At 42.4% G+C, this 137,551-nt stretch overlaps 15 protein-coding genes across 34 annotated transcripts; 8 read left to right on the top strand and 7 right to left on the bottom strand.

Annotated features, from left to right (window-relative positions):
- The first annotated feature begins 7,124 nt into the window (after window positions 1-7,124).
- Window positions 7,125-13,044, top strand: ncln (nicalin). 4 transcript variants are annotated; one of them, XM_029001205.1, is made up of 15 exons: window positions 7,125-7,417; window positions 9,066-9,256; window positions 9,391-9,535; window positions 9,702-9,796; window positions 9,977-10,057; window positions 10,203-10,306; window positions 10,406-10,494; window positions 10,579-10,718; window positions 11,020-11,198; window positions 11,398-11,485; window positions 11,658-11,696; window positions 11,795-11,955; window positions 12,040-12,093; window positions 12,178-12,256; window positions 12,345-13,044. In XM_029001205.1, exons 1-15 carry the CDS (start codon window positions 7,243-7,245, stop codon window positions 12,405-12,407), a joined length of 1,683 nt encoding a protein of 560 aa, XP_028857038.1. In that variant the 5' UTR covers window positions 7,125-7,242; the 3' UTR covers window positions 12,408-13,044. The 4 variants fall into 4 exon arrangements, with proteins under 4 accessions (XP_028857038.1, XP_028857037.1, XP_028857036.1 ...); XM_029001204.1 differs by having other exon boundaries at window positions 11,792-11,955; XM_029001203.1 differs by having other exon boundaries at window positions 11,020-11,243.
- Window positions 13,038-22,689, bottom strand: cers1 (ceramide synthase 1). The gene is made up of 7 exons (XM_029001206.1): window positions 21,731-22,689; window positions 16,449-16,608; window positions 15,938-16,118; window positions 15,662-15,823; window positions 15,422-15,569; window positions 15,163-15,302; window positions 13,038-14,871 (listed from the first exon to the last, which is right to left on the bottom strand). Exons 1-7 carry the CDS (start codon window positions 21,974-21,976, stop codon window positions 14,829-14,831), a joined length of 1,080 nt encoding a protein of 359 aa, XP_028857039.1. The 5' UTR covers window positions 21,977-22,689; the 3' UTR covers window positions 13,038-14,828.
- A 2,103-nt stretch (window positions 22,690-24,792) lies between these two features.
- tnfaip8l1 (tumor necrosis factor, alpha-induced protein 8-like 1) lies at window positions 24,793-32,274 on the top strand. Its single transcript, XM_029000965.1, has 2 exons — window positions 24,793-25,202; window positions 30,487-32,274. The coding sequence occupies exon 2, from the start codon at window positions 30,492-30,494 to the stop codon at window positions 31,050-31,052; it is 561 nt and encodes a 186-aa protein (XP_028856798.1). The 5' UTR covers window positions 24,793-25,202; window positions 30,487-30,491; the 3' UTR covers window positions 31,053-32,274.
- Window positions 32,275-34,803: 2,529 nt separating this feature from the next.
- LOC114802344 (uncharacterized) lies at window positions 34,804-37,251 on the top strand. Its single transcript, XM_029001157.1, has 2 exons — window positions 34,804-35,977; window positions 36,405-37,251. The coding sequence occupies exons 1-2, from the start codon at window positions 35,321-35,323 to the stop codon at window positions 36,918-36,920; spliced, it is 1,173 nt and encodes a 390-aa protein (XP_028856990.1). The 5' UTR covers window positions 34,804-35,320; the 3' UTR covers window positions 36,921-37,251.
- Window positions 37,252-38,693: 1,442 nt separating this feature from the next.
- mydgf (myeloid-derived growth factor) lies at window positions 38,694-41,395 on the bottom strand. The gene is given in 7 exon segments (XM_029000927.1): window positions 38,694-39,373; window positions 39,565-39,637; window positions 40,020-40,101; window positions 40,223-40,284; window positions 40,369-40,419; window positions 41,227-41,262; window positions 41,264-41,395. Coding segments are annotated over 7 exon segments (516 nt in total). The 3' UTR covers window positions 38,694-39,293.
- A 1,566-nt stretch (window positions 41,396-42,961) lies between these two features.
- Window positions 42,962-46,508, bottom strand: loxl5a (lysyl oxidase-like 5a). 5 transcript variants are annotated; one of them, XR_003751686.1, is made up of 7 exons: window positions 44,334-46,508; window positions 44,144-44,252; window positions 43,932-44,069; window positions 43,560-43,716; window positions 43,385-43,480; window positions 43,197-43,331; window positions 42,962-43,120 (listed from the first exon to the last, which is right to left on the bottom strand). XR_003751686.1 is itself a non-coding variant. In XM_029000771.1 (7 exons), exons 1-7 carry the CDS (start codon window positions 45,157-45,159, stop codon window positions 43,114-43,116), a joined length of 1,449 nt encoding a protein of 482 aa, XP_028856604.1. In that variant the 5' UTR covers window positions 45,160-46,508; the 3' UTR covers window positions 42,962-43,113. The 5 variants fall into 5 exon arrangements, 3 of the variants coding, with proteins under 3 accessions (XP_028856604.1, XP_028856605.1, XP_028856606.1); XR_003751687.1 differs by having other exon boundaries at window positions 42,962-43,117; XM_029000771.1 differs by having other exon boundaries at window positions 43,197-43,312.
- A 139-nt stretch (window positions 46,509-46,647) lies between these two features.
- Window positions 46,648-49,299, bottom strand: mibp (muscle-specific beta 1 integrin binding protein). Its single transcript, XM_029000774.1, has 8 exons — window positions 49,090-49,299; window positions 48,575-48,665; window positions 48,419-48,467; window positions 48,152-48,326; window positions 47,609-47,680; window positions 47,427-47,533; window positions 47,262-47,347; window positions 46,648-47,134 (listed from the first exon to the last, which is right to left on the bottom strand). The coding sequence occupies exons 1-7, from the start codon at window positions 49,113-49,115 to the stop codon at window positions 47,262-47,264; spliced, it is 606 nt and encodes a 201-aa protein (XP_028856607.1). The 5' UTR covers window positions 49,116-49,299; the 3' UTR covers window positions 46,648-47,134.
- Window positions 49,300-49,772: 473 nt separating this feature from the next.
- On the bottom strand, window positions 49,773-54,884 carry atcaya (ATCAY kinesin light chain interacting caytaxin a). 3 transcript variants are annotated; one of them, XM_029000541.1, is made up of 12 exons: window positions 54,855-54,884; window positions 54,607-54,707; window positions 53,366-53,424; window positions 53,035-53,271; window positions 52,780-52,947; window positions 51,962-52,064; window positions 51,741-51,872; window positions 51,570-51,656; window positions 51,375-51,473; window positions 51,165-51,200; window positions 50,817-50,873; window positions 49,773-50,731 (listed from the first exon to the last, which is right to left on the bottom strand). In XM_029000541.1, the coding sequence occupies exons 1-12, from the start codon at window positions 54,882-54,884 to the stop codon at window positions 50,698-50,700; spliced, it is 1,143 nt and encodes a 380-aa protein (XP_028856374.1). In that variant the 3' UTR covers window positions 49,773-50,697. The 3 variants fall into 3 exon arrangements, with proteins under 3 accessions (XP_028856374.1, XP_028856377.1, XP_028856376.1); XM_029000544.1 differs by lacking the exons at window positions 54,607-54,707; window positions 54,855-54,884 and adding an exon at window positions 54,078-54,315 and having other exon boundaries at window positions 53,366-53,441; XM_029000543.1 differs by lacking the exons at window positions 54,607-54,707; window positions 54,855-54,884 and adding an exon at window positions 54,078-54,315.
- A 1,766-nt stretch (window positions 54,885-56,650) lies between these two features.
- zfr2 (zinc finger RNA binding protein 2) lies at window positions 56,651-68,388 on the top strand. 4 transcript variants are annotated; one of them, XM_029001379.1, is made up of 19 exons: window positions 56,651-56,768; window positions 58,277-58,490; window positions 58,854-58,968; window positions 59,061-59,273; window positions 59,520-59,845; window positions 60,051-60,233; window positions 60,518-60,746; window positions 60,828-60,976; window positions 61,616-61,735; window positions 62,022-62,167; window positions 63,030-63,159; window positions 63,273-63,457; window positions 63,612-63,780; window positions 64,807-64,981; window positions 65,948-66,027; window positions 66,246-66,341; window positions 66,530-66,641; window positions 66,821-66,918; window positions 66,995-68,388. In XM_029001379.1, exons 1-19 carry the CDS (start codon window positions 56,722-56,724, stop codon window positions 67,193-67,195), a joined length of 2,988 nt encoding a protein of 995 aa, XP_028857212.1. In that variant the 5' UTR covers window positions 56,651-56,721; the 3' UTR covers window positions 67,196-68,388. The 4 variants fall into 4 exon arrangements, with proteins under 4 accessions (XP_028857212.1, XP_028857210.1, XP_028857213.1 ...); XM_029001377.1 differs by having other exon boundaries at window positions 58,277-58,505; XM_029001380.1 differs by lacking the exons at window positions 64,807-64,981; window positions 65,948-66,027 and having other exon boundaries at window positions 58,277-58,505.
- Window positions 68,389-78,884: 10,496 nt separating this feature from the next.
- On the top strand, window positions 78,885-82,794 carry rx1 (retinal homeobox gene 1). The gene is made up of 4 exons (XM_029000895.1): window positions 78,885-79,156; window positions 79,567-79,962; window positions 80,847-81,097; window positions 81,337-82,794. The coding sequence occupies exons 2-4, from the start codon at window positions 79,674-79,676 to the stop codon at window positions 81,778-81,780; spliced, it is 984 nt and encodes a 327-aa protein (XP_028856728.1). The 5' UTR covers window positions 78,885-79,156; window positions 79,567-79,673; the 3' UTR covers window positions 81,781-82,794.
- Window positions 82,795-88,295: 5,501 nt separating this feature from the next.
- On the top strand, window positions 88,296-94,676 carry cherp (calcium homeostasis endoplasmic reticulum protein). Of its 2 annotated transcripts, XM_029001810.1 has the most exons (19): window positions 88,296-88,455; window positions 88,749-88,922; window positions 89,455-89,493; window positions 90,105-90,268; window positions 90,372-90,509; window positions 90,594-90,745; window positions 90,833-90,944; window positions 91,031-91,120; window positions 91,202-91,427; window positions 91,748-91,929; window positions 92,055-92,478; window positions 92,560-92,822; window positions 92,918-93,051; window positions 93,162-93,248; window positions 93,366-93,500; window positions 93,589-93,699; window positions 93,980-94,068; window positions 94,150-94,335; window positions 94,419-94,676. In XM_029001810.1, the coding sequence occupies exons 1-19, from the start codon at window positions 88,431-88,433 to the stop codon at window positions 94,454-94,456; spliced, it is 2,769 nt and encodes a 922-aa protein (XP_028857643.1). In that variant the 5' UTR covers window positions 88,296-88,430; the 3' UTR covers window positions 94,457-94,676. The 2 variants fall into 2 exon arrangements, with proteins under 2 accessions (XP_028857643.1, XP_028857644.1); XM_029001811.1 differs by lacking the exon at window positions 89,455-89,493.
- c13h19orf44 (chromosome 13 C19orf44 homolog) lies at window positions 94,544-98,051 on the bottom strand. 2 transcript variants are annotated; one of them, XM_029001812.1, is made up of 8 exons: window positions 97,766-98,051; window positions 96,871-97,494; window positions 96,329-96,587; window positions 96,164-96,246; window positions 95,627-96,077; window positions 95,218-95,286; window positions 94,964-95,127; window positions 94,544-94,851 (listed from the first exon to the last, which is right to left on the bottom strand). In XM_029001812.1, the coding sequence occupies exons 1-8, from the start codon at window positions 97,859-97,861 to the stop codon at window positions 94,762-94,764; spliced, it is 1,836 nt and encodes a 611-aa protein (XP_028857645.1). In that variant the 5' UTR covers window positions 97,862-98,051; the 3' UTR covers window positions 94,544-94,761. The 2 variants fall into 2 exon arrangements, with proteins under 2 accessions (XP_028857645.1, XP_028857646.1); XM_029001813.1 differs by lacking the exon at window positions 95,218-95,286.
- Window positions 98,052-101,342: 3,291 nt separating this feature from the next.
- Window positions 101,343-106,498, top strand: LOC114801924 (UV excision repair protein RAD23 homolog B-like). Its single transcript, XM_029000432.1, has 10 exons — window positions 101,343-101,613; window positions 102,063-102,144; window positions 102,471-102,550; window positions 102,630-102,943; window positions 103,017-103,066; window positions 103,143-103,270; window positions 103,351-103,462; window positions 103,556-103,707; window positions 104,409-104,555; window positions 104,644-106,498. Exons 1-10 carry the CDS (start codon window positions 101,413-101,415, stop codon window positions 104,755-104,757), a joined length of 1,380 nt encoding a protein of 459 aa, XP_028856265.1. The 5' UTR covers window positions 101,343-101,412; the 3' UTR covers window positions 104,758-106,498.
- Window positions 106,499-111,048: 4,550 nt separating this feature from the next.
- eps15l1a (epidermal growth factor receptor pathway substrate 15-like 1a) lies at window positions 111,049-132,496 on the top strand. 6 transcript variants are annotated; one of them, XM_029000699.1, is made up of 27 exons: window positions 111,050-111,235; window positions 112,752-112,793; window positions 112,929-113,018; window positions 113,099-113,146; window positions 113,221-113,316; window positions 113,409-113,474; window positions 113,549-113,674; window positions 113,769-113,828; window positions 114,062-114,304; window positions 114,457-114,614; window positions 114,705-114,861; window positions 115,020-115,064; window positions 116,166-116,251; window positions 116,930-116,962; window positions 117,084-117,156; window positions 117,235-117,396; window positions 118,104-118,301; window positions 119,378-119,542; window positions 121,073-121,178; window positions 121,355-121,405; window positions 121,789-121,925; window positions 122,034-122,094; window positions 122,957-123,039; window positions 123,162-123,252; window positions 126,035-126,240; window positions 129,306-129,323; window positions 130,266-132,496. In XM_029000699.1, exons 1-27 carry the CDS (start codon window positions 111,209-111,211, stop codon window positions 130,410-130,412), a joined length of 2,775 nt encoding a protein of 924 aa, XP_028856532.1. In that variant the 5' UTR covers window positions 111,050-111,208; the 3' UTR covers window positions 130,413-132,496. The 6 variants fall into 6 exon arrangements, with proteins under 6 accessions (XP_028856533.1, XP_028856532.1, XP_028856535.1 ...); XM_029000700.1 differs by lacking the exon at window positions 129,306-129,323 and having other exon boundaries at window positions 111,049-111,235; XM_029000701.1 differs by lacking the exon at window positions 116,930-116,962 and having other exon boundaries at window positions 111,051-111,235.
- Window positions 132,497-134,784: 2,288 nt separating this feature from the next.
- On the bottom strand, window positions 134,785-136,946 carry klf2a (Kruppel like factor 2a). The gene is made up of 3 exons (XM_029000905.1): window positions 136,628-136,946; window positions 135,746-136,526; window positions 134,785-135,600 (listed from the first exon to the last, which is right to left on the bottom strand). The coding sequence occupies exons 1-3, from the start codon at window positions 136,697-136,699 to the stop codon at window positions 135,425-135,427; spliced, it is 1,029 nt and encodes a 342-aa protein (XP_028856738.1). The 5' UTR covers window positions 136,700-136,946; the 3' UTR covers window positions 134,785-135,424.
- Between the last annotated feature and the right edge of the window lie 605 nt (window positions 136,947-137,551).

Genomic DNA, 137,551 nt, shown 5'->3' with positions numbered 1-137,551 from the left:
CACATGCATAGTCCTGGCCGCGCCCAGCTGAGGCTTGGCTGAGTGAACTCTCTCAAAGGGTGTAAGTTCTCACCAACATTGTGCACTGGCTTCACCCCCACACTCCCGGTAAAACACGTCTTAGCACATGAGCCACTGATTCTGTTTCTAAAAGATCAAATCAGGTAATTTAATAAGGGCAGGCACTCCTTATGAAATCCTGAAAAGTAAATGAACTACATTTTAAGGGATTTACCTTTATATCATCTTAATGAAGCTCTTTAATGAACGAAATTAGTCCGGAGGCCCTTTCATCCACACTTGAGAGCTTTCATTTATCCACTTTCAAGCCTCTGCCCAGGAAACTATCCCACTGAGAAAAATCTGGCACAGGGTCACTTCTAGTGACACAGGACGTTTAACAGAGAAAGAAGTCAAATAAACACTCACCATCATGGCTGACGTACCTCGGACAGTGTCCATTAAAACGTCCTGTAAAAGCATTTAATCCGCCGCCTTGAAAATATTTTTCTTCCAGCCTCCCAGCCCGACGAGTAGAAAATTGGAGGTCAGGTGCAGTGTTAACACCTTCAGGCCGAGCCTTACGGTGGTGTCCATCACAACCTGATGAATCCCTCCCAACAAGCCACCGGCAGCCCTGCAGCCCATTCTGACTGGAGGAGGAAGTGGAATGGAGAGAGAAGGAAAGAGACTTTTAACCGGGTGTCCCGGGAGGACCTCTGTCCGTTTGAGGCTCGTAATCTGTGCTGCCCTCTCTCTCCTCCCTCGTTCCTTCCGCTTTCATCCCCCTCTTGTTTTTTTTTTTTTTGTTTTTTTCCAGGCTCCGCAGAGACTGCTTAGTTGTAGCAATTGCATTAGCCTTTAGTAAGAGAGGAATAGTTCTTAGTGGCTAATGTATTCCCCCCGCCCCGCCCCGCTCTCTCTCTCTCTCTCTCTCTCTCTTTGACCTAAACACACCTACTCACACTCCCTCTTTTCATCTCCTTTTCTGTCTTATCCCTTAAAGGGACACTGTTTATTGCATGTGTTACAGAGTGCCCTTCAAGTAAAGTCTTTATTATTGTTATTATTCATAAAACACCACTTGCACTTTGTAGCATGCTCTAACTTGACATATCCATGTAGGCAGTATAGAAACAAGGGCACAACAAATACGGAAAAGCGGTACTGTGAGTACAATACTAGTTCATGGGAATGCTTTATGATAAATAATTAATGTGCTCCATCCAATATTTCCACATCCCGTCAATGAGCCTATGAAAACGCAGTCTCCTTTTTCATTTGAGAGGGTATTTAAATGGAATTTTGCGTAATAAATCCCTTCAAATGTTTCCAGTTAAACTTTTTGGATTTGCTCAGGCATTTTGGTTTTGCCCTCTTGTGAGCTTTTTTTCTGATATATTCTTTGTTTACTCAGCTTTGAGTGGGGGGCACTACTATATCCGTTAATTAATAAATTGCCCTCCTTTTTTCCTCTCTCTTCAAGGTTTATTTATTCTAATATGGGGCATAAGAATTTCCCAGGATGGTATGCCAGTTTAGCCGGAGAACGACGGCCTGTCTTTGTCAGAGCCCGCTGTGGGCATGGCTGCTGGGATGCCATGTGAGTTGCCCGCTGCAAAGAAACGCCCACACCCAAGATCGGCACTCTTTACCCTCAGGAGGAGGTTACAAGGCATGTGGCACATGCCCAGCTCCACTGCCCACAAATGCTCTCTACAAGAATCCTGCTTTTCATTTGAAAACTGGGAGGCCCGTGGCCCAGAATCACATGTCTGAAGCTGTTTTATCGAATACATTACCTCCTCTCCGTATAAACAGACAATTTTGATATAAAAGTTCGTTTTCATTTAAAGTACATGTTTCAGCCACATCAAGATCCTTCTGGGGCATTTTATTGTTTCCCACAGTAGACTGTGATGTGGATTGTGTGATTTCCATCTAAAAAAAGAGACTGCAGCATCACCCCACTAGCCTGGGACTAGTGGCTGGGAGAGCACATGTGCAGCCTGTTTACAACCTCTGGAGGAGATTGCTGGAAAATCCTCCGGGACTAGTTGAACTCACTGGTTTGAACCACAGCTGGATTCCCACATCTGGCTGCCACCCCACTTCCACACATCAAAGGCTGGGCTGTGTGTGAGTGGACAGGTGGCACAGTAATCCCACTCCCTCCCCTCCCATCCTGTGGCTCCTCCAGTGGAAACCACTACACAACCCTCAGGTTCGGCTGGGACGGATCGTGCCACACCCATGGGGGAGACGCCACCGGATTTCACCCCATTCATCACTGCTTTGAAACGCGTGCATCTTAAGTGAGTCCCGTGGAGCAGCTTTCACTTCAAGGTAGCCTTAAAGATGGTGCCTGACGCAAGCCACTTCATCATCCTTGCCAAGCCCATATATCATAGGTAGACTTGAATTCCATGTATATATTAGGAAGAAAGCAGAGGATTCTGTGTGACCTAAAACATTGTCAGATTTTTCCTCAAGTCCTCAAAAAAAAAAATAAAGCGAGCCCCTATCTATGAGTGGTAAAGTATGCTTTGAGCGTCAGATCAGATATTATTTACATTTACACCATTCATCACACCTCCTTATCCTGAGCAACTTACAATCAGAAGTTACAGGGATGGTCCCTGAGACCGTGGTAGGAAGTGGGTCTTCTGGTGCATAGGTGACGTTTTCTATCCAAAGCAACGCAATAGGCACAGCCCTCGATGCGTAAATGTGCATTTGTGAAACATTAGGTTGTATTCCACTGCACAGTCCTATTTCCTCATGGGTGGTTTTATGGTTTCTTCATTTCCTGAGCACAGCTTGAAGATTTGGGTCTGGACTAAAATCAACAAATCAGTATTGTAAAAACCTGATTTATCCAAAGATAAGTATTTCAATATGATGGACTTTAATAATATCATTTAAGGAAGAACCAGAGCCTCTGATAAATCTTGTCAATACTGATATTACCATACAAAAGAAAATATAATATAGTGGGCAAAACCCAAAAAGGTTTCAGTTTTATTTAAAAATACTTACACCTAATACACAAATATCTGAGTGGTAGTAGCCAAATGGGTAAAACACTCGCCTGTGAACCAGAAGACCCAGGTTCAAATTCCACTTACTACCATTGTGTCCCTGAGCAAGACACTTAACCCTGAGTTGCTCCAGGGGGACTGTCCCTGTAACTACTGCTTATAAGTCGTGCTGTAAATGTAATAGATGTAAAAATAGAGCCAATTCTGGTCCATTGTCTGGTCCATGGTGGCAAAAACATTGTGTGCTGCACACATGTTTATAATTTTTTGGAATATGCTTCTTTTTATCACAAGTAGTTAAAAAGGATGTATATCTCCTAAACAGATGCCTCATGAACACAGAACATCAAAAACAAGTACGCCCACAACAATTCCGCAATGCAAAGGTGTAAGACCACTAGTTGACACATGTGCTAGTCGTGGTTCCAAGCAATCAGGAAGGGAGGTGGGTTTGCAACAACTGGGTCTTTAGTTGTTTCTCAGAAGTCATGATTGAGTCACAGGAACAGTCTACCATTGTAAAAAATGCATTTTAACCTATTCTATTTGCTCCAACCCAACATTAACATCCATATATTGTCTGGTAAAGTGCAAAGTCTCCGGGAAGGCATGTTGTCTACACAATAAGGAATCTTTCCAAAGAAAATAATGAACGGAACAAAATACAACCCCCGTGGGACTCCATTGGTTACATATGCATTGGATGCATGCTTACTATGTTGACAAGATATGTTTAAGATGATCTGTTAAAAGATTTATTATTTCTTTGCATACTAAGTATGTGGCATTCTGTATGTTTGTGTAAAAACTGGTCTCAAACCAAACAAATCTCTAGGTGACCATAATCCTTAACATGAGGAAACAGTCCCTGTTCGGAAACACACTTGAATTTCAAACAAGTCCACCCTTCATCTGGCCAAAAATTCTGTTTGGATTCATAACAAATGTTGAATCTACATGGAAAGTTCATAAGAAAAAAAATCTGTCTGGCCCCAGAGTGTGTCAGAATGAATCAGTCCTTTTATGTCATCTTATGGTATCTTTTACCACAAACGGTTAGGATGAATGCCATCAGTGGGTCATCTGCTTTGCATTCAGAACAGATCATTATATGAAAATGAAATGTCCTTATTTTGTATGAGAATGTAACCCAGTGTGCTGCTAGTGTTCCAAATCTATGGAAAGCCTGTTGTTTTTCTGCAGTTCTGTAGTTTTGACATTTTGCACGTTCGTCTAGTCTCGTCTGTGTCTCGTTTGTCCTGAATATACATTTACATTTACAGCATTTATCAGACGCCCTTATCCAGAACGACCTACAGTAGTTGTTCAGTAGTTACAGGGACAGTCCCTGGAGCAGTCCCCCCCCCCCGGAGCAACTTAGGGTTAAGTGTCTTGCTCAGGGACACAATGGCAGTAAGTGGGATTTGAACCCGGGTCTTCTGGTTCACTGGCGAGTGTGTTACCCACTAGGCTACTACCACCCTATACTTGAATCAGTAACAGTAATTTCCATACCCCATTACTCAATGAACAGCCACTTCAAAGCATCTTATCTGCATGTGGTCCCTGTTTAGTTTTTAAAAGTTTAACTTTAGCGTAATTCTATGTGTAATCCTTTTACATTTTTAGAAATGCACCATCGGCAGGTCTGTGTGATACTGTATATACTGTTGCATTGACAATAAACCTGTCTTGATTCTCTCTTGAACACCGTGAACCATTTTTGTCCTCTCCTTTGTGTTTTTTGGTCAAGTATGTTGATCACATCCATCTGAGAAACAAACACAGTGAGCACTAATGGCAGAAATCGGATCTTACCCAGTAGTCCCCCAGTGACTAATTGGTGTTTAAGTGCAATCACACAAACCGCACTTCCTACTGCAGAGGGCTTCTAAATGGCCCTATTCTCCCAAGCAGTCGGGGACAGAAGGCGCTGTGGGAGTTTAATTGCCTGATCTTTCCATTGCTGTGCTCATTATGTTAACAGCTCAGCCCACGCCACATACTTTTGACCTGCTGCAATTTGTTTTTGTATTTATTGGCCTGCCAGGGTCTGATCCCACCCCCCAGAGCTTGTCTAGGCTGAGAAGGTCAACGCGGTCTGGTTGTAAATGACTCTGGCATTCGTCTGCAGTGTGAGACACTAACCATTCAAATGAAAACATGACAAGGAGCCAAACAGTCGAACGCAGGAATGGCATAACTCATAATTTTCTTAAAGGTCAGGAGAAGCCTCAAGAACAAAAATACATGGTATACATGGTATACTGGTATAAATTACAGACAGTGACCCAAAGTCACCCCAAAAAACTCCAACTGGAAAGGTTACTTAAATGTTTCTAGGCCCAATATAATTGTGTATTTTACAATTCCAATTGACAGACTGAGATGAAATTGTAAATATTACAGCAGATGGGGATAATTGGCCATATCGCAGGTAAATGATTAGGTGTTGAGGACAAATGCCAGAAAATCTGCTGGTTTAGTGTGTGCTCTTAACAGCGTGTCACCCGGTGACACAGAGCAGATGACCTATCTGGACATTAAATCAGCCCTGCAACTGTTCTGTCAGTACTTCACTGCAGCTACTGGCACCAGAGGTGATAGGATGTTACAAAACTGCCTTTTCTTCTCATACAGACCTGGGCAAAGTGATCAAATTGTCTTGAAATCGTAGAAACCCAGGGGCGCGTGAATCTGTATCGAACATGGTCCCAGGGATCTGGCGTTGGAACGGCAGCCTTGACAGGTCATGATAACATCGGATCAGCTATGATGAAGTATTAAAAAGACAGACTTCTGCTGTGTTTGTCACAAATAAGATGACGCATTATGAAGTACATTTGTTGAAGAAGGAAATATGCTTAAAAAAGGCCCACTTTAGAATAATATACACTCACAGCAACCAGCCGCTACTGTGACTGGGCAGTCTGGAAATTTGATACAAAGCCATGAGCAGAATGAGACTCTCCTGCTCACGTAAATGTAACCTAATGGAATCGCTGGCTCCATGACGCTACCCATCCATCCATTAGGGCTTTGCTTTCTTATGAGCTTTTTATTGCATTGACCCATGCTTCATGACCAGGTTTTTTTTGGGGGGGGATGTTTTATTTCAACGATCAAGTACATTAAAGTACAGATCCCCTTAAAATCATGCTATCAAATCACTTGATATAATTTAATTTTAACCCTGTGCTGATCAGTGTGCGCTGTTTGTTATTTGCTTCAGTTTGGTTATTGTGATACAGCATGTACGTACACAACAAAATTTGACCTCTTAACCCCAGGCGAGCAGTGGGCAGCCATGAACGGTACCCGGGGAACAGTGTGTGGAGACGATACCTCGCGCAGTGGCATCTTGACGGTCGAGACTTGGACCCAAAGCCACTAGGCCACCTCTGCCCCATGCAAAGTAATGTATGTAGAGAACGGCATAATAAATATTATGTTGGTTTCAAATCACCAAAACTTCTTACTCCATTATCCTGTCCAGCCATGTACCAAGATATCACTAGACAGGATTAATGAGTGACATCAAATCATCAGCTAATGTATCCATTATAACCTTCCTGTGCCAGACCGTAATTCCTGCAAATGCATGATGCAGTAGCCTGTTGTGGATGGTTTCATGTGACCATCGTTACAACTGATCATTGCACGGCCACAGGCGTCCCTCTGGCGGATGTAAAGGGTATGGAAGGAATTTTGTTGAGTGACATGCGCCGCGTTCCGACTCCTGTATCTCTCCCACGTGGCGTGGAAATACCGATCCAGACCAAACCTCTAACCAACCTACCTAGTTCCGATTAGCATAATTAGTTACACGTTCAAATGACTTCTGGGCCTCTAGCTTTAACCAAGGCTTTGCTTCACAGCTCTTTACAACTTTAGATTGCGCTTTAGAATATTTACTAAACACTGGATAACCTATTGCTGCTATCCATAGTATTTAATTAAGTGAAAGCGGAGTGATTGTGAAACACGTCCCCTGCGATGAAGGGGGAATTTCTGCACACTTTCACGCTGCACCGGTAGGGGGCGATGGCGCAAAGTCGCGGCGAATCGCGCCGCTGAGGCAGCCGAGGGAGGAGCCGCGGTCGCACGCTACCAGGCTAACTGCTAGCCCCGAGCCCCGAGCCCCGAGTCCGGTCGCCGTCACATTTCTCCCGCCTCCTCTGTTCCCTGCCCGGCCGCTAACATGTTCGAAGAAGCGAGCGAGGTGTTTGAGAACATGCTCAAGTCGTCCTTTCCCCTGACGTTCATTGTGTTTCTCCCGGCTGTGCTGATCCTCGTCTCCCCGCTGCCAGCCGAGGCGGCGCACGAGTTCACGGTGTACCGCATGCAGCAGTACGACCTGCAGGGCCAGCCTTATGGTATGTTCTGCTCAGTTCTTCCGTGTGCTTACAGTCTTTCAGTTGCCTTTTAATGTTTTACTGTCAACGTGCATTATTTTCTTTAAATTGGCGCGTGGTTAGCGCAGCTAGCTGTCAGTCGCTCGGAGGTTGAATGGCAGCTATCAGGCACCAACTGGTTAATGAGCACGTGTGGTTAATGAGAGTGTAAATTTGTACAAACACTGAATTCAGACATCGTTGATGCCGCCTGGATTCGGATCGCCTATGAACCAGAAGACCCAGGTTCAAATCCCACTTACTACCATTGTGTCCCTTATTAAGACATTTAACCCTGAGTGTCTCCAGGGGGGACTGTCCCTGTAAATACTGACTGTAAGATAAGGATCAGACACACTCTGGATAAGGGTGTCTGATAAATGCTGTAAATGTCATAATTCATGTCTGAATTTGTGGACTCTGCAGACCTTACGATGAAAGTGAAGTGATTGTCATTGTGATACACAGCAGCACAGTGACACAATGAAATGTGTCCTCTGCTTTTAACCATCACCCTTGGTGAGCAGTGGCCAGCCATGACAGGGGAGCAGTGTGTGGTGACGATGATTTGCTCAGTGGCACCTTGGCGGATCGGGGTTCGAACCAGCAACCTTCTGATTACGGGGCCGCATCCTTAACCGCTAGGCCACCACTGCCCCCAAAACAGTATTATTTGTCAGAACTGGGATGCCGCTGATCCCCTCCATTACAAGACAGCAACCACCAGTTGACCACAAACCGAGCTGCAGGTTTTAACTGGAAGCCCGGATAGAGGGTTTCTTCTTCAGTGCCCACAGCTTTCTCTTGAAGATCTTTAAAGCTACCGTCTAATAGTGTGTAGGCACCCAACCAGCTTGGACCGGTTCTACTCTGCAGTCAGGAATTTCCTGCTGAAGGTGACACCTGAAGCCTCCTCTGCACTGTGCCGTATCTTCACTGGCAGTGATAAGGAAGCGCGCTGTAATCAGAAGGTTGGCGGTTCGAGTCTCCATCCGCCAAGGTGCCACTGAGCAAAGCACCATCGACATACACTGCTCACCAAGGGTGATGGTTTAAAAGTGGAGGACATGTTTCCGTGTGCTGTGTTTCACAATGACAGTCACTTCACTTTCAAATAGAGATCCTTTCTCTAATTCACCATGTTGGACTGTTTAATACCACTCCTTCCCACAGTTTCTCCCTTTTTTGGCCATGGGTTTTTGTGTGCAGAAAAGGTCAAGGTGCCGTGACAACAGTAGGGCCTTTTGAGACATACTGCTCATGATTATGGGCTCAACGAGAAATAAATCATGCTGAAATGAACAAGTGTATGCAACAATATTGCTTGCTGCATGTGTCATTTCCGCATGAATCTAGCAGACAAAGTTTTCAACCACCAGAGCACTGTTTGCCCCTCTCTGTGGCCAGTTCACCAGTTTTCCTTCCTTGGACCACTTTTGGTAGGTCCTAACCAGGAGTATCCAACAAGAATGGCATTTTTGGAGATTCAGTGCCCCAGTCATGTACTAATCAAATCCTTACTCTTGCATTTACGTCCATTTTATGTTCATCAGTAATATTCACTCTTCCTGTCAGTAATTTTTATGTTTTGGAAAATTTCTTTTGAAATTCCTTTTTTTTTTTTTTTTAGGTACAAGAAATGCCATTTTAAACACTGAGGCCCGCACAGTAGAAGCAGAGGTGCTGAGTCGCCGTTGTGTTCTCATGCGTCTGGTGGACTTCTCTTTTGAGCAGTACCAAAAAGCCCTGCGCCAGTCTGCTGGGGCGGTGGTCATTATTCTTCCAAAGAATATGTCCACCATGCCACAAGATATTGTGCAGGTAACATTGTCCGTTTTATATCATTTTTGTTCTGCTCATGCATTTAATTTCTAGCAGCGAAGTCTGCATTGCTTAACAATAGGTGATCCCATGAGATAATCATTATTTTTTTGCCCCTGTTTAACAAATAACAGCAGTTCATGGAGGTGGAACCAGAACTCCTGGCGATGGAGACAGTTGTTCCGGTGTACTTTGCACTGGAAGATGATGAACTGCTCTCCATTTACACCCAGACGCAGCTCTCATCATCATCCCAAGGGTCTTCCTCTGCAGCAGAGGGTAAATGACTTATTTACAATTTGGCCCAGTCCAAATAATGTCCTGTCAAATGTAGAAATAGAATTTCCTGGTATTGGTAAAGATTCAGAACTTTTTTTTTTCATTTATAGAAGTTATTGTTTTAGTATAGTATACATAGTAAATTTATTTATCTTTTTTATGTTAGTTCTGCTACACACAGCAACAGCCAATGGCTTTCAAATGGTGACAAGTGGAGCACAGAGCAAAGCTGTGAGTGACTGGACCATCACCAGCCTTGAGGTCAGTAATTGTGATCGCTGCATCATTATGTATATTTCTATATATTTTATGGTGATTTTTCTTTTTGTCATTCAACATCATACACATTTATTTTTTCATCTTTTCTACTCTAAGACTGTCTTTATTGAACTTTATATGTGCATATTACTGATAAGATTTTTATTCCACATGAATTTCTAGGGCAAGTTAAATGGCGTTGGGGGAGAAGATTTGCCAACTATTGTCCTGGTGGCTCATTATGATTCATTTGGAGTAGCACCGGTAATGTCGGATTATTTTTTATTTTATTTTTTTGCTCCTTTCCAGATAATTCCAGCTCCTTTCTATAAAATAACATTACTGTCTTCCCCCCTAAAGAAAATAAAGTTGTGTGTGTTTTTTAAGTAAAGTTTTTATTCTCCGTCAGTGGCTGTCCTATGGCGCAGACTCTAATGCCAGTGGAGTGGCCGTGTTGTTAGAGTTGGCCCGTCTGTTCTCCAGACTTTACTCATATAAGAGGACTCATGCAGGGTGTGTACCTGGCTTTGTACTGAACAAATGACACATGCCCCTATCCAATAGAACTGTTACTTATGGGAACAAATGTATTCTCCTCTGTTGTGGTTCTAGGTACAATTTGCTGTTCTTTCTGTCAGGAGGTGGAAAGTTCAATTATCAAGGCACCAAGAGATGGCTGGAGGATAATCTAGACCATACGGGTAACCATTCAGTACGATGCATAACAAGAAATCATTAATCACTTTGCTTAATACTGTGTGGTCACATCTGGCTTCATCCTGCAGAGTCCAGCCTCCTCCAGGACAATGTAGCATTTGTGTTGTGTTTAGACACGCTTGGTAATGGGGACAGTCTTCACCTCCATGTGTCTAAACCTCCAAAAGAGGGCAGTCCTCAGCACACCCTGCTTAAGGAGCTTGAAATGGTAAATATGAACTTTTTCTGCTAGGACAGTGCAGGGAGTTCAACCAAATAAGTCTGATTTGGAACTAGTTGCGTTTGTGCATGACATTGTGCAATAAAATATTATAACACTGAATCTTTTATTATTTTGTGCAGTATATGAACTACACACACACTGTGTGAGGTAAACATTTTTTGTGTGGTAGATGCTTGTTATAGGCATTTGTTCTTTTAGCTTACACGCTAATAGACTTCATATAGACATGTTAGTCTGCATTTCGGTAGTCTTACGGTAATTAAAAAATTGTGCCTTTGACCACCAGGTTACCTCCACCCAGTCCCCAGACCTCAGGTTCAACATGGTTCACAAGAAGATCAATCTGGCTGATGACATGCTTGCCTGGGAACATGAGCGCTTTGGCATCCGCAGGCTCCCTGCTTTCACCCTGTCCCACCTGGAGAGCCACCGCAACGCCCTGAGAAGCAGCATCATGGACATGCGGTCAGTGTCCTCCTCTCTGGATGGGGCGGGAGAGGTGACTGCTTGGTGGGTGATTATTCTGACACTTCTTGTCTTCTTGTTCACCCATCATAGTGCCATTCCAACACCACTACCTCCACCTCATCCTTGCTTTTCAATGATTTAGCTTTCAAATTTTTTTTTTATTCAGAATGAGATGATTAATATGCTTTCATCACAGGCCTCATGTGGAGTTGCAAAAGCTTAGCCGTAACACCAAATTAATTGCGGAGGCTTTGGCTAGAGTCATCTATAACCTCACTGAGAAGGTAATGAGCCAGACATGTATTTGTCATCAGCTCCCATTCCTTTTCCTTCTGTCTTGGATTACATTGTTATTGAACGTTTACCTTTTGATACATGTTCATCGTTTAAAGGTTTGACAGATTGGCTTGTGTTTGTTCTATAGATTTTTATGTATTTATCATTTATTTAACCCAGAATGCCCCAGGAGACCTGCAAATCTTCACTGAACAAATGGTAAGTAGACTTTCTTGGTTGCCTGTGAATGATCTAATGACTGTTCATCCAGTGTGCGCCGGCCTGCAGAGCGTCAGCTTGCCACTGTGCCCCAGCAGGTGCAGGAGGAGCAGCTGTCATCTGTGGTCGACTGGCTCACTGCCCAGCCGCGAGCTGCTCAGCTGGTGGACAAGGACAGCAGCGTGGTCAGCACTCTGGAGTACTACTTCAGCCGCTACCTCAAAGATGTGAAGCAGCACAGCACTAAGGCTGACAAAAGGTGAGGTCGTTTTCTGTTGATGGCCGGTGCGATTGCTATATAAATGGGTGGAGAGTTGACAAACTTTGCTCATTTCATTTACAGGGACCCGGAATTTGTATTTTATGATCAGCTGAAGCAGACCATGAATGCATACAGGTGAGATTGTTGTAATTTTTTCATAAATTTTACAATTTAAGGTTGGAAAAGTCAACATTTATTTCTACAATTAAACCAAATCAGGGTGAAGCCAGCCATTTTTGACCTGCTATTGGCAGTGTGCATCGCAGCTTACCTTGGACTCATGTATTTTGCAGTGCAGGTAAGTATTTCAGAGGACAGTGCCAGGAATGCCTTCACCAAGTGGCCCACGTTTTGACAACGCATGAACCTGTTCTGTGTTTTTGCAGCACTTTGGAATCCTCTACAGTGTCCTACGCAGGGTCACCCAGCCCAAGACCAAGCAGCATTAAAACTACACTCACTCCTGCCATTCAACCAGAGAAGCAGAGGTTTACTTCCTATGAGCTGATTGCCTTTTTCTCCATTTTCCCCTTGTCCTACCAATGACCAGGAATTGCCCATTGTCTTCCTTTACTGACAACACTGTTAATCCTGCCTGCACTCAATAAATAACTGCCCCTGTTCATGTGAAATTTGGCCAAGTAACAAGGTCGTTTTCTTTGGCAGCTAAGAGGAGGTGTGTCTAAGTGAGTTGGTATTTTGGGACCTTTACATATTGCATTAATTAATACATTTTTGTGAAACCTTTATGTAGTCTTTAAATCGAAACGCTAACCTTCCCCAAATTACTTGTAATTTGTAGTTGTGGCTTGTGAACTGCATATGCTGTTAAAAACAATGTAGTTCAGCCAGTTCCCACTTCTGTTGACAGAGAGAGATTTTCCGTTTTTCAACTGGAATACAGAAGAAGTCATCCTGCATGCTGATTTGACAAATGTGGGATGAAATCATTGACTGGCAAAAAAAACACTGATGTTCATTTCAGTGTGATTGTTTGGAAATGCACTGAATTTTGATGTTTCTGCAAAAGTTAATTCAAGTCTTTTTTTTGTGCAAAATGAAATCAATAAATCCATGTGTTGAAACAAAGAATCGCTTTTATTTAAAAGTTCACTGGTTCAACAGCATAAACCGTTTCCTTAAAAAAGTACCTAACTTTACCTAAGTGGTCACGTTGTAATGGAACTAACATTAAAGGGGATTAGAAAATGGTCCAAAAGTGTTTAAACTTTTTTAGGGCAATTCATTATAATCCACTTGAAGAAATGGACTTACAAAATTCACATTCACACTTCCCTTGGAACACCTTAGTGCAATTTCTGCCCAAAGACATTTTCAGTGGTTTCATTCTCCTTTTTTGGCACATTTTGTGAATTGATACTTTTTTTGCATAGTATTAGATACACAGTTTACCATAATTGCATGGATGTGTTTAATGTTAATAATTTAAATAGCCAAATCAAGATATTTTATACAGGTAGCTGATGATTGATCAACTTTTGTTTGCTCTAATGCCAAGCTTCAGATAAAGAGAGTAATGGGAAGAGACCACATAAAGGGCACACCTCTGGACTCTACCATGTTGGATGTTAGGGCACTTCCAACTGTAAAAATTATTTCCTAATACAAGAAATACAGTGTTCTCAAAAACAGCAGCAGGTCTAGCAGAGTTCTCTAGTGCAATGGAAGATGGACAAGATGGCCTGCTGCTTATCATAATTGATGACAGTAGCATAATTTTGACCTTACAACAATCATAACATTTTATGGATTACACAAAAACGTAGGGACATGATATGAACATGAACTGCCTTCAAAACATTTTGAGAAATGCCAGTATCATGCATCAGTCATTTTTTGCAATTATAATGTGCTTTCATTTCATCAGTGCAATTACAGATGCTATTAAGATTGAAATATTCCAAAATAATTTCCAAATGAGAATTCCAGCAATATCTTCAATGCCTAGATTATGCCTAAAAGCAAAGCAATTCCCTTAAGTAAAACAGTTCACATTCTGGCAGACCGAGGACATGGCTCACACATAAGAAGCAGTCTAGGCAAATACATTTTGGTCTGTGGTAACCTGTGCAATTATATGTAAGTTCATAAATGTTGGAAAATAACCAATACCTACTTCCCTCTTCAGCACTCACTGCTGGAATTACAATAGAAGCCACTGGATTCAGAGATCAATGACTCAAAACACACTTGAAGCATGACGGCAGAAGATGTTACTGAATACTATGAAATCCTTCATTTATCACAAAGTGTAAAAACACCGCATCTTATTGCCGCTAATCATTGCTAATAATGAAACAGCTTGTATTTAAATTCACACAATTAAAGAGAAACTTCACAAAATTCTCAATTTTAGAAGCATTGTTAAAGATGAAGGTCACCTGAAGTAACATTCACAGTGCTACCATAAAGGAGACAAAAATTAAATGCCAAATGACCATTATGCCATTTTAGAGAAAAATACACTATTCCTAAATTTCGAAAGCAAAGTCAAAGCCAAATATATATATTGTGAATAAATGGTGCCTGATATTACGACTTGTAATGATATAATATAGAAAGAACTTGATCCTTTATTCTTCTTGGGTTCTTTTAATATAAATAAATGAGGTTTCTTCACAATCACTTCAACTTTGTATCACTAACTTTTTTCCAAAGTATAACTTCAACCAGTGTAATGACAAGTGAAAGCAAATCATTCAGACTTATTCTCAAAATCATTTTGCTTTTAACCATGGAATCTGTGGCCCTTAAATGTTTTTTTTTTTTTTTTGCAAAATTACCTTTAGCCATCATACAATGTCACCTGGAAATACATTAAGTACCACAAGAGGGCGCTAGTGGAGCCATTATAAATGCTTATCCTTGGTGATCCCGTTCTGGATGTGTTTCCTGTGGGGGGGGGGAGGAAAAAATGGTTGTCAGCTCAAGGGTGGGTTATTAGAACACTATAGCACCTATATCACTTCTTGTCAGGGTTATGAGATAAGAACTGGCTTGTGGAACATGAGGGATCACATGTGAATCAGTTAGCTCTTTGACCCGTTGCAAAAACCAGGCTGCATTGGTTGCCATTAAGGGATAATGTGACCAAACATATTATTTGTAGTAGATGCTGATTTCTGTGCAATGAAGCAACAGGTTCAAACAGTGCTAGATTCGCTCGGAATGTGCAGGGCTCACCCTTCTGCAGAGTTCTGATGGCCTGCACCGGTGTTCTGCTTCTTCGTCTCTGTCACATCGATCTCGTCCTCATACTCACGTACATCACTGACTTCTTTCATCTGGCCTGATACCACCTTCATCACGAAGAAGATGATATACTGCAAAGTCAGACAAAAAAGGGTGATTAAAACATTGTTAGACGTTAAAACACTTATCATTAGCTATCATTATAAATGTGTCTGGGTGTCACTTAATGAAGTGGAATGGTAGTGCTCACCAAGAACCAATAAACGTTCATCAGGAGGAGAGCAAACAGCAGAAAATTGAAGAAAAAGTAGAACGGGATGTTGGGCACATACTGCAGGCTGGTAATGCAGGAGGCATATAGGACTTTAAGAGGAAACCAGTAGAGGCGGAACAAAAACCTGCAACACCGGGACAGAAAAATCAATCGCTCAGGAGCTCCTCCAGCCTACACGGTTCGAACATTTCACTTCTACAGGTCATCACAGCTCACCAGGTAGCAGCAAAACATACTGTGCCCACATGGGAAAGGATTTCATTGATCATGTGATCTCGTCCACCTCTGGTCTTGAAGTAGATATTGAGTTTGGTGAATTCCAGCTGAATGTCATTAATATCGTGAAGAAACAGGACCAGAATGCCAATGTTGTGGTATCTGAGAACAGAGCAAATCGTTTTGGAGTTGATAAATAAAAAACTCCCACACTGATAAAGCAATAGTTTTATCGCCGCTACTCTTTTTGCCAGAACACAAAACACAACCTCTCACCTGAAAGCGTAGGAGAAAGTTATCAGTGCGAGCGTGATCACATGATGAACCAACATGACGGGCGAATCCTTTCTCCAGGCGTCCATGTACACTGCAGCATATATGGAGTGCCCATAAAAGCTACCTTGGATCAAGTAAGCAAAGGCAATGTCTGTAGGTACGGACATTCCCCTCTTCCAGCCTGGTAAAGAAAAAAAAAAAAGAAACACTCGATTTCGGTCTGTGTCGTTGAGTAAGAAAACTCTAGTGTTTATTTGGAATTCAGTATTTGGAAAGATATTAGCTTACATCACTGCTGTTGACACTAAAGCACCATTAATGTGTACTGATCTGGTCCCACCATCATTATACATTAACTACGGAATGACAACAGCAGCAGACTGTGGACACTGAATACTTTGAAACTGTAAGATTCCCCGCGTCTGTAAACCTTAGTTTTAGTTAAAACAGTTCCATCTGCATGAGTAGTATGATGATTTATGTAATCAACAGCCTGTAACTAGAATCTCACCAGAGAACACAGAGGGAGGGTCCTGGAAAAAGGTGTACTGGGTGAAGAAGATTAGATAAGTGCTGTAGGACCATGACATGGTGTAGAAGAACATCTTCCATGCGCTCTCAGGCATCTTGGCAGTGTCTTTGGGCCTGAGACAACACCACTGTGCAAATGGCTGGGGACAAAAAGAGCAAATGTAAACAGAACTATTCTAATTTCATTTTTGTCCAATACAGAGACCATTCAATTTGTTCAGAGTAGCAGGTGTAATGTACTATTTTGTATGTTGGGGGAGGGGGACAAGAGGAAGTGTGAAGCATGGTTTCCTGAAGCTCTCTGGCGCACAGACCAGTGGGTGAAGTACAAACACTCAATCGGCTCTGCTTCTACACTGCATCAGAGAAATTGGAAGCCAAACCTTATCTGCCCACATGACACAAGTATCTGTCCTGCTTGGAGCAACGGTCGTACCAAGAGGCAGAGGTCCATTGTAAGCAGAGATAAAAGTGAAAGAGACGTTTTTAATCATTCATCTGCTAGACCCGGCCAATTGTACAGTTAACTCTCACTGTGAAACTCATCCGGGTCCGACGCCCATCTGCAGGGCTCTCCTGTTGCACTGCATGCCTAATGCACGGAGTGTGGGTAACCGAGGGGCGAGGCGCTGCTCTGTGTCTGCTTCTGATCTGATTACGAAGGAAAGGTCAAAGTTTTCCAGTGAGTCCCATGTGCATCCGAATCAGCACTAAACCCACCCCAGGCCGCAGAGTCCCACACTCCTCCCAGTTAGAAGTGGCCAGCTGTCAGCACAGCGTCTCCCCGCCACAAACACCCCACCCGAGCATCTGTCCATTAAGCGGGCGAGTCCGAGCGGCACGCCATCAGGTCTCTGGGCTCCAGCTCGCAACGTAACAACATGCTGTGCTGTCACCACTAGACCTGTTCTCTGCGCAAGGATACAATCGTTTGTATTCTTGAATGATTTGCAAAAATGTGAGTGGTCCAGGGCAGCTAAACAATTAGTTGGTATATCTTCAGTTTGAACTCTGCTCCAATTTCTTTCAAAGACTGAACTCTTGTATCCTTAGCAACCGGTTAAGGCTACCAGCATCTGGTGCCAGAACCGGCGCGCTCGCTGCGTTCGTTTCCCCTCGCCTGCCCTGATAATTACATAATGGCGTTAAATCAATCAGGGAATCCGTTCTGCAGTGCCGCCCTTTCTCTGGGACGCGGCGTTCAGCGTGGGAACCGCACATGTACCCGAGGGAGTTTGTTAGCTTCCCGTCCCAGCTCCAGAGGGGGTTAACCCCCCTGCACCCAACTGCTCTGGCACTGTGGAGCTCCCTTCAGCCACTCAAAGGAACATGATCTGCATATTGCAGCTCATTAGCAGATGATTGCGATCAACGCCATTTGTACAACTACGGATCTAAATAAGCAGAGAATTGAAGCCATCGACCACTACGCCCAAGTCATTGAAGAAATATCGAGTTTTGCCTCTTCGCACATCTCAGAGGTGGCTGGGGTGAGACCATCCATCTAATCGCTGCAACTGATTATCTGTACAGCGAGGCTGGGACATCTTATCCACAAACAGACCCTTACAGAGCCAAAGTCTGGTGTCATTTTGAATGAGACCAGCATTTTGTAACATTCTCTTCTCTCTGGTGAAAAGACGGGTCTGTCGTTAAGAGTGGGTTCACTCTTTCACACTGTTGTATGAAATTATTCTATTGCGATTGAGAGTTTGTGCTTTTTTATGCAAATTTGCTACATTTTGGTTAAAGGAAGCACACAGGTCAACAAACATCTCAGTTGCTGCAACTAGCTTTATTTTTGATGACACTTTATATTGCATTTCATTTTAAGAATTTTTTTTCCAACACTTGGTTAATACCATATTATACTTCCTACTTAGTATTGTATTTGAGTAACATTTGTATTAATTACATTTGCATTTACAGCATTTATCAGACGGCCTTATCCAGAGCAAATTAAAATCAGTATTTACAGGGACAGTCCCCCCCTGGAGCAACTTAGGGTTAAGTGTCTTGTTCAGGGACACAATGGTAGTAAGTGGGATTTGAACCTGGGTCTTCTGGTTCATAGGCGAGTGTGTTCCCAACTAGGCTACTACCACCTCCTTTTCAGAATGTATTTACTGTAATGTTGCACTGTTACAATGTTAATTCTCAAATCATGTTAGGAGATTTTTAATATCACAACAAAAAACGACAGATTTGTTTTTCTGGATTTCCGAAAACTAATTTAAACCACAGACTTCATTATGGCTGACTCTCTGAAACCCCACTCGCTATCCCAACCGGCTTTTTACAGAGGGAATCAGATATACACGAATGCTAATAATCCGCCTACAAACCAGATTACATGAGTATCGTACAAGCACCAGCAATTTAATGTAACATTTCCTAACCATGTTCTACAATATGTGCTGTACACAAACACTCACATCCCCACACACACACTAAGCCACCAAGTTCTTGACATGGGTCAAGATACAAACAGAGAGGAAGCAGTGGTGGCCTAGCGGTTAAGGAAGCGGCCCTGTAATCAGAAGGTTGCCGGTTCAAATCCCATTCTGCCAAGGTGCCACTGACGTGACACTGAGCACCATCCCCACACACTGCTCCCCAGGCAAGTGTCATGGCACGTGTCACCCTCACTAAGGGTGATGGGTTAAATGCAGAGGACATTATGCTACAGTGCATTTGAGGGATGAAAAGAATACCAGAAGATTCCATCTGGCAGAAACAATGCTGCCTTCATAAATAAATATTTGATTTTGTACCATCTGTTTTGTGCTTCAGAAACAGAATTGAGAACAATTTCATATTTGATCATTACAAGGCCACATATTTCACCACAGGGTTCATCGACCACACCATCAAAAATAAACTTGATTACACTTTGCACTCAACTGTTCTGGGGTCTGATGTAAATATGTGTGCTGGTCTGGAGAGTAGAGCACAGGGACATTTCCAGTTGATCGGTGGGTGGAGTATAGTTCTAATCTGGTCATTTAGAAAGAGGCTCTCCTTTTTTAGTCAGATATTAGGTACACAAATGCATAAGCACAAGCACTGAAATATGACTCTCGCAGACAGTCGTGAACGATTCTTTTTCTGTTATGTGGGCTCATACAATTAATGAAGCCATCGGTCAACATTTGCTCGGTCAATGTTTTCCTTTCCTGTTTGAAATCTACAAGTAGAACACAGACAGGCCAGACGACAGAGCCCTGCAGAGGTCTGGAACTTTCGAAATATGAAGGGCATTAATGCTAAAAGTGGGGCAGGCTTGCTTGCCATTTCTTTCACAACTACTACTGAGAACAAGTCTGACTGACTTAATGTTGGAGCAGAAAACGAAATACCAAATGACGATTTGGCTTTTAAAGCCCATCGAACTAGTGAATTTTTTGCAAAGATAAGACCATGTGACCAGGTCAAGGTATAAACAGGTCTCCTAAGGTAACGTCTCAGTTTATGGTTTGACTGAGATAGGTCGGGTTAAAGAAATGCCTTCCAGCAGATGTACAGAATGATTACTATGGGCCATGTAGCATTGAGTGGTTAACATAAATATATATATATGTGTATGTGTGTATGTATGTATGTCATTTAATATGCACTTATTAATGTGAAACTTAAATTGCAACAGTGCTTATCTTAATAATATGTTCCATTTGTGTATTGTAGTTGGAAAAGTACCATTCTGTAGTTTCTGGCTGGTTGTAGCTCATGTGTAGAATGAGCCCTGAGCACATTCTGTGAGTTATAGTGTTGAGACATGCGTGCTGAGACAGACAGCGTATTCAACGTGACATGTGAATACCACACTTTACAAGCCTTGCCTTGCTTTACTGTGATTTCAGCGGTTTTAATTGTCTGTCTATAATTAAACTATAGGGTTGTAAACTTGGATTCTAATCTTGATATTGCTCTTGTTTTAATCACCAGCACAGTTAAGTGAAATCTCTCAGTGGTTGATTTAGCTGTTATTGTACTTACATTTACATTTACAGCATTTATCAGATGCCCTTATCCAGAGCGACTTACAATCAGTAGTTACAGGGACAGTCCCCCTGGAGCAACTTAGGGTTAAGTGTCATGCTCAGGGACACAATGGTAGTAAGTGGGATTTGAACCTGGATCTTCTGGTTTACAGGCGAGTGTCTAACCCACTAGGCTACTACCACCCTTATTTTACATTTACATTTACCGCATTTATCAGACGCCCTTATCCAGAGCGACTTACAATCAGTAGTTACAGGGACAGTCCCCTGGAGCAACTTAGGGTTAAGTGTCATGCTCAGGGACAAAATGGAAGTAAGTGGGATTTGATCTGGATCTTCTGGTTCACAGGCGAGTGTCTTACACCCTGCAAAAAGTGAAAGTGATTTGTGAAACACTGCAGCACAGCCCAGGGTAACACAGCGAAATGTGTCCTCTGCTTTTAACCATCACCCTGAGTGAGCAGTGGGCAGCCATGACAAGCGCAGTGTGTGGGGACAGAGCTTTTGCTCAGTGGCACCTTGGCGGATCGGGATTCGAACTGGCAACCTTCTGATTACGGGGCTGCTTCCTTAACCGCTAGGCCACCACTGCCCCTGATATTGCTTCTAAAGTTCAAAGCTCTAATGCCTGCTTGCTGATGGTTCTTGCTACTGTTATATTTTACTCTAGAACATGACAGGTCCACTAAACCTCACTTCACCGGCCACTGGCTGATCCCCCTGTAAATACACAGAACACACTAAACTTAAACGCAGGTAAAGCTCACTAATGAAATCTTATTAAACCATTTCATATGACATGATCCATGTGAGCGCTTCAGGGATTTCGACCAGGCCACGCCTCAAACTGAAATGGATTCTGGCTCCACAGCATCCCAACCATTCAAACAACATGAGCTCATCCGTCTCAAATGCTGATTAACAAACACAAAGGGTAAAGGTCTTGAAATATTTAGGCTCCTGACACTGCCGAAAGGATGTGAATAAATGCAGGGAATAAAATCATGATGTACTCAATTCATAACTTTTCGCCATCTAGACACTCTGAACAAATAAAACAGGAGATGGTCAATGATTCTCCACTTATAACCCTATAAGCCAACGAACTTGTGCGTGAGTTTACTGAAACCAAAGACTTCATTAGATGTGATCAGAGCAAAACAACTTTTTTCATGGGCGAGTCCATGTCCAGGAGGACTTGAGGTTCGGGGGGATTAAACATTAGCAGCTGATGGCAGGTCTTCCTCGACACGGCCTCTACCTGAAACAGGCACGTCGTCAGTCCCCGGCGGACCTGCGTCCACAGGACGACGCAGGCGAAGAACAGGCCGATCTCGGTCGGCGAGACGCGGGCGTTCTCCAGCAGGGTCCTTCTGGACAGCTCCACGCCGCACGCCTCGCAGTCTCTGAAGGCACCGAGCATCGTGGCGTACGCGCCGGCCACCAGGTCCCCGTAGCCGGGCATGGGCTTCGCCGGGCCGGCGTCGGCTCCGTTTGGTTTGTTCATGGTGTTAAATAGACCAAGGCTCCGCTGGTTGACTATAAAATGTTCCTTTAGACGATGCGCCTCAACTAAAAAGCGGTCGAGTCCGTGAAACAAAAAAAAAACAAAAAAAAAAAAACTTTAATCTCCTTAACCACTCAAGCCTAATACGTAGGTTCTATATTAAGACATGGACAACGTCGTCTTCTGTTACACAAATGTGAATGCTGTGAACGTTTACATACATTCGTCTCTAAAAGGCACAGCCCTGATGCCATAAAACGCCGATAAATAGCCCTTAGCTAGCATAATTAATCTACTATTAAAACGAACACCATTGCGAGGAAAGGGAGATATTTACAGATTAAACCCGATGGCAGGCGGAGCGGCTTGATCATTAAGATGATTTCCGGCGCCCTTTATTTAAAAATCTCCCCGTCGTGCGCCGTTCAACGCCTCCACGCTGACTGCGTCTCGTCCTATTCCACGAAGAGGGAATTCTCGTGGGTAAACGTCAACTAACCGCGTGTGAATAATTATTAAAAAAAGCGGTCACATCAACGCCGCCTTCAGAATCGATAACCGGCAGAAAAATAAAAGTGGGGCGGACACGTGACTATCCGGTCCCGTTATTTGAAAGAAAGAAAGAAAGAAATAAAGAAAAGAAATATAAAATCCCTTCGCGCGTTCACGCCACGTCTTCCTCGCCGCTCTGCGTGACGGCGGCCGCTCGCGAACCGAAAGACAGCGGAGTGGTGACGTCACGACGGCCCGCTATCTTCCGCAGATGCCGGGATTAAACGAAAAAAAACGAGGCAGGTTTAAAGAGACAGCGCGTCTTTAACTCGCGCACATGTGCACATGTTCCGTCATAAATAATGCACGGCCGGCCACAACATTAAATCATCTATGACCCACAGTGGGAGTTGCCACCCACGTATAATAGAAGCAGTCCCAGAAGCGTGGAGGCCAGGCCACGTTGTTTTGATAAATGTTTTACATTTAAGGCATTTGGCAGACGCCAGGGCTCGAATGCTTGGGTACCTTTTTCCGGATGGCAGGAGGGTGAAGAGTGCATGTGAGGGGTGTGTAGATTCTTTCACAATTCTGGTGGCTTTCCTCATGCAAAGTGAGTGAGAGGTAATTCACCAAAGGCTTCTCTGGAGAACTATGCCCAGAACATATGCCTGCAGTGACCATCGCTTCCCAACGTACAAACATGTACCCAACCATCTGCGTCTGCAGGATTGAAAAGGAAATGTGATTCACGTGACCAGAACGCTGATCCTTGACAGCTGTCATTGTGATCAGATATTTGTGTGTGTGTGTGTGTGTGTGGGTGTGTGTATATATATCTATAGTCTATTAGTCATTGACACAATTTGACATGCATTAAAATTGTGCAAAAACAAGTCAGCATCCAAACAGGTTTGCAATCACAGCAATAATATACGTTTGAGCTGATTAGTGGATAATTCATAAAAAGCTGTAGCTCCTTCCAAAAACAAAGCACATGGCTCCATCTATTGGTGGAGCTGAAGAGCTGTACTCTCATGCACAGAAAAAAAATCAGTTCTCTCTCTCACATACACACAAATATCTAAAAAAACACACACACATATAAATACAAAATAAAACCACTGGTTACAAAATACAGGAAGCTGAACATAATGTTTATTGACTTTGTTGGCCTGTTGTATGGTCCCATTTGAAGTGTTTATCTCTCTGTTGCCGCCTTCTATATTTAACTTGCACACTTTTGTCACTTGTGCTTTATATTGTCTAATTGTCTTTTTCATTTATTGCAATGTATGCCTTAACACATTACATTAACGTAGGCCTCACAAGTGGCCAGAATCAAATTCCTTGGCCAATAAATACGATTGTGATTCTGATTTCATCCCAGAAGCACCTGCACCATTGGCAACCATCACACCATTGTTTGGCCCAGACTCTGTACTACCCCAAAAAATATATATATATAACAATAATGAAGCAAACACCTGTTTGACAATCAGGCATTGTCCGCTCATACATAGTCCTGTTGCATTTCCTCTAGGATCACCTGACGCCTGCTGCCTGCTTTTCTCATGACAAAGTTCCTTATTCAGGCTTTAGTTTCTTTTGATCTGTATGATATGCATATTCCTACATGCATTACCTTGTACATTCTGGTTTTTATTTTAAGACAGATACAGACACAGAACGCTGATCAGCAAACGTCAGATCGGCATGGGGACCCACAGGCACTGGTCAGCACTGGTGATAATGTTCTGGTTGACGGGTGTGCACAAATATCGCACCGTTGCGTCGAGATTATACGTCACACTCACGACCTACATCAATTACTCTGATGAGGGAGGGTCTCTTTACATTCTGCCATGCAAGACGCTGCCAGAACCCGGCAAAACGCTCCGCTCGTCCCGCAGGGGTGACCCCATTTCAGGGGAGGGGGTGTCCCCATTTATAACGAGCCGGCCGACAGACTTCCGAAGCGGAAGACAACACGTTTCTCTGTCCAGAAAACATCCTGTTGCTCCACACCTATTCTCATGCACCTCTGGAAATTGTGGATTAAAGAAACGGGAGGAAAAACGTGCGGTAAAAAAAAAATAAAAATAAATAAATAACAGAACCAGATTTGTTTCACGTGTTTAGTTTAACGTTATTACTTTGTGTCGTGATTTATGGCCATTTCTTGTTTGTAGAGTGTGCCATGAGTTCCCCTTCATTGTTCGTCTGAAGCGGCTTCCTTTGGGAAATTCTCAACCTTGAATTTGGGATCTCATTGAGGATAATTACTGGAAACTGGCTGAAAGGGGAGGGACCTCGGGCGCCAACGGGACAATGGCGCTCCATGATTGGTTGAGGCGAGGCTGGTGCTGCGCAGCGATTGGACGACGGGGCCGTCAGTCGTCAAGTTTCGCAGGCCGTGGAGTTTGAAACTTTTTTTTTTGTTGCAAGGAGGAGTCCAGTTACACGCTCCTGAAACCGATCTAGAACGTGCGAGGAGAAGAAAACAGCGTTTCAATTATTCACGCCCGGGTCGAGACAAGCAGAACCCGCGCTCGCGGCCGCAAATAAATCGCTTCGTCTGACGGAAAAAAAAACAACAACCCAAATATCGACTCTCGACTCATCGCTGTCACGATGAGGGACCGACGTTCATCCTAGAAGCCGCGATTGGAATAGTCGAAACCCCGCGGTCCGCGATCACGCCCCGTATCCGGTTCAGATTGACGCCTGAGAGGTAAGATTGGGATTCATTCGCCTGTCCGGGTTCCTTATACGTTCACTAGCTGGCGTCTGTTTTGCGCGATCAAGTGTTAATAATATACTAATTATGCTAATAGAAGCTCTACGTGCGGCCGATCGCCTCGTCAATAGAGGGGATTAAAACCGATGGCCGCTGTGCCGGTTTCCTCCCCGCTGGAAACGAACCTGCAGCGGCGACGATGTCCGGTGGCGGCCGGTCGCTGACAGGCGACGGAAAAGACGGCGGCCTGCAGCTTCGCCCCTCCGTCTCCAAGGAAACATTAACAGGGGACGGCGGAGTTTATTCTTCTGACTTCCCCTCCGAAATGTTTAACATTTGACAGCTGCCGGCCACGTTCTTGGAAATAAATGACTTGATTTGACTGAATAAGATTGGTGGCCGGATCGGTGGCCGCTCAGGTCGTCAAATATTTATAATGGTCACTTAACCGCAGCTGTGAGATGGGCGACCAGGAAAGGAGAGTTTGGTTTACAAGGAGTAATGGGGCTAATATAAGCCATGTCTGCAAATGCCTACATACAGAGTCACTTCTTCCTTTGTGTTCTGATTTTGTAATCTAATAACCACTAGACTTTATTGACGATCCATTATTGAACGTTCATGCTAGAGTCTCTAAAGGTTGCCCGATTCAAGATTCATTTGTTCAATGTCGCTGTGATTGAAAGTGGAAAAAACAGCGGCCACTACACTGTTTGTACTAGTTTCTGTTTTTAAATGGTGTTGTGAGCAATCACATGCTGTTGGCTGGGTGACAGCATTTATCAGACGCCCCTATCCTGAGCGACTTGCAGTCAGTGGTTACGGGGACAGTCTTGCTCAGTGGTAATAAGTGGGGTTTGAACCTGTGACTCTGTAGTCTCATAATGCTTGGGGTGCTTTGCTCGGGACTCGAACCAGGAACCTTCTGATTGCATGGCCGCTTCCTTAACCGCTAGGCTGATCCCACTAGGTGTGTAATGGCAAATCAATTAGCATGTGATGCTGAATTATTATTATTATTATTATTATATATAGTAATAATTCAAGACATTGAGACATCTAATATCCATATTTCTCCTGTGAGCTCTGGATAAAGAAGGCAGGGAATTTAACCATGTGTGGGTTAGCCTACAGTCCTTAAAGTTGGGTTTAGGGGGTGCAGTGTTTTAACGTGAATTACCAGAGGGTCACCAGTTCCCCACCCCCATTTGGCAAGGTAATTATTTTTAAGGGGCTCCTTGGAACTGTTTGGGGGTTTGCTGCTATAAAAAACACAAGAGCCCCTGGTTCAGCAGGGTTTGAGCCAAATGCCTGTAGCTAGTAAGGCTAGACACTATCAGCCACAGCAGAGGAAGTGATTACTACTCAGCTGTGGTAATCGCCGCATCATGAGTAGCTACTTAAGGCAAGTAGGCAAGTCGTGGACTAAACAGACTAAAATGAGTTGCACTGCTTGTGATCAGTTTGAAAAATGTCTAAGTCTACCCAGCTCTGCGAAAATGGATGCATATGTCACATATTTACAGTGCCGATGTCTCGAGGGCCTTCATATTGTTATTCTTGTGGTACTGCCTTGGTAAACTGGTAGACATCTGGAGAAATGAATCACAGTGTTACATGGACATTAGTGTTATAAATAATAATTTAGCTATAAGAACAAAACAACTTTTTTTTTTTTTTTTTCCAATGCACTGCCTAATACTTCACTGTGGGCTAACCAAGCAATTAATAAATTTCCTGCTCAGCATTTTCAGCATAACTTCAGCATGCTTTCTTTGGAAAGACCAGATATGTTATGTTTCAGACTATTACTGGAGTGCTCAATCAGTCTGTAATGTTGTGGTTTTATGGCGGCCGCGTTATATCCGGACGTTCGTTCATGATGAATTCATGATACCTTATCACAACCAGATGTAAACTGAGACGTTAGATCAGAAAAACCAGATAACCAGTTTAAACCCACCAGTCACACTTTCCTGATAAGAACAGAGGATGAGAACTAACGGGCCAATTCTCAGACAGACCGGGGGGAGTAATGGCTGGTGTTGCATCAAGCTCTCAGATCACAGCAGCAGGTGAAAAACTCAAACTGGGCAAGTGTGATGAGAGCAGAAGCAATATGAGAGTGCAGAGGTACCTTTACAAACTCTGACGGTTATGATGAAATAGTACGATTAAAGCTAAAACCTGCAGTATGATGCAGTGTGAGCACCACAGACCCGTGCTGCTGATCTCTGATGGTCTTTTCCACTCCATGTAATGGTTTTAGCTCTTATTTCCCACAGCAAAACTACCCCCCCCCTAAAATGTGTTCATATCATGTGTTGATGTAGCATTATATTCGTTGGAACATGTATTTTTCTGCATTTTTCAGATAGCAGTAAATAGGTGGTTGCTGGGTGGGGTATCTAAATAGTACCTTGCTCAGTAGCACCCTGCTGGTTCAAATCCCACTGAGCAAGGCACCGTCCCCATACGCTGCCCTCTGCTTACCAAGGGTGAGGGTTAAAAGCAGAGGACATTTTGTTGTTGCACCGTGTGCTGTGCTGCAGTGTTTCACAATGACAATCGCTTCGCTTTCACACAATTGTAATTGCAGCGTCATAAAAATCGCACATTGTGCAACATCTGAAATACAGAACAGCATGCACAATGAACCTCTTCAGGTGTGTGTGTGTGTTATTTATTGATGTAATTCAAAAAGCGGCAAATAAACCACATTGTCTGCCATTGTCATCACTCCCAGAAACAGTATACACTTTGCATACTATTGGTTGCAGGTATACTAACCTAAAAAAAAAAAATACTGTTTTAGCTCACTGTACGGTAAGTTACGGAATTTCGGATGGATGCCCTGCACACATAGGAATTTTCATGGAATGTTTGCATTGTGGCCTGTAGGTTTTCTGTTTGATTCCAGACAGCCTAGTGAAGCTGAATGAAGGATGTCACGGTGCTTGTTATCTCTCAGATTATGGTGTTGATGCATCAAGTGTGTTTCATATCATATAAAATTTTTCTCTTTTTTTCCTGTCCTTAGTACATTTGTTTGTACCATATTTAAATCAGATTTTCACTAAGCCTTCTTATAGTATTTTTTTTATTTATTTTACTTTTACTGGCAGTCACAAATATAAGTTCTTTTTATTGTTTTATTCCTTTATTGTGTAGGGTCTGTGACAGTCAAGAATGTGATTTTAGAACTTGAGTTTCAATGAAAGTCGAAAGATTCAATGGTAGATGCTGAACTGCTTCCTTTAGGACCTTAAAAGTGTGTTTTGTTACAGAATTTGGTTGAGTGTCTGTGTATGAGAGAGAGAGCTCATACGGGATGAAACAAAATCTTTGATCGCTGCTGCATTTCAGTTTGATCTTGTGAGACATTTCTCTTTGAGGCAAGCAAATTAACTTTACTGAAAGCGCTCGTTTCTAGCTCCCTTCAAAGTGTCCTTTGTGTTTATATTTGAGGCTTTCTTTTGGGCGGAGCATGTATAAGAATTCATGGCATATACTGTCTCCTGGAACAACAAATCTTAGTTCAGTACCCAACAGGTTATGTAATAATACAAATAAAATATATCCCACTTTCTGCAGTAGGAAGTAGGGGCAGGAATGTTCTACCTGTTTCCTTAGTGATTTAATCAGAGCTTTTCACATGGCCTTAGGCCATGGAGGATATGTTTTATGGCCACATTCTTTGCCTAAATGTGTAGACATTGAATGCTCAGATGAAGTTAACTGGTGTGAAGCTATTTGTCTAATCTATTGTTTGCTGTTGTAAGCACCAGTGAGTCACTGTGCATTGGCAGGCAGCACACAAATGACTACAGATGGCCCTTCGCACCGATGTGTTGGTGATCCGAAATGGGAATTTTTAAGTCTGATCATTACTATGTGTAACATTTTAATAGCATATTTTGAAAGCCAATTGCAACATGCGCATGGATTACAAGCCTTCAGTGGTGGACAAAGTACACAAACCATGCAGCTAAAGTAGGGTTACCCAAGGTAAAATTTTACTCCAGCAGAAGTCCTCAATTTAAATGTCCACTTGAGTAAAAGTACGTAAGTATTTACTTTCTAATGTACTTAAGTGTCAAAAGTAAAAGTACAGTGATTTATTGTCTCTAGTCAAATTTTTATTTACTGGATTAATCAATTGTAGGTGAAAGGAATTTGTCACATTACTCTGCCACTGATTCTAAAATGATCGTATGTTTACATTTATGACATTTATCAAGTGCCCTATGCAGAACAATAATCAGTAGTGGCTTTAATTGTATAATATAAGCAAAAATGTATTATGATATGTGGTCTATGCATTTGAAAAGACTGTAAATATGATCACCTATATCTATTTTGACCTGTTAATGCAGCACTCGTAAAATACGCACCTTGCCAAAATTGTCTGTGCGTTTTGTATGGTGAAATTAAAAAAGATGCCATGATACAGACATATTTTTGAGTAGAGCTAAAATATAGACGTCCTTGAAAATGCACAGGGACAGAGAATGTAATAAGAGAACTAGTTCGCAGGAGGGCTGCTGCTTTCACCCGTTTCAGTCCCGACTTGCGTATCTGGGAATGTAGTTGGGTACAAACAGAACTCTACTTCAATTGCCATTTTTTTTGCATCATACTGTGCCTAATAATCGATTTATTTTTTTTTTCAACATGAAAGACATACCATGCTATAAAATAAACTGAAACTAACTTTAGCCTGCTTGTGCTATGGGAAATGGTGTATTCCTAACCTATCAATCTAAAGTCGGTAGTTCAAGCAGGTCAATCTCCATTTACATGTACAGCATTTATCAGACGCCCTTATCCAGAGCGACTTACAATCAGTAGTTACAGTGGTAAAGTGTCTTGCTCAGGGACACAATGGGACTAAGTGGGATTTGAACCTGGGTCTTCTGGTTCATAGGCGAGTGTGTTACACACTAGGCTACTACCAGCCTAATCGCCTTGTGCTGTAATTTGATTGGTGCACTTACAGCTCGCATCTTAGTTTTGATCTAACAGGTCAAAGGTTAGATGTTTCATCATAAGAAAAGAATGTTTGCCTTTGAAAAAAGTAGCGGAGTAACATGAAAGATATTTGACATTGAAATGTAACGGAGGTAAAGTAAAAATTCTCCACATCTAAATACTTTAGTCAAGTAAAGATACACAAAAAATGACTTAAGTAGAGTAATGAATTATATTTACTTTGTTACTGTCTTCCAATGCAAGTCTGATGTTTGCACAATATGTTTTCTTCTTTTATCTTCCTCAGTTATCATGGATTCGTTCAGCACCAAGAGCTTGGCCCTCCAGGCACAGAAGAAACTCATGAGTAAGATGGCTTCTAAAACCATGGCCAACTTGTTCATTGATGACACCAGCAGCGAGGTGCTGGATGAGCTGTACCGTGTCACTAAGGAGTACACCCGCAACCGGAAGGAGGCCCAGAAGATTATCAAGAACCTCATCAAAATGGTGGTGAAGCTGGGTGTGCTTTATCGCAACAACCAGTTCAGTGTGGAGGAGCTTGTGCTGGTGGAGAACTTCAGGAAGAAGGTCCACACGCTGGCAATGACGGCGGTCAGCTTCCACCAGATCGAGTTCACCTTTGACCGGCGCGTCATGAGCGGCATTCTGAACGAGTGCCGGGAGCTCCTGCACCAGGCCATCAACAGGCACCTCACCGCCAAGTCACACTCCCGCGTCAACCACGTCTTTAACCACTTCTCCGACTGCGAGTTTCTGGCCGCGCTGTACGGGCCTTCAGAAGTCTACCGGGCTCACCTGCAGAAGATCTGTGATGGTGTGAACAAGATGTTGGACGATGGCAACCTTTGACCCTTGCCCTTCGTCTAACCCTCGTACATAAATATCATTTGAAACCGTCTGTGTATTTCCACGTTCCACATCTCTTTACCCGCGTATGCAGTATATTTTTGGCTGGTTTAATGCAGTTCTACATATTGAGAGAAATGATGCTCCCAACGTGGAACTCGCTTTAAAGCTCAGGTTTGGGAGTTACGCGCTTTGTGAATAGCGGACGAACCTGAGCCTTGCTGGTCTGTTATGATTATGGATATAGATATGGTTATGATTGTTCGAGTTTTAATGCCACCTTCAAATCTGAAGAAATTTGGGCACAACTTGTGTGTCGGGCACTGCAGTTTTCGATGAGTTGACGATGGACCGTTAGGCCGATAATTTAATGTAAATGTATCTCTGCACAGCATTTAAACATATGGTGCCCCTACACCTAATTTAATGACATGAGGATCTAGTTAGTTGTAAATACATCAGCACCAAAGCCTGTCTCTACCCGACAAGCTTAGATTTCAGACATTTTTGTCAATGTGCTGCTGCTGTGACATGTGTGTCTGGCTGCGTTCAGTGCAGGTCTTGAATGTTCTTACCATTTTAAAATTTCACTTTGAACTATTTTACATGCTTATGATGTGAATACAGGATGTGGTGGGACTATACTGGGAAATACCCAGAAATCTTCACATTAATTCTACTACTCCATGCTTCAGGCCCAATTAATGTGACTGGTGCACCTACAAGTCCCTTTCTGAATCCTTAATCAGGAATGAAGTTTTTTTCACGAAGGGGTTATATGATTTAATACTTTTTCTCATTTAGAGCTGTGAGTGTAGACACAAGGAAATGGGGTTTTGTGCTATCACTGAATCATTATTTATCAATATCAGCTCTGCCAAAGAGATGAAAATGAATGTTTTTCCCTCAGCAATGACCAAACCTTCCAAAGGAAGTGTTACTAGGAATGTTATTATTCATGCACTTAGTAGTATATTAGCAGTTATTAATTTCTATTTACTAATATGTAACTGCCAGCTAGTATTATCCCTAGAGTTTTTACTAGCTGGACATTTGATAGTATCATAAATATATTTTTCTTTGAGAGTAAGTATAACGAACACCCCAGCCTTACAGCACTCAGGGTTGAGTCATACAGAATTATATTGAACAGTGTTTCATCTGTAAATGTTTTACAACTTGTCCTTTCCACAAAGGGATTCTATTTTAAATCAAAACACATTTGTATTATTTGATTGTGTGTGTTTTTTTTTTTTTTTTTTTTTCTTATGAACAAATGATGTAAATATAAAATTGTTGTCTGGTGTGCCTTTTCTTTTTCTAAAAATGAAATATATAAATGCATACTCTTTTTAAACTTCTTGAATTTGTTTTGATGTCTTTTGATAACGTTGCACTAGATTCCATAACTAATGTAGACACGTTGTTCTTAAAACAGCAGAAAGAATATTTAACCAATGTCTGTGTCCGTCTGGGATTAGTTTATGCAAAAATCATTGGTGAAGTCCATGCACTTTTGGTATATTTCATTAATACCTTTTCCTCGACATGGATTTCTTAAAATACACTACTGTGTACAGATGCATGGCTCTCAAATCAATTAAGCATGGCTTGAATTAGTCATGGTTTGAAGATTCCACGCTTAATATATCTCTAAAAATAATGTCCTAATCATTGCTGTTTTTATTTGATTTTGCGTCTCATCCATCGTTCAGCAGATTTTAAACTGCCTTTCGGCAACTGGAAAAATGACAGCTACCTGAGACTGAACCAAGCCTTCAGATCCATTTTTCCTTAAGGCGGATCCTCCGAGACATCTAGACTGACATGTTTATCTGAAATAAAAATGGGGGAGTTTCTCAAGGGCAGCAATGGAAAAAATATACATTCGCTAGAAGGGGAATAAACATAGCACAGTAGGTATCAAAATGCAAAATGCCCTAATTAATATTTTGCATTCTTTTGAAATTCAGACAACCCCCACGTAAAATGAATCCAAAGCAAAATTAACAAAAATACATCCAAATTTTCATCTCCACTTTTCGACATTTGGAAACATGAGTGCATTCTAATAAAATAACTTGCCAAATCAATTAGCCCTGTGCCTAATCAAGGTGGGGTGCAGCCACCAGAACTAGGACTGGTAAACACTGATGTAAGACCAGTGACTGGTATGGGCAGGCGCGTGGCAGCAAACTGTCCACATACTGGGCAGTTGCGGCCTTGAAGTAACGTGTTTGTCTAATTACATCACAAGAACACTGGACTTGTGTATTAATGTCATTTGTTATAAAATCCTTACCCAAATCTGATTCCCTCACTCCAACAAAAGGTGAATTTGATCTGTCAAACCACAAATGATAGAAGTGGCTACTTTTTGTCAGGCATGCGGGTGGCAACTGGAGCAGGGCCTCTTCTTCAGATGAGGGGCATAAATGAAGAGCTCCAAAATATATTCTGGCACAAAACCTGCTGTCCTCTGCCACCTGAAACCTGATGCCCGAACAGAACGTAAACTCAAAGACCAACAAAGCAGAAGCAAAAAGAAAGGTTATTCTCCTGGAAGAGCCAGCAGAAGCCCAGTGCACTGTCCTGAATGGTGAGAACCTCTGCTACTGAATGGTAGTGTAAAATTGGGGTAAACTGGGATAAAACCCTGGCCAGCTAAATTAATCTTAGCAAAACATGCTTACCACTGCAATGAAAAGCAAAGCAGTATTACTTCTAAACTTCTTTCTTTAAAAATCCTGTTTTGTTTGTGGATTATAGGTGAAAAGGTTAATTTCAGTCTTTGTGTTCATCAAAATCTGTCTGTAGAATGTGAAACAATGGACAGGGTGGGAACCCTACTTAGAACTGCCTCTGCATGATTCATTTCCCCCCAAAACTGAATACAGCATGATAAGACTTCATAGCGTATACCATAATATACCTTTATTACCATGCCATAGTATTTGATTTTAGCCTATTTAGTTGTAAATATAAAACAGATTCAACAAAAAGAAGAAGGAGGATAACTGGATCTGCTCCAGGTAAAATGTGCACTCATTCACGTTGAATGTAAAATAATAGCATAATGTGAACTTGCGCTATTTATGGATCATGCACAGCAAGTGGGTGAAGCCCGAAGTGACATGAATCAGAGTAACATGACTCTAATTTCACCGACGCCACATGGCAGAGGTGCAGGGGACGTCAGGGTGTGATGGATTAGTTCAAGATTTGTGTTGCATTAAAAAAATAATAAATTAAAGAAATGCATGGACCTTTTTTTTTTTTTTATTGCAACAAGGAATTCTTATGAAGGTAACTGCATCAGAGCAACAAACTGCGGCAGATGCTGCCATCTGGCAAAAATCAATTAAGAAGAAATATGAAACGCTGCGGTCTGCTCTGAAGCAGTGGTAGGCAGACGTTGGGACCAATATTTCACTCGTACGATTAAATCTTTTGTTCCAGCTGTGGGGCTTTACACTTGTCTGCTGTGTTCCTGGGAGGTGAGGCCCACAGCATCACTGAGCCCCCCCGCCTCCCTTCCTCCCTCCGGAATCCCAGGCTTTGCCGAGTGCGCCGGAGTAATCAGATCAGAGCCGGGGCGCGGGGCTCACATGGAGACGCAGATTCTACTCGGGATTTAAAAAAAACAACGCTGATTGAAATGAGACTTGTCTCTGGCAGCAGAGGGAGTGGGAGGAAGAAAGAGCGAGCGAGGCAGACAGAGCCGTGTCGAGGAGGAGGGAAATAGGCAGAAAGGGAGAGGGGCAAAGACAGCGGCGGGAACCTTGCCACGGCAACTGAAACCAAAAAATGCCGAGAGGGTGAAGTGAGCAGTGAGGAATTGCAACAGGGAAAGAGTGGGATAAGATCGAAAACCAGAAAAGGGCAGGAAGCCGGGTGAGAAGAGGGTGGGCCAGCGAGGGCGCTCTTAAGGACTTGAAGAAAGTTGGACAGGAATCGACCTGAAATGAGAAGAGCATTGCGCACCCAAGGCCGAAATGCAAGCACTCTTGGAGGAGCTTTCCGCTCTTTTGTTTCGATGCCAGTCTCGCGCCTTCAGATTCCAGACGGCCGGGATTTCGCCGAGGGGCAGCCCACTCCACCTCTCCCGTGACAAGGGGCTCTCAGAATGAAACGGGACAGGCCGAGCGAAGGAGGAAAACAGCCAACGTAATTGGTCACACAAGAGCATGTGGCCATTTCCATTGAAAGGAAGAAACCTCTCCAAAGTCCCCTTCGCCGGGCGGAGCCGCTGCTCGTTTTAGGAGTACTACATGCAGTCGGATGTGGCTGGATACAGCTGTCTGAGTGCGAGTGACGCGCGGAGGTGGGCCCGGTCCCCAGGGCACAAGCCCAAACACGGCATGCTTGTGAGGGACTACTACAAAGAATGCGGCTTTGTTGGGAAGGAGTCACACCCCTTCCCAAGGAAACATGCCCTGGCCCCGCCAACACGGATCAGAGGTCAAGAAAACTGTAGAGTGCCTGTTTTTGGAGAAAAGGGCCGGGGCGATGCAGGAGGGGCGTTTCACAGAGACAAATGCGGATCAGATTGCCCAGACGCGAACGTCCAAAACTCAAACAAGCAACATCACCTGAAGTCCAGCAGAAATTACGACCTGGATGACAGCAGAAGAGTGGAGGACGACCCAAAGCCTGTGGACCGGGCCGACAGTCGCGCTGAGGGAGACGGCAACAGACACGGATCCGTCAATGAGGCTTCCTGCTCACCACAAGTTCCTTGTGGAGAGCATCAGCAGAGCTGTCCTCAGATGAGTAACGCCACAGATGGTCCTTCAAGCAAAAAACGGGAGTCTGGCGCATGGTCGAAGAAGAGCCAGAAGGCAGTCAGGGACCAAATCCACCGCGTTGTTGTGGAATTAGACAAGATCTTACACAGCTTAAAAGAGGTTCATCAGGAGATGAAAGAGGTAGAGTGAATCCTTTTCTTTGTCACATGTTACCTTTTTTATTATTAAGCTAGCGGTTGACCTCATTTCATTTTTCGGAAGGATTGTATTCATCCTGCAACTCTTGGCTATGTTGTTCCAGCACATGAGAATGGTGAAGACGTGTTTGATACTCAGTAGTCCATTTCAAGAAGTGCCATTTTTTATGAGATTATCCAAATGCATGCACCACGCAACATAACACTCCATGGCACCTTTCCACAAACTGCTCATGCACAGAAAGCGGCTTGCTGCAAATCTGGGGACAGTCGGGGGATTAGGAGAATGTGGACTTGCTTCATGTAGGTGGATCATAATTGTTTTTTTTCTGTGCGCGTGTTCAGAACACAGGAAGGCACCGATTCGGTGATAACAGATACTACAGATGTCGCTCTTCTCTGCCTCACAGGTGGTGCAGCAGATCGAACTGCTGACCTCCACCATAGACCTTCAAGAGGATGAACCCTGCTGTGGACGGAGCAACGGCAGCTCCAGTGGGGTTGTGGTGGGCAGCCACGCGTGGACCGGGGATGAAGAAGGGTCCAGGCAGTGCAGCTCTGCCCCCTCCTGCAAAAGCAGCCCCGCACCGTCACACAGCTCTGCCACGAGCAACAGGCGCTTAGTGGACAGCAAAGGGAAAAAATGTGCTCAAACGTCTGGACAAAACCCTTCCAGGCTCACGGCAGATGTCCCTTGCATCAGTGATCCCCCTCGAATCTGCACAAGTCCAAATTACCAGAGGACACCAACTGTGAGACAGAGGACTAAATCAGACGCGTCACAAATAGCCATGACTGGACCGAGGAGCAAGAAGCCGCCTCCGTACCCGCACGGCGCCAGAACCGAAAGGACTGGTAAGGGGAAAGAGTCGGTGAAACTTCCCACGTGCCCAGTAAAGCGCAGGCTGCTTTCTACCACGGTTTAAGGGGGCAGCGGCCATAGACCCGATTGCATAAGTCTCACCAGCTGTGAGGAGTCCGTTTCCACAGTGACAGCGACCTTTCGGGGGGAATGCGAGAGAAATGCTATTATGCCTGCGCCGCAAGTGATTTCCATGTCGCACTGCGCGGTGAGGCTGATTTCAGAAGTGCACTTCATGGTCCTTTTTACCTTTGTGTTTGAGTGTATATATGTATGTATGCATCTATGTATGTAAGTGTGTTTATGTGTGTGTGTGTATGTACACACACACTCACACAAACATGCCCACAGTATTGTGCAGACGTTATAGGCAGCTGTGAAAAAAAATTTAGAAACCAGGAATGCTTGTTAACGTGTTAAGTATTTTCATTAGTTAAGAAAATGCAGTTCATCTAAATCAAATAAATATTTGGTGTGAGCACCCTTTGCCTTCAAGACAACCTCAATTCTTCTAGGTACACTTGCAGACCGTTTTTAAAGGTACTTGCTTGTAGGTTGTTTCAAACATATTGGAGAACTTACAACTCATCTTCTGTACCTTTCTGTCTCTTCAGAGTAGTAACATACGGACTTGGTGTTGAGATCATGGCTCCGGGAGGCCATACCCAGTCCCTTCCAGGGCTCCTTGTTCTTCTTTATGTTAAATATCTGTTTGGGGTCATTGTCCAGAACACATTTTGGCCCAATTGTATGCCTACCTGATGGTACAGCGTGGTGGATAAGTATCTGCCTGGATATCTCAGCATATCTCAACACCATTAATCCTCACCAAACTTGCAAGCAACTGGCAACACTTTTCACTGTTGCCGGCAGAGGCTTATTATTGTTCCTCTCTCCAGGCCTTCTGTTACAGCCAAATATTTCAATCTGCACAGAGCACCTGCTGCCATTTTTCGTCATCCACGCTCCTTGGGTTTGGTGCAAAATTGAGTTGCTTGGCCTTGCTTCCATGTCGGAGGTATGTCTTTTTGGCCACAACTCTTCCATGAAGATCCCTCCTGGACAGAGTTCTCTGGACAGTAAATTGGTGTTCTTGGGTCCCATTGGTTTCTGCCAACTCTGAGATGTCCCTGTTGGACATCTTCTGGTTTCAACAGGAAATAAGCTAGATGTGATTTTTTTCAAGTTTCCTTGGTGAAATGACCAGAAATAACTATTTCTTTGTACTCCTTCAAAAGAGCAAATATTTTGTCTTTTTTTTTTTTTTTTTAAAGTTTACAGCATTTTTCCACACCTGCTAAAAACTTTTGCTTTTGTGAGTACACACACCATATAGGATACAAATACCCTAAATGTACTAAGGACTAGAACAGATAAGACATGTTTCCACAGCTCATTACAGCACAAGCAGCAATAGGTATTGCAAAACTCTGGGTTAAGATTATGATCCAGTCACATCATTTTGTAATACATTTTGTTCACATCACCACACTCCACACTCACCCAAAATCCTTTAAAAACAATGATTAAAAAGCTGCTGGTCAATTATACCAAAATGTGTTCTTTGACCTGACTTCCGAGCTACCGAGCAGCACAAGAAAGGAAAATAGACAAAATTGTCTTGAGTTTTTCATGCCATTATAAAAATAAGCCATTGAAGCTATAGTTTTCATGGCATAGCTGTGTAGCTGAAAGGCATAAGTCAGTCATGATTCTCCAGTTGCAATAACAAGCACATTCCAAATAAGTATGAAAATACAATTATGCAAAACCACATTATGAACACTACATTTGTATATTGTAATCATCTGGAGGACCGAGAAACATCACAACAGTGTGGTGGAAAAGGAATTTAATAAGAAAGGGAAATAACAGCAGTTGCAACAGTTTCTCATTCGGTGTTGTCATCTCCAACATTCACACTGTTGCTGAATGGATGAAGATTTAAAGATGGATTTCAGAAGTAACATGTATAAGTGTTGTAACTTGAGGGGAAAAGTGAGTGAATATCATTTCTACAGAGTACAAATTCATTTGGCAGTTCTGTGCTGCGTCATACCCTGGTACTTGAAATGCAACTGGCTGCAATCCATCGTGCACATTTCTGCTTTTATGAAGCAAAGTAAGAGCCGAGGAGGCACTGAAATCAGGTGAGGGTTGAAGAGAGATGAAGATGGGAAGCTCTCGTGTGTCAAAAGAAAAGCAGGATCCCAGAGCCCCTCTGCCAAATGTATTTTTCCAGATACATTTATTTACAAAGACATTTCTAACTGGTCCATATGTAATGCCACAGAACATTAAAACACCTTTGTCACATTTATAGGATAGACTCCTCTGACAGGATGTAATTTTGATCCTGGACTTCATAAATGTAGTTATGAGCAGTGAAAACTGGCTTTTCAACTACATGAAAGCAGCATCAACTGATCTCTGCCAGTCATAGTTCATCATGACGTGTCCTACCAATTACAGTCAGTTTTGAAAGCTCAGCAAGGAACTTCCCCGCATTCTGGGTCACTGAAAGAGGAAGATATGAAAAAAAAAAAAAAAAAAAACACAGTTACAGATCCTATTACTAACAGTATATAAGTTAATAATGATAATAATAATAACAAAGCAAAAGTTCAATTCTGAAGCAATTCAACCTGATATAGAGTAGTAACAGTCTCAAAGCACAAAGAATAAGAACATATTTAACATAAAACTACCTGAAGAGTCACCAACAACGAATTCTTCTTCTTTCAAAGGAACATCTTTTTGCCCTCCCACAGCAGTCTGGGACTGAAGAAAGAATCAGACAAAGCAGTGCACTCTTTAAAATCTATCAGGGGGCCTTTTAAAGCGGCGTTCAAATGAATGCTTTTCCTTTTCTGTTGCACAGGATCTGCAGGAGGCTATCAGGCTATTTCCGTCCTATGTGAACAAGATCTTTTTAAAGACAAACCACAGCATCCTGCTCTCAAACGGCTTCCAGCCATTTCCTTTCCTTGATGAGGACCACTATACTTGGATGCGGATAAGTGGAGGATAAGTCCCTGATTACACTGAAAATTAATGAATGGATTAATGAAAGTTTGGTTCACACTAAGGATCTACACTATGTACAAACGAACAAAAACTTGACATTGAAACTAAATTACGATGCATGTGAAATTATACTTACATATGCACTTGCATATTCAACTTTGCATCCTTTAAGCTCTGCCTTAAATTGTGTGAAGAACAAGTAGGACTTTCCTTGGGGCCTTAAAAGAGGAAGACAGCAGCCAGCTAAATAAACCGCATTTGACAACATTACATGCATCCTGTATGTTGCACTTAACCACAACTCACGCTGCCCTTCACAGGAACGACATCGGCACTCACCTCCACACAGAGCAGGAGAAGAGCGTGTCATCGTCACTGAGGCCCACACTCATCTGCCATTGCTGAAAGAATTTTTTTTAACTTTTAATACATCCTGTTAAGAGCCACTTGACATCAGCGAGGAGAGCGGAGAGTGGAAGACGAACCTCATTGGTGCCCCCCTGTGATGCGTACGTGAAAGTGCATTCGTAGTCTTTCTGAAAGAAAGACAAAAACAAATATACCGACAATAAGAATTCAGTATTAAAATGACCAGCTGACTTGTCTTTTTTTATTCTGCTCACGATGCGTGTTTGTGCGTTTTTCAGCCCATTGCAAAGCGGTCCGCTGGTACACTGAATCGACTAAGAAGTCGGTTTATTTTTCTAAGCGCTCTACCGGAACCACGATACAACCAGCCAGTGTTTCGTGGAGGCCCCGCCTCCCCGCGCCTGATTGGTCAGATTCTCACAGCCACTGTGTCCTCGAGGCCCCGCCTCCACACGCCTGATTGGTCAGACACTCGTGTTTCCCACAGACGTGTCGGTTTTTAAGCGCAGCTTCCTCGTTTGCACAGTCCCACAATTTTTCTTTTTTTTTTTGTAATGAAGCATGTGCAAGCCGATATGCATTTGGAGTTTACTTTATTTAAATATAACTGGGCAAGAGTATAAAATACTCACTCAACACGAATTGTGTGCAACAATGTGATATTAACGATACAACCCTCACGCAATTACGCTGCAACATCACTGAAAGCATACACTGATGAAATGGTCAGATCTACCAAACACAACCGCGATAAACTGTTAACAACGGATAATACAAGCACAATAAAAAAACGATTAAACCAGTTTAACTCGCTGCATTAAACTCACATATATCCCACGTGGCCATAGTATGTCAGCGGTTTAGACGACATTCGCCTGTATACCCGTTTTTACTTTTATAAGCGTGATAAAAGTGAAGGGAATTTTAATATTAGCCGCGTATCCGGCCGGCGCCTAGAGGAAACACACACTTACAATCTTCTCGGAAAACGAGTGCACGACCCCCCCCGGGCTTCACGTTAAACTCCACAGTTTTCGTTCTCTCGGCCGAAGAAAGGGGACACAGCAGCGCCAACGCCAGGCAAACGTTTCCCAGCGCAGCGAGGGCTGAAGCACCGGTGCATGTACAGGACCTGCGCGCCATGTTGGTTCTCCTGCGCTTCTTCTCTTTGGCTTCCGAGTCGATTCGTAGCTTCGGCGGCGAACTCCTGCCACCTTGTGGCCACGGAGGGTCACGGTCTGAAGTAATGTTTGAGCAGGGCAGGTCATGTAAATAACATCAAGTGTACATTTGTTCCTGAATTCCCTTTCGTTTTTCTTATGGCTGACATGCGGTGTTTATTATGTGGGCAGTGGTGACCTGGTAAACTCTGGTAGCGGAAAGGTTGCAGGTTCAAATCTTTGAAGTGAAACCCCTTTCACTGTACAGTACAGGCCAAAAGTTTGGACACACCTTCTCATCAATGTGTTTTCTTTATTTTCATGACCATTTACGTTGGAAGATTCTCACTGAAGGCATCAAAACTATGAATGAACACATATGGAGTTATGTACTTGTGGAGACCTGACCTCCACAGTCACCGGACCTGAACCCAATCGAGATGGTTTGGGGTGAGCTGGACCGCAGAGTGAAGGCAAAGGGGCCAACAAGTGCTAAACACCTCTGGGAACTCCTTCAAGACTGTTGGAAAAGCATTTCAGGTGACGACCTCTTGAAGCTCATCGAGAGAATGCCGAGAGTGTGTAAAGCAGTAATCAGAGCAAAGGGCGGCTATTTTGAAGAAACTAGAATATAAAACATGTTTTCACTTTTTTAGTTAAGTACATAACTCCACATGTGTTCATTCATAGTTTCAATGCCTTCAGTGAGAATCTACCAATTTAAATGGTCATGAAAATAAAGAAAACAGATTAAATGAGAAGGTGTGTCCAAATTTTTGGCCTGTACTGTACATTGGAACAAAAAAATGGTTCATTCTGGTCAATCAGGTAAACCTCATATGACTTGCCTCTTCACTCAGTGCCACTTCTGTGCCCATAATAATAAACATGAAGAGGAGTTCACTTGGGCCTGATCTACTTTAAAATGTTATTATGTACAAGCAATTTATCAAGAAGCCCATAATATGAACAAATAACCCTCTTTACTGCCTTAAGCGAACATTCAGCGCTTTTAAAAAAAGGCCTTTTAGCCTTATAATTACAGTTTCCATCCTACCCTGAATTTTCACGGCTTTATATAATTTCCAATAAGCACTAACCGTTAAGCGATCACAATGTATTTTTGTATAGTAGAGGGAACCTTTAGAACCTTAGAGGGGGGTTGTGGAATTTCTCTGTTCCCTGTCATCCCCGAGTTCCATGAAGCCGCCTGCTGTTGACCAGATCTGAACCGGCGTAGGACTGCATCACTTATTAAACCCTGTCTGATTATTTTAGCAGACTGTCTATAATAATGATCACATCAGTAGATAGGAATGTGTTGCATGATTTGTATGACAGTGGTTCTCCCAACTTAGAAAACAATGCGTCTTTTTTCTCGTCTGACTTGAAACAAATGACACTGTTCTGTTGCTTGAACAATTTATTTTCAAACAGAATAGTAAAAAAATTGTAGTAGATAGTAGAAGCATTTGTAGTGCTACATGCATCAAACCACATCAAAATAAATCACAGATAGTTTCGGTTATTGCATGAAAAAAAAAAAACTTTCACTGTTTTGAAACGAACGGTATCAAAGCATAATAATAACCTAATAGTTCTAAGAAAATGAGGGTGAAAAACATGGCATTTTCAGCATAAATTATTCATCCATAAAAACTGAAGGACAGGCTCCTGTACATCTCTGCACTCAAATTTATTTCAGCTGCTGAAAAAAACAAAGAGACAACCCGATTATTAATGCAATTTTTTGGTCTGGTCCGATACGTAAGAACTGCACGTACCCAGTTACTCGGCAGTTGCGCGCTTGTACGTAAGACCCGGTGTATCTGAGGTCGCACCGGACCACGTTGTTGGTGAAATCAGATTCCTCCACCTGGAATGTTGGGTTTACGGTAACCTGGCAAAATAAAATCCCTCTTTAAATAAAAAAAATGCTTATAATGCCTAAAGTGCACAATTTCAGCTTTACCTTAAGAATATAATTTCCGGGTGGAACGTCCGTGACGTCGATCCACTGGCAGTCAATGTTGGCGTGGTAAGTGTCATAGCAGCCTGGGCCCAATCCCTACACCGATAATTACACGAATATCAGTCTGCCGTACACTGTAAGGGGCATTTTGATAGAAACCATTACTGTTACCCACTTGCGTGTGAGCCGTGCAGGCATAACGCCGCCGTACCCCTGGGTCACAGTTGGTGTCCTCCAGACAGAAGCTTGCTTTGTGTCCCTCAGCCACTTTCCTCTCTGTGGATATTTCCAGCAGGTCATAACTACTGAATGCCTCCATGCTGTGGTAGTGCCTGAGAACAAAATCAACATAACATTGTACTTTTTTAGATAATCTTCTCACATTTTGAAAATACGAGCATTTAAAGAGTAATAGAGAGGTAGTTTTCCTTGTTAAATAAGAAGCAGACATCCTTGTGTACTGACCATACATTGAAAACCAGATCTAGTTAGTTAGCTGAGATGCTGTATCAACTGGAGGGAAATTTGAAACTTGTCCCGAACTTACTGATGGCAGCTGTGCCACTCCCACTCGTGTGTTGGCTTCACAGGCAGGAAGTCAGCTGTTCCTTGGTTCTTGACCCTCTGCGGAAACCGAAGTAGGACCCTATAGTCAACGTCCCTGACGCTGTGCTTGTATGCAGACCTAGACATACAACAGAAGAACACATTCAGTCAGAATAAACCATATATATAGAGATATATAAAAAAACACAGTACCGGGAAAGGCAGTTCTCCTCAGCCGCACATCTAAGGGCATACATCTGCACATGCTGGATGTAACAGGCAGCTTGGATATAATAAGGGTCAGGAATGAGGTCTGGAAGACCTAAAAAAAGAATTGTGAACATCTCGCCTACATGCTCAGTTCACTAAAACAAGAATAATAACTATAGTAAAATGGTGTTACCATTATGAAAGAACTGAGTGCCATATCCAGATGCTTGAGGAAGGTACACTGGAGATCTCGTTCTGCCATGTGAAGGGTACAGGTTGTAAAATACACTGTTTCTGGGAGTTTTATACTGACTGCGACCATCATCTGCAATCATCCTGTTGGAGTTTCTGGGTGGCGATGGAGCATTTGCATGATTGATAATAATATTATCAAAATTGTCATTTGCTTCGTAAGTTAAACTTGCCGCTGGTGACCAGTCATATTTTTCAGTGCTGTTGCGTTCTGTGACAGTACTTCTGACTGATGACTTCTGACCTTCTGTAATTTCAGCATCAGCTGGTGATGAGGCCGAGCTCTGTACTGAAGCTTCATCCAAAACGGGAGGTGCTTCGGGGCTTTCCATCCCTGAGGACTCCTGAATGGGCACCAGTTGGGTTTCCAATGGGAAGTGTTGCTTATCCCTCTCCCTGGATGAGGGAACGTTATTGACTCCATAGTTCCTAACAGAGGCAGCAGGTGGTGATTGTTGTTGTAGAGGAGAAGTTTTTGTGCTAGGAAGGAACCTTCTGGATTCTTCGTTCACACGCATCAGTTTTACGGCCACAGACCTCCTGGGGAAGCCCACAGGTCCATGTCTGGTTAAGAAAAAGTGTGTTTCTCCTTTCTTCTGTGTTGGTGCTTGATACCGGGATCCAGAGCTCACCAGGCTGAAGACCAGGCCGTTGCTCTCCCACTGCACCTTCTGTCTCCACGGCCCAACACGACGCTGTCCTGCAGTCAAAGCAAACATCTGAAGGAAGACGAGGAGTAGCAGGAGCCTTCTTAAGACAGCACCCATCTTCAATCACGCTATTCACCCACGGACAACTACCTTATTCTGTCCTTCATAAGGGCTGAAGGAGTCGGACACTCGGGTCTCACTACAGGTGAGTGGAGGGCTCCTGAGGGGAGAGGCTCTTTATGAGGGGATGGAAACAGCCATGAGTGGGCGGGCACGTTTAACCCTTAGATGCATGAATGACCGGACCATATATTTTGCAGCCCTGCATGTTTAAGCCCTGCATTAGAATCACTGTGGCAATTTGTCAGCTAATTTGTTGATGTTGGATCTTTAGATCAAGAAAAATGTTTTTAAGGGACACAAAATGACGTGACCACCACCATGTTACCACTTTGCTCACTCAGTAAAAAGTGTCTCTTCTTCCAGTTTCCATATCTGATCATTCAGTTAAATGGATTTAACAGTGGCACATATACATTTTGCTGGATAAAAATAATGTAATAATAATAAAATAAAAAAAAAGACATGAAATTGTATTTTCAGCACATTGTTCTGCCTGACCTGAACAGGGTTAAACAGTCGTTGCTTTCAAATGGTCCATTCCTCTGAAAACACATTCACTGTATTTACATTGAGTGCAAATACCGTAGACTGTCGGAAGCAGACAGCCTGCTCTTGTGTGTTCTATGTGCTCCACAGTGAGTCACATTAGCAATCATTCTAAAGTTAAAGGTGGGGCAGTTTCAAAGTTAATTTGCCGACTTCCTAACTTACAAGTTCCTTCCATTGCCTCAGAATAAAAATCAAATATGAAAAATGGAGTATTGTCTTAAATTTAATACCACAATATTAAGTCATTGTAGCATGCAAAATTCATTATTAATAGAGCTACTTGCTATGATTGTCTAGTTAATTTTCAGTCATTATATCATAATTTAGTGCAGGATGAGCTATAAAACAGAGAAGTTTCACCAGGTCTAGAACTGTGCCAGAAGGAAACACTGGAAATCAAGCAGACCAGGCACATTATGCAAAATATGTTTGTTCAGTTATAGCAATATAATCAAATATTGAAACGTTAAATTGCACTTAAAACATCTATTATCGTCCGTTAGTAAAAGGAATAATGTCTCATAGTAAAAGGCACATTGTTATAAAACAACAAATATAAAAAGACAGTTTTTGAGTTGGTTATTTACATGGCCCTGTGAATATTCCATAAAAAGGTTGCTGGGAAAGCAATTCATCTATAAATGAGGGCTTAGTGCCAGTCCACAGGATTCGAAAATGAATTTTGCTTGCCACAGGAAAAGGTCTAGACAGTATTTGTTTTTGTGCAGGTCCAGTTCCGTTCAGACCCTTCTGTAAAGTGTCTTTGACTCTTTTTGGCTCAGTCAAGGATGTGAAAAGGTGAACGTGCAACAGGATGAATAATACCCACTCTCAGGTTTTGCAAAGTGAGGAACTGGTATTAGTATACATATTAAGTTTGATTAGGCTAACAGCATGTTTCCCAGATGTACGGTAAAATTAAACAGACACTACTGACCTTAGAAAATAATTAATTTAATATGCAAGACTTCTGGCAGACAGATGAACAGGTAGAAAAAAAAATTCTGCATTTCCACTTGCCAATAACAACCACAGGTATTAAGAAGTAATCTGCTGAGTGCTTGCATTCGGAATGACATGATCAAACAAACATTTCAACAAAGTTCCATTAAAAAAGGAAAAAAATAAAAACAAATAGAGAAATCATCTGAGGAGTTCATGAGAAAAAAAAAAAAAAAAAGAGCTAAAAACAGCACTGAATTCTAATAAGATTAGAAGTAAAATTCCACATCTATAACAGGTTCTTAATGTTTGAGGTTGATGTGGCAAAACATATTTATAATAAACACTAGTTAAACAAAACATTTAAAGGGTTCTTGGGGGGGGATTCATGGTATGGAAGGGATGTGGGAAAGTGGAATTAAAAGGAAGTGGACATAATTTACAATTCTATATACATTAATTTCTTGGAAAACTCCGGCTGTAAAGGAAAAAAAAAAAAAAAAAAAAAAAAAAAAAAAAAAGACATGGTATGATTCATAAAGATAATAATTCGAGGATAAATGTTTAAATATAACTGGTTTAAAAGAAAGCAAATACCTTCTTACCTATAAACAATTCAACAAGGTGTTCTGAATGTCTTCATGCACACATGTGAAGATGTCGTCTTTAGACATCAGACCACTCAGATATTCTAAAAAACAAAAACATTCCCATAAATTCTTACGAACTTCTCATTCCAGTCCATCCTGATGTATAATCCTTTCATTTACCGATAGGCAAGCAGCTGTCTTCCATTTCATTTCTGTGTTTGAGGTACATTGGCCACACATGGCCATCGAACAGGCCAGGGGGGTCAGGGACCGTGTACTGTCTGGAGCTAAATAAACCAGGAATTAATAAACATGTCGCTAATATGCTGGAAGACAAATGATGGATGTGTTACGATACAAACCTTCTCCTTTGCTTGCATTCTTCATAAGGGATGGTTATGTAATAACACTTGTTGAAGAAGTCAGTTAGAGGCCTGAGTGGCAGGGAGAAAAGTGGAAAATGACATCAGCACACCCCCTTGAGAAGACTTAAGAAATCACTATCTCCCCTCTTCACCAGGTTTGAACCCCCAAGCATATCTCTCGTCCTGAGAACATTCAGTTCTGAAGCCAAGTGATGACAGCGAACGGTGCACCAATCGGCTGTCTGCTCTCTTATCTATCCCTCCGCAGAGAACTCTGCCAACTCGGGCTGGAAGATACGAAGACCAGTCTGCAGAGAACGTCCTCAGGCAGACGGCATGTGACACTCGATGCTGGAGGTTCTCAGAACCTAATCTTCACGCCGCATTAATTCCCTTCCATTCACCATTACATAACATTAATATATGGCAATCATGAAACGTTTGATAAACAAAAATTGCATATTTGAAATATGATTTTGTTACAAATTACTACAATTTCAAAGATTAAATATGAGAAACATAAACTTCCGAAGCACTCACTTGTGGTTATAAAGCAGAAATCCCTCCACAATCAGTATGTGAACTTGCCCCTCTTCATCCTCATCGTCACTCGAAGCGGACACCGGCATGCCGTGGGATCGAGCAAACTTCACCGGGTTCTCAGTCCAGCCTCTTATGGTGTTGACCATCGCCTCCATGTCCAAGGATGTAATTACTGGGGAAAAAAAAAAAAAAAAAAGTCATTTCTCTCTGTGTATGACGTCACACGTTAGTCGAGGACTCTGCATAAAGGCGGACTGGTCTTACCGTCCCACTGTTTGTAGCCGTCCTCCCCGACTTCTATTTGGTCTGGTGGCTGAAACGGCAGGTAACTATTACTACCAGCTCGACTAATCCCGACCCACAGAGTAACCGGGCGGCGGCGCACGGCCGGGGCTGGAGGGCCAGCGACCATACACCGACCTTAAAGAAGTCGTCCTGGTGCACCACGCAGCAGTTGGGCAGGACCTTGACGAGCCGGTCCGTCAGCGTGGTTTTCCCGCCGTTCGTGATTCTACAGAGGACGCACCGTGTTAAAACCACACAGCAGGCCCAGCTACGCGCCTGGCGCCGCTTATCCGGAGCAAACGCTCGTCAAACGTTTCGTCGCGGACGGAAGGCAAGAGTCCGCGCAACCATTTAAATCTCCCGCGCAAACGGAGCCGACACGCCAGCTCTCCCACGGCGTCCGCGGCGCGGGGTTCGGCGGCATCGCGTCGTGTTCGGGAACACGAGATGCTCCGGCGAGCTGACGGGGACATTAAATAATGGCGGAATAATTTAACCGGCCCCGTGCACGTCTGTCGGTAGCCTGTCTGTCGCATGGTGGTTCGGATCGGGGAAAAAAAACACGTTCCGCCGTTTTACACATTTTACCTGCGAATAACAAAACAACGCGTGGGATTATTACATTATTACAACTAAAAAATTATTCTTACCCGCCAATTCCTATAATGTACTTCATCTTCTTCGGTTACCGCAACTTGCTGTAGAGATTGCAGCAAGATGTAAAAAAAAATAGCCGTAGAAAGTCCGAAATTAAGCCAGAAGCGCCAAAGAAAAATGGTTTGTAAATGTTTGGAAGAAACGAGCCTCCGGGCGCGTGTTCGATGCCTTGTTGATATCGTGAGCGTTTCGGCGCGCTGTTCAAAGACTGACGTGACGTGACGCGTGGGCGTGACGTCACGGTTCCTTCACAGCTGCAGCCAATCAGCGTAGTCGTAGGGAAGTCCCTGTCGTGTGCAGTCTGTTCTAAATGATTTCCAGGTTATTTAATGGTGAGATTGGATATGGCGTTTCTGTGAACACGAGCGAGATTCGGGTAGATTATTTCATGGAATTCTGCATTAATTTACGACCATATCTTATTTAGTATTCATGTCTCCATTTGCTGTTTTGCATAAAAAATGTGTCACATCATGTACCAAGTGTGTACCCTGTGTTATTTGGAAATGAATAAGTGAATGCTGAAAACCATCTTGATCTACATCTACTGTACATCTACAGTCCTGTGTCAGTAAAAATGTATGACCCAATGAAATTAAATGTGTTTCATACCAGTCATGTTAATTATATATTAAACGAACAGAACATGAAAACAGCGGTGAATAATATTGGGCAGAATTTTTATTTTTTTATAATATCTGTTTATTAAAAAGTAGAGGCCTCTTTTATTATGAGGATTGTTGTGCTTTATATGCTTTATTCCTGTGTACAGCCAATATTTTAAAAAATTGCATTGATGACATGGACTGTATTTTTTAATTTCTTTCCTCTGTAATAAGTATATGGAATCATTACATGTAGATTTTCTCACAATGACATTTCAAATGACAGAGTGTTTGCAACTGGTGTAATTATTGTCATTATCTACAGTAATCATCAATACTTTCAACAGCAGGATTTTGCATAATGAAAATATAAGACAATATACAAATACTAGTCAAATAACATGGTAAATTGACATGATAAATTCTTGTTGAATGAAATAAATGGAATCCTACCAAAGCTCTTGGATATCGCAAATAAATACAAAACATTAAATACTTTTTTTAAATATCAAAGTATGCATCTGTAAAAAAAAAACAGTTTATTTAACTGAACATATAAATTCTATAGATCCAGACAAAATAATTTCCATGTTAATCATTGGCACCTAAAGTGAAAATAAAGCATCTTATTATAACCTTTTGCATGCACAAACTAAAATACAAAATAGATGCATCTACATTTTATACATTAAAGACATTCAAGTACTGATGACAAATTTACTCCAAGCAAGCTACAACCAAGCCATCCAAAGGATGAAACATGATGCTCAATAGTGCAGACAGCTGTACATCAATATATTGGCCATTGGTCTAAAATAGAGTCGGGGAGCATTAAATGGCCTATGGGAAGAGCCTGACATTTTGGCATGTAATTCACATTCAGACTTTCAAGTATTCTTTGTTGCAACATGAGTAGATAACAGGGCATAAATCTGAAGAGAAACTCTGTCCTGGTGGGCACATTGTGGAATATTGTCCAATGTAACCTGTGTCCTCTTACAATCCTTGTGGTTCAATCATGGACCTTGGCCTGCAGAATCAAAAAATAAAGACACAGTACAATACAGAACCATGAATAAACTGGGATAGCTTGTGTTAAGTAACTTTGGTCATACCGCTCAGAACGTGATGAAACTGGTTGCTGATGTTGTTGCTTGTCTTCCTGTTCCAATCTGAGGAGACAAAGAGTGTAGGAATCTCATTAACAATTCTAGTATTAATTTCTGCTGTGCACACATCTATTTGCTTTGAATGTATTTACATTTATGTCATTTAGCAGAGTGGCTTACAATCAGTAGTTACAGGGACAGTCCCCATGGAGCAACTCAGGGACTCAACTCAAGTGTCTTTCAAAGGACACAACGGTAGTAAGTGGGGTTTGAACCTGTGACTTTTTGGTTTGTGAGTGTGTGAATAGCTAAAGGTGGCACACAGGCAAGTTTGTTATACAGAAATGTGTGTACCTTTCTTTACGTGCTTTAATTCTTTCTTCTTCAAACCTGGAAAATGAAATCATGCTTTAATATTGTGATAACAGACAGTGGCACATAAATGGGTGTTTTCAACACAGCACTACACTGTAGATACACTGAAAGAATTTGTCAAAATATAGGTGTTACATATTGATAATTTTCCAGTGGTTCTGCTTCATTAAGTGACAAACAAATACTTACTGAGTCACACACTCGGGGATCTGAATATTCTCCATGGGTACAATCTGTTCCAGCTCTTCTAAGGTGTGAACGTAACGAATCTTGTTCATAAACTTCACACTGTACAATGACAACGGAACTGAACCACCAGGAACCAATATGTGCATGTTTATATTGCTTAGTTACAGTAAGATGTGGTGAAGTTCCACCACGGACCTGATAAATGGCCGGGAGACAGCCAGAACTGTGCGTATGAACCATGATGGGTGAACAATGACCAGCGATTTCAGGTTCTTCCTAAGCCTTGATGACAAAAGAAAATAAACACAACCATGTAACTGGAACATTTATCCATGGACATGTTCCATAAATGTATGTTTTCTATACCTTCTGTCAATAATCTGATAACACTTCTTTAGCCAACCGATGCCCGGCATCTTACTCCGTGGTGTGCCTCCATTCAAGTAAATAATCAAATAGTCTTCAGCAACCAGCATCTCCAGACTGCTCACTACATACCTGGGAAAGGTTAAGAGAAAGCCACTTAGTACAGACACTAAAATAAAAAATACTACCTTAATATTATATTAAAAATAGATAACACCTACAGGAAGAGGTTCTCCATTATATATTGGTAATCTCCACTGCCACTATCAGGAAGGTAGCAAGCGGAAAATACAATAATGGCATTCAATCCCTCACCATAGTAGCCTGTGGAAGAACAAAAACATTATAATTAGGGGTGTTAGAAAATATTGATACAGCAATATATCACAATACTTTACGTGGTGACATTGTATCGACACAGGGACATCACAAACTGACATATTAATAAATATTTTTGTATATAAATTTAGTCCACCAGGTGGTGCTGTCTAGCATTATCTTTAGTGAGGTCAGCAGATCTACAACCTCCACTCCTGTAGATGGCGCTGTACACCTGGTACTTGTAATTATTGCCTGGCATTTCAGGCAGAGTGAAATTGCAAAACCTGACATACCGATTACAGCATCTTCTAGATCACTGAAAATTTTTTTTTTGCAGAATATCGCAATATGTACAGTATCACAATATATCATAACATAGTCATATCGTGACCTGTGTATCATGATACGTATCGTGAGATCCTTGCCAATACACGCCCCTAATTATATACTTATACTTACAGCATTTATCAGACGCCCTTATCCAGAGTGACTTACAATCAGTATTTACAGAGACAGTCCCCCCCTGGAGTAACTTAGGGTTAGGTGTCTTGCTCAGGGACACAATGGTAGTAAGTGGGATTTGAACCTGGGTCTTCTGGTTCATAGGCGAGTGGGTTACCTACTAGGCTACTACCACCAATTATAATTCTGGTTAACTTTCTGGTTAATTATGACATTTTCTTTCTGTGAAAGACAGTAGCAGACTGGCTTGCTGTACCTCCATGAGAGATGACGCGCACATATGGGCGAATGACCTGCATGTCAATGCGGTGTTCCTGTTCCCCGATGATCACAGTTCTCCACAAACGTCCATTGGCTCCAGTCCCCCCATCCTCTTCTGCCTCTGTTCCATCTCCAGTGCTACTTTTGGCCACCGGAGTGTCATCTGAGTACAGAATGTGATGACATTTCAAACGATTATGAAAAATACCCATATTTTCAATGCAGAGCTTGAAACATCCAACTCGCAAACCTTCCCACTCCAGATCGTTTCCATTAGTAACAAACTCGAGAGAATCAGATTCATCAGGTGTTTCAATATCATCCACATTGATGTCCAGGTCATCAGGAGTGTCCAGGAAGTCATCTGACAACAGGGAACCTTCACTCTGGTCCAGCGATAGGTTCATGTCTGGAGCGACCAAAGTGCGCCGTTTCCTGTGGGTTGACGAGCCTCCGGCTCCACCAACATGGAGTGAATTGGGCGGCGCTGTACAAGAGAAGTTAGAATAAAGTGATGTTTGGAACAAATTTGTGGCAACGCCGTGTCATTATAGGGCTGCTTAAAAGAACCTTGTACATACACGTTCTGTCACTACTGACACCACATGATGCCTCCATGTCGCCGTCCTCTGGAAGTGGTCTGTGAAAACGTAGCCACTTGTCAAAAAGCATGCATAAAATAATAAAAAAGAATAAAACACAGACAGCATTCGGTTACAAATAATTATGAATGATTCCTTCATTTTTACTAGTGTCTTTTAACAACAACCCACTGAAAAACTGCCTTCTGTGGATTTAGCATCCGCAGGGGAGAGCAATCGTGGGGGGGCGAGAGTCGGAGTCACTTAAAGACACCGTTGTATTGAGCGGCAGCTGCGTCTGAGCGTTTTAACTTGCGCGGGGAGTCGTCGCCGTCAGTTCCTGCCCAACAGACAGCGGCCGGGGGGGAGTTGGGGGTGCATTCGCCAACGTGGAGGAAATGGCAACAAAAGCAAAGCAGGGGAGTCGTGCGGGAACAACAGCGGCCAGGGAGAACAATGCCCAGCTCTGTCAGCGCTACCACGGAAACCATTAATCTCAGCCCTTATCCCCCACGCAGATACGGGACAACGAATGATAAAATCAGCAATGCCGGTCAACATAGGAATAGTAACACCCAGCATGCACAGGACTCTGTGGATGACAGATCTATTCGTGCGCCATGATAAAATGACCAACAGTGGTCCTCACTATACATTTCAGGGATGAAACGAACCAAGACTGCATTAGAAAATATGAAGTGATCGTACTCACCTAATCAAAACAGAGCAGTAATATATGTATAACAGGAAGGCTCTGACCCTGTAGACTTACAGTTCTGTGTCCTCATGAATATTTAATCAAAAAGAATAAAGCATTGAATTGAAATGTTCATGCCCGAGGACCTCGCGCTGTGATGCTGTTTTGCCTCTGTGCTCCTTTTTTTTGTCTATTCCTGACCTGCCTCCATTTTCCTTGTGATGCTGTGTTGTTGGACGGGGATTGCGTCACATGACGTGGCAGATTTCCATTAAAGGAGAGCGCTGCACCTGCTCTCCCACACAAGACCCCCGGGAGTGGGGAGGGAGGGCGCTGCTGCCAGATTCCACTACCCTTCTTATGCTGCCCTCTTCAAGAACCATATAGCCTTTTTTTGATAGGCCAATAGACCAATCAGTAATAATAAATCATAATCGTTTAATGGTCACAAATTGGATATTTTGATTAACTGAGTATAGGGAGAGAGATAAATATGCAATAAAAATGCAATTTATTAATCACAAGCAAATCTAATAAGACCCACCTGGGAAACTCTTCGTCCTGCCACTCATCTCTCACCTCTATGTTATCCATTAGCAGAGCTGCATGTGTAGCCATGTTTTGAAGAAATGGAAGAACCAGGCACTGTGTTAATTAGAGACATATTGAAAAAAAATTCTCAGTGTTCTCAGACATAATGTAATGGAAGGAATATACATCATATTGTCTTATTAATTAAAGCAAATATGAAGCATATGTTTAATTCAGGTCACAGGACCATCCCATGCATACCATGTGAAGAGCATGTGACAGTCCCCTCATTGCCCCCTTCAAAAGGAAAGCAAAAGGAATGTAATGGGCTGAATCGGATGAATCGATTTTAAGTCACAATCCTTTATTATGTCTTATTTGTCACCTTTTTATGTGTTCAGGCCAGAGTCCGGTAAAAGTAATGAGAATTCCCTGAGCAAGCCAGATGAGGCTATGTGTTGCATGCATATGAATGCATATAAATGTTAATTCAGGAATGCACAAAGAAATTAAATGTGAACAGGGTTGTGTGAAACCTCCTCGAATGTGAATCATGTCGAGCCAAATGAGAGAGATGTAAATGTGCTATAAATGGGCTATAAATGTGGCTACTCACATGTGGAAGTATTTGCTGAATTCTGGTTTCTCTCCCTGCCCTTCCACCGTCATCAAGACTTGTCAAAAGCAAAAAATAACAACCCCGGCATTCTTCACCTCATACTTAATTTGCAATTCCCACAATCGACACAATTATATATGCTGCATTTTTTCCTCCAAACAGAGGAAAGTGTTTATTTCTTTTTCATTCACTGGCGGATCATCCGCTATATCTGCACGCACGTGCTGTGAATGTAATGTCTGTTTATCCCGGTGTTCGAGCGTCGCCAGCTTCGGCGCGGCTGTAGCTCGGCCATGGCAACACCACCCCTCACTCCGTCCAGCCTCCGCGCCGCCTGGCGGCCATTCCCACCAATCACGTGGCGCTCCTGCGTGCCGGGCTCCGCCCTCCTGCGCGCCGGCCTGCGTCCTCCTGCGCGCTGGGCCCCGCCCTCAGGCGCGACGGGCTCCTCCCTCCTGTGCGCCGAGCCCCGCCCTCCTGCGCGCCGGCCTGCGTCCTCCTGCGCGCTGAGCCCCGCCCTCAGGCGCGACGGGCTCCTCCCTCCTGCGCGCCGCGCCCCGCCCTCCTGCGCGCCGGCCTGCGTCCTCCTGCGCGCTGGGCCCCGCCCTCAGGCGCGACGGGCTCCTCCCTCCTGCGCGACGGGCCCCGCCCTTAAATCATAAATACAGGCCACCACATTTTTTAACACATTTTGTAAACAATTATAAACTATTTAAAAACTATGTTTTTCACTGTCTACATATTGAAGGCCATACAGAGCCTTGGCTGTATGGACAATGCATGTCCAAGAAAGATAAGGGTGGACAGTAGTTAATGACTGAAATACTCAAAACAAGTTATGACAGGTAACTAGTGATTAGATATTGAGCACATACTCCAAACATATTTCAGATTTCTATGAATGAGCAATAAAGGCCTCTGTGCCCATTTCCTTTTTTGCTCATTGGTCACACCCTGGAAATATTGGTGGCCAACCCATCGATGTTTGGGCAAGTCAACTGTTTGGAAAAATTGTGGAAATGTCCATTGTAGGACATACCTATTGCTGATTAAAATGTTGTTTAAGGTCCACGCTAGGTTGAGAATAGTGTGCTGTACACCCGGGAACACGGGACCGCTTGATCTCCAATAAAGATACTTGCTGCACTTTTTTGACGTCAGTCATTTACTGAACAACTTTCTGACTCAATACTCAATTAGCGCTTTGAATTCTCTGCAACAGGAGCATATAATCATTTTAAGTTGTTTCTTAATTTTCTGGTATAAAGCATTTCTAAATGATTCTACATGGGCCCAAACCTTATTCCCATTCTCCTTATATAATTAAATTATAGTATTTTGTTTATTTCTCGTCAGATTGGTTCCCAAAAAATATTACAAAATAAAAACACTTAATGCGGGGACTTTTATTTTGAAGCCGCACTGACCTCGTCGTCGCGTGCTGCTCGCGAGTGGCCGGGTCCGGGTCACGTGACCGCAAAGAACTCCAGCGGCCCTGCGGATGGCAAGATGGCTGCAAGTAATTATTATGGATTCACACATGGCGCTCAGTACAGGTAATTGCCGGCTCGCTGCTATGCGCGTTCACGTGGATTCAGGCGCCGAGTTTTAGCCCGGAGGCTGCAGATTTGAAGCAGAAGCCTGCTAGAGTTGCTCGTCACTGGGGCCTTAGTGTGGGTAATGGCTACCCTGACATGGGTCCCAACCTTTCTGTGTCAGATTGTGGATTCTATGGATTGCGCCAAAGTGCTTCTTGCATGGGGTCGCGCAGTGACCAGCGCAGCAGTAACAGATTGCAGGGCGGTGACGGAACTGTCAAAAACAGTGAACATTCAGATGGTCGGGTTGAGAAAAACGAACCTAGGAGAAAACTAACTTAAAAAAAACCTCTACTTAATTGCCACCGCAACAACTCGCGTACAGTAGGACACAGCATGTAACACGAAGTGTATAAAACCCGCAGTTTGAGAAAATGGTAAATGTTCAGTATGACTCTTTCACTGACTGAGCTCAATTTGCTGAGTAGACCAGTTAAATAGCAAGCATAGGACAGGACACTTAAATGTCACTGATTTTAAACAAGTAACAAATGTGTTTGTTAAAGCAACACAGGCAACACAAGCACAAAATACAACACTCGGTTCAGCGAGTCGGAGTCGCGGGGGTCTCCCGCCAAGCACGGAATGATCCAGTGATTCGGTGATCGAATCCTTTGAACGGATCTTTTAGTGAACTGATTCTAAATATTCAGTACATCTGAAAGAACTGCCGTGCCCATCAGCGGGGCAGTGGTGGCCTAGCGTTTAAGGAAGCGGCCAAGGTGCCATTGAGCAAAGCACCGTCCCCACACACTGCTCCCCGGGCGCCTGTCATGGCTGCCCACTCTTCACTCAGGGTGATGGGTTAAATGCAGAGGACAAATTTCACTGTGTGCACCGTGTGCTGTGCTGCTGTGTATCACATGTGACAATCACTTCACTAGTGCAAATGCATAGAATCTATATATGTCTTACTTTCTTCTGTATGGGTAGTTTTTTCCCATACTTTTTTCCCATGGATTGTCATTGTTATATAACAATGACAATCCACTGGCCAAGGATTGTCCTTGTTATATAATGTTATATAAATGTAATTGATCTAATTAAACACAATTTGTCTGCTGTATTTAGTATCAGACCCCTGACATAATTAATATTAACAAGGGAATTGAAGTATTGCAATATACAAGTTGTGGCATTTACTTGTAAAATATGTGCTATGACCATTCCAGAATTGTTTTCTTATGATGAATTATAGCTATTATGATTGTAAACATTTATTCAACATAATTGCATAGTTTACATATTTTGCACACCACAGTTATTTGGATTTTGTTCAGTTAGCATCAATCCTATGTATCGATTATCTAGATACACTGTTGACCTCAGTCTGGTAGAATAGTCATACTTCAAGCAGAGTGAAAACATCACATCATACAAAACATGTTTCTTATGTGTATTATTCATTATGTCTCCCCCTTGGAATGCATACTTTATTTTCTTTATGTTATCTACTGTCCCTCTAGTGCTCCGCCACCTACCGCGTATTCCCACCCAACCACGGCTAGCTACAGTGTGCAGCCTGCGCCAGGCGTGGCCCATGCTGTGACCGCCTCTTACGCGCCTGCCACCCCACAGGCAGCACGCTCTGTAGCCTCCGCTCCCTACCCCACCTACCAGTCACACCCCGGGCCTGAGTACAGCTACAGGCAGCAGGACCCTGTGCCACAGACCTATCAGGTTTTCACTGAAACGGTTTGTCTCCCTGAAAGTACATTTTCAAGGGTTTTTTGTTGCTTTTTTTTTTTTTTTCAGCGAGACTTTAGACAATGTTGTGTGTGATATTTCAAAAGCATCTGATTGCATGCATATAATATAGTGGCTTGTCAAATTCGTTATCAACAAGAGGTTAAACCACATCATTTTTGTGCAGGGGTTTCTCTCCCTAGCATTTGTTAACATTTTTTTCTTAGTTCTTGACTGAAGAGCCTGCTTGAGGCTGTGATCCTGAGAGGACAATGACATAGAGCATCCTATCAGAGGAACTGGGGTTTGTACAGATTCAAACAAACACACATTCATCAGCAATTCTCCTTTTTTAAGGATAATTACAATTATGGGCACGCAGCACCTGTCACAACCTATGAAAACAAGCAGTACTATCAGACAAATGTGGCAGCAGCGCAACGGACGCCGGCTGAAGCCTACTTTCAGACAGGTACTCTTGAACCACTCAGCAGCACTGAATTCACGAAAGGTGGAGAACATTGCCACACGTCTTTGTTTCTTGTTTTCTCTCATTTCCTTCAGGTCTGAAAACCATTTATAGTCCAGTCAGCGCCGTTTACAGTCAGCCCCCACCGCAGAGGCAGGTCACAGCCTTGAAGCCCCTCGCTCCTGCCAGCCCTGTGTCTTCCAGCTACATCTACCCAGGGTCTACCACTGTCCAACAGCCTCCCACCCCAATATCGACTTACACCCCCAGCTCCTCCTACAACTCCGCTGTTGCTACTTCATACTCCGGTGAGTAATAATTAATAGTCTGGGCCCAGTTGAAGTGTTTTGTGAACACTTAAAAAAAGAGGAGACATTTCGTTGTGTGCACGAGTGCTGTGCTGCATTGAATCACAATGACAATCATTTCTCTTTTACAACTTACTAGACAAGCCACAGTGGCGCAGTTCACAGTGATGAACTTATCTGCTGTAGATACCATGTCTTGAATAATGTTTTAATTTGAAAATATTCTGTCTGTTCCTTTTACAACAGGAATGAGTTATAATACTTATGATTCAAGTGGTTACACGTCTTTGACCTCATTCTACCAGCCAACTCCGGCACCCCCCACCCAGGCACAGCCTCCGCCGCCACCCCTGCAGCCTCCATCTCAGCAGCCACCACCTCAGCAACCCCCAAAACAGCTCACCAACTCATCCTGGACCAATGCAGGGAGTAACATGGTCACCGCACCCGTCATCAGCACCTTCAAGAAGCCCGCGTTCCACCAAATCAAGGTGCAGAAGCCTAAAGGACCCCCCAAACAACCTCAGCTTCACTACTGTGATATCTGTAAGATAAGCTGTGCAGGTCCACAGGTGGGTTCAAGATCATTATAATTGTGATTATAATATTTGAAACTTTTTGTAGTATTTCACTGTATGGAGAGTTCTTTTTAATAAACCATGTTGCTTTTGTGTGTCCCTTAATGATGCTCCATGTACATATTTAAATATGCAATTCAGCATATCAGTTGAAATGATTTTTACTTGTAAAACTTGTATGCATTTTTGTGTTGCATAGACATATCGTGAACACTTAGAAGGTCAAAAGCACAAAAAGAAGGAGGCGGCACAGAAGTCTGGAAGCCAGATGAGTAACGGGCCGCGGGGGCTGCAGACCCAACTTCGCTGTGAGCTCTGTGATGTCTCCTGTACTGGTGCTGATGCCTATGCTGCCCACATCCGTGGGTCCAAGCATCAGAAGGTTCGTACAGTATCTCTAACGGACAACTCATTAACATTAATCATTAGATAGTTCATTATATTCTGACTTGATTTTACATTTTGAAGTCATAGCAGCACATTACAATGAAAAACGGATGCATTTAAATTGCATTTAAGATATTCAATGTGTTATTTGTATATTTGTTTAGTTTGCATTCCCTGTAAAGTTAACTTTTAGACCCACCAAGGGGGCAATATAACAACGTAGTGTTAATTGAAAATTAAAATGTTTTTGAACACAGTTAAATCCATTTTTTAACTCAGGTGATGAAACTGCACACAAAACTTGGTAAACCAATTCCCTCTACGGAGCCGGTTGTGGTGAACTCTTTGTCAGTCACCACAACGGTGACGGCTGGGAAGCCAGTGACTCCCACTGTCACCCCTGCTCCCGCTGCTGTTGCTGACGCGCCAATAAAGCCTGCAGTGGTGAACAACGTCATCCACCCTGTCCTAGCAAAAAAGCCTATGCCTCCAAAAGTCACAATCACCAGTAAGTGTTGTGTATTTAATAGTGCAATTAAAAATAGGTTATTGAAAAATAACATTTATAACTGTTACCTTTGCATGAAAGCAAGTAAACCTACCACGCCCCCACCAGTGAAGGTGGAGGAGACGAAGCTGACAATCATAAAATTAGATGCACAGAGCGATGATGATGATGGAGGCATCGGAAGTAGCCAAGGTGACGTCCAGCCTGTGGGACATGCCTATGTTGAAGAGGCAAGTGCTTACATTTACCCCGTTTCAGTCATTTTCTCAGTAAAACAGAGTTGAACAGAGAATTGTTATGCACGTAAGTAAGATTACGTAAGATTACAGTTTTGCAAGAGAATTGTGGGCCAACAGCCTTTCAGTCAAGTCAGGTAGCCAGGCAGCAGATGCGTTTGTCTTTTTACATTTACATTTACATTTACAGCATTTATCAGACGCCCTTATCCAGAGCGACTTATAATCAGTTGTTACAGGGACAGTCTCCCTGGAGCAACTCAGGGTTAAGTGTCTTGCTCAGGGACACAATGGTAGTGAGTGGGATTCGAACCCGGGTCTTCTGGTTCATAGGCGAATGTGTTACCCACTAGGCTACTACCACCCTTTTTTTTTATAGGGGGTCGAACTTCTAGAACTTCCAGACATTTACAATGCAAGGCCTGAGTTAAACATGGACTAATATGTAATTACGAAACAGAGCTTTGTTGGATTTAATTTACTTTCCACTCTCTAATGCCAGAGGACATTGAAACTATTGTTCTATTCGTGTCACATTTAATACTTGTTTTCTACATTTCTAAAACACCAATTATATGCTGTTCAATCACTTTTTAGTGATTGATTAGATTTTAACCCAAATTTCTTTTATAGGTTAGGAATGAAGATGGCAAAGTAATCCGCTTTCACTGCAAACTTTGTGAATGCAGCTTTAACGACCCTAATGCAAAAGACATGCACCTTAAAGGACGAAGGCACCGTCTGCAGTACAAAGTATGTCAATGAAGTGAGATGAAAACGGTCCTTTTTTGTTTTTTTCATCTCAAACAGATATTTCTCAGAGGTTTAGCTAAATTTGAACCTAAATGGATTTTTACTTGAATGGTGCATGCTTACTGAATGCTTACTTTTAGACACATTGACAGTATAAGTATACATTTCTGCTGTGTCATGCTGTGTTATTCCTCTAGGTGGCATGCTTGTCACCTTTATTTTCTGCCGCATAGGTTTGTTGCACAGTGTTGCTGCAGAAATAACTGTATTCTCCTCCTGTTTGTAGAAAAAGGTAAACCCTGAGTTGCCAGTGGAGATCAAGCCCAGCAATCGAGCTCGGAAGCTGCAGGAAGGGAAGCTGAGGAAACAGAAGCAGAGAGACACGCTGAAGCGACAGCAGGAAGACGAGCAGCGCTGGCACGTGGAGATGAGGTCAGCAGCAGGCAGCCACCTAGCTGGGTCATTGTGACAGCAATGCATTCGTACCTTTACACTGATCTTCATCGCAACGCAAACAGAAATGTACTTCTAAATGCATTCTTTAGGAACGTAATGGTTCTGAAAGCGAAAGGGAGTCCTGACTTCATGTCATGGTTCTGTAAGAAGAGAAGAAAAGAAGCAGTCATGGTACGCACTGCAGGTGTATCCAGCTTAGCTTTCGTTATGTTCCCCATAATGAAAGAGGCTTAATGGGGGACTTCTGTAAAATGTCCTTTGTTCAGCCCCTCAGCTGCGTCTGTCACTGACTGTTTCCATCTGCAAAAGCAATCTTCCTTCAAACAGTGTCTCAAATCATGGCGGCAGCATAGCCCTGTTAGGGTCAGATCCACGATACCTTGCTACCATACATTGAGTGAGTTCAGATCCGAGGAACAAACTCGGAGGATAACACACTCGCCTATGAACCAGAAGACCCAGGTTCAAACCCCACTTACTACCATTGTGTCCCTGAGCAAGACACTTAACCCTGAGTGTCTCCGGGGGGGGGGACTGTCCCTGTAAACACTGATTGTAAGTCGCTCTGGATAAGGGCGTCTGGTAAATACTGTAAATGTAACTGAACTTTGTCTAGTTTACCGATATATGCCCCTAATATTAGTGCAGGTTTATAGTGCAAGTTAAAGAATACTTAAGAGACTGGATTAACATAAACGGGAGTTCCTCCAGCATCTGTGATGGTATGGAATGTATTTTAGGAGTAAATTTTGACACGGACCCTTGCCTATGTGTACCCACTGTGGGACATTTTCCTGTGACATACCCCTGCTTCTCTACATGCTTCCTCTTTCCACAGGCGCTATGAGGAAGACTTGTACTGGCGCAGGGCTGAGGAAGAACAGCTGTACTGGGCTGAACAGCGGCGCAGGATGATTCCCCCTCCTCTTCTCATTAGTCGGCCTGGGATGGCAGGTTCCCCACTGCTGGTAGCTACAGGCCTTTTTAGTGGCTCTCACCCCCCTGTCCCCGAATGTGTGTGTTTTTATGGATTCCCCAACAATGTTCAGCCAATGCTGCATTTTGTCATGTCCGTTTTAAGCCCATCCGCCGGCCCGTGTCACCTGACGATCGGCACATTATGGCCAAGCACTCCACCATCTACCCTGTGGAGGAGGAGCTGCAGGCTGTCCAGCGGATTGTCTCAAACTCTGAGAGGGCCCTCAAACTCGTCTCTGACTCTCTGCTTGAAAAGGAGGCAGAAACCAAAGATGAGAATGATAAAATGTAAGAAAGGATCATTTCATTTGAACAAAATAGTCCTGTTGTGTTCATTAACCAAACAACACTGTTTATGGCTGATTAGAAATACATTATTATGTTCTGTGGACCAGAGAACAGCATTTCATTTGTCTGTGTATTTACTCTGTTTACCCAACAGTGAAGATTCCCCGACTCGAATGCTGAAGGGAGTTATGCGTGTCGGGATCCTTGCCAAAGGGCTGCTGTTGCATGGAGACAGAAATGTTCAACTCATCCTTCTGGCTTCCAAGAAGCCGACCGTCTCTCTGCTGAGAAACATTGCTGACCAGCTACCCAGCCAACTCTCGGTAAGATGAACAGGATGTAGATGTAAGTGCATGGGGGTTCAGATATCCATTGTATTAGACTTGTCCTAGTCTAGGAGAACAATTCGAGTACTTGAGTCATGAGAAGTGGTTCTGCACCATGATTCAGTTTGCAAAAAGAGGAAGATGTGAATTTTTAGCTCAAACCTACTGTCAGGTCACATGTGTACTGGTGAAATTACTTGTGTGGCTTTGCTAAAACAATTGTTCATTGGTGATAAAAGTATATAAAGTTCAGAATGGTCTGCAGGCAACAGGAATTGTGCAGTAGAAAGAAGCTTCTGAAATGTTTTTTTTTTTTTTTTTTTTTTGAGACTTTAATCACATTGATATATGCAATTGCAATTACAACTTCCTGACACTTTGAAGGGGTGGTTTCCATTATGTTGTTACATACATTTCACTCAGTATCAAATCATATCTATTGCTGAAAGGATGAAAGGAAATGATTAAATTACAGCTATAGAGAATGCAAATAATTTGCTTCTGTTACAAAAAGAATATCTAGACCACAAAATAAACCTCCAGTGAGTGGTTTTGATCCTACTACATGCATATATTCATCAATCAGCTGGTGAAGTGAATGTCATTGAGTGCTCTTCAATCCGATATAGGACTGAAACTGCTGGAAAAGAAATCTGCATCCCAATTTGTTGCACATGGGGTCGTATAGCTGCATCCATGTAGTGTCTCAGTGATTGTCACCGCCGCAGATCTACATAAACTGATCTTTAGTTCAGCTGCCTGGTTATGACACCTGGTTATGATATCTACAGAGACTGGGGCAACAATTCTGTTGAATTTCTTTTGAACATTTCTTAAAAAGAAAAAACGTGTAGGCATTTCCTACCTTTTGTGTTTGGTTTTTTTAGTGGATGAGTGCCTGGGTTATTGGATATATTTACATTTTGTATGTGATGAACACTTCCTGGGCTTTGAAGGTGAAACTGTCCCCAAGCTAAATAAGCCTCTGTAGTGAGTAATCTGAAGTGTCCTTTTAACCGGCAGACATTTTCTGAAGATCAGTATGAGGTACAAGCTCACCCTGAGGAAGCCAACATCGTGATTTTTTCAAGCAAGGAACCAAAAATGCAGGTCACCGTCTCTCTTACGTCGCCAGTGATGAGAGAAGACTCTCCCCCCAACAAGGAGGAAAAGGCAGGAGACAAAGCGGCCGAGAAAGGTTAGAGAAGCCATGCTGTCAGCCCACTGCACTGTCTGCAATATAAATTAACCCTAAAATGGACCTTGTTTGCTTCACTTTAAAGTCAAATTAATTGGCTAGTCTGATTATTTCTTCTTTTCCCCCATTTTGGATTAGGTTAATATTTGCATTTGTGAAATATAAGTGCACATTTGAAGCAGGATCTCTGACCTTTCTGTGCCACAGAGGTGTGAGTCTGCATAGGTGTGCTTCAGGTAGTCATGCCAACAGGATTTACAAATGGGTTATACATCTAATGCCCAGGGATTGGGGCATTCATAATGCTAATATCAATCGTCGTCATCATGGCATGTAGGAGAAAGCTGTTGGTAAAAGTTTAAAGGCACCCAGATAATTGTTTCTTCAGAGATGAGACCTCCAGCAGTGTCACATTGGTGTGTAGAGTATGGAAACGCCCAGAGCATCGTGTGAAATGGGCATCATGTCCCACAAAACTGTTTGAGTAAGTGCATGGTTCCATAATTTATGTCACCAAACTGTTCAACACCTTGCTGGGTGGCAGGAGAGAGAACAGAAGGACAGAGGAGGACGGGGAGGAGCAGGAATAATTAGCCTAACCAAACACAAACTAGACAATCCAACATTAATGACTGTGCAATTAAACCATGCAATAATTATTTTATCCCATCATTATTTATTAATACTCAGTTTCTCTGTGATTGTTACTATTTTTAATGTAAAACATTTTAAATATAATTTTTATGTCATAGTTCTTATATCGCTTTATATATCTTTTTATTTTAAGACGTGTACTTCTGCTAGAAACTGAATTTTCCTGAGGAACCTTCCCAATGGATTACCTACCTACATACCGATGTATTTGCCGACACTTGCTGCGTTGCATCTCCAAATGCTTGTTGAGGGTGTAACAGCAATGAATGATGAGCAAGGATGCATCTTTCTGTTTCTTCTTTGTGACTAAAGACAAGGACCCAGCAGATGTTCTTGACAGGAAGAAGTGTTTAGAGTACCTTGCTGCTCTTCGTCATGCAAAATGGTTTCAGGTAAATAGATAGCCTGAATTCCCCACAAGAAATGAAGCCCTCAAATCCTAAACACTAATGGTTATTGCTGTATTGCACCCACAGTCCTCCAATGCTGTCATATTTAGATAGAATTTGATTGGTACCTCCTATTATCCGTGTTTTGATGTTTCTACAGATTATATTTTATGGACACTTTATGATTTCTTCATGAAGTGCTTTGTTTGATTGATGTACAGGCACGTGCTAATGGTCTGCAGTCCTGCGTTATCATTATCAGGGTGTTGCGTGACCTCTGTCAGCGAGTGCCAACTTGGGGAACGATGCCAGACTGGGTGAGTGTCACTGAAGGTGATTGATTTTGTCATTGTGGTACACAGAAAGCACAGCACACGGTGCACACAACAAAATGTGTTGTCTGCATTTATCCCATCAGTCTTGGTGAGCATTAAAGGCGCCTTGGGGAGCAGTGTGTGGGAATCCTTGGTGGTTTAAGATTTGAACCTTACAAGTTGCTTGGCAGGCAATGGAGCTGTTGGTGGAGAAGGCCATCAGTAGTGCCACAGGACCTCTGAGCCCCGGAGAGGCGATGCGTAGAGTTCTGGAGTGCCTCTCCACTGGGATCCTGCTCTCAGGTCTGGGCTTCAGATGGCTTTTTCATGCCTGATCATGTCTCCAAATATTTATTGCATCAGATGCACATTTACATATAGTCGTAGCTACATTTACTATACACATTAATGTTCATATTCCTACCTAGAAGGAATATGTTGTAGGTTGGTTTTGGTACTGATGGACAACTTATTTCTCTCAGATGGTCCCGGCCTGCTTGACCCCTGTGAAAAAGACCCAACCGATGCACTTGAGAGCATGAGTGACCAGGCCAGGGAAGACATTACTGCCAGTGCACAGGTCATAAATTCATTTTGTCAACACACTGAAATCCGGCAAAAACTGAGATTCACTTGCAAATTGTTTCTCCTTTCAGCATGCCTTGCGACTGCTTGCATTCCGGCAGCTCCACAAGGTTCTTGGAATGGATTCGCTGCCAGTGTCAAAAGCGAGTGCTCGGAATCGGAAAAGGCGGCGAGATGGCACTGAAACTGGGGAGGGGGAGGGCGAAGGCAAAAAGGACAAGAAAGAAGATTTAGAGGATGATGGGAGACTGTGGTTTCCTGGAAATGCTTAACACAATATATGTTTTAATACATTTATGGTACAATGTGACTATAACAAAAGTAATAACTACAGTTTACCATTAATGTCTGGGTGAAGAAATCACAGTTGTTTCCCTTGCCTAATTGTAACTGTCTGCACAGGCGATGCTTAAGTGATTTCTTTCACTGTCACTGCAAGGTAATTGCATAGTTCCTGTTCAGTAATAATGTCCACTGTAGTTACTGAAGATTCTCAGCCAGTCCCTGACATAGATATTTTATTTTATTTTATTTTATTTATGTGTGTGTGTGTGTGTGTGTATGTATGTATATATGTGTGCTTCCCAAGTTCATGGCATTTTGTTTGGGAAATAAAGCCTTTCACTTCAGACTGTCAGTACTGACCTGCGTATCCAAGTCAGGGTCTGGAGAAATCTTTAAGTGCAAAATAAGGTCATTTATAATATTTTGAAAACAATGGCCCAATCTGATAGACTGAAAAACATTTTTCAATGCCATTGAAAGGTATTGAGGTAATGCATGGCATTATTAGTATTTATGAATAATCCCAAAATCACGATACTTAAAATCAAATATTTTCTTTGCACTGAGAGACTGAGGTTATACTTTTTTAAGTGGCTTTTGAGAGACTTAAAAAGTTGTCTCTTTGAGAGACCGGTTTATTTAATGTTTAGTTGCACAGCCCAGAAGCTGCAGTGTGCTGCAGACTAAGCAACTTTTCAGTAGCACTGAAGCTCACATCAGCTCACTATCACGTTAAGGGGGGGGAACTATTTATGATTGGGTTCCACTGTGGAATGAAGATTATGGGACTGGCCATTTCCTTCCTGGTGCCTGGTATGTCTATAGAGTGTATGTGTGCAGTTTGGTTTTTCATACCTTTTGTGTGAATATTCTGGAAATTATTTTAGTATAAAAAAAAACAAATTTTATCATGCAATATACTTGACTCTCATACGTAATGTGAGATGAGCATAATGACATAAATTATGGAACCATGCACTTACTCATAGTAGTTTTTCACAGGAGGTATATGCCTCAAGTTTTTTTCTTCATTTATCAGCTTTAAATGTACATTTTTAACAATGTTCACTTTTATAGTAACTAGCGTTTTGCAGTTTTGTTTTTAAGACTATGTTGAAGTTGAATATCTTTGTCTTTATAGTTCTGCCTAAAACTAAATGTATTAAAATATGTATGGAAAGCCTGGACTATGTGTGAAATTATGTATATGATTCATAAATTCCATGAAGACCATAAAAAACCTAGGGGCTTTCAATTAATTTAATAAAATCAATTAATCATGTTAGGTTAGAATGTTGCTCCATTAATTTATTTTGATGTTAAATATTTACAATGTAAATGCAAAAATGTTTAGTACCCTATAAATTGTTATAATAACAGAATGCAGGGCTGATTCTTTTGTTGAACTATTAACAAGCAAATTTGGGTTTCAGCTCCTCTTCTTTTTATGAAATTACCTAGATGATGAATTGAGCTTCATGATGTGCCACTGTGACATGCCGGATATTATTTCTCTCTGAACAGTGCAGCTAGCACAAATTTTCTTGGAAAAAAAATCCACAGAGAGCACAGATCGCTGATACAAACCAAAGGCTTAGTCAGTTACGCCGTGATTCTTGTGAAGGTGTCTCACTAAAAACACCTGAATGACTCCAAGATGGTGAAAAATAAGATTCTCTGGCCTGATGAGACCAAGGTAGAACATTCTGGCCTTAATTCTGAGTGGTATGTGTGGAGAAAACCAGGCACTGTTCATTACCTGTCCAATACAGTCCCAACAGTGAAGAATGGTGGTGGCAGAATCATGTGGGGGTGTTTTGCAGCTGCAGGGTCTACAATTGGTTCGATAATGAATACGGCCAAGTACAGGGATATCCAGGATGAAAACCTTCTCCAGAGTGCTCAGGACCTTATTGGACTGAAGACCAAAAATGTGCTTAGGGTCTTTTTTTTTGGACCAAAAAGACCCTAAGCACATAATAATGAAGGAGTGGCTTCATAACAACTCTGTGACTGTTCTTGAATGGCCCATTCAAGAACAGTCCTGACTTAAACCCAGTTGAGCACCTCTGGAGAGACCTAAAAATTTCTGTCCACCAACGCTTACCATCCAACCTGCCAGAATTGGAGAGGATCCCCAAAACCAGGTGTTAAAACCTTTTTGCATCTTTCACAAAAAGACTTGTGACTGTATAAGATCAAAAGGGTGCTTCAACTAAATACTGAACAAAGGGTCTGCATACTTTGGACCATGTGATATTTCAGTTTTTAAAGCTGCAAAAATGCTATGTGTAAATTAATGAGGAAAAAAAAAAACTTTTAGCACAGGGTATCATGTATTGCCCACTCCCTTTGGGGCAGTGGAGGCCTAGCGGTTAATCCCGATCCGCCAAGGTGCCACTGAGGTGCCACTGAGCAAAGCACCGTCCCCACACACTGCTCCCTGGGCGCCTGTCATGGCTGCCCACTGCTCACTCAGGGTGATGGGATAAATGCAGAGGACAAATTTCACTGTATGCACCTTGTGATGTGTTGCTGTGTATCACATCACTTCACTTCACTTTGACTGCTCTCTGCTTGTCTATTTCAGTGGCTTCTGGACATTAAAAGCTCGGTTTAGGACACTGGATTGTCTTGTTCATGTTCACATCTACTTGTTTATGGGTCTTGCATATTTTTACATTATAAAACAAAACTGAAGACACTAGACAATGAAAAAACACACGCAACGTTATGTAATACATCAAAAAATGTAAACAAGCTGAATATTTCAGTCTTTCCAAATCAGGGAGCTTTTGCTGTCATGGCAGAATTTCACACTCTTGGATTATCTCGACCACATTAAGTTAAACAATGGTGATGATTTATAAGGTTTATACTGAACATTTTCTAATCATGTTAATGAGCATCTCATAAAGTGGTTTATGATGATGACAATAATGAACAAAGCAGTCAATTAAGATAAAAAGGGGCAGCTATGAAAAACCTGATTTCTCCCCTTAATGCTGTTCACTTTTTTCCGGTGTGAACACAGCAACAACCACACCAAGACCTCCAAAAAGAGGTGGTTTCAATTCGAATCAAATAGCAAACCTGATGAGAATGTGTACCAAACCAAATCAGGACCAAATGCTATAAGTCATGAGTCGAGAACAGTTAATTATAGGTAAATTTGAATGTAGGTTTTTCATTTTTTTGGGGTGAGCTGGACCGCAGAGTGAAGGCAAAGGGGCCAAAAAGTGCTAAACACCTCTGGGAACTCCTTCAAGACTGTTGGGAAAGCATTTCAGGTGACGACCTCTTGAAGCTCATCGAGAGAATGCCGAGAGTGTGCAAAGCAGTAATCAGAGCAAAGGGTGGATATTTTGAAGAAACTAGAATATAAAACATGTTTTCAGTTATTTCACCTTTTTTTGTTAAGTACATAACTCCACATGTGTTCATTCATAGTTTTGATGCCTTCAGTGAGAATCTACCAACGTAAATGGTCATGAAAATAAAGAAAACACATTGAATGAGAAGGTGGGTCCAAACTTTTGGTCTGTACTATATATACGGAAAATATTTTCCCCTTGCATGTAGTCCACTGACCGTCTGTAAGGTGTGGCACATGAAAGGGTCCCCACCTTGGACTCACAGAGATTTCAACCTGTTCACAGCGGTACAACAGGTGGAGTACCTGGGACAGAGGGTGGCCGTTGAAGTGTGGCTGGCCATTAAGTGTGATGTCACAGCTCAGGCACTCTCGTCAGAGATGACTGTCATGACTTGAGCTTAAGATCTGCTGCACTCTATTCCTATTTATTATTATTCCTTAACCTCTGTCTTTTAATACAAACCAGCTTCTTTTCTCCATCTCTTTGATTCTAGAAAACTCCAACAAAAAAACTTGTGTGCTTACTTGGTGTGATTTTACAAAACGGGCTGTATATCATTACAGAATTTATTAGCATTAAATACATGCAAATAATTATTTATAAATCCTGCATTTCAGGGTGACCTTGTGAATTGTCTGCGCACAAGGGGGCGCTCCATGGTAGACTGTGTCCAACTGATGTGTTTTGCACTGTGAGGTTCTACCTGAGGTTCTACTTGATGTAATCATGCTATCTTTAACAGAGATGTGTGTGAAGTACCTGGATGGAGTACCTGGAGTGTAAAAAGAGGCTTCACAGGGACCTGGCAGCCTGCAACATCCTGCTGTCTGATGGCACAGTCACCAAAGTCAGTGGTTTTGGGTTGGCAAAGGCTGACTGCATGGCTTCAGACATTGTAAAATTACCAGTAAAGTGGACTGCCCTGGGGGCCCCGAGGAAAGTGATAAGTTGAATGTACTTGACAGCATCTCTGTCACCTCGACGTCCTTTTGAAGAAAAGCAAACATTTTTTTAGTTACAAGACTGCATTAAAGGGGCTTGTAGAATAACCTAAAATTATCTGAAAACAATGATAACAGTTACATGTTAATGGTGAAAGCTGCATTTTTATTCTCATGTGCCCCATTTTCCCCATAAAGAAAAGACATTTTGGCATTAGTTTTTTTCTTTTTGGATTGTTATCTCAATTAATATAACCCATACACTTATGGAGGCGTTTCCATGGCATGTACTTATTTCTTGTGGATTATCTTTTTTTTCTTACTGTAAGCATATTCATTCCTTACTCAACACACAGGTATGCAAGTCAAACAATTTCACTAAGCAGGTAATAAATGCAGGGGATGAACTGAGATTAATGCTTGTACGGCTTGTTTCTAAGGCAACAGCCCCTTGTGGCTGTGTGCCAGCGGAGGAAATGCTGGAAGGGGGAACATGACTGCGGATTATCCTACCGCTGTCTGTGACACTCACTGTCTCAGGCTCACGAAATGTTGCGCTGTGGTGGACCAAAGTCCTTAACATGTCTCATTTGGTCATGGACCACATTCTTCAAACCAACTTCAAACTTTCAGAGTTAAAAAAAAATGAAAACGTGTTAGTAATTCACTCTGGTATCCGTATGTTCATGTTTTCTCTAGTCCCTAAAAGAGGTGAAAGAGAAGGTGGAGGAAGGCTATTGGATGGACGCACCGGAAGACTGCCCTCCTGCTGTGAACAATCTCATGAGGAGCTGTTGGCAGGCTGATCCAGGGAAAAGGCCCTGGAAAAGGCTTTCACAAACTTAGGGGCAAGATAGAGAAGATGGGAATAAAAGATGCTTGGGCACCGAGATAGACACAGCACAAGTCTTCAAAGACTACAGAAACACCTTTTTTAAAGAAGTTGTTTCAGGTCTTCCTGCCTTAAACAAGACTATTTATTTGAATAAAACTTTAGAAAAATCATTTTACTCGATTGTATACTTAAACAAACCATGGGACTTTGTCCTTGCATCATCCCTAACAGAAGGATTGTAGGAAGGGGAAAAAATGCTTTATCTGGGATTAGATGGAGGATCACCACGAACTGCATGTTTTGTAATTGTCCAGCAATATGCCTTGCACTGCCTCAGCACTTAATATGTGAAATCTTGAATGTTATTGCTGTTACAAATAAGGAATTACAAAGCCAACAGCATTCTGTCAGCGTTGCAGCTTTCTGGAGCTCCAGGGGATTGGAGAGCAATATCCTCTTCTGTCTGTGACGTCCCTGACATCCCTCACTAAAAGTGCCACAATGCCTTCACTGATCTTACGGGTCTGATTTACGGATTGTTCAAAAGAAACAGTCCAATTTTTTTTGCAGTTCACCTGATATCTATTTATCACATTTGTATGCATTCGTCACCATCATTCGTCACCTGATGTGTGTTTGTCACAGTACATAATAAATTATGGTTGTCATTTGTCTAAAGGCTTCTTAAGCATGTATTTTGTCTTTTGCCCATGGGATAGAACACAGATTGAATTTTTATCCGCTCTCCTTTCATTATGATCTGGGCCGTGTTGGATTTGCTGTCATTGTGTTGTTTAAAGCCTCTAATGGGATATCTGAAGAAGGAAAAAATCCACCAGAAAATGTCCAACATATTAGAAGATTTACAGAGCATTTGCCTTCTGTATGATGGGAAATGTCGCTTATTGGCAAAAGGAATTTAGTGCTTTTCCTCAAATCTGCTAACTCTTACTCTTATCTCATGGGGAACGCTGGGGGCATCCATCTGATAATGCCATGTGGTATTCCTTGACATCTCGGCTTTGCTCTTAGATAACCAGTTATATCTTTCATCCTCAGAGTGATTGTGAAACACTGTAGTACAGCACATAGTAACACAACAAAATCTCTCCTCTGCATTTTACCCATCACCTTAGTGAGAAGTGGGCAGCCATGAAATGTGCACTTCAATATGTTCATAAAATGTTTCTGAATGTCTCTTATGATGACTTACAGTGTACCCAGCTAAAGGACCTGGGACACTTTTTTCAGTTGGCAGTAACAACGGAACCAGATCTGTAACCCACACCACAAGAGTCTTACGAAGTCTGTGCACTGCCAGGGTGGAGTTACTTTCATTACATTTCCCTTATTAACAACTTCTGGCCAGGGTTCTACATCATATCAGAAGTCCTTGTACATTTGAGAGCCTTTTTAGCATTTCCAACATTTCCAACTGTTTCCAAATCATGTCTTTGTATAGACATCATAAGTATAGAGAAGCCTAGAACCAACTCAGCTTCCCAAGATAATTTCACGCTTTACTTTTACACTTTACTAATTTTGGACCATCTGGAGGGGTTATTTTGGACCATCCAGGAGAGAGTTACAATAGTCGAGTTTAGAGATGTCCATTGCCTGAACAAGGAGCTGCATAGCCTGTTGTGAAAGAAAAGGTCTATGTTGTAGAGAGTGAACCTGCAGGATCTGGAGATCGCAGCAACGTGATGGTTCACACTCAGTATGTCATCAATCCAAACGCCGTGGGTGTAAACAGTAGCGAGCCAATTTGAATTGAGAGGTTCTGATGAGGGGAGTTGTTGCCCGGAAAGATTAGAATACTTATGATATGCAAGATTACGTATTTAACATTTTAAGAATTCACTCTTTCCTTTTTGACTCTGGTACGGTCTCTGTATTATAAAACATATTCCTGATTCCAACACAACCACTAACTTATTTTAAGGCATTAAAAAATTTTACCTGTAATGTGTTGACAAAGTTACAGTGGCATTTACATTTACAGCATTTATCAGATGCCCTTATCCAGAGCGACTTACAATCAGTAGTTACAGGGACAGTTCCCCTGGAGCAACTTAGGGTTAAGTGTCTTGCTCAGGGACACAATGGTAGTAAGTGGGATTCGAACCCAGGTCTTCTGGTTCATAGGTGCGTGTGTTTCCCACTAGGCTACTACCACCCTCCTCTACACACTCCTCACACTTTTCACTGTCTTACCATCTGGAAAAAAGGTACCACAGCATTTGGGGCCTCACTGCCAGACTGTGCAACAGCTTTTCAGAGAATAAAGGAATTATTGCTATTTGGTTTAACGCTCTCTGTCTCATTTGTTGTATACATATATTGTTTGTCTTAAATGTCTTATTCTTGCACTACCCGTCCCATGTTTGCACTTTGTCTATGTCGCTTACGTGCACTTTATGTTTGTTCTTAACTTTGTCTTAATGTTATATGTAGCACCTGGCTCTGGAGAATCGTTGTTTCGTTTCATTTTACTAATCTGTATGTAACTGAAACGACGATAAAGCTCACTGAACTTGAACTTGAATGGATGTCACTGAATGCAGGATCACTCTACCATGAGGTCATAGTTGTTTGTGTGTCACTATCCACAGTCTGCTGAAGCATCCACAAGATCTTTTGCTGTCAAACGAGGGGTTTCTAACTGGGACCTTGGTTAAAGTTACCACAGAACTCCAATGTATTGTTCTTCTTTCCCCTTTTCTCACAGTTGAACAAAACAAAAATACAGAAATCCTGCATACAGTGGCAACTTAAATATTATGCCTTTTGGTGATCAGTTTATATTCTGTTCACTTTACCATTCACAGTAATAAATACTTTAACGAATGCCACTGTAAACACTGAATGGACTGTTATAGTGAAAAATTAATATATGAAACACACATGTCCTGTTTGTAAAGAGGGGGATTAAGGGAGAGTCTCTATGCTTGGTTTTGATCTTTGTGTCTTTCTTCTGATTTGGGTCTTCCTAATCCCCCCTGGGTGCCTGGTAATCCACTGTCATAAGGCAGCCGGTGAAGGGAGTGCTCAGACAATCAAGATCATAAAATATGTCACTTCGTCCCCACATTGTGGCTCTCTGGGCAGAGACTAGGGCAGATTTTTTTTTCAGTGTCAGATTGGGCAGAACCTCACTTGTCCTGTTAGTATTTCAAATAGGTTTAATCTAGTTCATCCAAGGACATGCTTAATAATGAAAGTCATTTTCACTTTTCATTTTCAGTCTATTGAATGTTTCAGATTGTGTTATGGGTCAATTTGGCAATATAAAAAGACACAGTAGGCCTAATTTGTTCCATGCTTTTTGTTACAACTTGTCTTGGCTGTCATTGCCATTGGAAGAGAGGCTATAAAAATAGACAGGTCATGCACTGCCAGTGACTAGCTTGGTTTAAGAACAAACATTAATAAATTGATTTAGTGTAAGCCTATTAAATCTGGAAGTGGAATCAGTGCCTGCTGTTTGGTGCCTTACATAAATGACTCCCTCTGCTGGTTCATAAAAAACAATACATAATTTCTTCATCACTGTGTGTTTCCTGTGAGACTGTGACATTATCTTGGAAGTGGCTTTTGGAAGGGGTGACAGGGAGGTACAAGAGAAAATGTGTATACTGACCTTTGAGCATATTTTGTGTATAGGTCAATTAATTATTTTATCAAAATTAAACTGTATTTAATCAGTAATAAATTAGTAAGGAATATCTGTCCATCATTAATAACTATCAAACAGAAAGCAATTTTTAAATCATACTTTAAATACAAAAATATAATAGGAGTCTAGTCCATCAACACATCTTGATGAATCAATGGAAAATCCCAATAATTCCCGAATCTGAGCACTTTTGTTTTATACAGTTCCATCCCATTCCAGAAAAAGAGCTTGAACTTTTTGTGTCTAGATGTGTCTATAAGAACAAGCGGGCATGGATTGGTTGGTTTGTTAAACGTCAAGAAACGGCATGGATCACATGCGTCGCCCCCCTCTCCCGACCATCTTCCCTCTCTCCCTTTCCAAGCCCCTGTCCTTAGTAAGCTGACACAGCGCCTTTAAGCGTTAGCTGCTTTGCCTCTAATAGGATCAGAGAGGCTTATATTGTCATCTGATAAAAATAAGCAGCTTGATAGTTGTGCTGCACCTTCTTAACCAATTTGTTCTCAATTAGGATAATGGGAAAACAAGCGTTGAAGTTCAGTAAATACATAAGCATGATAAATGTATTATTTGCAACAGATCACTGTCCCTTTCTTCTACCCAGGCATTCATCAAAAAGCAATTACACAAAATATTTTAGAAATATTTAAAGAGATAGTAGCTGACACGGAATCGTGCATACATTTATCATGCAAATACATCAGCCAGGAAACTGGGATGTGTCATTATGGTGACTCAAAACAAACACATGAAAAACAGATGCAAAATACTTTCTTCTTCACATTGTTCAACTTGCTTAGTTAGAAATGTTCTTGGGCTTGCTGAAGAAGTCTTTAGCAGGCTCTCCACAGCTTCTGCAGCTTTTGCACCCTTGGACAAGGCAGCGTGCCATCAGGCGAGAATGGCCTGCTGCACCAGAGGCCGCTTATTCAGATAAATTAGATCCCCACTTTTCAGGGGACTCCTAAGTACTGGCACGTGGCCGCTTTCCTCAAAAGCAATTAGAACAAGGAGAGTGATGCCTGTTTTGGGGAGTCACAGCGCTAAGGCTATCAGCATGTTGTCGAACACCATGCAACCTGTCCGCTAACGTCTGGCCCGCTTTCCAGGGCAGACAGTTGTCTGTGCGGATTAACACATATAATAGAAGGCCTTTCAGCTCAGCAAATGTTGCCATGGCCACTTTTTCCTGCCTCTCTATACTTCTCCATACTAATCTACAAGAACCCTGCTTCAACTCTAATAAGATGCATTAGCTGGTTGGTATGCAGGTTATGCGGTGGTAACATGCTGTTGGAGGATGTAACTGACCTTTACCTTCTTGGGTTGGATTTCAGACACCTTTGACCATCTGTAGCTGTACGACTTAGTCTTTTTTCCTTGAAGGCTTCATGTAAGATTTGGATTGGGAAGCCCATGGGCACCTGATCCTTTGGTGCACAATCTGTTTGCTCAGCACAGTGTGGGTTACCTTGTAGGCACACAGCCATCTGCAAGTGAATTCTGGTGCATTGTCGACATCTATGCATCGCTTGCATTTAGACTATTGTGTTATGTCTGAGAAATGTGCAAGGACAATTTTTTTTTTTTACATATAATTTTTTTCCCCCAATAACCTTTTTATGACAATAAACAGTTATCATATACCAAGCATTTAGGAACAAAATAGAAATGAATGCCTCTGTATATTTTGGACTTCACTCTATTTAAGTTTTGAAACTTTGAAACTAAAAATAAAAAAAAGTTTTCAGTTGACCTGAAACAAACCAAGAGAGCTTCTTAAACTTATCTTTAGATTTCATTGAGGTCAGAGGAAATCTCCAGAGAAGTCTTTAGCCTCATTAGGGACAGTGTTGATCTCTGTGACACCATCTAGAGACCATCAAGATTTAACTGATTGACTAGTAAACGAGATACCATTAACAATGCCATAGATGCAAAAATAGTTGTTTAACCATAAAAGCTAGTTCCAGGTTATGGCTTTAAATCTAATCACATAATGTTACACAAAACAAGGTAGATTTTATTTTGCTTATTTCTACAAATTGCATTTCCATACTGTCCATAAGTATTTTCTTCTTTAATGTCCAAAGCTAGGTTTATGTTGTGAGAAAGTAAGTCGAGCTAAATTAAATGTTTGTGTTAAGATAATGAGCAATATTAAAGGCCAAAGCATCTGTGATCCCACAATTAAATTAATAGCAATCGGGGTTTGTAAAAGTGCACTGGCAATTTGGTGCAATTAGGCAAAGCCAGTTGCCAAAATGACGGATAAAACCTTAATGGGTTGTTAAACTGACCCGAGAGGTTCCTCTTAAATTGATTGTGCCACTAATTGTTTTAGTCTTAACCATAAAACCAATCTAAACCAGTCGGTATGACCAACAAAACAATTTATTATCCCAAATATTAACATATTTAGTATAGGATTGCAGGTTCTTATTACTTTTTAATTTGCTCTGTTGAATATAAAAAAAACCCTGCATGATTATGACCACTTTTATAACAACGGTCTTTGCAGCCAGTTAAGTGAAGCAAATCGTCACATTTCCCGTCCCAGTGGTGTACATAATCGAGGATTCGGCAGAAAGTTGTTTTTTTTTTCTTTCTTTCTTTCTTTTTCTTTCTTTCTTTCTTTCTTTCTTTCTTTCTCTCCATATAGTCTTTGACCGGGATAATGAGGGGATTAACGAAAACTTTCGGTCGCTCCATTGTCTTTAAAACAATAGATCGGTGAAAGAAAGTCTTGTCTTGGCTTCATTAGTCTCGGCCTCCTCCTGTGGGGTGAATGCGCGCTACATTTAGAGCAATTACTTGACTAGAAAACAGCCGTCAATCATTCTTAAAGGGGAAGGATTCCAATTAACAAAACCTCTCTAATCCTCTTCCATTCCCATTCTGCGCCGCGGCTCCGATTCCCGTCCGCAGAAGCGACGCGAGTGGCTTCGGTGTCGCGCGTCGGACGCAACTTGTCCCCCGCCGTCGGTGGTTTGAGGAGCGACGTGCGATGCGCGGCGTAGTGGGGACCGAACCGCCGCCGCCGCCGCCACCGCCGCCGCCGCCGCTGGTCTGAGGCGGAGAGTCGCGCCACGAACAGGTGGACAAATTCCACGCAGGTAACTTCCCTCATATAAACATATTTTTACTTTATTATTATTATTATTATTAATAATCCTGCTGTAACATATAGACACACTGGCTGATTTTATGCACTTTAGAAAAATCGGGGTTTTATTGACGCATAACATCGACATAGACACGAATATATAGTTTTAAACATTTTACAGTGACAATTTTACAACGATTAAATACAACTGTTGTTAATACTTTTCTGTCGATTTGTGAAAGTTTTATCCCAACTACATTTTTTTCCACTTCATGCAAAAAAACTGTAACTTTTATTGTTCTTACTGATGCAATACTTAAAGATTATTGTTTCAGCCCTTTACATATGTAAAGTGCCGTATGTAACATTCGGAGTGCATAATAAAAATGTGTAAAAAGTCTTTCTCCTCTCCATTCTCAGGTGAACTATTGGTGGACCATTTCCAAAGAGACCATCATCATCACGGACTTTAATTAAACGACTTTTTTTTTTCTGGTGAAGGAAAAAAAGAAAACCCTTTTGTTCGAATGCATTTGTCACTGGATACCATGAACATGGTGGATGACAGTTGCCTCTCACCCAGTAACTTCCATGAGATGGTTAAAGGAGGTGGGGCGGTGGTGGGCAGTCGAGTCCACAGCATTGATGTCATCCTTGGCTTTAGTAAAGACCAGGACCCCATGCTCAGTCCCGCTGGTGCAGGGCCTCAGAAGGTGGGAGTGGAAGGCCTAGGGGACCCTGGGAAACAGGATCCGTCACACCCCTATGGGCATCTCTCAACTCTGAGGGACAGCACTGAGCAAACAGCTTTTCATGGTGAGTGTATCACAGCGTTCTGTGAAGGTCAGAAAGGAGATCTCAATAGTTGGATTAATGGGCAGACAATTGGTACGTGTCTGAGTCCCAAAATACTAAACAGATACAATCTGATGTGGATATTTGCACCAGAAACCCAGTAATCACAGTAGGCTACTGGTACCTCTCATTTACACTGACCATATTTAGCAAGTTATATAAGGACTAGCAAGATTTAATGGATAAAGGGTTAAGGCTAATGATGTTAAAGACCCAAGGATGCATTCCATTGCATCAGTGAGCTGACCTCAAACTTATTTGACACAAATTAAAACGTCATGTCTGAAACCTAATTAATGCCCACAAGAGGCTTAGCAAACCAATTTACAAGCGACATAAAACCCATTTTACAGGTGAAGTAGAGTCTCGTCATTCACACTCGTCGACTGACCTCACCTCTATTTACTATGCTTGCTTTTAAGGAAGTATTAGCAGACGTAAATATCTTAGCATTTAAATTTTCTTCCGCCAATGGACACGACTCAGAAGAGCATCAGACTTTAACTTGAACGACACATAATGCTGCTTAGTCTGATCACTTAAAGACGATTTTCAGGAATATACCTCCCTTCAGTGGGGCATGTTATTGTGTAACTATCTGTTTTGTTTGCATGTGTGTGAAATATTAAAGATCCTTCCCAATGCAGTGTTAAAGCCGGTTTGTCAGTGTAGCAGATGGTAACACTGTACTATTGATTTAATGATTGGCTAAGTGTGGGGGTTAATTGAATTATCTTGGTGAATGGGCACATAGGTAGTGTGCAGACCTTTGCAGACCATTTTGCTACCTTTGACACAAACGAAAAAATTAATTTATTTAATTAATTTTTCTGATGGACCAGCAGATCCTGACATGTTTTCCAACAAATGTGACGAGGAGCTCAATGAGATCCACAAAGCTGGGCAGACGGACAGCAAGTCACCCGAACCAGCCGATGAGGACCAGCCCAAGAAGAAACACAGACGCAACAGGACAACTTTCACTACCTACCAACTCCACGAGCTGGAACGTGCCTTTGAGAAGTCCCATTACCCAGATGTTTACAGCCGTGAGGAGCTGGCCATGAAGGTTAACCTCCCTGAAGTCAGAGTGCAGGTCAGTTTGTTGTACTGTCATCACTGCTCCTTTCGTGTGAAACTCAGAGGTTCTTCTTGTTTAACAATGCCTGACATAGGGATGAGATCGAGTATCCTAATTAGAGCTTAGTGTGATAGATAAAGGAGCGATTTGGTCACTACAATCAGGGCTCTATACTTTTCATAAAAAAGAATGTGAATTACAAAATGTGCAAATTTCTTCTTCACAATACTCAATGTATGCTTTATCTTTTATAGGTGTGGTTCCAGAATCGCAGAGCCAAATGGAGACGCCAGGAAAAGATGGACGCAAGTACCATGAAACTGCATGATTCCCCGGTGCTGTCTTTCAACAGGCCACCGATGCATGCTAACGTGGGACCTATGACAAACTCTTTACCACTGGACCCCTGGTTAACATCTCCCCTGTCAAGTGCTACACCTGTGCACAGTATTCCAGGGTTCATGGGTCCAACACAGAGCCTTCAGCCCGGATTTCCAAGTCATGGCTTCCTGAACACTCCACAGCCCATGGGACAAGGGATACAGTCAATGGCACCACCGCCATACCAGTGTCCTCCAACGTTCCCAGACAAATATCCGCTGGAGGACGTTGACCAGCGCAGCTCCAGCATCGCCTCACTGCGGATGAAAGCCAAGGAACACATTCAGTCGATGGATAAAACCTGGCAACCCATGTGATAACCCTGAAGCAGCTATCACACTTTCAATTAAAATGGATGTTTTTTTCATGCCGAAACGGTGGAACTTGTGATGGTTTATCACCCGTTCCAGTCAGTACCACCTTATGTGTAATAACCATGTACATTTCTTTTGGAGTCACGTTTTCCAAGTGCCATTTAACACAATACTTTATTATGGATCATAAAAAATGGAAAATGTTGCACTAAGAGGGTTATAAAAGACTGGAAGTCAAGTAAGACATTTACACTTTTTGTTTATTTACCGATTTTTACCCACCAAATTCACCTGTGGGAATTTGCTTCTCTTGTCTTCTACCATTACCTGCAGGGCTCTCAGTTATTCCATTGTGTGAATTCATTGTAGTCTTTGTCTTTGTGTACAGTAGTGGACTGCATTAGACACTTAACTGGTATCCATATGCCATCGTTTTTTGTGAAGCTCAAGGAATGAAAATGACTGTAAATCCCTTTACAGTATTCTCTGGATTGAATAATTAGTCACATTTTATAGGAAATTTCCAAAGGACTACCTTTGTGAGATACTTTTGTATATAAAGGGTATTATTTCTCTGAAAACACATTATATTTAAATGATTTGTCTGCCATGTTGTAGACCAGGAGTGCCCAGTTTTGGCTGAGGATTTATGCACACAGTTTTGTGCACACACATTCCGGTATCTGTTTCCAGGACCTATGGGGGAACCTCCTGTTAAAATGATTTTTTTACTGTGCATAAATTCCAGATAATTACAATAGAACGAAACAGATGTATGTGTGATGCTTCCAATTATGTGTCTGCAAACCCAATACTAAAAGTGAGTTTCTGACATTACTTTTTGTGCATTAAAAAATAGGAGGTAGACAAAGTTCTTTCAGACACGTTTTTTTTTTTATAAACTTTTAACTGTTGTTTTTAAAGAAATTAAGCAAATGACTCCAATTGGTGATTACTATATGTCTGTCTATACCATTATTTTAGAAATCAGAGCAAGAAAACAAAAAGTGTGACTCAGTTGATGAATGTGTGTATTTATTTCTGAAAAGATAAAACTGCACATCTCTCTTAACAAGAGAGATGGCAGTAATTAGGAGATTATTCATATTTTTTTTATTTTTTATTTTTAAATGATAAAACATTCACTTTTACACCACTGGATATCTGGGTTGAGGTACCAATCATTGAAAATCATGTCCATCTAAAGAGAAAGTCACAGACAAGAAAGACAAAGCAGAGGTCACCCACAGAACACTCTCTGCTTCAGTGGCCATCAGAACAGAAGACCTGTTGGCAGCTCAGTTTGTCCATCACTGCCTGTACGTGCCAGTCAACAGAAGGAGATGTCTGATGTCGCCCAGCTAGGTCCCTGCATTGTTCAGCTCAATTGATCCACGTCTGTCCCTTTTGTTTAAGGTTTTTATCCAAAAGAAAAACGGTCACAGACCAAACTCTGTAGGACTCTGTAATAGAAAATGCCATTCAAATAATGGAGTAAAGAAGCTTTGAAATGCTAAATGCTGCAGAACTCGAATCTCCAGGACGATTTCTGAAATTGCAGAAATCCTGACAATTTCTGTCACTGTCACAAACATTGATGTGGACTCAATCTGTAATGATTTATAGTCTGACTCGTGTTCCATCATATTTTTTTTACGAAAAGCAAATGAAATTTCGCCTACAAACAAAAACCTCTTGCTTATGAAGAAAATGACCTCTTGAACACATGGTCAAGCATTGAGCCCTTGTAGCTGTTGTCATGTCTCGTATTTATGGTGCTGGTGACACTGTGCCTGCACCGTAGCTGAAAATGGCGACTGCAAATGATAAATTATTGCATGTGCCTTTTTGAATTACAGAGATGGGCAGGCACACGTTGGAGCACCACAGAAAAGATGTTCCCTCCCTCCTCTTGCTCCTGACCGGTGGCGTCCTGCCAGCCCGTTAGGAAGATGAGGCTCCAATCAATCAGGCCTCCCCGGGGGGGCACAGGCCACAGGGGCCACTGTTCCCTAATTGCCTCCAGGCGCTGCTGCTGTAGCACATGTTCAGAAGTAGCCGGTCCCGCAGAGTTCACATTTCCAGCGTGTGAATTGCACTCCCAGACAGATGGGAGGTCGGAGAGGGCTGTTTTATCATGGGCCATCTGGGCCCGAAATATGAATGGTTAAAAGGATCTGAAAAGAGAATACAGTTCACAAGGACATGTACAGTACACAACATGACACGTTTGATTATGATAGAAAGTGACACTTTTGTGTGGACCCTACTATGAAAATGCTGAAAACTGCTAGAAGATACTTCATTCAGATAAACACAAGCATAAAGTGCTTTTAGTTGTTTAGTTGCTGTTTTAATGACATCAGGAATTATTAGAATTATTTTGCCAACATTTACGAAATAGATTAATTTGTTTTTGAATTTCATTCTGGTCATTACAGTAAAAAAGTTACATATGTTTTTATTTACAAGAGAAGGAAGCATTAATAATTATGAGGAGTGGGACCCAGTGCGGGATGGCTGCTCATCGAGGTTAATGATGTAGAAAATCCCCCAATTAGAGCCTTTTCCTGCAGGCCAGGATGAGTTCAGCACAGGACTCTCTGACAGCTCAGGGATTAGTGCCCAGTCCGAGACTGAGTAGACACTAACTGCTGGACATCTTGGCACAGTGCAGCAGAAGCTGGGGAAGGCATGCGTTGAGCAGGAGGGGCACCAAGAAAGCATGGGAAAAGAGCAGCCGATCAAAATCAAGTCCTCTGGCCTTAGAAACTTGGAGTGTTTGTGATTTTGAAAGTGCTTGAAAATCAGCGGCATGCCTGTGTGTTGGGACTTTTTGCATGTCTCAAAGCCAGTAATCAAAAGCTTTAATATTACAGAGGTTTTATATTACCAATTAAGTATTAATTCATGATAGAAGGTGAACATGCACTTAAGGTGAAACTGCTTTGCTATTTTGTTATAGTTATTATTGTGCTGTGTAACCATATGGTGCTTTGCTGAAAATCTAAATAGACTTTCTGGGTGGGTAGGATATACACATGCAATTTACAATGCTGCACCTACGTAATATAAAAATTTCTTAGCAACCTGTAAAAAAGCCATCACAAAGACTTGATGCAAGAATCCCCCACACAAGGGGAATGTGAGAACTGTGTGAAAGACATGGAGGACTAAAATATGTATATTTCAACCGATCTGATCATTTTATTATTTTAAATTAAATTATTCACGTATCTTGTATTTTAAATAAACAAGTAGATAGGTAATTTCAGCAATATGAATGTATAAAAAGAAAATCGAGGTAGAATTTAAGAGAAAAATAAAGAAAGTGGTCACAAGTAAAGCATTATTGTAATTCTATCCGTATTGTCCTCCTGGACCATAGGTGCAATACAACATGCACAAAATACCAGCATAAACCTGCATAACCCTTAATCCTGCAGTCACAAAAACGACTGACACGGAGCATGCTATAATGATTTTGGTGACAAATGTGATTATGATGGCAGTGCATAACCATGTTTGTTGAATAAAAGATTCCAAAAGCCAGTTACCGGTATGGTTCATGACCATGAATAAAAAAAGATAATAAGATGAACGTTAAAGCAGAACTTTAACTTTTACTGTTCACAGATTTTCTTCAGAATCCGAGCAGTCACTGTAAAGTATTAATCCCAGTTAAGGCAGAAACTGTGATGAGACTTCAGTCACCTTTATCACTCTCCAGAACTCAGAAAACATCATTCACAGATGCACAAAAGCTGTCACAGCACAAAGCAGAGAAAACCAAAGGTGACTGACCGCTAAGATTAGTAGAGCACAAAAGTAAAAATGGCTCCGTGCATCACACTCAAGTAGCAGTAGACTTATGGTATTCATTAAGAACAATTTAGTCTCTAACGACAAATTAATTGCATAATCTATTTTTTGTTCACATCTCCATGGCCTCTAATGGGGCTCAGGCTGGAGTTAACAGGCTGATTGGGAAGACGCGTTACTCAGTGGGAATAATAAGGGAAAGGAGCGGAATTAATTGGGTTTGATTAAGAAAGCTTTTCAATGGGACACAGCTTTTTCGCATGACATAATTGGAGGTCATCGAGGGAGGGGTGTAGGTGGTGGATTTGGTTGCTGGCGCCAGCTTTTGCTGTCCTCTTTCGCTGTGCAGTGGGAGAGAACAGATTTTGTCAGGTGTAGTAAACGTAATGATTCAGGCTTCTTTGAAAATCCGATTTGAAAGCTTTTCCAGCCCTTCCGCTTTGTATTCTAAGCCATTCGGTGCCGACTAAAGTCACTCATGCACAGCGTCACTGCATTGCATCTGACACTTCAGTCAGTAAACTGTGTTTTGTTAATCTGTTTATGTCGTAATCTTTAATCAGAAATAAGAATATGATGTATCTTCCACTGTTTTTTAAGAAATTATTCATTTCATCACAGTGCATTTATTGGGGTGGTAGTAGCCTATGAACCGGAAGAGCACAAAGTTACCCCACTTACTACCATTGTGTCCCTGAGCAAGACACTTTTATATTGAGAAAGCATTAATTATCAATTTTGATTCAACAACCATCTAAAGCCAGTCTTAAGCTACATTTTTAGTGATTCAATGTTGAAACTATGTTAGTAATCAATATTAATTCAATCTTCAACTAAAGCCAGTCTTCAGATTTAATACTAAAATATGTTGTGCAAAATAATAGAAACATTAGAGACAAGTCAGGTTAAGTGAATACTTTATTATAATGTAACAATTCTAAACTACACAATACTAAGACAGAACTAAAAACATGGTAATAACTGGTAATAAACAAACAAACAAATAAACTGTTCAAAGTAATTTACTATCAAATGTTTAAGTACATTTTTACTTTACAAAATAGGTTTAAGAACTATCTACATCCAATCATGAAACAAAGTTGCTCTGGTCTAGTCCTTCTGATAAATGCCATAAATGTAAATGTTTGCAGAATTGCAGTCATACTGCCACCTTTGATTGGTAAATGACAAGAAATCACATGACTGCTCGGTTAACACCAACTACCAAAGCCCACTCAAAAATGGACTGCGATTTAATACCCTTGTGGGTCTAAATGGCCTTGTGACCTACCCAACTCTCCCAGGTTGTTAGTTTATTGTTTATTAGTTAGAGTGCAATGTCATATTGTCATAACTAAGGCATGCCTCAGGCTTTCCTGAACATACCTCTACCATGTTTGTTATATATATGATATTCTTCCTGCTGATGCTAATGTTGTTTTAGGCTAGACATGCAGCAAAGAAAGCGCAGTTATCAGTTATAGCGCCCTCCAGAGGTAAAATTGGAATAATTGTGGCGGCATTCTTAAATTGGCTGATTATGAAATGATGAATATCCAAGCCAATTTTGGTCAATAAAGTAAACTGGCACACAAAATATGATGACAAAGTAATTGTGTTTTTGCTGGCTTGGTTTCCAAATAGATTTGCCAAAATGTGGTTTCAATACATTTTGTACAATTTAAAGTTAATATGACATGGTGACCTGGCAGATATTGTGACCTCACATTTCCGAGGTGTCCAGTAACTAAATAGACAACATACTTACACAGAGGCACAAAGACACATGGCATCCATGCGCATATTTACTACGAAAAATACAAGCCATAGGAAATTATCAATTGTGTGGCATTTAAAATTGTGGGGAACATTGTGGGGAAATGCAGAAAGGTGCAAAACAAAGTGTCCATGCCGGTCAGTGCAAAATCTATACAGGTGTGGTAGTGGCCTAGTGGGTAACACACTTGCCTATAAACCAGAAGACAAGAGTTGTCCCTGTCACTACTGATTATAAGTTGCTGTGGATAAGGGCGTCTGATATATCTTATTCAAGTGCAACAGGCTACACAATATATGTATAAGTTAAAAACTGTCCATACAGACATAACGACAGCGTGGTGTATTGACGGTACTAGCCAGCTATAAAATAGGAGTGTGTGAGTGTGTGTGTTCCGTGTGTCGGGCCTGACCCCGGTTAAGGAGTGGATAGTGAGTGAGAGTTAAATTAACATGTGTAAAATGTTTTTTTTTTCCTTTGGTAACCTAACAAAGACAGACAGATAGATGAAGTGAAGGTCATTGTGATAAACAGCACAGCACATAACGACACAACAAAATGTGCCCTCTGCTTTTAACCATCACCCTGAGTGAGCAGTGAGCAGCCATGACAGGCACCCGGGGAGCAATGTGTGGGGACGGTGCTTTGCTCAGTGGCACCTCGGCAGATCAGGATTAGAACCGGCAACCTTCTTATTATGGGGCCGCTTCCTTAACCACTAGGCCACCAGATAGATAGATAGATAGATAGATAGATAGATAGATAGATAGATAGATAGATAGATAGATAGATAGATAGATAGATAGATAGATAGATAGATAGATAGATAGACATGACGCGCCATCACACCTAGATGCCGCTGTAGTTTCATGGCATCCATCGCAACGAGCGGCGACTGCGGAAGTAGTGTGACGCACTTCCGCCTCGAGTGTCGGAGGAAACAGCGCGCTGGTGCTCCAGCACAATACGAATTTAGCAGCGAATCGTTCGTGCCTCGGCGCCGTGGATCTGCGGCCACTGGCTCCGCTCGCCCGCGGCCCGTCCCTGCTTCGTTATGGATATCTCCACGCCCCCCGACGGTTCGTAGCGCGGTCCTGAAAAGGCTAGTCGGCCTACGCCAGCTAGCGTGCGGGCGTCATTCGCTGCTAAAATGTAGCTACGCTTGACTTGCTAAGTCAAATAAACAGGGAGGGCGGGGGGCTTCGTTACGAATTAACACCATTACTAATACCAAGATGCTGGGCAGCTTCTGATTTCTACCAGCATATCTTCGCTCAGGGCCTGATGCTGCAGGCTGTTTGAACGGTCCGGCTTTTTTACGTCATCGGGCGCAAGTCTCCTTTACGTCCTCATTTTCCCCCTTCTCTCCCAGATCAAGAGCTCAGAAATGTCATCGACAAGCTGGCGCAATTCGTGGCGCGCAACGGACCCGAGTTCGAGAAGATGACCATGGAGAAGCAGAAGGAGAATCCCAAATTCTCCTTCCTGTTCGGCGGGGAGTTCTTCGGCTACTACAAGTACAAGCTCGCCATCGAGCAGCAGCAGCGTACGTGAGATTTGCTCGTGTTTAGCGTCGCGATGTCCGTACATGGAGCCAACCCTACTGGGACTGAAGAAACTTTCATGCCTTCTCCTAAGTTGGATAGATTTTGTATCTAGAGAATTTCTGTGACTTTTTTTAATGTAAAGAATATAAACACGGGTGTGCATGTGCCAGTAATGTGTAAAGCACAGCCAAAAAAAAAAAAGAAACGATTACTCATAGACATGTAAGCAAAGATCTGATATCACCTCAAACCTAGGAGTAATGGGGACGGACCGGTGCATGAGAATCTTGTCCGTCCGAGGTGATCTAAGCGATGATTCTATACCGAGCGCACAACTTACTCAGCTCTTCCGATCTTAGTCCTATGAGGACAGCGGATTCCTTGGACCAGACTACGTAACCACTGATCACTGAAGGGAGATGCACTTTAAAAAAAAAAAAAAACTGGATTAAAAAAACATCCTCCCCTGTTCATATGGAGCCAGAGTACACAAGTCAATGTTGTATTAAAGATATGCTTCTTTCCTCATAGATCCTTCCACACACGAGTGTGAGGAGTATAAATTGGAAGGTATTTACCAAATTAATGCATAGATATATTGAAAAGCAGACCGACCCTTTTGTTCTGTTGGTATTTCTTTGTTCAGTCTTTTTCATTGCAAATGTTTGACATCCTTTTTTTTTTGTATGGGGTTTTATGTGCTTATATGTTTGGCTTTGTTTATTCTGGAAATACTGGCTTCTGATCAACAGTTTTTAATGGTGATTGCGAATGTTTGTAGCTGAATTGGAATGTGTTGGACAAAATGCCAACAGCACAAATGTTAAAGTGATTTAAACATGTATTTACTTGACCCCCGCCCCCATCATTCCTGTCACTGGTTAATTTGTCATCTTGGTAAATTGATGACAGGACCCATGATGATTGCTGCAAATATTAAAAAAAAAAAAAAAAAGTGTTGGTTTGCATGAACCCACCTGCATGATCTCACTCCTGATCCCATGTCCTCAGTGCCAGCCTGTGCTTTTTGTTTTTTCTTTTAATGGTTGCAAATTATTGCCATATGTACTAGCTACATGTTCTAGGCAGCATTAAATTATTATTATTTTTGTGCCTAGTGATGTGCCGGTGACTGATTCTGAACGCTAAGTTTTAATGTAATGGGTTGTCTCGTGTTGCAGTGATGTGCAAACCACCCGGAAAAGAAGCTGCTGATGTGCCTCCAGCTCTCACCATGATTCCTCCACCGCCCATTCCTCCTGCCACCCCCTCAGTAGATGAGTTAATTCAGCAGAGCCAGTGGAATTTACAGCAGCAAGAACAACACATAAGCAGCCTCAGACAGGTATTCAGCCTGTAGGGTTTCTACTGACAGAATCTGAAGTTAAAGAGCAATTTGATTGCAAATTGGTTCCTGAAACAGACTGTTGCTTTTTATTTTTTTTAAGGAGCAAGTGAGTGCAGCGATAACTCTGGCAATGGAACAGCAGACTCAGAAGTTGTTAGCAGAGACTCAACTGGACATGGCTGAGCTTGACGGTCTTCTTCAACCAATTATTGATACCTGCACAAAAGATGCAATCTCAGTATGTTTCTTGCAATATAGAACATGCTTATTATAAATGGCACTTTTCCTGGTTAAAATGATTAACCTTTTTTTTTTTGTCTAGGCTGGGAAAAACTGGATGTTCAATAATGCCAAATCCCCTCAGCATTGCGAACTGATGACCTCGCATCTGCGCAATCGCATTACAGCAGAAGGTGCCCACTTTGAACTTCGTTTGCACCTCATCTACCTGACAAATGATGTCCTGCATCACTGGTAAAACTCATTCGTTCTTTTTCTTAATCCACCTGATCTGCACCAGGAAAATGATACCAGTGTTTAATTGCAATATTGATGTTACAGCCAGAGAAAGCAGCAAAGGGACCTGCTCACTGCTCTTCAAAAAGTGGTTGTGCCCATTTACTGCACCAGCTTCCTTGCTGTAGAGGAAGACAAGCAGCAAAAAATAACAAGGGTATTTTCACACTGTTCTGAACTGAAACTCTTCACAAATGCAAGTTCTCTGAGGGATGTTAAATCAATGATGCGCTTGTCTTCCAGTTATTGCAGCTATGGGAAAAGAATGGCTATTTTGATGACATCACAATTCAGCAGCTACAGAATCCAGCTCTGGGCCTCGGTCAATATCAGGTAGCCCGATCAGCTATCAGCCTGACAGGAAGATCTTTGGTTTCGGTTTAAATAGCTGATGGCACACATCTTCTTCTGTAGGCTTCGCTGATCACAGAGTATGCTGCGGTGGTGCAGCCTGTTCAGGTGGCGTTTCAGCAGCAGCTCCAGGCTCTCAAGACGCAGCATGAGGAGTTTGTTTCCAACCTGAAGCAGCAGCATTCGGCCGCGGCTGCAGCGGCGGTGGCAGCGGCAAGTTCTGTTGGGCAGTTGCCTCCAGGTGACGGTGAAGTCAAATCTCAAGGTCCACCAATGAGCAGTCAACCAGGTAAAGATTATGTGCACCCCACTCGCTGCAGTTTTATTCTACACTCCTTTTTTTTTTTAATTAAAGATTCAAAAGCAAACCATGCAGAAACATTTGAGGCTCTCCAAAGCAGGGAGCTTTTGCTGTGATGGCAGCATTTTACACTCCTGGCTTCTCTCGAAAACCTTAAGTTAGACAACAGGGATGGTTTCCAACATTCCTGAAGGTTTTCCACATGTTCCTTCCATTGGATTCTTAAAAATGGTCTTCATAACCACCACATATTAGGAGAATACAAACTCTTGTGTGGTAGTGTAAGTTTTTTTTTCTCTGTTTATAAGGAGAGGCCAAACCTCCCATGACAGGCCCACCTCCTGGAGATTATGATGGTGGCCCAGCCAGACCATCAGACTCATTAGCTCCATCCTCTAACCCCAGTGGTTCTACTGACCTACCACCTCCTAAACCAAACTGGTTTGAACCCCCGCAGCATAACATGCCAGCATGGAACCCACAGCAACCAGTAAGCAACAGCTTATCACTTGTTTACTTTTGTTCTTAATAATAAAGTAATATAAATAATATTACTTGGTGCTATTAAATCTGTCATTTTAAATTTGATGCCGTAATTGTCTTCTGCTCCTTTAGCCACCATTTGATCCTACCCAAGCTCCTCCACCATGTCCACCGTGGAACAGCCATGAGGGGATGTGGAATGAACAGAGGGACCCCAACTGGAGTGGCCCCAGGGAGGGGGGCCCATGGAGTGGCCAATCTGAACCGCCGCCCTCCTGGAGTGGACAGTATGATCAGCCACCATGGAGCAATCAGCCAGACCAGCCTCCATGGGGTCAGAGGGAACCACCCTTTCGCATGCAGCGCCCTCCTCACTTCAGAGGACCCTTTCCTCCCCATCAACAGCCACCGCCGTTTAACCAGCCACCTCCCCCTCACAACTTTGGCCGTTTTCCTCCCCGCTTCATGCAAGATGACTTCCCACCTCGCCACCACTTTGATCGCCCGCCGTACCCTCCACATCGCTTTGATTACCCACAAGGAGATTTTCCAGGGGGTGAGTGTGGATTTTGCCATATCTGTGTAAAAGGGATTCTTGTGAATTCTGCTAAATGGCTGTTCTTTCCCAATCTACCAGATATTGGACCACCACCACCGCCACCACCACCACCACCTCATCATCATCCAAGCCAGCGCATTCCTCCACAAGGAATGGCAGAACATCCTCCTTGGGGAGGCAACCAGCATCCTGAATTTGGCCCACCTCCACATGGATTTAATGGCCATTCTCCACATATGAGACGCCAGGGGCCTTCACACGTCAACCAGGATGATCCCAGTCTGGTCCCAAATGTCCCTTATTTTGACCTTCCAGCTGGACTAATGGCTCCGTTAGTCAAAGTTAGTCACTGACCAGGTTTTGTTTGTTTAAATAACATTATTAATAATTAACAGTTCCGATTTGTAAAACTTTTTTATCTTTTTACATTAAATAGCTGGAAGACCATGACTACAAGCCTCTGGACCCCAAAGATATTCGCCTACCACCTCCAATGCCTCCCAGTGATCGACTGCTTGCTGCTGTAGAGGCTTTTTATAGCCCTCCATCCCACGACAGACCAAGAAACAGGTGACCATCTTAATTAATGATGAATTATTGAATGATTAATCATCTACACTAAGTGTAGGTGTTTTATATGTTATTATACTACAATTTTCTTGCTTTTTTTCCTGTTTCAGTGAGGGCTGGGAACAAAATGGCCTTTACGAGTTTTTCAGGGCGAAAATGAGAGCAAGAAGGAAAAAAGGACAGGATAAGAGAAACAGGTGATGATCGCTCCAGATTCTAGATTACAAAAACAATTGAACAAAGTGAATATTATTAATAAGTTATTACGTTATTAGTATATTAGTAATTGTGTAACTCTGGTTGTTGCCCCACAGCACACGTGGCAGCCGTTCCCATAGTCGCTCTCACAGCCGAGGAAGGTCCTCATCACGGTCCAGTTCGTCCAAGTCCTCACGTTCCTCTTCTCGATCTCGTTCCCGATCTCGCTCTTACTCACGGTCCCGGTCCAGGTATGGATGATTCTGACTGCTGCCCCTTCCATGCCATTTTAAGCAAGCTGCAGTTCCTGGCAGCAGTTCTGTCTTTTTGTGTGAACAGGAGCAGGAGTCGATCCAGGTCGTCCCGCAGCCGCTCTCGGTCCAGGTCTCGCTCTCGATCTCGGACTCCAGAAAAGCGACGCCAGGCCAAGTCACGTAGTCCCACACCACCGTAAGTTCAGTCATTATGTTCAATCAAATGCGGCAATTTAATATACTCTGTTCATTTATATATGGACTTTTTGCTATATGTTAATACTTCACTCTCAGCATAACACCGCTGTTATTTGCAATTAAAATCAATTTGATCAAAACCCATTAGTTTGTTTAGTTTAGTATGTCTAAGTGTGGTAGGAAAAGATTATTACAATTAATATAGTGCCTGAAAAATCTCACCCAAATCTTCACTGAAAAAATTCTATTCAAAATTTGTATGTGCTGTTTTATTTCAGCTCTACATCTGGGCTTGGATCTAGTAATTTACCACCTGACATTCGACTTGGAGAGGAAAACAAGGGTCACCAGATGCTGATGAAGATGGGTAAGAAATGTGTGGCCTGTCGTCTTTTGTGTGGGTCGTTCTGGTTCTCTGTTTCATTTAAGACTTTCGTTGTCTGAAAAGGATGGAGTGGTTCTGGAGGGCTTGGCGCAAAGGAACAGGGTATCCAGGATCCCATCAAAGGAGGAGACATACGGGACAAATGGGACCAGTACAAGGGTGTTGGTGTATCGTTGGATGACCCTTATGAGAACTATAGGAGGAATAAAAGTTACAATTTTGTTGCCCGTATGAAGGCCAGAGAAGAAGGTATGAACAACCTCTAAATCTCACATCATTTAAGTGTTCAAAGAAGAAAATGTAAATACGTTTGTTTCTATTTATCATTGCAGTCAATCGTGAACCACAGGAGCCCTCAAGCACAGAATGAAAACCAAGAGGAATGTGAAAATGCCTCCATTAATTTTTAGTGCTGGTTATTGTGTTATTTCACTCATAAGTACATGTTTCTCCACTGTTTTTGTATAGGATAAGGATTTACTATAAACATTTGTGTTTAGTACATTTACACAGTAATGAAAAAAGGCATTTTAATTGTGATGTCAAGATTCTCTCCAACAAAAAAAAAATAAACGTATTTTTCAAATCCTTAGGTGTTTCTCACTGTCTTTGCGCATTTCAACATGAAAAATATCAGGATGTTGTATTTAGAATACTGCTTCAGGCAGGAGCATTTCAGATGTAGTGATACGCCCTCATTTCCTCCAGAACATCTGCTGTGGCTTCTTCAGTTGTCAGTTTGGGAGACCTGTGTCTGCGTATGATCTAGAAGGGAAGATTTAAAAAGGCTTCCACATTATATATCAGTACAGTCAGGCTGAAGTACACGTGCCAGTGGCTGGGTTGAAGAGTAACACATTTGTTCTTGGGATAATACCTCTTTGGTCTCTTCCAGTGTTGTGTATCTGTACTCAGGCTGTAGTGATCCCAGCAAAGAGCTGTGCAGGAGGTGACTGGACTGTATGAAATGCCTGGACAGAGCCAGCTGCTGCCGTAGCAGGTCATTGAGAGCAACTTCTGCAGGACTGTATGAAATGAGGGCTGAAAAACATGCATAATTGATATATTGTTTTGTGTATACATATCAGCACATACTCAGCCAAGGCTTTTTAAAAGTTAAGTATAGCTGACCTTCCACTGCCTCTCTAGTGATGTGACGTGCTACAGGAGTAGGATCCTCAAAAGTCATTCCCAGAGAAGCTGTATTTAATAATGAGTTTGCAAATTCTTGAGATGTGAAAGTACATATATTCTTCATATAGTAGTATGAATACTAGTAATTATAGCTAAAACTAGATAAAGCTAAATGGAACTCCTGTTATATTAATTCAAACCTCAATGTGTATAATGTCTGCACACAATGATGCAAAATAGGATATAGCTAACACTAATAAAACTAATTGAAATTAGAGGAACTATCCAGTGTTTAAAATGAAAATACACATATTCTTGTTAAAAAATTTGATAGTAAAAGTAAAAATTGGCAGAACATAGATGCCTGAAAACTTAAAAAGTTTTGTAAAATAAACCATCATCATACCTGAGGACCAGGTGAACTGTGGTGGCACAGCCTCAGTCTGCACCGCAGCCTCTGTCAGAGCATGTCTGCGTGATTCACTGACTGGAGTCGAAGTTTCTGACCGAGAGGAAATCGATCCAGTGCGTGAGCTTCTACTCCAGCTGTGCCTAGATTCATATGATTTATTGTGGCCCACTGCAGGTGTATCTGACAGAGACTGGTCACAGTCAGTGTTCTCAAAAGCACTGCGGTGATCCTCACGTTGTCCATGGATGTCATACGAGACCTTGCCTCTTTCTGAATCTTGCTCTGAGATCTCACTCACACTAGGTCCTAGCTCTGACCTGATTTCACTATCAAAGTCACTCTCATATTCCTCTACACCACCCCCTGGTTCAGGATTGTCTTCATGAGAAATCTCATCTGTTGGGCACAGCATGGGGTCCTTGACTGAGGTCATATTAAGCCCTACCTACAAAAAAAATGTTCATGATGTGTTTACTAAGCACATATATGATATATTATACAATTGAGGAACAAAAATACCATGTAACCTACTTCAATTTCTTTTGAGGTCACAGATTGTCCAGTGATTTCAGCTGGAACCAAGTCATCCAGACTCATAATATTTAGGTTGAATTCTGCAGAACATAAATGAAGTTCAACCAATTAGAAAGGCATTCTATTGCATGAAATACTCAAGTACATTTAAATGTATCTCACCCTCAGATGCCGAGCTTCTCTCACTCATCGTGTCATCGGCATCCTGAAACAGCTCCTCAAGTGACTTAATTTCACTGTGAACTGAAGCTGTTGATGTGGAATGGTGAAACAACCTGGCCCTGCTTGAAGTCTGGTAGCCTAGGGGGAATGGCGATGGCGAGTCGTCCTCAGAGTGTGCTGGGCTCTGCAGCCCTTGAGTGGTGGGTTGTGATACACCTCGGCCCGGCAGTTCAGTCACTCGGCTGTCTTCCTGTTCTGACTGGCAACAAGTAAAACAAAATTAGGTGCAGTCCAAGCCGGAGAGCTATATACAAATATATAATAAGAAAAGCATGAAAGGGAGAAAGATAGCGAATATAATGATATAAATCAAATATAAAATGTAAGAAATGAGGTAGGTAAACAATCATTCTGCATGAATGCTTCTTGCACATGGAATAGAATTGAATTGGACGTGGTGATTAAATGTCATTCAGTGCCCTAATGGCAACAGGGTAGAAACTGCTGTTTAGTCTGTCAAATCATGGTAAATGGGTACATACCTTCATTCTAAGATCAGGGCTCCCCTGGTGTGAGTTGAGCGATTCGCCCAAAAGCTGCTTCATATCTTCTTCATCACTGTCCAAGCTGACATCAGCCTTGAAAGGGGACACGGTCTTAGGATTCAACAACGTTGATTCAGAGTTTTTCCACCGTTCAACATCAAATCCGGAACTTTTCTTGCGAAAACGACTTCCTTCCATGCTAGGTTCTCTACAAGCTTCAGGGGGGAGCGGTGTCTCATTCGTGCTTGGTAGATCTGTATACACCGCTTGACTGCTCTCTTTGCGACTTTTGACCCGATGCTCAATGAGCGCAAGTCTGCTTAATGCTGCACTCCGTGGGTTCTGCTGTGAACTCCATGTGGGCTCATCCACCTCTGTGGGTTTTTCACTCATTCCTGTCGACAGCAGGCCAGAAACCTTTGGGGTTTTTTTTAAGAATCTGCTTCCACCACCCACAGCAAATCCTCCTGATGCCTCCTCCATCTCTGCTTTCACTGTGGGGTCAGTTCTGTCTTCATGAGGTTCACTTCCATCTTCTGAAAAGAAGCCAGACAGGTCCTGAAGTGGCCGGTGTCCAGATTTAGGCCTGGCTTTCACTTTATTTTGAAGCTCCACCCCTCCCTACGAAAAGAACCACAATGCCACTGTCATAATTGTTCACAATTAATGCTTACTTATTACAAATAAAGCTTACATATTACCCGTTTTGACTGTTAAATTATTTAATAGCTGTAAAGCACTATTGGTTGTATTTTTCACATTTTAACCACTTCAATTTTACTGTGGAATATAAATCGCGTGTTACATTTCAGTGGAGAAACAAATGAATGGAACGAAATCGAAGTCAGAGCTACGTACTGCCTCACGCCGCATGAACAGTAGCGACACTTACAAGACCAGCTTGTGGAGCGCTTGACATCCTCTTCCCTGCGAGCTGAGCCGCCGCTTTCTCCAGAGCCGCACTCTTAACGCCGCCGCGCCGCCACATTTTACTAACACTGCTGTGTGCGGTGACGCTCGCAAGAAAGAGTCGAATGCAGGTTAATTAACGACGCACCGTAGTCATCGAAATGCCTGAAAACGAACTGGATGCATCTTGCATTGAGAATTATCAAAACGGATCAGGACTTTAAAAAAAAAAAAGGCTGGACACAACAACGGCGTCCCTCGTCTCCATAGTTTGCTGTCGCGTTGATTACGTCATTATTACGCGCCGCAGAGGGGCAAGTTTTTAATTACGCGCCACAGGGCGCTAACGAGTTTTATTGCGTATTATAAAACATATTCTTCATATTATATTTATATTGCTTCTGATGGCTCCAAAAGACAGATAGTGTAATTAGGTGTCATGGTTTTTAGTACCTTCTAGTGTTATATAGATGTTGTTTAAAGACAGATTTTAAAGGAGAAATGCAGTTTATTATACTATTATACTATTCGGCACGCTGATAGTACAAATTGAAATGCATAAGTTTGCATAACGGGGAATGCATAAGTATGCATAACGGGGAAATACTGTGAAATATCAAAAGACCACAAACAAACCTAAGAGTCTGATAAAAATCACTATATGTGGGCTAACACTGAAAGTACAGATTTCTTACATCATGATCATTACAAGCTGTTCTGAGGGACAGGAAAATTACAGCAGCATGTGAGGACTGCGGCGCCCCAGACTCTTGATCAAGTGCTGACCGAGGCTGAGAGAGTAAATTTTCTGTCAGGGAACGGCATGTGTTCAGACGCAGAGAACACAGAGGGAGACGAGAGGCCGTTTTTCCGGGCAGAGGAAGTGCCTGGGGGACAAGTAAATATGATATGTTGGCGATGCAGAAAAAGGGGACATAAAGCACAGCACTGCCGGGAGGCGAACTCAGCGGAGTAGTGCAGTGAGTGGGCCGCAGCCTGAAAACCTCTGGGAAGGAGCAGTCTTCTCCGTGCAAAGTTCCAATCCATGTGTGCAGTGCCAGGTAGTGGGAGGGAACTGCGAGGCCTTCATGCGTGCACCATCATGCTTGTCTGTCCTGGGTTTGAGCAGGGCCACGCTTGAGAACTGTGACTGGGGAGCTGAAAGTGAAGTGATTGTCATTGTGAAACACTGCAGCACAGCCCATGGTGACACAACGAAATGTGCCCTCTGCTTGTAACCATCACCCTTGGTGTTTAAAGTGAAGTAATTGTCACATGTGATACACAGCAGCACAGCACACGGTGCACACAGTGAAATTTGTCCTCTGCATTTAACCCATCACCCTGAGTGAGCAGTGAGCAGCCATGACCAGCGCCTGGGGAGCAGTGTGTGGGGACGGTGCTTTGCTCAGTGGCACCTCAGTGGCACCTTGGTGGATCGGGAGTCGAACCGGCAACCTTCTGGTTATGGGGCCGCTTCCTTCCACCACTGCCCTACCACAGCTGGTGCCAATGCTGGGGAGGCTGAAGTTCTCCCATGTGCACGAGTTCTAACACTCAGGATGGATCTCCTTGCTTCACTGGGGGTGGTGATGAACTTAAATAATTGAATGCTTTGCCTGGGGTTAAAATAGGTTAATCTCATGACGTCATTTCATCATATTGCCATATTATTACGTAATTATGCCACGTTCAGGAGGCTGTTGGAGCGAGTGTTGGCTGACGTGCTGCGAAGTTGCTGCATCGTTTGTTTAGATGATCTCCTGGTGCTTCATTGTGGATGCTGATGCTAGTGATAAAGGGATTGGCGCAGTACTCTACTAGTTCTTATTACAGCAGGCATTTGAGAAAGGAGGAGCAGAACTACTGTGTGACATGCAGAGAATGTTTAGCCATGGTGGCAGAGCAACATCACTTCCGCCCTTTACAGAACTGATTTGACTCTGTGCACGCACCATGCTGTGTTAACATGACTAATGAGCTTCAAAGAACCAGAGGACTAGGTTGGAATATGCATTCCAACGAGATGTCCCCACTGTGAGCATCTGGAGAGGCGACAGGAGGAACGGTGTGTGGCAGTGACCATGCCTGGCAACGGAGCACAACTGGAGGAAGCCCATCGCCTGACCCAGGAACACCAACACGCAGAGAAACTCACAGCAGAAACAGGCCTATAGCAGCCAGTGTCAGGGAATGCCAATTGACAACCTCGCACTGTGTACACCACCTCCGACAGCAGCGGTGACACCCTCAGCCCAGGACCTCGACCAGGAACGTGGCAGGCAGGACGCCTGTCAGATTAAGGCTGGACTGAATGAATGCTGGGTGAACTTGCCGTGTGGGACACAAAGACAGGACCGTTGACTGGGTAAAAAAACCCGGTTCTGGGTAAAAAAACAAAAAAAAAAAACAGTGTCACTGGCCAAATCACAAACCAGCCATGGTGTAATGCAAGTTTCTCATGAAAGTTCCAGGTTCGAGTCCAGGTGTAGCTGGTGGTCGATCTGAGACATGGTTCCATCTTACTTCTGTAGCGGTTACATCCAGTGCATGTTTAGGTGAAAAAAGTGTGATTTAATCTGATTTAAACCCTATAATAATATGAAATAAGGAGATTAAGCAAACTATGAAGCATATATGCAGTCACATCATAAACATGGTCAGTAAATAATTGTCATCACCAATTGTCCCTAATTAATTGTCATCACTCTGTTTTTGTTTTAACCAAGGGGCAGTGGTGGCGGTAGCGGTTACGGAAGCAGAAGGAAGCGACCCCCCCCCCCATAATCAGAAGGTTGCCAGTTTGACTCCCGTTCCGCCAAGGTGCCACTGAGCAAAGCACCGTCCCCACACACTGCTCCCCGGGCGCCTTTCATGGCTGCCCACTGCTCACCAACGGTGGTGGTAGGGTGGTAGCAGCCTAGTGGGTAACACACTCGCCTGTGAACCAGAAGTCCCAGGTTAAAATCCCACTGACTACCATTGTGTCCCTGAGAAAGACACTTAACCCTAAATTGCTCCAGGGGGACTGTCCCTGTGACCTGGTGTCTGGGAATGGTCCTTTGCTGGTGTGGCTGAAAGCATCTGGGAAGCATACCAGCTCATTGGAATAGTGTTTTAATGCGTGTGTATTCAAGAATAAAGCATTCATTTTAAAATCTGTGATAGGTACTGCGGAGAAGCCCCCTATTCTGCGTTTCCTGATGAGAGTGTATGACAATTTGTTTCAGTTTGTGGATTAGTACAGATTTCTTTCGAATTTTCTTTAAAACTAAATTATGCCATAGTATGTTTTTCATTTGTTCTATATTTACACAATGTTTGCTTTTGTTGGTGTCTTCTTCATTTCCATCTTCATTTCAACAACAACTACGCCCTACAAAAATCTGGAAATTTAACTTTGAAAGGATGCACGGTTTTTAATTCTGATTCATGCTGCGTGAACCTCGCGATGTCACTTCGTCTGTGGGAAAATGTCACGATCAAGATGTCAAGATGGGAAAAAAAAACAACAAAAACCGAATTTTTGCAGATGCCGTCCGATAAATAAATTGCTGCTGTGGCGGAAGCTCCGCTCAAGGCGCCCGAATGTCGCGGTTTAAACCCTGTCTTGTCCCGGGCAGCAAGTAGATGGCGTCTGACCGGGACGTTCCTTCCAGCCAGAGAGCTGAGTCACATCGCGCTGCTGTCGCGTCGCGTCGCGTCGTCCGCGCGGGTCTTTGTCGCCGCTTCGCTCCCCGGCCGCGTGGATTTCGCGCGAAAATGCTGACGGTCACGCTGAAGACGCTACAGCAGCAGACGTTCAAGATCCCGATCGACCCGGAGCTGACGGTAAGCGGCCTGGTCGCGGGGGCCGGGAGAAGCCGGGGCCTCGCGGCGTGGGGTCCGCTGGAACCTGGAGCGGAGGGCGGGGCGTGGCGGCTGGCGTGGCGTGGCGTGGCGTGGCGTGGGGAGAGAGAGAGAGAGAGAGAGACGGTCTTAAAACGCGACACTTGCGGCCGTCACGTGGCCTCGCCTCGCAGGCGTGCTTGGAAATGACAAAGCAAAATAGTGGCCGAGACCCCTCCAGGCAGATAACGGGGTACGTGGGGTCCTTCCAGCAACCGAGACAGCTGCGATGGAAATGATGTGCAGCAACACATGCCTTACACCACGCCACGCCACGTCATACGATTGCATTTAAAATAGGAAATCGCTGGGCAGGATAAGTTACAGGGACTTCTTTTTCTCTCCTGATTTGATGGATGTGGCCCACGGTTCACGTTTCCTTTCAATTGAAGGTAAAAGCCTTGAAAGAGAAGATCGAGGAAGAAAAGGGTAAAGATTCATATCCAGCTGCGGGCCAGAAGCTGATCTATGCAGGTGAGAATTTTTTTTTTTTAAAGGCGTGTGTGTGTGTGTTAATTATCTCTCTAAAATAAAATAAAGTGAAGCGATTGTCACTTGCGATACACAGCAGCACAGCACATGGTGCACACAGTGAAATTTGTCCTCTGCATTTAACCCATCACCCTGAGTGAGCAGTGGGGAGCCATGACAGGCGCCCGGGGAGCAGTGTGTGGGGACGGTGCTTTGCTCATCGGGATTCGAACCGGCAACCTTCTGATTACGGGGCCGCTTCCTTAACCGCAAGGCCACCACTGCCCCGGTTTGTGTGTTTGATCGATTTATTGTCGATTTGTGTTTAGGTAAAATCCTGAATGACGATATACCGCTGAAAGATTACAAAATAGATGAGAAGAATTTTGTGGTGGTTATGGTGACGAAGGTGAGATTTGCGCAAATGACATTTATTAGCCGCTTGGACAGTCCTGTGGCTACTTTATTGGTTTATTGGTTCTGTACAGACAAAAGCGGGCGCGCCGCCGCAGCCTTCTGCTCTGGTGCTGCCGGCCCCTGCCCCGATCGAAGCGCTGGTTTCCAACATGGCCCACGCCGCCGATGACCCTGGAGCCGCGGACGCCCCGGCCCTTGCACCCTCACCGAGCCCTGCCCGCGAACCAGTACCGCAGCAGCTCCCTCCGCCGGTCGCGCCTCTCCCCGCTCCAGAAGGTGCCGGCACGGCCGCATCGGCGCCTCCGCAGGACCTCTCCCGAGACCGGGCCCAGGAGCAGCCTGAGGAACAGCAGGCTGACGCCTCACCCGCTGTCTCTTCTTCACAGTAGGTCACGACAAGTGCCACGTTCGAGCGTTTATCATTTCATACGTAATGTGTTGTGTCTGAATTTGCGCAGTAGCCTTGTAGATGAACTGGGACTCCTAGAAGAAGCTGCCTCTATTTTAGGTACGAATATCCCATGCGCTTTTCTGGCAGCGGTTCTAGAGAATCTTGGTGAATTTGCTTTCGTTTCATCGCTTAGTTACAGGCCAGGCTTACGAGAATCTCGTGACAGAGATTATGTCCATGGGCTACGAAAGAGAGCAGGTCATCGCAGCTCTACGAGCAAGTTATAACAACCCTGACAGAGCGGTGGAGTACCTCCTCATGGTGAGCTAAGACCTGAGGCTCAGTCAGAAATGTCAAGTGAAAAATTAAACTCCACTGTAAACCTTTGGGTGTTCCACAAGGGAATTCCACCTGAAACCGAGCAAGCTCCTCCGGAAGTGAGGCAGCCGGCACCTGTCTCCAACCCTACTGCTCCAGCAATGGAAGGACCTCAGGCTCCTCCACCCTCAAGTGGTGAAGATCGTGCTTTTGATCATTCTGTTCTCTGAAATCAGACAGCCACCATGTAGTTATGGGATCTCAGTGAAGTCCATGTCTTTCTTTAAGGCGGGGCATCTCCACCCTCACCGGCTAACCCCCTGGAGTTTTTAAGACATCAGCCACAGTTCCAGCAGATGCGACAGATCATCCAGCAAAACCCAGCTCTCCTGCCCGCCTTGCTCCAGCAGCTGGGACGGGACAACCCTCAGCTGCTACAGGCAAGTGGACGGCAGCTAGTTTGACATTACGGCTTAAGCGGTGGAATCAGACGGCGTTTATTCTTGCTTCAAGAAGGAGTTCCATTTATTCATTTATTGGGTGGTAGTGGCCTAGTGGGTAACACACTCGCCTATGAACCAGAAGACCCAGGTTCAAATCCCACTTACTACCATTGTGTCCCTGAGTGTCTCCAGGGGGGACTGTCCCTGTAACTACTGATTTTAAGTCGCTCTGGATAAGGGCGTCTGGTAAATGCTGTAAATGTAAATGTATTCAATGCTTCATTTGAAGGCATGCTATGGTGCCACTGGCCATAGTTTTTGTAGGGAAACACTGCGTTTATTTGTGAAAGTGTGTTTCTAGGCCAGCTGTTCTATGTTCATTATTGGTTGAATTTGACACCAACACACCCTATTTGACAGGAGCTGATTAGATGATCAGAACGGAGGGCGGGGAGAACCCTTGTAGAACCCTTCCTATGTCATAGTGGTATAAATATAAATGATTGTATTTCTTTTCCCAATTTCAGCTAGTAAAAGTATTTAATTTATATGTCTTGCTTCAAATGGGATCAGTATTTTTGGAGAATATTTTAGAACGTTTTGCATTTTCCACAGACTAAGAATTGCGCTCCCATCATTTTCTCCACAGCTGTACGTGTGAAACTCACCAAACTGTTCCGATGTATGTGTTCTTGTAGCAAATTACCCAGCACCAAGAACGCTTTGTGCAAATGCTGAACGAGCCTCCTGTTGGGGAACATGGTGGTGAGGGAGCCGAGGGCCATGGGGGCCCACAGACAAACTACATTCAGGTCACCCCACAGGAAAAAGAGGCGATTGAAAGGGTATTGCTGTTTTATTGGCCACTTGTGTGGGATTTGCTTCTCCTTCAATGTTAACCACATTAATCATTTTTTTTTTTTTCTTTTGCAGTTAAAAGCTCTGGGTTTTCCTGAGGGACTCGTCATTCAAGCGTATTTTGCCTGTGAGAAAAATGAAAACCTTGCCGCCAACTTTCTTCTCCAGCAAAACTTTGATGATGAGTGATTGTGTGTTTAAGGTTGTTTTGGAATGAGAAGGTGGGCAACAGATTGCAGTATTATTGTGTGTGTGTGTGTGTGTGTGTGTGTGTGTATGCGCATGCGTGTGTGTGTAAGTATGTTTTAGAAAGGACTGAGAGTTTATTGGATTAGAATGGTCTTCCAGAATATGCTTTTCAGTGGAAAAAGCCATGGTGTGAAGAATTCTATGTATATGCCACCTTTTCCTCTAATATTATCACCTTAACAGTGGGCTTTCATCCACTAGTGCTGCTACCGCCAATTGCTTGTGCTCTTTGCGTTGAGGTGGTATGCAAATGGTTATATTTACTTTAAGATTGCCAAAGTACCCACATACAAACTTGTCGTTTTAATGTTGATTGTGTACCACAGATCGCACTGGATTACTAAGAAACCCTCTTGCAGATTAAAAAAAAGAAAAAGAATTTAACTAAATGAATGATTATGGTGAGAAAAATATGTCCCCAGAAAAATATTTAATATGCCTATTGCTTTCATCCTTTATTTTCAACCTATAAGTGCACTATAGTTTTGAGTGTATATGTTCTAAAAGAAAGAGAAATAAGAAAAAAGATATAGTGTTATAAGTTGTAGATTTTCTTATTTTCTTATAGTTGCATTTGCAAACAGCACATAATTCTAGTTTTCAGAAGGGATTAATAAACCCTTTCAAACTTAAGTATTTTTATTGTTGCAGTTATTACCCTAGGCACATGCAAAATGTTTACATGAAAAGATGCAGACAGAGCCATGAAATAGTACTTACAGACAAATCATTGTTTAAGTTCGTATAGTAATGAACCATAATTGAACTGTGGCTTGTTTTCACCCACTTACAGACTGGCACACCGATTGAGGGAACCGATGTTCAATGTGTTTGCTAGCCAGCAAGTCTCCTTTTTATTTTTCATATTTAATGCAACAGAGTGAATAAGTAATGCAAGGCGTTACTTTGTGTAAAAGTGCTGTTGTAATAATATTTTAGTCTTTATAAATTTAGGAATTATGAATCTCAACACTGGCTCCCCTTTGTCCCTGTCCTGTGTACCTTCAAATGCGTACTGACCTCAAGTAGTAGTTCATTTGAAATATTCTGAACAGAATTAATACTCAACTCTCACACTATATGCTACATGAGTGTTTAGATTTTTGGCTCAGATTTTCATGGCTTATGCCTTCAGATTGTTCTCTGTCTTTCTAGCCTTGTAAAAAACAAACAAAAAAAAAAGAACAGTCCACTTCCACTATGCCTTACTTGGTTGTTTAGTTGTCAACACAACTTTTCTGCACAATGAATAGCTGCTTAGTGCAAATATTTATGCATTGAGGTGAAGACTTTCTGCCACTGGTTCAGTCTCTGTGTCTGTGTCCCCCACTGCTCCAATGCCCACTTTGACAAAATCACTGAAGATGTGCTGGAGCAGGGCGACGCGCGACAGTGCAGGACAGGGTGTGCAGACTGCAGGGCTCTGCACGGGGCTAAAGGGTTAAAGGTCGCACTACAGGAAGGAGGTGTCACCCTCTTCGCATCATGTGAAAATGTATTGTGGTGATTGTTTTAATTTTACATATTGCATATGTTTTTGAGTGTGAGATGATTATGTTTGTTTTAAGTTATGATTTTAGCCTTAAACACACAACTTGTAGAGGGCTGTTTGATTTCATCTTGGAATTATTGTTTCAGCATTCTGTAAAATAAATAGCTTTTACAAAGCTTTCAAAATAAATCCATGTGAGTCAGATGCCTTTATTCATCATTTGTTTTAGTGGTAAATTTGTGTATTTGGTGAATTCTTCGCTTTGATCGGGTGGCTGCAAGTTGAATGAACGTAACATTTTTTTCTGAAATAGTCTGTAGTCAATTCAAACGGTGCACTTATGCCCTATAAAGTTTATGCGATGATCTTGTCATTTGTGTAGAAATAGGTTGTAAGGGGTTCACAAACTTACACTTAATAACTGTATTAAAAATATGTAGGTGTGATTCCTTATTCTTAAAGTTGGCTATGGTTTTGGTACAACACTGGTGCAATACAATATACATGTGCCCAAATGTTCCTACACAGATAAGTAATTGTCAATGTCACACCTGAGGGGGGAAGAGAGGAAACTAAAGAAAATGTGATGTGTTTATTGCAGGGAGATAAAAAAGGGGCAAAATAATCCACCATGCCATATGCTGAAAGAGGGGGTTCTTCTCAGTCTGCGAGGTCATCTAGGCACTCTGCCAGGTACTGCCACCTAGTACTCCGCCTTGGATGGGCTGAGAAGTCACCGGAGGTCCTCGCTGCTACGAACAATCCTGTTTGGCTCATTAACAGGCACTTGACACAGACGATAAACAGCAGCTAATACCAGTGTGGGGACACGCATTACAAGGGAAAACCTCAGGGTTCGAGTTGGAGCATAGCTCTGTAGACTCCAGATCACACAGGGCATTTATAGGGGAGTGGATGAGATGAAACAAGCTCTTTTTAATGCTCGTCACAGCTGGGAGGATCCCTATTTGTGCAGGAAGGAAATGTGACAAAAAACCCTCACCACTGAGGTGCGAGGGTAGTAACGTAAGTGCACTCAACAGGATTGGGACTTTCCCAGGAACCCGCAGGTATGGTTGACACAACACAGTACACAGACATGACCATAATGCTCAGGGGAGGGGTACCCTACAAATACTACAAATACTACAATACTAGCCTACGGGTGAAACATCAAACACAGAATGGACACTTATAATAGGGGCAGTTTTAGTTTTAATGTGGCCGGGTTACTCTGAGACAGAACGAAGAATGGGCTGATAAACTGAGGAGTGAGTTTCGTGCAGAGGAGTCTGAGGTGCAGGACTCTCATGGCAGTTGACAGGCTCCTTACTTTGCTCATGGTCAGCTTGGGATATGAAATGGCAAATTGTGATCCACAAGGAAGTGTGTGCCCCCTCCCAGACTCACTCCGCCTGTCTGAATCACTCGTCTACGCAAGCCACAGAGTATCCCTATTCCCTTCTTCATCTCCCATCACACAGGGGGTGAGACAACTTGCATGTGCTCCAAGCATGGGGAATTTACTTCTGCCACCTACCGCCCAGGTTTTGAGCCCCCCCAGCGAGCAATTCGAGGTTGGGGATGAGCCTTGGGCACGTGTCTCATGGTTATCCAGGGAGATGGCCAATGTGATGACATCATCCAGGCTTCGTCCAGTGTTGCAGCAGGCCATCTCCATCTGGATTTCTGGCTAGGGGCGACATGATATGCAGACACAGACCATATCCCTAATACTCAGTAAAATTAAAAGTAAATGCTCATTGTAAGTACTGTGCATCCAGAAAGTATTTACAAAATTAAGTTTTTCCCTCAGAATTCTTCACAGAACACCCCTTAATGACAACATGAAAAAAGTATACTAAAGGTTTTGGTAAATTAATGACAAAAAATCACATGTAAATCGCAAGTTTTCACAGCCTTTGCTCAATACTTTGTTGATGAACATTGGTCAGAAATTACAGCCTCTTTGAATATGATGTCACAAGCTTGGCACACCTATCCTCGGCAGTGGGCAGTGGTGGCCTAGCGGTTAAGGAAGTGGCCCCGTAATCAGAAGGTTGCTGGTTCGAATCCACCAAGGTGCCACTGAGGTGCCACTGAGCAAATCATCGTCCCCACACACTGCCTGTCGTGGCTGCCCACTGCTCACTCAGGGTGATGGGTTAAATGCAGAGGACAATTTTCACTGTGTGTGCTGTGCTGCTGTGTATCACTTCAGTTTCACCTAATCCACTGTCAGGTTGGTTGGGAAGTGTCGGTGGACAGCCATTTTAAGATCTTTCCGCTTCTTTGACATCTTGTCTGTGTGCTTAGTGTCGTTGTCCTGCTGAAAGACAAACCGCCATGAGTTTAAGAGCTCTCTGGAGCAGGTTTTCATCCCAGATGTCTCTGTACATTGCTGTACATCTTTCCCTCTTCCCTGACTAGTCTCCCAGTTCATGCAGCTGAAAACCCCCCACAGCATGATGCTGCCATCACCATGCTTCACTGTAGGGATGGTATTGGCCTGGTGATAAACCGGCCTGGTTTCCTCCAAACATGACACCTGCAATTCACAAAAAGGTGTTGAATTTTTGTCTCAACGAGCCAGAGAATGTTGTTTCTCATGGTGTGAGGGTCATGGTCTGAGAATGATCAGGGGAAACAGGATACACCTGAATTCAATTTTGAGCTTCATGTCAAAGGCTGTGAGTACTTACGTATATGTGATTTGTTAAAATTTTTATATGTTTAATAAATTGTCGAAAACTTGTTTTGCGATGTCATTTTGAATTTTGAGGAAAACGGACAAATGTATTCAATTTTGGAAAAAGACATGCACAAAAAGACAATGTAGTGGTGTATTGCTGTAATACTGTAGTGGTGTAGCGCTGTAATACTGTAGTGGTGTAGCGCTGTAATACTGTAGTGGTGTATCGCTGTAATACTGTAGTGGTGTAGTACTGTAGTACTGTAGTGGTATATCGCTGTTATATTGTAGCGGTGTAGTACTGTAGGGGTGTATCGCTGTACTACTGTAGTGGTATAGCGCTGTAATACTGTAGTGATGTAGCGCTGTAGTACTGTAGTGGTGTAGCGCTGTAATACTGTAGTGGTATAGCGCTGTACTACTGTAGTGGTGTAGCGCTGTAGTACTGTAGTGGTGTAGCGCTGTAGTACTGTAGTGGTGTAGCGCTGTAATACTGTAGTGGTATAGCACTGTAATACTGTAGTGGTGTAGCGCTGTAATACTGTAGTGGTGTAGCGCTGTAGTACTGTAGTGGTGTAGCGCTGTAATACTGTAGTGGTATAGCGCTGTAATACTGTAGTGGTGTAGTACTGTAGTGGTATAACGCTGTAATACTGTAGTGGTGTAGTACTGTAGGGGTGTATCGCTGTACTACTGTAGTGGTATAGCGCTGTAATACTGTAGTGGTGTAGCGCTGTAATACTGTAGTGGTATAGCGCTGTACTACTGTAGTGGTGTACGCTGTAGTACTGTAGTGGTGTAGCGCTGTAATACTGTAGTGGTATAGCGCTGTAATACTGTAGTGGTGTAGCGCTGTAATACTGTAGTGGTGTAGCGCTGTAGTACTGTAGTGGTATAGCGCTGTACTACTGTAGTGGTATAGCGCTGTAATACTGTAGTGGTATAGCGCTGTAATACTGTAGTGGTGTAGCGCTGTAATACTGTAGTGGTATAGCGCTGTAATACTGTAGTGGTGTAGCGCTGTAGTACTGTAGTGGTGTAGCGCTGTAATACTGTAGTGGTGTAGCGCTGTAATACTGTAGTGGTATAGCGCTGTACTACTGTAGTGGTGTAGCGCTGTAGTACTGTAGTGGTGTAGCGCTGTAGTACTGTAGTGGTGTAGCGCTGTAATACTGTAGTGGTATAGCACTGTAATACTGTAGTGGTGTAGCGCTGTAATACTGTAGTGGTATAGCGCTGTACTACTGTAGTGGTGTAGCGCTGTAGTACTGTAGTGGTGTAGCGCTGTAGTACTGTAGTGGTGTAGCGCTGTAATACTGTAGTGGTATAGCACTGTAATACTGTAGTGGTGTAGCGCTGTAATACTCTAGTGGTGTAGCGCTGTAGTACTGTAGTGGTGTAGCGCTGTAATACTGTAGTGGTATAGTGCTGTAATACTGTAGTGGTGTAGTACTGTAGTGGTGTAACGCTGTAATACTGTAGTGGTGTAGTACTGTAGGGGTGTATCGCTGTACTACTGTAGTGGTATAGCGCTGTAATACTGTAGTGGTGTAGCGCTGTAATACTGTAGTGGTATAGCGCTGTACTACTGTAGTGGTGTACGCTGTAGTACTGTAGTGGTGTAGCGCTGTAATACTGTAGTGGTATAGCGCTGTAATACTGTAGTGGTGTAGCGCTGTAATACTGTAGTGGTGTAGCGCTGTAGTACTGTAGTGGTATAGCGCTGTACTACTGTAGTGGTATAGCGCTGTAATACTGTAGTGGTGTAGCGCTGTAATACTGTAGTGGTGTAGCGCTGTAATACTGTAGTGGTATAGCGCTGTAATACTGTAGTGGTGTAGCGCTGTAGTACTGTAGTGGTGTAGCGCTGTAATACTGTAGTGGTGTAGCGCTGTAATACTGTAGTGGTATAGCGCTGTAGTACTGTAGTGGTGTAGCGCTGTAGTACTGTAGTGGCGTAGCGCTGTAATACTGTAGTGGCGTAGCGCTGTAATACTGTAGTGGTGTAGCGCTGTAATACTGTAGTGGTGTAGCGCTGTAATACTGTAGTGGTGTAGCGCTGTAATACTGTAGTGGTATAGCGCTGTAATACTGTAGTGGTGTAGCGCTGTAGTACTGTACCACGGTGTCCCTGTGGCTTAATCCTGAATGACAGCGTCCGCTTGGGGGTGTTGGAGGGTGTCCGTGTTCCCGCAGCAACAGGGAAGATGGCAGCCCTCACATCTCTCACTCAGGTACGGCCACGGAACGCTTTCGTTGCGAAAACGGGCGAACGCCGGATGGCTGGCGCCTCTGAACCCGCACACGGAGGCCGGGGTGGTCTTTAAAGGGGGTTCTTGGCGCGTGTTCCGGGCTGCTGGGAGATAAATGGTCGAGGCCTAATTTTGTTAACGCTAATCTCAGGAATACCGTTAGTTCACCAGCCCCGGCTGTGTGCGCCGGATATCCACTTTTTTTCGCTCAGTTACTATGTTATGCGCAAGATGCGTCTAGCAATCTTGGGGAAATGGTTACAGTTTAGGTGTTTTTTTTTTGTCTTTTTTTTTTTTTTTTACACTAACGCGTATTTTGCGCGAAAGATGCTGCGCGATATTGTGCGTTTGGTGGCTAGTTTGAAAGCCTTCACGTCACATCTGTTCCTGCAGCCAGTTATCTCCGGCTAGCTGGTCCACCCAGGCTAACGCGAATAACGCGAAACTAGCCGCAAAGAGCTTCGGCCTGCAGCCGACGACGCGACGAGGTGTAGTATTAGTGAATATTAGTGTGGACACGGTGTCGCAAACTACACCGGCGCGTAACGCAATTTGCTGGTAGCGTTAGTGGTGATGTTGGTGCTAGCTAACTGCATTAGCTGATGGCTAGGGGTGCGAGACGGACATGCAGCGTCCTGCACCGTTATCTCGTGGCGAATTGCGAGAGTGGACGTTGGACAAGGTTTTGGGGGACATTTTACCACCAGCACACCGTCCAGCGTGACACAGGGAATCACAACGGTTTATTTGTGTGTTATTGATGACTTATAAAAAAAACAAAAACCTTGGAATTAACCCAATGCTATCAGACATTGCAGCATCACTTGTCACCAATACATACAGTACAGGCTAAAAGTTTGTACACACCTTCTCATTCAATTTGTTTTCTTTAATTTCATGACAATTTAGATTCTCGCTGAAGGCATCGAAACCATGAATGAACACATGGGGAGTTATGTACTTAACAAATAAAGGTGGAATAAGTGAAAACGTGTTTTATATTCTAGTTTCTTTGCTCTGATTACTGCTTTACACACGATGAGCTTCAAGAGGTCGTCACCTGAAATGAGTTCCCAGAGGTGTTTAGCACTTGTTGGCCCCTTTGCCTTCACTCTGCGGTCCGGCTCACCCCAAACCATCTGGATTGGGTTCAGGTCCGGTGACTGTGGAGGCCAGGTCTCCACTTTTTTGTTAAGTACATAACTCCACATGTGTTCATTCATAGTTTTGATGCCTTCAGCGAGAATCTACCAACGTAAATGGTCATGAAAATAAAGAAAACACATTCAATGAGAAGGTGTGTCCAAACCTTTTTTGCAGTGGTAACAAGAGTACTTAAATATGCAGTTTAAATAATGTGCAAGAGTGTCTTGAGTGGGTAAGTGTCAGTGTGTCCTGATATGTGCAGATACATCTAAAAAACGTCCACTTAATCAGTAGGTCAAGGTCAGATATAAAAGTGTTTATTGTTCTGACTTCAGCTTTTGTCCTTGCATAGTTGCCTAGTGGGAACCCTGTGTATGAAAATTTCTACAGACAGGTAAGTTTTTTTAAATTAATGGGATGAGTTGGTGTCACCAACAAATGCAAATCTGCAATGAAGAGGATCAGCATGCTCTGATTGTCCCATGCCATTAAAAATATATTAAAAGTTTAACATGCACTACTCCCAAAGATTGATCCGGGGAACACAGGGAGAGTGGGGCCTACAGAAGCTGCCTTGTTTCTAAAGAAATCAGGGCTTCCTGACATAACCCTTGGAAAGGTGGGTTTTGCATTCATTGGGAATGAGCATTTTTACAGCCATATTGCATATTTGTGGTGACTCGATAAATATGTCTGCAGATCTGGGATTTAGCAGATCCAGATGGGAAAGGTTTCTTGGACAAACAGGTAAATCATGCAATCCTCATTCTGTAAATGGTTCTACTATTTTTCATGTTGACAACACAAATGATTTCCACCAGGGATTTTATGTTGCTTTGCGGTTGGTGGCATGTGCACAGAGCGGCCACGATGTTAGTCTTGTCAGCCTAAACCTCACCGTTCCTCCCCCCAAATTTGTGAGTGTCTCTTTAAAGATTATTATTATAATGTGTTGTTATTCTGTAGATTACACTTAAGCCTTGATTTTCATGTTGCTTTTGTCTCACAGAAGGACACCAGCAGTCCATCACTTGGCACAGTATCTTCTTCAAGTGACACCCATTGGGCTGTTAGGGTGAGTTGTTCATAGAACTGTTTATGGCAATGGGTTTGATATATGAGCATGATGAATTTTTTCACTTTTTTTAGCCTGAAGAAAAGAGCAAATTTGATGGGATATTTGAAAGCCTTGTTCCTGTAAATGGACTACTCTCTGGAGAGAAGGTTAAACCTGTTTTAATAAATTCTAAATTACCCCTGGATGTACTAGGAAAGGTACAAATTTGTTTAAATCTATACATTTATGTTTGGTTATTTTGACTGAAGCATCTTGCCAAAAACATTTGATGTTTTTTTCGTTTGAATCAAGGTTTGGGACCTCAGTGACATTGATAAAGATGGGCATCTGGACAGAGATGAGTTTGCAGTGGTAAGCATGTGACTAAAGCAGTATGCATTATGTTTTAATCTTTTAGTTTACCCACTTATAGAGGAACTTTCATTCACTAATTAGAGGGCAGGCATCCAGGATTAACGGATGGTTCAATTTCTCATCCTTGATGGTTGGAATTGTGGTTGGAGATGTCTGCCTGATGGATAATTAAGATTTTTTTATTGACCATGTCAGAAAAAAATATAAAATACTCCTCTTTGGACATGCAGGCCATGCACCTGGTGTATCGTGCCCTGGAGAAGGAACCGGTACCTTCTGTTCTGCCGTCCTCGCTCATCCCTCCCTCTAAAAGAAAGAGGTCGGTGGGTTCGCTCCCCGGATCGGTACCCATGCTGCCTGCTAGCCCGCCACCTCCAAAGGACAGCCTACGCTCCACCCCCTCCCATGGCAGCATGAACTCTCTCAACAGTGCAGGCAGTCTGTCACCTAAGCATACTCTGAAGTCCTCACAGGTACGAAGCTGTGTGATAAAATTAACTGATTATAATGGAAATACTTGATGTTTACACACATGTTTAAAATAGCATTCAAGGCACTGATATTCATACAGTGAGCATGTATGGAATTGTCAGGGTGTTTGAATTAACAATTATGTTTCTTTTAGCATTCGGTTAATTGGGTAGTCCCAGCAGCAGATAGAGGGCGCTATGATGACATCTTCCTGAAAACCGATGCAGATCTTGATGGGTTTGTCAGTGGTCAAGAAGTGAAAGAGATCTTCATACAATCAGGACTTTCTCAGAATGTCCTGGCACATATATGGTAAATAGGACTGTTTAAAGCCTGTGTGATGGAAAAAGGTTTTAAGGTTAGTGTAAAATTTGTGAGCTTTACATGTCACTCCCATTGCAGGGCTTTGGCTGACACTAGGCAAATGGGAAAGTTGACAAGAGAGCAGTTCTCCCTTGCAATGCATTTCATCCAACAGAAAGTCATCAAAGGCATAGATCCTCCACAGGCACTAACAGCGGACATGATTCCTCCATCGGAACGAGGCACCCCTGTACTGGTGTGTAGCACCACAATGTGATATGTCATATTATATGAGATAAGATTCTGTAAAACATATTTGCAGAATTGCAGTGATATACGCAGCGTGACCAACAGCTTCAGTGTATCAGCTTTTATGCCTAAAAACCTGCTAAAGAGTGATCATGTTTCCTTTAGGGTCTCTCAGGGTACATGACACCAGTGGGATCTGAAATGCGGCGTGTAAGTTGCATTCTTCTTTTTTTTTTACTTCATTGTCAAAGAAGTATTGGCTTATGTGAAACATATGTTTCTCATGTGATTCATTCCTGTTAATCATGAAAAAAATTGTTAAATCCTTTCTTTGCTCATATAAAAAGTGGTTTTGTCCTTTAACCTCCTCTAGAGGGCAGTAGTAGCTTTTGTATTTGAGAAATTATTTTGGGAAATTATCTGTTAGCTTTCTATCGTGTTTTGCTGCACTTTGCAACAGACTTTTCACATGTCAACAAATATGGCAAATATTGTCTTGCGAACATGATTTGTTTTGAATATACTAGACAATGTGTTCTGCTTGGTTGGATGCTTCCTACCCCATTTGTAATCCAACCCCACTGTCCAGCGCAGATTCACTGCCCCAACACACATGATCCAGCTCATTAGATCATTTTCCAGCACTGCATTAACTGCATCAGTTGTGTTAGGCAACAGAAACCTGAAACTGTGCCGGACAGCTGGACCCAGGGAACGAGTTGTAGAACCCTGCTGTTCTACATTAGGGTTCTTCCAATTATGGTCTTTAGTGATCTGTTTACCTCTCATGGACTTTAGTCAGTGATGATGATGCATTCAAATAATATTTTTGGACAAAATGTGTACTTTAACACACACTCAAGGGCCTACATTTGAAGAACCCAATCACTGTCATTACTTTTCATGTGCAGAAAAATATCAACTGCAGTCTTATGAGAAACATTTTCCTGTCCTTTTTTGTCCTAATTTCTATGCTGCTGATGGTCCTATGTATTTTTCTGTATCAGGCAATTATGTTCAAGTTCTGGGTATGTAAGTTGCGAACAACAAATGCTTTCTGTGTTTTGTAAGGTATCCTCATTTGAAAAGCATTTGTGAACACTGCAAGTCAGTGCTGTGAATGGTGGTGTGAACTGATTTCCTGCTGTCTGCCATTATGAAGATGGAGACTCAAACCTTGTTCTTTTGAACTCTGTTCTCCTTTGTGGTGGCACCCGTATGTCCCTCTTTCCTCTGTCTTGGGTGTCTCCCTTGGCACATATTCCTCTGTGGCACCAGTGCCTGACGGAGCATCTCTCTTCTCCCTCACAGGATAGCTCCAGCTCTGTGGGATCAGGGGAGTTTACTGGCATCAAGGAGCTAGATGACATCAGTCAGGAGATAGCTCAGCTGCAGAGGTAACTTCAGCTGCCTCTCAGTATTTAATTGTCCTTTTAGTGTTCATTAATAATGGATCATTTACTAGAAGAGAGTGCTTTGACACACACTGAGTGAACTCATCACGCAGGCCATTGCTATTTCTAGAGCCACGTACCTCATAAAACTAATACTATTAGGTGATTATATGTGAATCTTGTACACTTGAGCAGTTTATTCTTGTTATCTTTATTCCTATGAATATTGGGTATAACTTGCATAATATGTTCTAGTCACTTTTATTAATTAGGAAAATCCATATTTATTATCACTTTTAATGAATAGCTTTGATTTCAGTGAATATCTTTTGTCCTTGAATTCTTGGCACATTTTGTCTGCTCTGGTCTTTTCCACAACATCTTTCATTGTACTTACGCGCCTCCTCCTTTTTAGCTATTTTGTGTTCCCCTGAGTGTTTGTGTGTGTCTGCTGCTTTTTAAACTGGTTGCTTAGTAGATTCCTGGTTACAAAATGCACACATTTTACACATGTATACGCAAGGTAACGTAGGACATAAGTGGTGGTGGAATAGTCTTTCCCTTGAGCCTCTCATTTGCAGTCACCCACTGCATAACCTCCTAGTCCCCTCGTGCCATTCCCTTCTTGTGTGTTTTTTATGGATCTTTTGTTTTCATTACTTACTCTACATGCTGCATCAGCACGCTTGCTTTTACACACTGGGAGATGCTAAGGTAATCTTCTGGATATCACACACTCATCTCTTTATTTTATTCCTTTTTTTGTTTCTTGTGGAGGAGGCACATAATGGACATTTTTTCAGGACATTTGTTCTAATTACTTTTTTTTTCGCAGAGAGAAATACACTTTGGAACAAGACATTAGAGATGCAGAAGAAGCCATCAGAATGAAAACCACAGAAGTTCAGGTGACTGAACTTACTGACTGAAAAGTACATTTAGGCTGAGCTAGTAGTAGTACTAAATTACATTTATATGTGCTGAAGGAGATGCAGAACGATCTAGACAGGGAGACCTGCAGTCTACAGGAACTGGAGGCCCAGAAACAGGATGCTCAGGACCGTCTGGAGGAAATGGACCAGCAGAAAGCCAAGCTGGAGGATATGCTCAACGATGTCAGGCAGAAGTGTCAGGAGGAGTCCCAAATGGTATGTAGGATGCCCACTCTTATTCCCACTCCTAATAAATCAATGCACACATCAGAAACTTCATCCTTATAACTCTAACACACCTGTGCGAAAGCCGATAAATGGACTAAATCCCAATGTGTGAACCCAACTAGTGTATCATGATCAAAAACTTACTGATATTAGAAATATAGAAAACTGTACAAAGTAAATGTTTCATATTTGACATAATTATTGTTTTTTATTATATCTAATAATATATTTACATATAATATATTATTATATGTTTTATTATATATGTTATTACAATTGTATATAATTCTATCATGATATGCATATATGTTACTTTCTTTAAGATAAGATTAAGATAAGATAAGATAGGATAAGATAAGATGATCCTTTATTAGTCCCACAAGTGGGATGTGGGACAACAGAACTACAGAACTCTTCTGCATTGTATAATTCTTAACTTTCATCAGACCTACACTGAAATTAGTGTATGTCTGATGAAAGTTAAGAATTATACAATACAGAAGAGTTCTGTAGGTCTGAAGTTCTGTAGCTCTGCTAGTCAGATGAGAAATGCATCAACACAACGACTAGCCATCTTTATTAATGAAATATATAAAGATGATCAATGCTAAAGTGCTGTCTATAGAACTACTGATGAGTGAATAAATATGCACCAAAGTGATTGGTAAATCTGTAAAGATTCCCCTCTGCTGCAGATATCCTCCTTGCAGACCCAGATCCATTCACAGGAGTCGGACCTGCAGAGCCAGGAGGAAGAGCTGGAGCGGGCTAAAACTGACCTGAGCCGGCTGCAGCAGGAGGAGAGCCAACTGGAGCAGAGCCTTCAAGCAGGCAAGATCCAGCTGGAGACCATCATCAAGTCTTTGAAGGCCACACAGGATGAGATCAATCAGGTGACTGTCACTGTTCGGTGGTCGATGACAAAAGGCACTTGTTTTAAGTTAATGTGAATTGCAATCTTCCACCAATAAGATGGACTGTTATTAGCATCTCTAGGTTTTAGACTAGCATTTGTACATTTAGTATCTTTAGCTAATGCCATGTTTTACCTGTCACTAGGTGGAGATATAGTGTTCTTTCACAGTTTAATTATTCCGTTGATCTACAAAAACTATGCTAAATTCCAATAAGTAGTTGAAGGCTTGTGGATGTTAAAACTTTTTGTGTTGCATCACATGTCTTGCTGTGTAAAAATGCAAACGCTTGTCCTGAACAAGCCTACCGCCCCTGCTACTGTGTGTTTCTGAATTACATATAGTTCTTGACCACAAGCATGGATTTGAACAAGTGGTAGACGTTCTATGCCGACTGAGACAATCCTTGTCTGCTCAGTGTCCGTTCACATTGGGGAAAAAAAGGTCAATAAAAACTTTATTGTACCATATAAAGAAGCACAGCTAAAGTAGGGAGTAGGAATCTGGAGCTAGTCAGAACACATCATCACTGGGGTTAAAAGGTCATGAATGTTAATCTCCATTGATTGAATTATTTTTTGGAAAGTATTGTCTTCAGATTAAAAGTAGCTTCAAAATCTTCCTGTGGAATGATTCCACTGCAGCTTTAAGTGAATATTTATGCTTATTTATCATGATGAGCTTCACACAGTGGACAAAATCATTAAAATAACCAAGCTTGTTTAAATTTTATCTCTACTGTTACCTATTTTCCAATCTCTATAGCTGTGATTAATTGTGTGAGGGTGAATGCATTACATAAAATGGTGAATTCCATCATCCATCATCAGGACATTAATTTTTGTTGCCCAGGTGATACTTCAGACTGTGTTTGCATGTGTGCAATCCACTTGTGTACACAGGTAGTTTCATGTAATCATAGCTAATTGTGCTGTGTCAATGACACTTAACCCTGAGTTGCTCCAGGGGAACTGTCCCTGTAACTACTGATTGTAAGTCATTCTGGATAAAATGTAAATTGTTTTTTTTTTTCTCCACCCTGATCTGTTTTGTAGGCTCGCAGCAAGTTGTCTCAGATCCAGGACAGCCAGCAGGAGATGACCAAGAGCATTGAGCAATACAACAGCACTCTGAACGGCACTCATGGGGGCAGCATGACCAATCTGGCTGACATGAGCGAGGGATTCCCAGAGAAGGAGAATGGAGGATTTAGTGTCATGGTGAGGAAGTCCAAAGATGTGTGGCCTTATCATGTGAGACATTATTGCTGAGATCAAATGAGGACACCATATCTTGGTTTAAGGAAGAGAATATTTCAAGAATTTATAAAGAGGGTGTTGAAAGTGTCGATTGCATGAGCGATAGTTGTAATGTTTATATTAATATTTTTATTGTAGTCAAGAGATTTATATAACAATGCAATTTAAGTTGGTCTTCTAGTCTGGCGGTCATTTCTGAACTTGAAAATTTCCCCCATGACCATGTTTCTAACACAACAAAGAATCAAGCATTTTGGCATATTTCTGTTCTTTTTATTAAAACCTCTTTATGTTAAACATGTCCAGCGCCTGTGTCTTTCCCCATTCCCAACATGGCATGACAGCATCTGAGTGGAATGCTAGTCAAAAAAAAAAGTTTTCATGAATCTCCAGCCAAAATGGAGCAATACCAGAAGATATGGAAGTGATTTGCATTATCAGATCCACATAATATCCAGCGGTTTTTTTTGTTGAGGCATGATAAAAAAAAAAGAAATTCCAGCCAAATTCTTACCATGTAGTTGAACATGTTGTGGTCCACTGTAGGTTACATAGATTTTTCCATTCTTCCTTCAAAATGGTCATATTCCCTTTTTTCTCTATTTATGTTGTGTTATCAGGCTTTGCTTGGTGGAGACTATCATACATTCTAGATAGAATCCATATGTATATACTTGAATTACATGCCAGCAGAAAAAGGTCTGCCATTCCTTTAACTCCCTCCTTCATTAGTCCCTTTAGATTTCGATTAGTTGTAAAACGTTTTAAATAGCTACCTCCACAATGAAGCAATCACAAGTTGACAGCTAATTGTGGACATGTAGACATCATTTCCTTGCTCTGCTTTTCGTAATGTAATGTCTTCCTTGCTTGACTTGAATGCAGCAGGTAGCCTGGCACAGTGTTTATTCTGACCTTTTTCCTTGTTTCTAAAAAACGTCTTGTGCTCAGTAATCAATTGTTAATTCTGAAGGGACCCCTGGCTGAGTAGAGTGCAGCAAATGGGAGTGGTTAATTAATAAAACCAGGAGGTGCTTAATTAAACATAACATTTTGAGTTTTCATAGTGAGGGCTGCCCGGCACGTGAAGGCTAGTTTTGGGAAACCTGATTCCTTGAAGGCCATTAGAGAATGTTTCTAGTTTTTTCCATGTGAACAGCTGATTCTCAAACTAACATTTGCAAATTTGCAGAGGAATGAAAATGAGCCCCACATTTTTAAACTGAAATTTAATCTGACGCTCTCAGAACGGAAAGGTGTTTTATGGTACAGACTGGCTTTGTTTAGACTATTTTGCCTAGCGTTAGACTTAATACGTTCATAATAGGTCCATAATTTTTCACAGATGTTTTGTGCAGATGTTTCACACTAAACAAATAAAGAAATTGATTTGAATCTTTAAATTGTTTTTATTGCAATATAGGTTTTGTTGTTGCAGTAATTGAATTATATTTTAATGACCAAACGTCATAGATTATTCTATTTTTCTAGGCGGATCCTTTTAAAGTGAAGACATCTGTATTTAATAATAACCCCCAGGAAATGCATGCAGACCCATTCCACTCAGAGGATCCCTTCAAAACAGACCCTTTCAAAGGTGAGACTTTGTGCCTCATCTGTAAAGCTGCTCATTATGCAGCATCCTCAGATTTAAATTATGCCGTTTGATACTTTATGATTTGATGATTTTCAAAAAATAGTTTATAATAACTAGATAATTCACTCAGCTGCAATCTCTGTTTCTGTGCTTTGAGTATAATTTTTCTCTTTTAGGTGATCCTTTCCAGAATGATCCTTTTGCAAAGCAGCCACCCACCACCACAGGTAATGCAATAAGTATGTATGAATTTGTAGATTAAGAGAAGAGACAAGTTCAATGACACTTTTGTAATATCTGCAATGAATGAAGCAGGCAATTAATGCAAACACAAGTCTCACAGTCCTCTCTTGTGGTAACTCAAAACTGTAAGGCTCATTTTAATATGTAACAACAGAGAAATCAACTCACATGACAAGGACCCTGCGTTTCTATACATGTACACTGGTGAGACAGGCCAAAAACAGAGAACCATTTAGGGGTCTGAGTTACAGATGACAGGGTGGGGATGTCACAACATTCCTCAACAAATGATCCATTGATTTAAAATAAATCAATATTCTTTGGAAAGGTTTTTATTTATGTGAAGTTTTCTACCTTTTTTTTCCAGATCCTTTTGGAGGTGACCCTTTTAAAGAAAGTGACCCCTTCAAGACTACGTCAGAAGACTTTTTCAAAAAACCTGTTAAAGCTGATCCTTTTGCCCCTTCTGATCCCTTCAACAAGAGTTCCACTCTTCCCTCAAAGGTGAAATCTGGATGTGCATGTTTTAGTATGTCTTACTGAGCCATTGCCCTGTTTATTACTGCTCTGACCTTTCTTCTCTGTCTGATCCTCTTCCACTCTTTTAAACAGACTTGTCACTTCACAAGTGGGGACCCATTTACCTCCACCAGCCCCAAAACAAGAGGCGCAGGTACATACATAAATGGATATATGGATAGAAAGCCTGTGTGTTTGTGTGCATGAGTAATATATTAAATAATATACTTCACAGATAGATTTGATACCCACACCCTGTCTGCATATAAACACAGATGTTTCAAAAGCAGATGTGTGAAAAAGCTGTGAAAAGTACCCATGTCACACCTTCATTTTCAGCCCACTCATAGTATGACACAAACGCTGTGTTTTTTTTCCTCATGTGTTTTTGCCCTGAATTAAAATCTTTTTAAAAAAAAAGATGTGTAGGTATGTAACCTACACGAACCTCAAACCATACATGTGCACGTGACAATGTGAATATACCCAGAATGACAACATAAAATGAGAATGAAAGTAAAACAGTTTTACACAAAATATCAAATTTGAATCTGTCAACACTGAAAGTAAGGTTCAGTCTCCTCCAATTCATTTGCTCCATAATCTGGACAGCACAAACACAATCCCAGTATCCTGGGGACCTTAGCTTCTACTAAAGCAAACATGTAGATGGATTCAGTGCTTTTATTCGAGAATTATTTAACACAAAAGCCTTCTCTAGGCATTTATCATTGATTCATGTTGCAGAGTCATCATTGGGTCAACAATTTGTGGAATATGTTCCTCAGGGGGCCAGGTGACTGTCCACAGTCCACAGTCACCTACTAGTGCAGGGAAATCATTTGAAATTAGATAGGTCCAATTACAGCCAATTACATGTCATCCTCATTTGAGTTCATGTTATCTAGCTCTCTTTCAGTTCAGTTCAGTTTCAATTCAGTCACTTAGCTGTTCTGCTCACACCATATAAAACTGTTTATACATTTAATCAGAATAGGAATTAATTTGTTTTTCAGATCTTTTTGGTACACTCGACCCCTTTGGAAGTAGCTCATTTGGCAGCAACAGTGGATTTGCAGACTTTAGTCAGATGTCAAAGGTAAAGGCCAGACTTCATGTGACTGGTTTGTGTGACTAGTATCAGATATATGCATTTAGCCCTTGATATAATCTTATTATTATAATCTAGTTAAGGGCTCCTTGTTTTTATGTGTTGAACAGGGCTTTGCAGATGATCCATTCAGCAGAAAACAGGATACGCCTGCACTTCCACCCAAGAAAACAGTACCACCTAGACCTAAGCCCCCTAGTGGTAAGTTGTTTAGACATTTCCTGAACATAAAGACCCACATGAACTCATACACCCCATAGACTATTGGTACCATCAGTTATAGCATGTCCTGTTTCTGATACACTGTTAGGGTGCAGTTTGGTGGGGTTAGTGACTGGCAGCTTTGTGATGAATAGAATGTAACTGTTGGTTACACCCTCTCATGTAAAATGTACTCTTCTCGGTAGTTCAAGGAAAGTGTCTTAAAGTTGAGATGCAGCTATTTGGTACATGGCTGTGTTAAAGCTGTTAGGCTACCTTTTTTTGTTGTGGGCACAGATCATGTTCCTGAAGCACATTTTGTAGCACAATTTGGGGTGTTTTGGCCATGTGTGGGAATAGCTACAACACAAATGAGATTTCGTCTCTGGTGAATTGAAAGTGAAAGTGAAAAGTGAAAGTGAATTGATTGTCATTGTCAGCACAGCACACGGTGACACAACAAAATGTGTCCTCTGCTTTTGACAATCACCCTTGGTGAGCAGTGAGCAGCCATGACAGGTGCCCGGGGAGCAGTGTGTGCGGACGGTGCTTTGCTCAGTGGCACCTTGGTGGATTGGGATTCAAACTGGCAACCTTCTGATTACAGGGCTGATTACTTCCTTAACATCTAGGCCACCACTGCCCCTATATTAAGTAAATATTCAGTAAAACTTCTTTTAGGAGATTATTTTTTCATCCCAGATCCTGTTCCTTGTCTTCCTGTCTCTTCCAGCTCGCCTTCTAACTTGTTTTGTAATGTTACAGCTATTTCACCCTGACCGTAGTTAGATATCAAGGCATTTGAAGGCCATAGTTTTAACGGAGGATTACATCTGGATGTCTGGATGAGTACAGCACAGCTGTAACATTGTAGCAGCATTAACAGCACAGAATCTCCAGAAACTTGGAGAAAAACACAAAGTGGGGATTTAAAATGTACCTTAGATGGTCAAAACACTCCCTTTGTCTGCCTTTGCTGACGACATTTGAGGTGAGGCACTGCAGTTACCTTGCATATTTATTATGTGTTTTATGTTTATATGGTGAATATGTGGGACTAGATTTCAGAATAAAAATAACCACTTCTATGTAGAAGACGGGTTCTAGATATGTTTAATATTCCATCATATTTGAAGAAGATCTGTGGTTAGTGAGCACTCTCGATGTGCTGATACCACGCCCACCCATTCCCACTTCCTCTTCTGCTCTCTGTGTTTTTTGTGATATAATGTAAGTGTGCATGCATGCACAGTTGCGAGCTCTGTCATTTCATAGAGTTTTGACCCCACACCATGACCTATTTATCTTCTTTTCTTTGCTTAGCTTGAACACATTATTTGCTGCCTGTAAATGTCTAGTTAACATTATTTACATTTTTGGATTGTAGTTTGTATGTATGTAGTTTCTCCATGTGTGTGTATACACGCATTAATATTGTGTATTTAAGAAAATAATGTTCTAATACAATTTTTTATTTAATTTCTTTCTTTTTGTTTGGTTTTGCCTTTGCCACACTGGTTATAAACTATGACCCTGACAGCCACAGTGACAACCAGACTTCCTTGACTCAAACCTACCTTTCTTACACTGTGCTGCAGTGAGAATTGCACAAATGGCAAATTTCTGCTGATGCTGTTTCATAGCAGGGCGTAGCACATTTTGTGGTTACGTGTGCTATTTACTGAAAGAAGAGAAGTGATTGCCAGGATGCACAGTTGGTGTTACCGAGGCATTGTGAGTGTATACACTATACAGCAGTGTGGTAAACACCTCTAGCAGAATGTGAAACCTTCCCACGACTTTAACTGCTCGAACCACCAAAGCTATATGTGTATATTTATCACATATTTAATTCTATTTTTCTGTTGAACTGCATATGCATATATGCTGATTTCAGTTGTAAAGTGGTAGATGTGTGGCTTTTTTCTTTTTTGTTTTACTCTGAACAGTACGCCTTGTGTGGCTTTGGTGCACCACAAGCCTGGTAGTGTATGTACCATGAAAAAGTATTGTCTTTTTCTGCTTTGTTTCTTAAAAAAATGACAATGGTTTTATTATTAGATTTACTGTAAAAAAAAAAAGTGTCAAATCTTTCTTGTGTGTAAATGACACTATTGAACGTCTATGTTTCAATTATGCAGATTTATGTACGCTTAGGTTTTGACAAGGGTGACGTGGATATTATTAAATAATTATAACTATTAGTCTTGAGCATCCCCATAGTTGAAAACCAGAACCTGCAGTAGGGTCTACAGTCGCTGAAGAATCTCAGGGTCTTCTTTGAGAGAGAGTAAAAACATTAGCTATCTTCAGCGATACTGAGATCGGGTAAGAAATAGCAGGGCTAAAAGCGAAGTCATGCATAGTTCTTGCTTGGCAAATCCCCCAGTGTCATCAGGTAAGCAGTGTGCATGAGTGTGCCAAAAGTCCTCCAAGGCACTGCGTGTCAGACTCGTTTACAGAAATTGCCCCTCAACTTGCAATTGCAAGAATTGGGTATCATGTGGTATTTTTTTTATGTGTATTACAAATTGGCACTGGAAACAATAAGCATGTTGTTGTTCTGAAACCATTGTGTCTTTGTTTTTGGAGGAAGATGCAGGTTTTATACAGCAGTGCATTTATTACCATTTATCATGTTATCATATTTCTCACTAAAATGCAGCCTCCCATCTGTTAATAACTTTCCAGTTCCACATGAGAACACAGCTTTTTTTTATCAATTTGTCATTTTATTGGAAAATGGCTGGAGAGTGAAATAGTTTATCTCTAATTTTTTCAGGTAAGAGTACTCCTGTAAACTTACCTGGATCGGTGGAAACAGCCAAGTCAAGTGATCCTTTCCAGGCCTTCACCACTGATGCCAGTGACCCGTTTCAGGCTAAAAAGGGGGTCGGAGACCCATTTAGTGGCAAAGATCCTTTTGCTCCATCTTCCTCAAGTAAAGCTTCTAAAGACTCTTCCTTGGGTTTTGCAGACTTCAGCTCTGTAAGTTGAGCTCAGTGATACTCTTCTCTGTCCAGTCCACCCTTTTCTGCTGTCTGCTTACAGTGACCATGCCCTAACCCAGTTCCAGCAGAAAACACCATCAGCTTCTGTACCTCTCTGCTGTGCCTCATGCTGGCTACTTCTCATTCTAAAGACCTTGTTTCTTTCGTGTAAGTGTGGTGTAGACAGACCTGTGACCCCAAGTTTACTACACAGAGATTATTGGCAATTACAACTATTTGTGGTTGGCTAACTGATCCTTTGTGATACAAGATGTTACACACACCCAGATCTCTCCATTTCTATCATCTCACTGCTCCGTGTTTGAGCTTCAGCAGTTTTTGTGTGTGATATACAATAATGGCAAAAGTTAAATAGTTACACAGGCTGTGTACATAAAATCGTGATACGGTAATATAAGCATATTCAGAGTAAAGTGTTCCATTTGAAAATCTGCAAAAAAATGGACTTCCCCAAAATGACCTCTATTGGTTCAGTTTTTTGAACATGTTCCAAACTGTAGTGGAATGTTGGAATTTAAACAATTTTTTTGGCTTTATATGTGGTATTTTTAAAAGTAACGTTCATTGTGTATCTAAAATGTTGATTCTGTACACCCAAATTCGAAAAACAGGCCAAAAAATTATAGCAAGCTGCTGACACCCTACTGAAGAGTCACATGAGTCAAGATGCAAGAGTGTTTCTCCAGTGTAGCCAGACGTTGGCAGACAAATTCTTACATTCAACTTATTTTTGCTGAATCCCTGCAATATTTGAGAACCACTGTCATTTAGCTTAATTTATTTTTTATACATTTCCCAGTTAATGAACTTACACTGCCTGTTACAGAATACTATACAGTTTTTGAGTTGCAAAGAACAATCATTTTGATTACTGTGTTGGCCTGAATATCGGTAGATGGCACCAAATACGTTTTTTTGTAATATGATTTTTTTTTTGTCCTTCATGGCACTGGGTCTTGTGGACCAAAGATAGTCAACTGGTAAACTGGAATGCAGTCAGTTCTTCACCACACTGCCTGTTCTTATGGACACAAAACAGTAAAGTTTTTTACTTGTTTTTTGTTCTTTCCTCCTCACTACTCTTTCCTTATCCACAACCACCCTGCTAAATTGTGCTAGTGATGATCCAGGCAGGTGTGTTCAAGAAGGGGCTTCTGTGTGCCCGTCTTAGGAGCCATAAAGTTCCTCTGTTGGTGTACATATTACATGTGGTGGAACCCATTGCTTGTAGATCAGTGTGTTGAACTGAAGAACCAGCTCCTTTCCCCACTTTAGTCTGGCTGGTCAGGAAGTGTACCACTATGGCTGCAATGCTTAGGAATGGTAGGGCAGTGCTGCATGCTCTTGGCAGAACAAAGGGAGTTGTCTAGGGCCAAGGTTAGAGGTTTAGAGGTTGTTGCATTGGACAGCTTTGTAATCTTATTGGTGCATTGTTCCATCGGGCATTCTCAGTTGTGTCTGGAAAAGCAAAAGAAGGAATGAAATATAGCAGGCTGTTATTCTAGTAGAATACTGCTGGGGTGGATATTTTTTTGGCTTGTTCAAATGAGCTGGTTCTCATATGCTGGACTATGATCTTCATGGTTTTGGCTTTGGCCTGTTGTTTATTTTGACTGGGACATGACCTGACAGTGTATTTATAGTTTTTCGAAAATGGGGTAATAAAAAATTACAATGGAGTTTGTGCGAAAATTATTTAATTGAAAGTTTAGGGGTTCAGAGTATGGTCCTGAAAGCATTCTGCTGAATATGATTTCTCACAATATTCATAAACAGTTATAAGATTCCAGTTGCATGGTTCCAGCTTAGCCTTTACACAAAACATTAAGTAGGGTCCCCTGTATATGGTCACTTTTATTTCCCCTTCCCATGAGCATGTAGCCTACCATCCTTGCTCACTGTGCCATCCTTGCTCACTGTAGACAAACCCTTCCCATAAGGGAACTGGACAGACAGAAGATGGAAAAATAATCTACATGTTGTCTGGACTCTTCTTTCATGACGTTCATTCTTTGGGTCATCAGCTGTAGCTGAATGTTAAAGGCCCATATAGGGCATACACTTCATTTATGGCTTACACTGAATGCTTAGGGTCTTTCATTGCAGTATTAACTCTCAGTTTTGAGTTTCATGTGACTATTGTGTTCTATAGTGTCCAACAGATACAGTTATGTAATTATTATTATCATTATTATTATTATAGGTATACTGTATCATCTGTGCCCATTTTTGTCTTCTGTTGTTATCCTAGACAACACTGGGGCATGGAGCTTGCTATTCCTTACACTTTTGACTTGACTTGTTACCACACAATTCTGTCTGTTTACAGAGATAACTGCAAATGTAATGTATAACTCAATCAATAAATTCAATTTCATTATGTTCCGAACATTTGTTTTTACTTGAGAAGGCTAGATTTAACAAGGTTTGGTATTTTTTCATTGTTAGTCTGTGCAAACTACATACATTTTTAAATACCCTTTCAGTAAAAAACAAGATTGGTCAGCACTTGGGGTTTGTCTACATGTGACTTAAAATCCCTCAAGTATTCAAATAATGAAATAATTGCACTGTCAAATCTAGGGTGGCTAAGCTGGTTCTCTGATTTATGCAGTGTGGATTCTTTCATTATATTTCATGATTCTCACATCCAGAGAGACTTATAGTCATAATGCCTAAATACAGACATGTCAATGTTGACACTGGGATCAAGTGGGTTTTAAACCTGCAACTTTTTGGTCATCTTTGTGGTCCATGTGTGGCAACCACTTGGCTTCTACCACATATCTTATGCTCCCTTGGCATAGGTAGACACTCTCTCTGACTGTCCTGAAACAGATTCACACTATTCTCTACCTTTGTTTCACCTGCTTTTTGCCTGTCATCATTGCATTTTCACTTTACGTTTCATTTATCCGTCATTTGTGTACTTTATCCAACAAGAGTCCCTGTACTGTGTATGTACTATTAAATTTCTGTTTATGATGATGTGGGAGAGAGCCATGGTTTATATTTGTTTTGTAACATTCTTTTCCCTCACAGGGCCCCAAAGGAGTCAAGGTAAGATTTCTGGAATTGTATGCTTAACACAATATGATTTTTTTTTTTTAGAATACACTTCAAATTATGGATTACAAAACACTATGCATATTGACTACTTTTAGTTCACATAGCGAGATGTGAATTGTTTTAGCTGTTTTATTAAAAAATTATTAATAATAGTTTGCCATATTATATGAGAAATTAATGCTTCTGTAATCCTTTATTGCTACAAGTAAAACCTGCAGTCATGTGTATACATTTGAAGATACATGCTAATTAGCTATAATATACAATATTAAATCTGTATTTAATACACAATATTTAATCTGTAGAAACTAGTGACCGAATGCCTCTCCAGATTTCTTTATTAAAATTCTTATTTAAGCCATACATTTAGTAACACATCTTAGGTTTTATTCTTGAATCTTAAAGGTGCAATGGGTCCAAACATAATCGATTAACTTTTAAGTGAACAACAATGACACCCGTATTTTCTCATATGGAAGGGGGGAAGGACCATTGTGCTATGCACGATGGAGACTACTGCTGACAACCTGTTAATAACTAGGGTGGTGGGACAGTCTCAGGGTGAAACTTAAGGCAGTGCTGACCCTACAGTGACTGGGCATCTCCTCTCGGGGTGCATGGAAGGGTTACACGCCTCTGCTAGCTGGGTTACATGGTACACTCAGCATAGATGCCTTTCACATAACATCATATCTGTTCTTCCCATTCCACAAATTGCACCTTTAAGTAAGTTTTTGTAAAAACTGTGTGGAACGGACAGTGTTGTCTGGTGATGTATTTGTATATTCTTAAAGTGAATGTGTTTCTGTGTGTTGGTTGAACGTTGTTCTGTGACTGGGTGTGAGTGTAGGAGAGACACCCTGACCCAGTGTGCTGTTGCCAGGCTGGGTAATGGGGCCATGGTGAATGGGGCTGTTTTTTGTCTCCCTACAGTTTGGGAATGAGGCGCAGCAGATGGAGTGGGCCAAGCGTGAGAGTGAACGGGCGGAGAGGGAGCGGCTAAAGAGGCTTCGGCAGCAGGAACAGGAGGACCTGGAGCTGGCCATCGCCCTCAGCAAAGCTGAAATGTCTAACGCGTGACCCTTGAAAGGCTAGGTTTCCCATACCCCACTCACCACTAACAGTCAACCAGTGAAGAAACATACCATTAAAAAATTATAACATAGAACCTCAGGGTTTCAGGGAGTTGTTCATTGGTGTGAGAGGCATGATGGTAAGGACTCACCTGAGTGAATCTTATTGTGGGGTGAGTTAGTCTAACAATCATAATGTGTCTTTTTTGTTATTTTAATTTAATGTGATATATAGCAAAACAGTTAACCTGTGTTTTGTTAATAAACTAATGCACTGCACATGCACTCCATAACCTGCCATGTCCAATGGCAATTTATTTTATTTAAAGAAATTGAGATGTGTGTGGGTGAGAATGTGTGTCTTTCAGGTCAGTATGATTGTTGGCTTGTGATGAAGTGCATGGACCCTCACACTGGACTCATTACAGTAAATGCAGAATGTCAAAAAGGGAATGCATTTTGTTTAGGATCATAAATGTAAAATATGTTACTGTCATATGCAGAACCAAGGTATCTAGCGTCACTGGTCTAGTAGCAGGGATTATGACCTTTGAACGTGTTGTTTGCTACGACTAGAAAATCTGTGGCCAATTTTAGGTTCCAAGTTGAGATGAACAAATCAGTGGACTACATAAAACACATAACCTCAGCTTAGCTACTAGGACAAAACCTTGTATTTTCTGAGTATCAATTAGGTATAATTTAATTTATTTGCATTAGACCCAGCAGTTTATGAGAGAATCAATCTGACACCATAGTTTCTGATTAAAAACATAAGGATGTATATGGATGTATAATGATTGTTACGTGACCAAGCAAGGATTTATTACACTTTTAGGTTTGTAGCTGAGCTGTATTCAGTTGCCAGTATTTATTACGTTAGCATATGTCAGAATGGGTGTGCAGTGCTAACAATTGAGAACAATTGAACTGGTCTTTTAAAGTGCTTAAACCTTTTTATTGCTGTTGGCACTTGATGGAACAAACCCGCTGATCAAAATTTACCGTAACGTATACACCAAAAAGTAAATTTTTGGTATTTGTCTATTTCTGTTTGTGATGGATATGCCCTGTGCTGTGAGAACCCAAATTTCAATAGAATCTTTAATGTCTCCTTTTGCATTGACTAAAGTGGTCTAGCTTCAATCATTAATGTGTAGTGTTTGAAAGTGTGTAGTGTTTGAAAGGGAGAGATGCTCAGTGTGTACAGTGATTCTGGCAGCAGTATTCAAAGCATTTAGGTGTCAAGTGACAAAATACTTGATTAACTTTCCTGATTATTGAACAAGTTCTTAATAATTCTGTTCTGTTAGCTTCCTTGGTACAGAAAGTTTGCAAGTTGGTGCTTCTGCTCTGCCCCTGTACATATCTGAGTTCATGTCCATCTCCATTACTAATAAATCTTGTGGTGTTTTAATCACAAGTAGATGTTTTAAAAGTCATAATGCCAACACTCCTCAGTCTTCTCATTCTGTAGATCTTTTAGCTCTTAATGGACGCCACTGAACATTTCTGACATTCAACACTAATGTATTTGAAAGGAGTCTGGAAGAACCCACATTAATGTTTTAACGCTTAGTGCTCTTTATTGGCTGAGCATCAGTTTGCTGGGATTGGCCATTCCAAATCCCATATCATGTGACTGTCTGCTAACCCTTGTTGTATCATCAGCTGTTTTCATGTTTAATGGTGGCATCCCTTGTGCTGTCTGTCTTTGATACCTCCATGGTGCAATAGCTCATAAATATATATATAAATATATATGTAAAGATCATATTTTGATTATTTCTTAAATTCCGTTTCGCATTTTTAGAAGAGAAGAAACCTGAAACTGAATGCATTCCTTTATGCCTGCCTTTATCTCCATTGTAGATATAAAAAAAAAAAACTGTCGTACTGAAATGCTTAATGTATACATAAACCTTGTATATTATGTCTGTTGTGTCTGTCTTATAAAAAAACGTGTAACTTGAAACCTTTGGAGGAATTTTGACTACATACGTAGCCATAAAGCTTGTATCTCCTTTAAGATGTTCATGCTCAGTGTGTGACCATTGTTCAATAGAATAAAAAACATTTCAGGTAATAAAAGTGTGTCACTCGTTTGATGAATATAAATACTCTGTAAGGTGTTCAGACTGTAGACGCTGGTTCTGGTGATTCTGGTCATTTAACCCAAGTCAGTGAGGAATGTTAACTTTCCAAGTGTAAAATAACAGGAAATTCCTGAGTAGCTTTTCATTTGCTTTGCATTTTAATGCTAGTATGTAAATCCTGAGGATATTGCCGCCTCGTGTAAAAATAAACTCACCCCGAGCCCTTTATTCTTTGCTCTCTCCTGCGTACATGTAGCCGCGATAAAGGCTTTTACAGTTAAACTTCAAGTGGCTCGTTGGAACATGCATGCTAGGCATACCTACAGACAGTAAATGTTAGGGTGATTTAGGAGGGGCCTGCCTGGTATCTGAGATGAGATTTGAAATGGGGGACGTTCATGAGTGGAAAAAAGTAAAAACACTTAAGCATGTTACAGCGTAATCAATCCGACGTTGAGAAACAGCAGACGTGCGGAGCGGGGACCCCCGAACGAAGGGAGTGGGGCTCTCGGCAGAGTAATGCTGCCCCGGGGACGTTGTGGTATAGATGAGAAATTTCATGTTTTCCAACAGGACTGTCAGGAAAGGCATGCCGCTTAATGTGATCCAGATGGACCCACTCCCCTTGCCCTGTCACAGTGTTATTATAATTTTTTTTAAAATACGTTCCTCATTCTCCGTCTCCTATTGCTTCTGTAGTGGGGGGAGGGAAGCGTGTGATTTCGTGTGTGTTTAAGTTCAAGGTTATTGTTTATTCCCCATGTCTTGTTTTACTCTACGCCTCTTGAGTCTTCTTGACTTGGATTCACCACAGAATGTGTGATGATCCACAAAAGCCACATGACTTAACGCTGGTGCTTTAGCTTTAAGCCGAGCTGATGAGGTGTCGACCACAGTTTTTGCACAGGAGACACTAGATTGGTTCCTGAGCGGTTCGTGTGATTGTCGTGGTTGGTGCCACTCCTGTGCAGAGATGGTTGGCCTAATGCACCACAACACTCACCTTGGAGGAGTTCAAAAGCCAGCGCCTCTGAGCGGGAGGATGAACGCGGTGCTGCGTTCTCAAGTGTGAATGGGCTTGTTTTTGTAGAAGGGTGACGCCTTTCTTGCAGGATTGCAGGTTTGATGTGTGTAAAATGACACGGAAGTTATGTTTTTGTTGCAAAGAGCATTTTCTCACCATGCAAGATGATAACCAGTTGCTCAGTGAAGACCAATTTGATGTCTACAGGTTGCCAGATCGGTGGAGCGCGGCGCGATCCCGCATTTCCGTTGTGTTAATAAAACTGCTTAATCCTCAGCAGATTCCAGTGCAATTCCAGCAGATGGCATGCTTATTCCATCGCCCTCTCCCTGTCAGTCCCGAAGGAATCCCCGCTAACTGCCTCGGAGCTGTACCTAATTAGAAGCTGTTAAGTTGTTTGTAGCTATTGAAATGGCAGAAATGTGACCTGCTCTGAGCTGCTCATTTATTACAATTTCCCTAAAAACAAATAACCACCAGCACCAGGGTCAGCAGAGCTGTTATTTATTAAGGCGCGCAGTTTAAGATTCAGTCTTTTGAGCGGGGTTCTGTCCGTAGAAGAGTCTGCTTCAGCACTGCACTCTGCACAATAGAAGGCTTCGTTTTCACAGACGCCAGAAAGCCACTTTCACACAATCTCATTAACATGCTTCCTCACCTCAAAGTGCAGAACTGAGCATCTTCAGTTGATGTCCTAATGGTGTGCATCTCTTCACGAAGAGTCAAGAAAACACGCTTGTTGCATGGTTGGGCCTGCACTGAACATATGATTCTGAAGAAGTTCCATTAACAGGTTAAACTTTGTTGGTGAAGCGCTGGGTTCTTAAATTCTCTTTTATTCACTTTCAACCATTTGAGACCGCAAATGGATCCTTTGTTTGTCTTTATTGCAAAGGGATTCGGTCATGTGACCCAAATATACTGACTGGTTATCCCTTATTAAGAGGTAGACGACCCAGAATGTGATGTCTTTTGTGCCCTGTGTCCTTTCTTCACTGTTTCCATTATGTCTCTTTATTTTTGGAAACCGAGGCAGGGATTTGCTTCTTCAAACTGTGGTGTACCCCCGTTCCCAGACGTCCCTATATTCAGCAACAGCTATGTAAATATGATGTTTGTATCTGGGGTTTTTTTTTGCCACAGGACTTTGGCAGTGGCACCTATGCATCTGGAGAACGTTAACGTGACCCATTTGAGCTGCTGACCGGCTGCAGCTTCGTGAGCACTGCGTTGGTCGACCCAAAAAAGCAACCGACATAAACAGTTCAGTCAAGTTTATTATGTACACTATAGTACAATATATACACTCATAAATTATTTACACATCACATGACTTCACACTCAAAACAAGTTCACCTAGTCCTCAAGATGTCAGGGCTTGAGCTTGGGACAGTCTAGAAAGCTTTTTTTTTTTCTTTTCTTAAATCACATTTGTTACAAAGACCCTGATTTACAATGTTATTATGTAGAATGATGCACACAAATAACATTTGCTTCAAGCTTTGGTAAATTGTAAGGCAGTTTTAGTACAAAACGTTGTCTCAAAGCTTATCTGTTGTGCAGTTTACGGTCTAAATAAAACGCCATCGAAGAGGAATGGCACTCATGGGATGTAAATAATATCGTTTAAAATAAGGCACTGAGATGATAAATATCCACATCTTTTTTTTGTTGTTGTTTCCAGTTGTGTTTTAAGGACCAGCCCATTAGTAAAATATCATATATATAGATTTTTTTTTAATATTTAAAAAAAGTTACGTATAAAAAGTAGTACCAGCTACAGTTCCTGTGTAGTAGTAGATAATGTCAAGTTTATCGGCGACTTGTCTTTGTTTATGGCCGGCTAGGTTTAAATAAAAGTGGGATTGGGGAAGCTTGTCCTGGATGGGCCCGGGTGGCTCACATGTGCCTCTTCATGTGCAGCGCCAGGTGGTCGGACCTGGAGAAGGCCCGCTCGCACAGGTGGCACTGGAAGGGCCGGTGTCCGGTGTGCTTGCGGAAGTGGCGGGTGAGCTCGTCGGACCGGGCGAACTTCCAGCCGCAGCCTTCCCAGCTGCAGTGGTAGGGCTTCTCACCTGCACGGATCAGAAGGCAGGGTGGTAAGCGGAGTGCAACACACACACGCACACACACACACACACACACACACACACACACACACACACACACACACACACACACAGGACCCCAAGCAGCACCAAGTGCGTCAGATCGCCTCACCTGTATGCGTGCGGTGGTGCGCCTTCAGATGCGAGCTCTTGGTGTACGTCTTCTCGCACCCGGCGAACGTGCACGTGTGCGTGGCCGTCCGCTTCCTCGGCCAGGCGCGCCGCCCGCGCTTGGGCTTCGCGTCGAGCATCTCGAGTGGGGACGACGGCGGGGTGAGCAGGACCCGCGGGCCGCCGGGCGCCTCGCAGGCGGGGTAGTGGTGCGCGCTCTGGAAGGGCATCTGGAAGCCCACGGCGGCCTGGTAGGTCTGTGGAAACGTGACGGGGTGGCGCATGTGGGGCTGGCAGTCGGAGCTCATCAGGTCGTCGGGGCTGAGCGGAGGGGTCATGCTCCCGGCCCCCTGGGGGGAGTTGGCCAGTCTGGGCTGCTCGAAGGAGCGCATGCACGACACGTTGCCCTCTTGCTTGATTTTGGGCACCATCCCCATCGCGGGTCCGTACGAGTCCAGACTCTCCACTTTAACGCAGTCCACGACGTCCGGACCGGGGAAAGCGGAGCGGACAAAGAACCTCCCCTGGATGCTGGGCGGCGGCGGGCAGTAGCCGGGGTCCAGCTCTGGCCTCAGCAGCTCCGCCATCAGGCTGGCGCCGTACGCCGGGGCGGGGCTGTCCAGTTCGGGGACGGGGAAGGCGTACTCGGCCGCCGCTCCCGGCGCCGAGCCGGTCGTGTTCGCGAGAATAAACTCCAAGTCCAGGTACTTGTCCAGGTCCTCGTCGTCCGGTCGGCCGTCCATGGGGTGCATGGACCTGTCCATCATTTCGTCTTTCCACCGCTGCCAGAAACAAAGCCAGCAAATGTCACCACTGCGCATTTCAATTCACTCGTGTTCTTTTTTTTTAGAATGTTACAATCATATATTAGCGTTGTACTTACGTTGTCCCAACATTTCTCCTTTTGTAAAGCGAAAGTTGAGATTGACGGCAGCATCGTCGCATTTAGCGCCATTTAAAGTTCGTAAAATAGCGCGTCCCTTTTTCTTTTTTGGTTTTTAGATTATTATTTGGAGAAAAAAATAAAGCAGACGAATCGTTTCGGCGGCGCGAACCTCCGACCTTTATAATACTCCGACGCCGGCGCTGGACCAATTGTGCGCGGCGGAGGAAACGCGTTCAGGATGGAGGGAGCGCGGTGCTCGGCCCCTTCCACCCCCTAAATTTAGCCCGGGTATATAACGCGGCTCCGGACAACGCTGGCCGGCTGCACGCCTAGGCGGGCTTCTTAAATCTTCCCGAGGCGCGCCGCGGCCCCGCCCCCCGCGCAGCGTGACGCACGTCCGAAGCCCCGCCCACCCACACACAACGAGAGAGAGAGAGAGAGAGAGAGAGAGAGAGAGAGAGTTCCAACCTGGCAGAACATTTGTGGTGAATGGAGCCAACATGTATTCCATACTACAAATATTTGGATTTGTTTTGCAGTTATCAGTCCCCAGAGTTCTGAGCTTGCGCGCTGTTATATGTGTTTTAGGCTGATTAATTCAATAATTCATTCAATTTTTAAATATTATGGAGCAGGGAGTTAAAATATCTTCTGTTTCTGTGCTTGTGAATAAAGCCAAACTTATGAGTGTCTCACGAGGAGCACATTTATCTACCGATGAAAATGTGCTGAGAACTCGCTGCGCTTTCACTTTATTTTCACTTTCTCATTCAGCCGAGATGCACCGAGGTTTCACAACTCGCCGTGTTCATGAGCAACACATCTGGTCCTCCCCAAGGACATCGTCACACCGCTGTCTTCTGTGCTGACACCGGTTGGCACACATAAGGGGAACTGCCACCATCGGCAGTGTAGACCCCA

The sequence above is a fragment of the Denticeps clupeoides genome, chromosome 13, assembly GCF_900700375.1.
Source record: "Denticeps clupeoides chromosome 13, fDenClu1.1, whole genome shotgun sequence".
Taxonomy (NCBI): Eukaryota; Metazoa; Chordata; class Actinopteri; order Clupeiformes; family Denticipitidae; genus Denticeps; species Denticeps clupeoides.
This window is presented reverse-complemented; position numbering and strand designations above follow the sequence as displayed.

Bases quoted from the DNA above. Each gene is read 5' to 3' on its own strand.
- klf2a (XM_029000905.1), bottom strand. From the start codon at position 136,699: ATGGCGCTAAATGCGACGATGCTGCCGTCAATCTCAACTTTCGCTTTA. The intron at 136,527-136,627 runs GTAAGTACAACG...TGTTTCTGGCAG, and splicing joins AGGAGAAATGTTGGGACAAC to CGGTGGAAAGACGAAATGAT. The intron at 135,601-135,745 runs GTGAGGCGATCT...TGATCCGTGCAG, and splicing joins GCACCACCGCACGCATACAG to GTGAGAAGCCCTACCACTGC.
- LOC114802344 (XM_029001157.1), top strand. From the start codon at position 35,321: ATGCAGTCGGATGTGGCTGGATACAGCTGTCTGAGTGCGAGTGACGCG. The intron at 35,978-36,404 runs GTAGAGTGAATC...TCTGCCTCACAG, and splicing joins TTCATCAGGAGATGAAAGAG to GTGGTGCAGCAGATCGAACT.
- tnfaip8l1 (XM_029000965.1), top strand. From the start codon at position 30,492: ATGGATTCGTTCAGCACCAAGAGCTTGGCCCTCCAGGCACAGAAGAAA.
- loxl5a (XM_029000771.1), bottom strand. From the start codon at position 45,159: ATGGGTGCTGTCTTAAGAAGGCTCCTGCTACTCCTCGTCTTCCTTCAG. The intron at 43,717-43,931 runs GTAAGTTCGGGA...TTTTGTTCTCAG, and splicing joins GAGTGGCACAGCTGCCATCA to GCACTACCACAGCATGGAGG. The intron at 43,481-43,559 runs GTGGGTAACAGT...TTATCGGTGTAG, and splicing joins CCTGCACGGCTCACACGCAA to GGATTGGGCCCAGGCTGCTA.
- rx1 (XM_029000895.1), top strand. From the start codon at position 79,674: ATGCATTTGTCACTGGATACCATGAACATGGTGGATGACAGTTGCCTC. The intron at 79,963-80,846 runs GTGAGTGTATCA...ATGGACCAGCAG, and splicing joins TGAGCAAACAGCTTTTCATG to ATCCTGACATGTTTTCCAAC. The intron at 81,098-81,336 runs GTCAGTTTGTTG...TATCTTTTATAG, and splicing joins TCCCTGAAGTCAGAGTGCAG to GTGTGGTTCCAGAATCGCAG.
- cherp (XM_029001810.1), top strand. From the start codon at position 88,431: ATGGATATCTCCACGCCCCCCGACG. The intron at 92,479-92,559 runs GTGAGTGTGGAT...CCAATCTACCAG, and splicing joins ACAAGGAGATTTTCCAGGGG to ATATTGGACCACCACCACCG. The intron at 93,501-93,588 runs GTATGGATGATT...TTGTGTGAACAG, and splicing joins TACTCACGGTCCCGGTCCAG to GAGCAGGAGTCGATCCAGGT.
- c13h19orf44 (XM_029001812.1), bottom strand. From the start codon at position 97,861: ATGTGGCGGCGCGGCGGCGTTAAGAGTGCGGCTCTGGAGAAAGCGGCG. The intron at 96,247-96,328 runs GTGAGATACATT...TATGTTCTGCAG, and splicing joins GAGAAGCTCGGCATCTGAGG to AATTCAACCTAAATATTATG. The intron at 96,078-96,163 runs GTAGGTTACATG...TTTTTTTTGTAG, and splicing joins TGACCTCAAAAGAAATTGAA to GTAGGGCTTAATATGACCTC.
- mibp (XM_029000774.1), bottom strand. From the start codon at position 49,115: ATGAAGTACATTATAGGAATTGGCGG. The intron at 48,468-48,574 runs GTCGGTGTATGG...CTGCCGTTTCAG, and splicing joins ACCAGGACGACTTCTTTAAG to CCACCAGACCAAATAGAAGT. The intron at 47,348-47,426 runs GTAAATGAAAGG...TTTGTTTTTTAG, and splicing joins AGACAGCTGCTTGCCTATCG to AATATCTGAGTGGTCTGATG.
- atcaya (XM_029000541.1), bottom strand. From the start codon at position 54,884: ATGAGGGGACTGTCACATGCTCTTCACATG. The intron at 52,065-52,779 runs GTACAGCAAGCC...GTTCTTCCACAG, and splicing joins GCGCGTCATCTCTCATGGAG to GCTACTATGGTGAGGGATTG. The intron at 50,874-51,164 runs GTACACACATTT...TTGTCTCCTCAG, and splicing joins ATTAAAGCACGTAAAGAAAG to ATTGGAACAGGAAGACAAGC.
- ncln (XM_029001202.1), top strand. From the start codon at position 7,243: ATGTTCGAAGAAGCGAGCGAGGTGTTTGAGAACATGCTCAAGTCGTCC. The intron at 9,536-9,701 runs GTAAATGACTTA...TTTTTATGTTAG, and splicing joins GTCTTCCTCTGCAGCAGAGG to TTCTGCTACACACAGCAACA. The intron at 11,697-11,791 runs GTAAGTAGACTT...ACTGTGCCCCAG, and splicing joins AAATCTTCACTGAACAAATG to CAGGTGCAGGAGGAGCAGCT.
- zfr2 (XM_029001377.1), top strand. From the start codon at position 56,722: ATGGCTGCAAGTAATTATTATGGATTCACACATGGCGCTCAGTACAG. The intron at 60,977-61,615 runs GCAAGTGCTTAC...TTTCTTTTATAG, and splicing joins GACATGCCTATGTTGAAGAG to GTTAGGAATGAAGATGGCAA. The intron at 63,160-63,272 runs GTAGCTACAGGC...GTCCGTTTTAAG, and splicing joins TGGCAGGTTCCCCACTGCTG to CCCATCCGCCGGCCCGTGTC.
- eps15l1a (XM_029000699.1), top strand. From the start codon at position 111,209: ATGGCAGCCCTCACATCTCTCACTCAG. The intron at 113,019-113,098 runs GTGGGTTTTGCA...ATATGTCTGCAG, and splicing joins CTGACATAACCCTTGGAAAG to ATCTGGGATTTAGCAGATCC. The intron at 119,543-121,072 runs GTGAGGAAGTCC...CTATTTTTCTAG, and splicing joins ATGGAGGATTTAGTGTCATG to GCGGATCCTTTTAAAGTGAA.
- cers1 (XM_029001206.1), bottom strand. From the start codon at position 21,976: ATGAACAAACCAAACGGAGCCGACGCCGGCCCGGCGAAGCCCATGCCC. The intron at 16,119-16,448 runs GTGAGATTCTAG...TTTCTTTACCAG, and splicing joins CCCTCCCTCTGTGTTCTCTG to GCTGGAAGAGGGGAATGTCC. The intron at 14,872-15,162 runs GTGAGCCCTGCA...CCCCCCCCACAG, and splicing joins CATCAGAACTCTGCAGAAGG to GAAACACATCCAGAACGGGA.
- LOC114801924 (XM_029000432.1), top strand. From the start codon at position 101,413: ATGGCGTCTGACCGGGACGTTCCTTCCAGCCAGAGAGCTGAGTCACAT. The intron at 102,551-102,629 runs GTGAGATTTGCG...GGTTCTGTACAG, and splicing joins TGGTGGTTATGGTGACGAAG to ACAAAAGCGGGCGCGCCGCC. The intron at 103,463-103,555 runs GTGAAGATCGTG...TCTTTCTTTAAG, and splicing joins GGCTCCTCCACCCTCAAGTG to GCGGGGCATCTCCACCCTCA.